We start from the raw sequence: 139225 nt of genomic DNA on the forward strand, positions 1-139225 counted from the left end.
TCCAGAGGGAGGATCAGGGGCGGGAGGGGGAGTGAAGAGATTGGATAGCGGTGGAAACAAGAGATGGATTGAGTGTTTCTTTTACTAGCAGCAGCAGCAAAGGTTCTCCCCCTACCCCACCTGCACCCCAAAAAATTCTATGTGGATGGGAAGAAAGGTAGCAGTCACGGCCCAGGTAGCTGGGGGCAGATGCAATAGCAGACGCAACAGTGTTGGGGTGCCTGATGGGCCAGGCTATCATTAAGGCTACGGTTTTTTAGGAGTTTGTCACTAGACGTGGGCAGGAACCGGATTTTCCATTTAGTGGGAAGTTTCGAGAGTTCAAGAATTTTTGTTGTTGTTGTTTGAAAACAAAAAAGTTCAAATTTTCCATGAAATGAGATTAAAAAAAACCCACCACCAACAACTTGATTTCAGGTCAATCAAAACATTTCATTTTGATAAAAACTAAATATTTCATTCCAATTTTCTGATTTTTCTTTTTAAATTTTTTGTTAAATTTTTATCTAGAAAACAATGAATTTAATTTGAAGAAGTCCTTTTGATGTGAAAAATTCCATAGGTGTTGAAATGGAACTTCTGGCATTATTGAAATGCTTCATTTTGGGGGGAGGGAGGGTGTTTAAAATGAAATTTCATTGAAATCAATGCATTTTTGGGAAACATTTGAATGCAAACAGCATTTTTTGTCATAAAACCATTCAGATGAAAAACTTCTGACCCTCTCTACTACTCACTTGAGAGGTGCATCACCCATCATGAGTCAGCCCCTGGGTCACCTGGCTCTAGAACTGCCCCTGGGCTAAGTGCTTTCGTCAGGAGCTTGTCTAGAAGTGCAGCAAAGATGCAGATACTGTAGAAGACATTTCTATTGTGCTGCCTTTGCTGATGCCATTTGGTGCCATTGAGTTGATCTGGACGGTTGTTTCCATAATGACGCCGTTTGCACTGGTTCATGAATCATGTGCTTCTATGACGCCAGCAGAACATTCTCCCCTAGGAAATTACAGCTGCAGATGTTGCAACAGGCCAGCTGCCTGTTAACATGTTGTTTTCAAAATAAAGGCTGGGTCGTAACATTCTGCGAAGCCGCTCCCTCACTGGCAAAGGCTCCAGCTCAAGCCAGTGATATGGGCTTCTTTTTTCAGTGTTGTCGCCTGCAGGCTAGGTATCTCATGTCAGCAGCATTCCGGGCGATGCTACTCCAGGAATAATTAAATGCCACCGTGCTCTCATGTCATACTGGCTGGTGTTGTGAAACAAAACCCAAGACGCAGGATCAACAGGGACAGCACAATGGGGGAGGGCAAGGCATCTCGGCGACAGCTTTTAAAAGATGCTGTTGAGAAATACAGCCTGTGCACTTTATTTAACAGTCTTTTCCAGTCCCTCTGCTCTCTGTGGCAGGTATTTATCCTTGCCACACCCTCTAAGGCAGAGCTGTGCTATTAGCCCCATTGTACTGAGGGGGAATTAAGGCACAGAGAGACTAAGGCTAGGTCTACACTACCCGCTGAATCGGCGGGTAGAAATCGATCTCTCGGGGATCGAATTATCGCGTCTCGTCAGGACGCAACAATCGATCCCCGAATCGACGCTCTTACTCCAACAGCGGAGGTGAGAGTAAGCACCATCGACGGGGAGCTGCGGAGGTCGATTTTGCCGCCGTCCTCACAGCGGGGTAAGTCGGCTCTGATAGGTCGAATTCAGCTACGCTATTCGCGTAGCTGAATTTGCATATCTTAAATCGCCCCCCTCCTCCCCCCCGTAGTGAAGACCTGCCCTTAGGGCCAGATTTTTAAAGTTATTTAGGTGCCTAGAGAGTCAGCTAGGTGCCTAGGGGGAGGTCACCCACTGAAAACTTCCACTGAGTTTGGATCAGGCCCTAAGTGGCTTGCCAAAGGTCACATAGGAAGCTTGTGGCAGAGCTGGGCATGGACTCCAGGTCTATCAAGTCCCAGGCTTGCGCCCTGACCACTGTTCTATCCTTCTTTCCCTGTTGTATCCCTCGTGGCAGGGAAGAGATCAGAGTGAACTGTAATGCACATGGGCCTGATCAATGCTGTCAAGGCTGCTTCCCCACTCTGAACTTTAGGGTACAAATGTGGGGGCCTGCATGAAAACTTCTAAGCTTAACTACCACCTTAGATCTGGTCCGCTGCCACCATTCCCAAAGCTAGTTCCCTTCCCTGAGAAGCCTTGAGAAACTCTTCACCAATTCCCTGGTGAATACAGATCCAAACCCCTTGGATCTTAAAGCAAGGAGAAATTAACCATCTCCCCTCCTTCCTCCCACCCACTCTTGGTGGATCAAGATCCAACCCCCTTGGATCTAAAAACAAGGAAAAATCAATCAGGTTCTTAAAAAGAAGGTTTTAATTAAAGAAAAAAGGTAAAAATCATCTCTGTAAAATCAGTATGGAAAATAACTTTACAGGGTAATCAAACTTAAAGAGCTCAGAGGACCCCCCTCTAGCCTCAGGTTCAAAGTACAGCAAACAGAGATAAACACTCTAGTAAAAGGTACATTTACAAGTTGAGAAAACAAAGTAAAACTAACACGCCTTGCCTGGCTGTTTACTTACAAGTCTGAAATATGAGAAACTTGTTTAGAAAGATGTGGAGAACCTGGATTGATGTCTGGTCCCTCTCAGTCCCAAGAGCGAACGAACTCCCAAACAAAGAGCACAAACAAAAGCCTTTCCCGCCCCCCCAAGATTTGAAAGTATCTTGTCCCCTTATTGGTCCTTTGGGTCAGGTGTCAGCCAGGTTACCTGCACTGCTACAGACTAGGGACCGAATGGCTAGGTAGCAGTTCTGCAGAAAAGGACCTAGGGGTCACAGTGGACGAGAAGCTGGATATGAGTCAACAGTGTGCTCTTGTTGCCAAGAAGGCTAACGGCATTTTGGGCTGTATAAGTAGGGGCATTGCCAGCAGATCGAGGAACGTGATCGTTCCCCTTTATTCGACATTGGTGAGGCCTCATCTGGAATACTGTGTCCAGTTTTGGGCCCCACACTACAAGAAGGATGTGGAAAAATTGGAAAGAGTCCAGCGGAGGGCAACAAAAATGATTAGGGGTCTGGAGCACATGACTTATGAGGAGAGGCTGAGGGAACTGGGATTGTTTAGTCTCCAGAAGAGAAGAATGAGGGGGGATTTGATAGCAGCCTTCAACTACCTGAAGGGGGGTTCCAAAGAGGATGGAGCTCGGCTGTTCTCAGTGGTGGCAGATGACAGAACAAGGAGCAATGGTCTCAAGTTGCAGTGGGGGAGGTCCAGGTTGGATATCAGGAAAAACTATTTCACTAGGAGGGTGGTGAAACACTGGAATGCATTACCTAGGGAGGTGGTGGAGTCTCCTTCCTTGGAGGTTTTTAAGGCCCGGCTTGACAAAGCCCTGGCTGGGATGATTTAGCTGGGAATTGGTCCTGCTTTGAGCAGGGGGTTGGACTAGATGACCTGTTGAGGTCCCTTCCAACTCTGATATTCTATGATTCTATGATATACTGAGGCTGCCCCAGCTCGAGGGTCTCTTTTTGTGGCAATATGATATGCAGAGAGAGGTGATCTCTTAAGCATGTCCCAAACTATTTAGGTACAAGAAATGAACTGCATCATGCGGGAGGTCAGACTAGATGATGATAATGGTCCCTTCTGACCTTAAAGTCTATGAGTCTATGAACTTCTTAACCCTTTACAGGTAAAAGGATTTTGGAGTCTCTGGCCAGGAGGGATTTTATAATACTGTACACAGGAGAGCTGTTACCCTTCCCTTTATAGTTATGACAAATGCCCATTGAGGTCAATGGAAAGAGTCTCTGGATCCGGCCCTATAAAAGGGATTCTTAATAGAGATATTCCCAGTCCCCTGCTCTGATCACAGCTTGCCCAGGACATGATCATGTATGTCCTTTGGGCCCTGAAATACTAAACCAGCAGGAGATACCATGCTTGTCTGGTGAGTCACCTTATGAACTGAATGAAGGGGAAGTGTCTTCTCTCTGAAACTATTCTCCTGGGGTGGGAGGGACGGGGCAGTTACACCTGTCTAATTTTACTAAAGCTGTGTTGTTTCCACCATCCCCTCTATGCACTGACCTTCACTACGCTTCTTTTTGCTTCTCTCTGAAACCGATCTATAGCCCCCGTTGTTATAAAATCCATCATGGAAAAACAGATAGCCTAATGATCTGAGCCTGCTCTTTTCCATTCCATGGAAGGACAGCTCTAGATAAACAGCCTGGTTTCAACGTCGCTTCAAAGGCCATTTCATGCTAGCCAGCTATACCGTAACCTCACTAACTGGAGATCATTTCGCATTTACCTTGGCTTTGGGGGATAAGAGGGTTTAGGCGTCAGAAGACAATAAAAGCTGGAGTTGCCTTGCAACAAAGGCCTCACTTATTCTCCGCCAGATGTCATGTTAGTGACAGATGAGCCTTGTCGTGCCAGTTGTCTTAGTGATATCGGCATGGCAGGAGCCATCTGTAACCCTACAGAAAGGCATTACACTCTTATCTTCTCAGCTATATCTAGGGAGCTGTCACATAGCCACTCCCTGTGCCAGCCACCCTGGGCATAGCTTACAATGGATTGTCACCAACGCAGCCTGAAATGTGTCCTTATAGCAGGAGAGGAAGCATTGGGTGCTTCTCTCTTGCGTGCTCTTTGTTTGCTTAATCTTTTCAAGGGGTCACGTTTGAAGAGCAGTAAAATGGAGACATTTTTAACACAGGTTTATTTAAGCAGCTGCACCTTGGGAAAGATTAACTAAAACAACAGCTGGAAAGCTCCAAACTTCGGGAATGCAGGCCGAGTGACATGGCCCAGAGGAAAACACTGTGATTTGCCATTTCTGCAGGCATAGGAGATCCAGTAAAATAGGCTTAATTATCTTAATCCTGGCCTCCCTGTATGGAGGTGTTTACTCAGAAGGGGCCAAGAGTGGGTTGCTTGAGGGCAGCTCAGATGGGTGCAGTGGGAGAACTACATGAGAGAACTTGAAAGGCATCTGCAATTTGGTGCGGGGCAGGGCTATTTACCTCCGTGGGATCAGAACATTTCCGCTGCTCATGCACGTTAGTGTCTTTGCAAATTAAAAGAGTCAAAGCATGACTTCCAGCTGAGCCAAGATCTGAATGGCTGGCACTGGCCTGGCCTCTGAAGAGCACCAGCATTCACTGAGCTTACCTAAAATTGTTGTGAAATACAGAAAGCTCTAGGCTCACGTTAAGAATCCGAAGAAACTCCTATAACGAATCTCGCTTTGAGAGGCTCTACTCAAAATATGTGCCCGTAGCTCCATTCTCTGGATGTACAGTGCACAGGCTCAGCTGGTGAATGCTGCGGCAGGACATGGCAGCGCTTCGCCAATTCACAACACTGGCTGCTTTGAGCAGTGCTACACGGATGCAACTGGATTCAGCTGGGAAGCGCCTGATTGACAATCTGCTCCTGCAGCCCCCTAAGCCAGCCACTCTCAGAGCGGCATCTCTTTTTTTTGTAGCAGGATCTGAGACCACAGAACACATTGCCAATCCCTCGCATGGGTGGCAGCAGCTGGTCCTTATTGCAACTCAGGCAGACTTTTAAGTAAAATCAATCATTTCTGCTATGGCTCTGCTACTCTGCACAAGACTCTCAGATAGCACGATGACTGGCATTCAATGGATGGAAAGACTGATCCACTTGAATGAGGCAGGCCTCGATTTGCCAGTAAAAGTTTCAGACAAATGAACTATGTAATATATTCCACAAATGGAGACAGCTGTAAGCCAATCAAAACACCGATTTGCCATCCGCTCCTGATCCAATTAGATTTTGATGCAAATTGGCTGGAACTGGCATTCACTAAAGAGATGTCAAAGTAACTGAGTTTCACTCTGTTATTCAGCAGCTGTCCACTAACACATGGGGGATCCCGGAAAGGAGATTAAAGTGTTCTCAATTCATTTCAGAGGCTTTGTGAAATTCTGCCCAATGTAAATCTGCAATGGGTAATGCTATGCTCCCATGCCCTTAGATCTGGCAGCATCTGCCCCCACTTGTACCGTTTTAACAACAGCATTAATTTGCCTGACTAGAAAAGGTTTTGCAAGTAGCTGCCAGTGCAGCGACCTGTTCAAACATTGTAAACCATGGATAGTTTCCCCCATTGTCATTGCAATGCTATGGCACGATGCTATATTTAAGACTCCAGGGTGGGCACTTACCCATAGGGCACATTCTTTTGGGAACAGTCATTCTTAATGTCATCAGCAGGGAAAAGGAAACGGTCCTTTGTCCTTTATCTTTCTTGAGGACAGCCACTCTCTCTGGTGCTTCTCTGGGTGAATCTGACTTATCTGTAAGTAGGCTACAGTTTATACAAGACTTATAAGACTTTTATAGCGGTATCAGCTATTGCAAGCGTTCATTGCACTTGCACATGGCGATAATTCATGCTTCTTGAGTGTCTCTTGCCTGAAAGAGTTGCTACGTTTCCCCCCCCCACCAGTCTTTTCCTTGTGAGACTGTTTTTCCAGCAAGAATCCATTCCGTTGTAGTTTTTTCTAAATAGATCATTACATTTTGGACTGGAAAGCAGTCGGCTGCAATACAGCTGACATTATGTTTTAACAGACCAAAGCTCTGTGTCTCTATAGCAGACCTTAGGTTGCAGAGCACTGAACGTTAGTTCAAAACGATCGAAGAAAAAAACTAAACTAAAATAAAAGCAAACATGAAACAATGTTTATGTGTAGACCATGGAAACACATATCTGATGCCTGGTAGTTATTTTTCAGCTGAAATATAGTTCAGAGCATATTTTAAAGAGCATAGAAGCATTTTTCTGAAAAATTAGGTTGGTCTTATTTTCTTTTCCTTATATTTCCTTTGCTGTCCAGGGAAGACTCTTCTAAAACTGTGTTCTACTGATGGAACCGGGATATGATAATTCTATAGTTTCCTTTGCATGTTGGGATATTTTGAGTTCACTATAACAATTAAGTTTTCATCTTGGGTATTTTTAAGCAGGTTACTTATATTAACATTTAAACAGCTTATTAAAAGAATTAGACTAATGCAACATAATTATAGTAAAAACTGTATCTTCCTGGCTGAATAATGGTTTTAGAATGCAATAAACTAAAAGCCAAACTAAAATAGCTAGGGGAAAATTCCTTCCATTGAAATGAGCCAGTGACAGGTTTAACTGCATGGGTTTTCAAGGAATATTATTAACAAGGGTAATATTTTCCAAAGTACCAAAATCTTATTTTCAAAAGTCACTTAGGATCCTAAGCCTCATTGAAAATCATTCCGATTCAGGAGTCTACAGGTCAAAGTCATTTTGGAAAATAGGACTTCGGCTTCTAGATCCACTTAAGCACGTTTGAAAAATCTACCCCAAATCTTTTATAACCAAAGACTTTTCCTACCCATTCATTGAATCCTGTAATTTGTATGTGACCCAGACTGATTTTGCTTTCATGTATTAATCACATCAGGGCCACTCTGGAGGACTTTTGTTTGCTTTCATGCAGTGAGTTTCTGGAAAGGCTGTAGGTGGGCTGGGCTAGGGAGGGATACCCTTTTAAAAGTTGGTTCCATTTAATCCCCAGGCATTTATTCAGTACTTAAAAACAGCTCACTGCACGGTCCCGGAGGAGGGGCTGCAGGGATAGCTTAGCATTTTAGGCAGCCGATGGGAGGAAATGGACCAGAGCCAGTAGCCACATTTTTCGCCCCCCATATTTCCACCTCTAGCAAAGAGAACAAACAAGAGAGGATTCTTCAGCTGCTTTAGTGAAAATCCTGTGGCTTATTGAGTGATGAGATTTTTTTTTTAAACAAAACTTAACCCTTTGATTGCTGCACTCTCTCAGATCTTCTGTAATCATCTTCAGGGAAATAGGGGGACTAAATGAGCTCCCAGGCTGTGCCCAACAGAATAAAGGGAGAGTTATCTTTGGACTCCCAGCAACACAAATGTGTCTCTTCCATATAGCTGGTTTGTGCACCGGCATTGCAGTAACAGATCTCATGGTATATCTCGCCCCATAGGAGGGATTACCAGAGAGATCAAGGCTACAAAACAACAGTGCTGGTTCAGGATGGATTTGGAGAAGGGGAGGTGGCCAGGTTTTACTTTCTTCTCTTCTACCATTCCATACTCACCTGTCTTTCCTCCCCACTCCTTCTAGCCTCCTGCTGTTTAAAAAGCCTCCTGAAACTAGCTGTGAGGAGTTTACAATGCCATGACCTTTTCCTGAGATGGCCCTAGCAGGAGCACCAACCCTTCTCAGCCTCAGTGTAAAAGGGTGACACCACTTGGCCAATCAGATGGCCTGACTGGTGTCTCAACATTCCGGTCATCTTACATCACTCGCCACCTGACTGTGAGTCTCAGAGAACAGTTAATGAATATGAAAAGGGTTTTTTAAATTAAGATAAAAGCACATTTTAAGGTGCCCTCGGATTTAAAAAGATTTCGGTTTAGTCCATATGGATTCCAGTCCAAAACTCTGCTGACTTTCTAACATTGACCTCAATGTTTTAAGATTGTCTACCAAACCTATTTTCGTTTAATTTAACCTACCTCATCTACCCTATCTGGCTCATCTAGGTTTTATACCAGGCTCCTCCTTGTAGTGTCTGAATGGTATTTTGGAGCTTGATCCCATGCCCATGGAAGCCAATGGAAAGACTCCCCCTGATTTAATTGGGCCTTAGTGAACAATCAACGTAGTGACTGGATTTTAGCTATTTATTGTTCTTCTCCTGACTCCAATTACTTTTAAAGGCTCTTGAGGGACCCTCTGCTCTTTGATTTTCATTTTTCACCAAGAACTGATTAAACTGATGTGGAACCAAAATTGTTCATAGATGTTAAGATCAGAAAAGGCTGTTTTGATCCCTTGCATAACACAGGCCAGAGACTCACTCAGTAACTTCTGCATCAAGCCCAGCACTTCTGTTTGAGCTAGAGAATATCTTTTAGAAATATTTTTTTCACTGCTTTGTTTTTAAGGCAGATGCTGGGCCCCAGTTTTTAAAATGGGAATCCCTCATTTACAAGCAAATGGATGCTTAGGAACCGAAAATAAGTAGCTGTCTTAAAGATCTGAGACTGGTGTCATTGAGGTCAATAGGTGCTTATTTGTATGTGCAAATGAAGGGTTATCCTGGACTGTCAGAGATTGCCCATTTGGAAGGAGGGCTCAAGGTGTATTTGACTCTGTTTTGGCAGGTAAGATCCCTCTGTGAGCACTCAGCATGGAAACTCGGACTCTGTTTCACCGCAGCGAGGAGGAGCAAAAGGAAGAGAGACAACGCAGCTTGCAAATGACCTCTACCACAAGAAAGGCAAAGTTCAGATCCAGGTGAGTCAAGGGGCTAGTGATGAGTCAAAGAGTTAATGATGAAGTGAGTCAGGTCCAAGTGAATCAACCAGGCCTAGGCAAGTCAAGGGACTAGTGGTGAGTCAAGGAGTTATCAATAAGTGAAATAAGGAGGATGTCTTGTTTACTTATTCATACAACACACCCAGCTACATTCTGTGTTGCCTAACCTGACCTGTGGTTTCACATAAGCAACTGATTCTTTACTGCCTGCCCTAAAGTGCTGTGTGTGCCAATCTATGAACACTGCATCCCAACCCCTCGAAGAGTGGTAGATGAAGTAAGTAAGTAGATGAATCTCTATGGGAAGAATAGCTGATGTTAAGAGCAACCCTACAATAACAAGTCCATCTGTTGGTCCCAGATCTCATCAACCATCCCTATAATTATAAGCCATGTGTGGACAACGGCCCAAAGAGGCAACTCTACAATAATAAACTCGTGTGTGCAGCCCAGCTCAGTAGTGGCTCTATAATATGAAATTAGTGTCTGCACAGCCTCACCCATGTGCAAGAGCCGACAATAATATGCCTTTGCGCCTACAATAAGGGAAAAGGCCATAAAGGCCCAGATTTCAGTTTTAAACGTCCAAGGAGAAACTATAAGGGAAATGATTGCAAATACCTTTGTTGGCCTTTCTTTTTGAGGCTATTGAAATAGATCTTCAGTGTTCAAATTGTAGCTCAATATACTCACCCTAGAGCATGGTCCTCCACTCTCTTGTTCTTTGAGTTTGGTGGAATGGGAGCCCAGATTCTCAAAGGTATTAAAGTGCTCAATTCCCCCTGAAATGAGTGGGAACTAGGGGCCTAAACACCTATGAGTAGCTGGGCCCAGGGTCCTTTCTCTTCTCATTCACTGCTGTAAATCCAGCCCAGATTGGACATGGCTGAAAGTGATTTCCATAAAATGACTATGGTTGGATGGTCTAATGGGGCAAGCAAAGTAGACTGGGGTAACATTTCCAAACGTGTCTAAGTGACTTAGGTGCCTAGGAGCCTAATTCTCATTGACTTCCAATGAGGCTTCTAAGACCCAGATCCTCAAAGGTATTTAGGCACCTAAGTCACTTTCAAAAATGGGACTTAGTTTCCTAAGTCAGGCACTTTTGGAAATGTGACCCTGGCTGCTGGACACTTATAGTTCCAGGGATCATTTTCTTTATGAGTTTATTCAACATGATCTGAATTCTTTTTCTGTGTCTGCCACCTGAAGTGAGGAAGAAGAGACTTTCACCGTTTCAGAATTATCCATAGCAGCTGCCCTCGCCTTGACCTCAGAAATATCATGGTAGGTCTGACATGAATATTGCTACTATGGTTGTATAGAGTGGGCTAGATTTAGACCACATGTACCTAGAAGATGCACAGATTTACAATAATTCTTAATTTGAACCAATAATAGACCTTGTAATGTTACTACCATAGATTTACCCAGGCAAGGCAATTTGTGTATATGGTATAGTATCTTGTAGTTAGAGAAAGAGCCTGGGAGCAATGCTATTTGGTTCTATCCCCAGCTCTGTAAGTGACTGCATGACCTCAGACAACTTCACTTCACTTCTCCCTGCCTCTGTTTCCCATCCCGAAACTGATGATAACAATCCTCCTCTGTCTCCCAGGGGAGATGTGAGGTCTAATTAATCAATGCATGCATGCAAAAGCATTTGGAGATCCTTGTTGGGACGTGCAGAGTGCTATGAGATGGACCCTTAGAGTCAAGGGATGCATCGTGCATCTTTCATAATGCCTGGGTGAATTTTTAAGAGACCTGCAGCCCATTCCTTCTCTCAGTGAGATTAATGGCAAAACTCTCAGTGACTTCCACTGGGTGCAGGACCTAGCCTCAGGTTCCTAAATTCTCGTGCATTCATGTTTCTCTATACACCCCATTCATTTTTCCATCCTGGCAAGTAAAAATAAGTTTGAGAAAGGCTCTTTATCTCCAAAGCTCTCACTGGAAAGGAAACACTATGGGACAAATCCTAGCAACATACCAGAAAGTCAGAAGAGCGAAGGCTGCAGGATGGAGCCAGAGCAGCTGCTTGGTCTACTTGACTCAAGACCAGAATTCAACTTGTTTTCTATGTAGCCTTGGGGAAGTTACTCAGCTGCTTTGTGCCTCAGTTTCCACATTCTATAATAGGGTTAATAGTTACTAGTCACCCAAGAGGTGGTGAGGGTTAATCAGCAGATGTTTGCAAAGGGTTCTGAAGATGTGAAGCATCAGTATATACGCTGCCAGATCCAGCCAGTGGAAGGGAATCTGTGTCATTACTAGGCAAAGTACCATGCAATAGGCAAGCTCAGTGCACCCCCAGGGCACAGCTAGCTGAAAACCACAATTTCTGTCCCGTGTTGCAGCCCAAATCGGGACAAAAGGTCAAAATTTCGGATTTTTTCACAAAACGAAATATTCTGACATGTTTTGTTGCTATAGGGTAAAAATGTTTGGTTTGAACTTTACCATTTCTGCTCAGTCAATATGTCACAATACGAATAGTCCAAATGATAATGTCTAAATTAAATGTTTCAGCCTTCTCGAAACAAAATGTTTCAATAATTGCGCGCTGAAAATTCGACACCGTCAGGATGTTCCCATGAAACCTTTTGATTTCATTGAAACAGCATTTTCTGAAGGAAATCTGTTCTGTCGGAACATTCTGGACCTACTTTGCTCCCGGCTGCGGTGCTTGCTGTCTTCAAGCACAAAATGCTCATTGCTAATGGAAATGTGTTGCTGCAGGTGGCAGAATAAATACATATTGGATTTGAGGCTAACTGTGCCCTTACTCCTGAGCCCACTCTGTAGTGCAATTAGCAGCCGCTCCTACTGCTGGCTACTCCAGGCCAGGACTTAGAGGCAACTGGGCAGCATAGTTAGTCTGGGAAGGAGAGAGCCAGAGAGAACCACAGCTCCAGAGACCACAACAGGGAATTTCTATGGGACACTACACATGACTCCTAACCCTCACCCTCCTAGTGCCATGGTGCACAACAACCCATCGTGGCAGCATTGTCTGGTTTCTAGTGTTCACGGTAGCAATATCCCATCTGTGCCCACTGCTGAGTGGGTGCTGGTGTGTCCTTCCTTATAGACCTGCATAGACTTAGCCCGGTGTGTGTGCAATGAAAACCCCCAAAGGACTTCACCAGTTGTGGCTGTTTTATTAACATTGGCTGTTGCAGGGAATCCAAGCTGAGGAGAGAAGCTACCATCATAGAGCTGGAGAAGCGGGGTCAGAAGAGAGTTCGGTTTGGGAATGAAATGGAAAAGCTGGAGAAGGCGGTCATTAGGAACTGCAGGCTCCTGCGCGTGAAGGCTGATCGGAAGGCCTTTCGCAAGAAGGTCAGAGTTGCAAAGGGATTGCAAGAATATCCAGAGTTATAACAGTTAATGCTAGCAAACATTATGTGGAAGGGATTTTAAACCTCTTGCTTCAGGGTTTAAGCCGATCTATAACTCCTGGAGATCAGGATGAGACCTAGCTTATGTCGACACCACAGCATTTACAGCAGTGCAGCTGCCGTGTTTCTGGTGAAGACGCTAAGCCAGCAGGAGAGAGCTCTCCCGTTGGCTTAATAACTCCTCCCTCCATGAGAGGCAGTAGCTAAGTTAGCGGGAAAAGTTCTCCCTCTGACATAGCATTGTCTACACCAGCGCTTAGGTCGGTATAACTACATCGCTCAGAGGTGTGGATTATTCACAGCCCTGAGTGATGTAAGTTATACCGAAGTAATTTGTAGTGTAGACATAACCTGAATGTAGAGACAGATTACCAACATCTGTCGTGAAGGGGCTCCTACACCTTCCTATGAAGCAGCCAGGGCTGGCCACTGTTCGAGACAGGACACTGGGCTAGATGGACCCCGGGTATGATCCAGTCTGGCAACCTCATGGTCCTAAGAGGGGGAATTTCTGGCCATTTTCTTACAAACGATGAGTGATTCAAAATCTACCCCAGAAACTATCTACTTTTTGTTCCACCCAGGTTAAAATATTATAAAGGTAGCTGAGGCCAGCACCATTCAGAGAGCCACCACGTCCATGCCTGGCACTCCAGCAGAGCGAACGCTGTGTGGGTAATGGAGTGAAAAATGTAGCCTTGTATTTCCTTGCCATTTCCACAAGTGATGCTGTCTTTGGAGTTAACAGAGCCCCACTGTTCTCTAACATTAAGGGGCTAAGTAGCTGCCCAAAAGCCAGCTTTGAAGTTTCTCTCCTCCTGCTAAAAGAAGAACAGGAGGACTTGTGGCACCTTAGAGACTAACAAATTTATTAGAGCATAAGCTTTCGTGGACTATAGCCCACTTCTTCGGATGCATATAGAATGTTCCATTCTATATGCATCCGAAGAAGTGGGCTATAGTCCACGAAAGCTTATGCTCTAATAAATTTGTTAGTCTCTAAGGTGCCACAAGTCCTCCTGTTCTTCTTTTTGCGGATACAGACTAACACGGCTGCTACTCTGAAACCTCTCCTCCTGCTGTGATTCCCAGTAGAGAGTCAGGGCAAGATCCTCGGCTGCTCCTTTGAAATGAACAGAGTAATGCTGAGTTATTCCAGCTGAGGATCCGGCCCTTAATTCTTTACTCTCACTAAATCCAGCCAGGAGAAAGGCTTTCAGAAGTTGCATGCCCCTTCAAGAAAGTGTCTGTTCTGGGACAGTTTGCTCTCAGCTTGTTAACAGAAGGCATCTGCCACCAGTGTTAGGGTTGGAAACCTTCACCCGCGTGAAGCTATGAAAGTGGTGTGCAGCTCTGTTTTGACAACCACTCCAATCAACTTCAGAGCCAAGATCTCTGCTGGGTGGAAGCAGCCTGCTGTTTTGAAATGGGAGAAGGCTGTTGCCATTACACGTGCCTCTTCTGCAAAAGAACCTGCATCGTTAGAACGTAATCCTGTTGTCCTTGTCCATTCAATCCTTGCCCTAGGCTCTAGAGAAGGCCCGCCGGGAGAAGGAGTACATCGAGCTGCTTTCAAGCCGGCCCCCCTTGATCTGGATCCCACTCAGAGTTCATGCAGTCTGGGAAAGAATGGGGGTGAAGCTTACATGTACCATTCTGGCTTCCCCTCCGCCGCAGGTCACCTGGTGCGTGAGTTGGGAGCGATGATCGGGGCTGACCTTGTGGTTACAAAGCATGTATGCACTTTGAGGGGCAAACAGGAGTGCAGCAGCTGGGTCTTGTTAGAAAGCTCTAAAAAGAGGGGGGAGGGAAGCACGGTGTTCGGAAAATACAGAAAATACTTTCCCTTCTGGGTTGGTGCTTCAAATCCCCTCCCCAATTGGCTGGGAGTTGTTACCGTCTGGTGACTCTGTGAAATGAATGGCTCCCACTGAACAAGATGTCCAGGTCTGAAAACATCGATGCAGTCAGTAGAAACCAGCCCTCTGATTGGCAGTCTCGACAGAGAAGCCCAGGATCCAATGGGCCCTGGAGAGAGAGAACGGTTGTGGTTTTTGTCCCAACGAGCTGTCTGAGGCAGGGCTGACTCACACATCGGTGACATGGGGCATAGAGAACTTGCCCTGTTTCTGTATCAATTCTGTGCATAAGCAGAAGACCAAACCCTCCGGGACTATCAAACTAGCTGCACTCTCCAGCTCCAGATTCACTCAACAAATTACAGGGGGGAAATATATTGACAATTCAGTGGAAGTTTTATTCTGGGTAAACTAGACTCCAGACAGACCCGTATTCTTATATTTAGTTCATTCATTGCAAATATGCCCCACATGTATAGTGGGACTAGTTCAGCTGCCTGGGTTTTTTGCACATACGTTATTAGCCTCCTTTAATTCAGTGGAGAATAGGTTATTGGCTGTAGGATCGGATAGCCTGGAGGCTTGTGAAATTGTTAGAAGCTATAGCCGTGAGCAGAACTATTCCAGGTTATTTTGTTTTATGGCTGGGGATGTTGACAGGCCCCACCTAGGGTTGCCAACTTTCTATTTGCAGAAAACCGAACACCAGTGCCCTGCCCCCTACCCCGCCCTTTTCCCGAGGCCATGCCCCCGCCCACTCCATCCACCTCCCTCCATCACTCGCTCTCCCCCACCCTTGCTAACGTGCTCATTTTTACCGGGCTGGGGCAGGGGGTTGGGGTATGGGGCGGAGTAATGGTGAGGGCTCAAGCTGCAGGTAAGGGCTCTGGAGTGGGGCTGGAGATGAGGGGTTTGGGGTGCAGGAGAGGGCTCCGGGCTGGGACAGGGGTGTAGCAGGGGGTGAGGGCTCCAGCTGCGGGTGCCAGCTCTCTCTCTCTCTAACAAGTCTGATAGTGGCCAGGCTACGTCCCAAAACTCTGGGCTCTTTGGCAGAGATTAAACCAGCCCAAAACCTCAGAGATCAACACCCTCAAACTCTGGGAAGTATGAATCTGGATCCAAAACTCTGTGGCTCTGAGTCATGCCCATTAGCAAATATCTTATCCTGGTGGGACAAATTAGTTGTTGACTTAGCCCAGATATATATAGTCCATGTAGCAAAAAAGCTGTGTGATGGTGGCAGAAAATCAGCTGTTCCAGAGTAAGCAATGATAAGAGTCATGTTTCTTCCAAGCAGAGGTGGTGTTGCTGTATAGACATGAAAACAGACGTGCTTCTGTTGCCTCTGATCAGTGATTATTTATTTATTTACCCATCTGTAGCAAAGGATGACACAGGCCATTTCAAGACGCTCCTGGTATGTTCAAGTTTAGGAGCTGTTGTTTCTAATCTTCCCTCCTGTCTGGACATCATCCTTGCTTTTATTTTGACATCGTCACAGAATCAGAGGGGTGGGGGGGGTTGGTAGAGGGGCGAGAACGGGAAAATTCTGCAAATAGGCTGCTACTCAAAGGAGATGGCGTTTTTAGTTTACATCATAGTCTTCCCATAAACTGTAGCGAATCCTTGTATCCAATGCAGAGTGTAGGACTGAGTGCTCCAGAGATGCCTAAATGAGGCAATGTTATTTTATTATTTATTTGTATTGTTGTAGCACCTAGGAGCCCCAGTGTGCTGGTGTACAAGTACAGAACAAGTCCCTGCCCCAAAGAGCTTACAATCCACATCTACAGCTACTAGTTACACAAATAGGCAAACTAAACTAGAAGAAATGTACACTGGTGGAACGGACTCTGAAGCTGACATGCCTCAATTCCTCTAGCCCGTTAAAAGTTTCAAGGAGGTTTATGAACAGGCTTTAAATTTGCTCTTCAAGACTGTTCCATACAAACTTTTTCAGGATGTGACCTCTTTGATTCACTCCCTCCAGAGTTATCTCAGCTGTCAGAGCAGTGTAGCCTATGTACCAATAAAGAACTTAGCTTTGGAGTGTGGCCATTGTGCTAAAGCCCCCCATCTCCAGCTTGTGCTCATGAATCTTGGTCATTGGCCAGCATCTTAGAGCCGACAAGACTATTTTTCCAATGCACTAGACAGGTGCAGAGACATTGGACACGCACCATCAGGGCTGGACTAACCGTTAGGATACCGTACGTGCCTTGGGATTAAACTGCCCTGACCCCTAAAATTTGAGAAATATGAAGTGACTCTTTTCTGTTTACTGAGCTTTGCTTAGTTACAAACTCAAAGGATGGAAAATGTCGTCGAGATCTCTTGGGATTGTCTGCGGAACTTACTGTTAACAACAGCCGGGCAGAAACAACAAGGAGGCCACGAATAACATTTCACACATTGTGCACCAAGGTTCTTGCTCAGTATGATGGTCAAATTGACTATCCTCAAATGAAAATGCTTGAAATAGTCAAACGTTAATTTCAAATGACTTTACTAGGGGAAAATCTCCTCCTCTGTCAAAGTTTCAGATGGGCTTTGGGGGCAGATTAACTTCCCCCATGCTGGTTCTTTTGCACCTTTCCAGCAGGGCAAAGGGAGCCAGATGTCCACAGTAGTCAGAGCCAAAAAAGCCAGCTCTTATACCTCCCTCCCTGCAACCCTCAGAGCAGGGGGGGTATATATGAGGTAGGAAGTGACAGGCAGGAGGAGTGGTTGGAGAGTGATGCACTCTGGCATTCACAGCTGGCATATGGTCCCTGGGCAACCATAGCCAGGTGGAACAAGGTAGAGCAGCCCCAAGACTGCTCTAACTTGTGCTGGGGCAGAGAACAAGGGAGCAGTGACCAGCTGTCCACTCCCCTGTTCTTCTGTGTCCCATGGAAGAATCTGCCTCTATGTGTGGCTGGTGGTGTTACTTTGAAAACAAGCTGTTAAATATACCCATTAATTCTCGTCTAGACTAGAACATCCCTCTTGAACAGTGTGTCACTTTTATATTCAACTAGGTATAAAAATGGAGTCCGTATTGATCCCCGACTGGCTCCAGCAGGGAAATACAGGATCCAGAACAAGTTTGGCATGCTCACACTAGACATCAATAGGTAATGTACAGACCTTCTGCTTAGCTCCTTCTTCATTGGCAGCAAGGCCTGGTCTGCTGAGATTCCCAGGCCAGTTCTGCAGAACAAAGAGGGCTGGAGGAGGACTGGAAATGAACTGGGAGTCTGAGTCTCTACTGCCTTGCTCTAGGAGCTTACCTGGATTGAATCTCTGCCCATTGTGAGGTTGACCCAACACTTCTAATAGCTCACTGGGCTTTAAATATTATTTTATTTTGTTTGAACCTGTATAAATGGAGGTAGATGCAAAATCTCTATGATCTATTGCAGATCCTCATTACTCTACTTTGTTCCCTACACTAGATTAGGGACACCTCATCATTTTGGCATTAAGTGTGCTTAGGGCACCGTACAAATCTGGATGGACTGATACCTTTCTACAGAAACAAAAAGCCTGCAAGATATATGTGTAATATATATTAGGCCAGATCTTCAGTGGAATTAATGTGATGCATAGGCCCTTATGCTGAGAATCTCACCTTATGTGCATAATTCCTTGTATAGCAAAAGAACAATATATTTGACTTCAATAATGCCCCACTCCTGCACCCCCAAAAAATCTTGGCGAAAAACAAGCCTTCTCTTTTAATTCTGGGTTTAACGACCAACCCATATTGACATGCACCACTCAGAGTTAACCCTCGAGCGGGAGCATCAAAGACTGAAACTTAAAAGGAAAAACCAACCATTTCTTCCAGATGCTCCTTGGAAGACTCTGCTGAATACAGTGTCGAAGTTAAAAATCCCTATGGTGAGGCCTATTCATTTGCTACGGTGCTTGTCCAGAGTAAGTTGAGTATTCCGTTTCCCTTTAAACATTTTTTATGGATTTTTCTATTTATTTTCATTAAAAAAAATTACTGTATTAACCACATACACATGAACAAGGGGTATGCAGTGGGTTGTCTAGCTAAGCCTTAGTGATGGGGAGGGGAGGTAGGAGGGGAGAACAATTGGATTTAAAATATATATTTAAAAAGCATCAATCAATATGTTTTTCCATGGTAAACTGTCCATAAAGCAATTTCAATTGTCATTACGAAGACAAATAGCCAACCCATCAGAAAGGTTGTTGGTAAACTAACCACAAATCTAAGAAAGAAAATCCATATCGGATTAACTTTTCCTATGCACAAAATTTTAGGCCCAGAGCCTCAAAGATATTTAGGTCTCCTACCTTCCACTGAAATCAAAATACCTTTGAGGATCTGAACCTTAGCTCATAATCATTTGAATTTCCTCTAACCTATCCCTGCCTAGTCTCAGTCGTAACATGTCCAAAGCAGAGTTGCTAGCAGCTTATTTCCATACACACTTTTTCTTTATTATAACACTCTACCTACAGATTGTTTTTTTTCATGGTTTTATTTTCTCTCTTATTCAAAGCAGGGAGTGAGATCACTTTGGTTAGAGGCATGGAACTTTATCTAGTGCAGTTTCATGCAAATGGTCTGGTCAGCTTGTATGATCTAACAGCAATAGCCCTTCCCTGAAAGAGCTCTTCTCCTAGTGTTTGCTGTTGTCAGGAGTTGAGTTAAAAAGAGTGTGTTCTGTTTAAACAAACAGAAATCAAAAGGCTGGGCTCAAGTTACAATGAAACCCAGTATTTATAACCCAGGGATCTAGCTTAGCCTAGGTCTGACTGTCACCATTCTTTCCTCCTTTGCCTCTGCAATAGCCTTCGGGTGGAAGCCCAGCGTTCCTGCCTGTTCTCAGTTAGGGTCCCATTCTCATCCCCCAGCCCTTTAGACTACTGCTGTCAGTCTGGGCCATAGGGACTTTTTGTTGGCCAGATCCAGCCTAGGGCCACTGCCACGCTTCTCTGGGTGCCCATGTTTAATTTGCTGAAATGCTGTTTTGTAGCAGCTTAGTGCAATACCCTGGAGATTATAACAGAGAATCAGTGCTTCCTACACCAGCGGTCGCTATGCAACTGGCTTTCCAGTCAGGCCACTGGACTCAGGCCGAATCTCTCCCTCACACCCTTTCTGTCAGAGCCTGTCAGGCCCTTTCCCTCAGGGTCTGCCCAGATACACCTCAAAAATGGCTACTCTGCCTCAGTCCCTTGTGGCCCCTCTGCCCTCAGCCAAAATCTTTCAGACCCTTTCTGGACACAGCCCAGAACTGTCTTCCCTCTTCGCCCTGCAGTGGACTAACACTGATGCAGTGAAGGTGTGCTGTGTCTGGACGCTGACCCCTTCTGCAGTGATACTACCTGTAGTTCGAAGTGCAGCAGGTCTGGAGAGGATCTAGTTGTTTTTTCTGAATGTCAGTTTCAGAGGGCTGTGTTTCCCAGAAGATCTCTCTCCGGGCAGAGCTCCACAGATCACACAGTTCTCATTGCAGAGTGTAACCCAACAGGAGAGCGTTCAGGGCTCTCCTCTCTGTATCTGTTGTGATCCCAAGATAAGCTGCATGGACCCTTTTTATGAATTCCTTTATAGCAAGACAAATATATAGCAAGATTCTGCCCAAGCTAAAGCCAGACGTATGGGGAAACGACTGGAAATAAAGTGCTGGTACTTACAAAGGGAAATTATGCCAAGCTCTAGGGAATATGCAATGGCATCTCATGGGGTCATTGTTTAGACCTTGACATTTCTAATCTATATATAAAACAATCCTGTCATAAAAACCTGGACTGGAATAGACCTACAGAACTATAGACAGCTAAACATACTCAGTGAGACTGACATGAGCAATAGAATAACTGAGATGGGAAGCGATACCATTCTGGAATAGGAGGTGAACTGACTGCTTCAAAGGTCTTATTGGTATGAGAGAGATGAGCTTCTGTGGCAATGTGAGATGCAAAAGCCAATTTGGTCGATTACTCAGACAGCTGGATCTTTTAAAAGTATATATGATTCATTTATTGTTAATGCTTCAAAAAATTCTCTGCTCCACACTGAGCCATGTTATCACCATTCCTTTTCTTTGTATGTTGTGCATTGATAAAATCTGGATCTCCTTTGTAGACTCAGCTTTCACAAGAACAGAATGTGCCCAGAGAATTTTAAGGGTCATGTTTTGTTTATGCTATCTTTAAAATCCGTTGTTAAATAGTGCCCTACGTGAGTCAGAATTCAGCACGCATGCACATACATACATGCACATACACACTCCAGTTGGGGACAGATATTCACTTATAATTAGAACTAGGCAAAATTTTATGCAGAAAGCTTGGGGGGGGGGCAAAAAAAGGAGATATGGCAACACCAAAATGTTTTGCAAATTTGTGTCAATTTCACCAAATTGATTTGGTGATAAAACCCCCTAAAATAATCCAAACATTTCCATATTTTGGTGCAAAATTACTTTTTGTTTCACGATTTCCTTGACTTTTATTCAAACCATCAAAACCTTTTTTAAAATGCTTGGAACCGAAATGAAACACTTTGTTCAACGTGAAATGAATTTTTTTCGACTTTTTGATTTGCAGAAAAATTTGATAAATATTGTAGATCCAAAACTATTTTTATTTTAATTACCAGCAAACTGAAAAATTTGTTATTCACCCAACTCTACTTATAATAACAATGGCAGCCCCTAGTTTGCATGGCTGACCAGCCTGGATAATTCTTATCCTAATGCAGGAAGTATATAAAAAGCTCTGGGGTGTACAACTATTCTATACTTTTAGGTTCTTATAGCAGGCTCATCCCTGTAGTAACTAAGCCCCTTCCATTAAGCAATGTGGCTACCATCTGTCACATGTTGTTTATTCTCTCATCCCCTCCCCGGGGGTCAAAATCAAACTGAGATGCAAATCAAAAGCACACGTAACAGCACGATTTTCTGCCAAGAACTCTTGTACGTTGCACCATCAAAACAGAGCAAAGGTGAACTCCCAAAAGCTAAGCAATGGAACCACATGGGCTTCAGTGTGTACGTCTATTGGATGGTGGCATTTATTTGTAGCCAAGAAAGCAATAAAGAACAATTTATTGGACAGTCCAGGCAGGAAACGTGTGAGTGAAAGTTAGGCTGTCATGGTGAAGGAATTCCACACTGCAGTATTTATATGACCTACTGTGTTAGCCTGGTTTTCAGAGGTGGTGAGAGTAGCCACAGATCCCACTGACTTTAGTGTGTCTATGCCTTGGAAAATCAGGCCATATATCTCTAAAAATCAGGAGCTTAAAACTATGAGTAGATCCTGGGAAAAGACAGCAGAAACAAGATCCTTCCGTGAGTGATTGGATACATTCCAACTGGCTTGATTTACCACCCTGAATTGGCTATAAATTCTGCCAGGGGAATGAAACTGACTGAGTGCTGACAGATGAAGTGACATGAAAACAAGCAGCACACAGCACTGGAAAATACACTTACCACTGCTTCCAAAGGAGAGAAGCAGAAGTAGGGTGGTCTGAATAACATGCATGAGAAAGGTCACAAAGTACCCCCACTCTCATTCCCCCTCCCAGTCACTCTTTTCAAACCCGGCTTGTGGAAACAGAACAGGTGTGACAACAGAACAAGGCAAATGATTCTTGTTATGTTCACGGCATACAAACAGAAAAATTAGATAAAAACATAAAATGCTCTTTCTAAAAGGTTGCAATTTAACACAACTTTATTTCTTAAAATCCATAATACTAACGCGCAAGAACCAAAAACAAGCAGAGAGAAAGAAGACTGCTCCAGAGATTGAGGCACAACTCATCCCACCTTCCTCTAGGCTGGTTCTTTGCAGACTTACTGCTGAAAAACTCAGATTGCACACTTCCCTACAGAGCCCCTGAACCTGCAAGCAGGACCAGGGAAACCCATGAGAATTAAAGTGATAGCTTATAATTGTAACACAATTTTCAATACATCAAAATTCTATCCCTCTTTCCATTCCACTAGTATCTCAAGAGGATGTTAAACAACAGTCAGAAAATGTGGAGAAGGTTCAGAGAAGAGTCATGAGAATAATTAAAGGATTAGAAAACCTGCCTTGTAGTGATAGATTGAAGGAGCTCAATCTATTTAACTTAACAAAGAGAAGGTTCAGGGGTGACTTGATCACAGTCTATAAGTACCTACATGGGGAACAAATATTTAATAATGGGCTCTTCGGTCTAGCAGAGAAAGATATAGCACAATCCAATGGCTGGAAGTTGAAGCTAGACAAATTCAGATTGGAAATAAGGTGTAAACTTTTAACAGTGAGGGTAATTAACTATTGGAACAATTTACCAAGGGTTGTGGGGGATTCTCTGTCACTGACCATTTTAAAATCAGGATTGGATGTTTTTCTAAAAGATCTGTGCTAGGAATTATTTTGGAGGAGTTCTGTGGCCTATGTTATACAGGAGGTCAGACTAGCTGATCACAATGGTCTCTTCTGTCCTTGGAATCTATGAATCTATTATAGAAAACCTCCTTGGATGAGACAGCTGTCCTAGCACCACTTAGTACCAGATCAAATTCTCCTTTATGAAGTCTCTGGTCGGAGCAGAACTCTGTGCTATTGGCACTTCCAAATATTGCTTCTTACATTTGCTTTTGGCAGGCCTGCGTTGTTCCTTCTCTCCTGACTCTGCCTGATGCCGTCCGGGTAACATGCCCCTTCCTTTTGCTATTTGTGTTTAACAGTCTGAAAACAGAATCCAGAGCAAAGCCATAGGGCTTGGCCTGGAAGCTCTCCATGTCCCACTAAACAGGCCATTGGCAGTCGTTTTCTTGGCCCCTGCATTGTCTGACATGCTTTTGATGTCTTAGGCGGTCCCAAGCTAAACGGCTTTCTAGATTAGTGGGTTGCCCTGCCTATCAATGATATTTTGGGGTCCTTTGTTATCCTTGATGAACCCAGCATGTCCCTTTGATGTTCTCCATGATTCCCCTCTCTAGTCATTGCCACTCATTTACCATCTTCTGCCTATGACTGTATAATGCTATCACATGGCTTCATTCATTTAGGGCCATCCTTTCTACCTGGCCAGCAGGTATGCTGTTAAAGTAATGCTTTCCCTTCCCCATTCCTCATGCCATGCACAAAGCATGCCGCCTTCATGATCCATTGTGGCCCGGGACAGATGGAAGCAACAAGTGAGAGGTTACTTCTGAATGTGGGATCTCCCCATAGCAGTGCAAAGTTTTGTCTGCCTTCCCTTTCATCACAGCAACAGAAAATCACTTCTGAAAAGATATCAGAATTTCCTAGTCTGAAATTCAAAATTCCATCCATTTTAATTGCCATGTACTGGCTACTGAGAAAGAATGAATGTGATCAATTCTTATGTGCATTTATTTAGGATGAGAGGTCTAAGAAATGCCACCATTTGCATCTTGGTTTGGAATTCTTCGATTCCTTCAGCTGCGTGATTACGTTGCATTAAGCTCAAAGCCACTAGACTCTGTTCTGTGATCCCAGCAGTTTGCAAGGTTTGGCTAGGATCGTTGTTTTCATGGGAGAGACCTCCAAGAAACACGTAGGTGCCACAATAAGTGCTGCTGGTGATTCAGTGTATGATACTTTTCCCTCTGAGCCAGTAGTGAGCCCATGTCTTGGAATGTTCTGTACTTCTGGACATGCTGTCCTTGGGATGAGTCACAAACCAGAGGTCCAGGCCATATGTGATCATTAAAGATCCCATATCGTTTTCTGCAGCTTAACCTCGGTGTCCAGGCCATATTCCAGCATCAATAACTAGTATGTTCGGCTGTCCTAAATTTCCCCAGCACTTTCAACAGAATATTCTTCTTCCCTTCCATTCCTGTGTTGTTGTGTAGTGTTGCCATGTGGTGTTGAGTAGATGCCAGGCTCTGCCCCAGGGGTGGCTGCATTTCAGTTATGGGTGAAGTGAGCCTTATCAGTTTGTTAAGCTAGTAAAAGGCTCTGCACTGGAAAGTGTTCCTACTTGGAGAAGTCACCACCCAGGTGTGTTTTGAAGGCTAATATTTAATGTTTGTAGTGGACCGTACTTTGAAGAAGCGATACAATACATAAGAGTTAAGTATCGTTGCATATTATTAAGAGGAAGATAAATATTAAAACATACATTTGTTAAATGTGTTTATTCCTCCCATCCTCTCCACCTTCTTTTACAGAATATTATGGGAAGGAGTCAGGATTCGATTCAGAAATATACAAAAGTGAGTAAATTATTGTTGCTGAGTTTTTATGTACGGGCTGAGGCCCCCTGGCACAGAGTCAGACAAGGTGTACCTCTTCCCAGTAGCCTGATGTTTATGAAAAGCACCACACACACCTTTGGCACTAGATGAATGACCACAATAATGACACTAACTGAGGAGGCTCCTGTTTCTGTTGTGACTAGGGCTGTGATTTTGTCATGGAAAATTTTAGTAAATTTCACAGCAAAGGTGTGGGGAAAAACTGATAAGACTCTGGTGTCCCTAGCCTCTGTTTGTCAGAAGTCGGAAATGGGCAACAAGGGATGGATCCCTTGATGATTACCTGTTCTGTTCATTCCCTGTGAAGCACATTGCATTGGTCGCTGTCAGAAGACAGGATAATGGGCTAGAAGGACTTTTGATCTGACTCAGTATGGCCATTCTTATGTTCTTAGAGCAGGATGGGGATTGCAGAACGAGCCAGCCCTGCACTCACCCCACAATGGCAGCTCCTGTTCCACAGGGCTTGGGCCGGCTCCCCATGCTGGGCTTTGCGACCGGCACATGGGGTCGCAGCGCCACTCAGGTTTGGTTCCTCCGCCTCTCAGGAGATGGAGGGGCAGAAGGACCAAATCTGAGTGGCGCTGCGAACCTGGGCGCTAGGTTACAACACCACTCCGTTTGGGGGCCTTGACACAAATTCACGATTTCAGTGACCATCTTGACCGCCGTGACAAAACTGTAGCCTTAATCATGGCTGCATGGTTTTGCTCTTGTTTCACAGGATCACTCATTGGCCAGGAGGCAGATTTTGCCTTTTCACTGAAGCCCCTATTCTCCAGAGAGAAGGAACCTTTCACCCTTTCCTGCTTCTTTTCTTCTGATCTACTTCAACACCAACGAGATATCACCTGGTTCAGAGACGGTGTGTATTCATATCCACATAGCTTTCTTTGATACAACTGCTTTCCCCCTATAAGCTCTGGTCTAGTGCTTGCAGAAGAGAACTGGATGCCAGGATTCCTGGGTTCTGTTCCCAGTTCTGGCACATCCCTTAACTTGGGCCTCCATTTCTTCATCCGTAAAACAAGGATAAGAATATAGACCTGCTTCGTGGGGTGACATGAGCCTTAATTAATTCATGTTTATAAAGAGTTGTTAGGAACCTTGGTTCTACACAGTGGAAGTGCAAAGTGTTGCTATTATATTCCTGTAAAGCCGGAGGAGACACTGGCGAATGAAGTAAAATGTAGCCCTCCCAGACAGCCCATAGGAGGGTAAGTTACAAACAGAGCTGCAAAATCAAGGACACTGGTCTTTGCCAGTATGCTAATTGCCTCCGTGCCTTTAAGCTGTGGGAGGCTGCACCTGTCCCAGGAGCAACACAGTAAGACTGCCTTTGTTTTACAAGTAGCCCTGCGAGAATAAGCTGTGCAAGCAGCAGACTGTGTTGTTTTCTAAAGATGGGCCTGATGCACAGAGTTCAGATCCATATCTGAACTCTCCCAAGACTTGGGGATAGAAGCAAAATATGCTGGCTAGGTGCAGATTTGTGCACGGGTTCTAATCCTGGCTCTGCCACTGGCCTGCTGGATGACCTTGGGCAAGTCATTTCCCCGCTCTGTGCCTCAGTTTCCCTATCTGTAAAATGAGGGTACGAGCTGGTTTGTATGATAGTGGGAGATCTGCTCATGAAAAGCAGTAGGTACTGTTACTATGTGTCATGGCTCCTTGTGGCCCTCAGGACAAATGCCTGCTATTTACTGAGAGTGAACAGAGTTACTCCTCTAGCTCAGGGTCCTCCACACTGCGTAGAAGTGAGTTCCAAACCTCCTGCGTTGGCGTACAGCAAGAGCAAAGGATAACAGATAGAAGGATGTGGCCAGAGTGTGACTGCGTCTCAGAAGGCAGGGGGTTGAGCTTGTTCCTCATCTGGCTAATGAGCTTAGCCTGTAATGCCTCAGATCTGCTAGTAGGCAGAAGTAACTTGGGCTCAGCAACTCAAAGGTATTCATGCACCCAACTCCCATTGAAATGAAATCTCTTTGAGGATCTAGGCCTTGCTAGCTGTGAGCAACATTGTGTTAGTGTAGGCCCAAGGTCCCCTGCAGTGCCCGTCCTGCTCAGCATTTTATACCGTGTACAAGTGCTGCATGCCCCTCTGAGTTTCCACTGAGTTTTCATTTCCCTGCAGGCGAGTTTCTGAAGGATTCGGATCGCCATCACATAAAGTGTCTGGATCGCGAGGCTTCTTTGACCGTGTTGTGTGCTTACAAAGAAGATGAGGGATTCTATACTGTCCGTGTCCCTACACTGGACGGGTACAACGAGCAGAGTGCTTATGTGTTTGTTAGAGGTACCTACAGGTTTCTATCCTTTCTAAGCAAAAGCCCTTTTCTGATCCACTGGGGTCGGAAAATTCACAGCCTCATTCACAATGAAAGGCCTTCCCACACTGCCTGCAACTTGAACCCAGGGGTGACATTTTCAAAAGTGCCTGCGTCCCGTTTGCAATAGTGATTTAGGCACTTGGGATTTTAGGCCCAAATCCTGTTGTCTTCCCATTGTGTTTCCTCTGTAGTAATCTGCACTGAACTGAGCATAAAATGGCTGCCTGCCTCTGTGGATAGCAGAGTCCTTAGTGCAGAAAATGGAAAACAAAGCCTACCTGTTCACTACACACAACACCCTTCCCCCTGTAATTATCAGATGTGGCCTAGGCAGTACTGGAGGTAGAGAATAGATTTCATTTGCTTTTGGAGGGGCAAATCCTGCCCCCTTCTCCACAGCAATGTGGGGTACAAGAAACACTGCAACCAAAGTAGCATAGGACTTGGGGAGCTGTTGCAGGGGGTCTGCATACCATGGAGCTCAGCTCTGCAGCTCCCCTATGCAGTGGGATTTGGGGGCAGGTTTGGGGTGGGTGAGGGGAAACCAGAGATGACACCAATGCTATGTAAACGCTCTTGCCAGTGATCCCCACAAAGGATGCAGAAGCAGCATGATGTGGCTACATTACCCCGTTGGGCAGAGAATTCCTTCCCACAGAGAAATGCTCTGTGCCACATGTCTCAGATTTGATGTGGGGAATCCAGTTTAGCCCTTAATGGCCAAACAGAGAATTGACGGTGGGCTTTCAGTAACAAGTTACTGAACAGCCATTTACTGAGATTTACAAGACAAGGTCAGGGTTGCTGGACAGTGTCCAGTTCTAACTGCAGAACCTGTTTGCTCTATCAGCATGACAAATGTTTTTCACTCTGATCAGATGCTGGATTATTTTTTTTATATACTGAGTAGGTCAGTTCTTGTTCTTCTCAAGATCTTAAAAAAAATTGACCTTGTTATTAATCTGAAAAGAAATTACTCTTAATATGAATGATTCAGAATTTAATTTGCTAATATTTTCCACTCGTACATTTATTAGGGTCACAGTATAATATAGGAAGCTCCTCCATTGTTGTATTCTGGAGTTATGTCTTCCTTTTAGAGCTCAATACATTTATCTACAGTTTTACAATGTGGATTTTTTCCTGACCATGCAGATCAGACTGCTTTCCCTACACGCCCAAAGACAACAATGACACAAGAAAGAATATAGATTAGATTATAAACTCTTTGGGGCAAGGACCATCTTTTTGTTCTGCATTTGTACAGCACTTAGCACCATGGGGCCCTAAGCACTACTGCAATACAAATGAATAAGAAGAGGAAAGAACAGGATGAATATCTCCATGAGAGAGAGCGCAGAGTGTGGGTATCTCCTCTGTTGCAGACTGCAGCAAGCTGAACACAAAATGGCAGCCTCTCTCTGTAGACAACAGAGTGTTTGGAGACTGAAAGATTCAGAACACAGGCGGGAAAAAACAGTTTAACAGACAATGCTCTATATTCCTTTAGATGCTGCAGCAGCAACAGCTGGTGCACCTGGATCCCCCCTCAACGTGAAATGCCACGATGTAAATAAAGATTGCCTGCTCCTTTCCTGGGTAGCACCCAGCGATAGTGGAGGAAGTCCAATCTTCGGTTATTTTATTGAAAGGTCTGTATGATTATGTTATTGTAGTAAAGTGGTCATGATAGGTTTACCAGGGATACCCAGAGTATTATGGGATGGCACTATGCTCCATTCCTCAATTCCTGTTTAATCACTGGGAGTTTTCTCCCCCCACCCCAATTTTGTTGTGATGCAATTAAATAAAGCAGCAAGATCCCAGCCTGCAGTCCTGTGAGTAGACATATGTTTGTTGCACTGAGCGGTCCCTTTACCGAAGTTATAACCTGCAGAAGGCCCGCTGCCACATTCGGGGAACACCATGGAGGTACTGCATGGTCTTTCTTCGTTGCAGGTGCGAGGCGGGCACAGACGAGTGGGTGCCATATAACGAAATGCCTGTGAAGACCTGCAGGTGCCCTGTTTTGTGCCTCACGGAGGGAAAGACATACCAGTTCCGGGTAAAGGCCATCAACCACTCAGGCATCAGTAACCCTTCCAAGGCCAGCGACCCAGTCACAATGAAAGACCCCAATGAGGAAAAAAGAGTGATGAGTATGTATCAGAAACAGGATATTATTCCTCTATGTGCTCTGTGAGGCTGCGGAAGTAACTCGGAATGACTTATCCAAAGTGCCCTATTCTCACAAACATCACTGCAGCCCCTCTGCTGCAAACATGCCTCCGCCCTGCTGGAATCACCAGCTGAAGTCATTGGTCAGGACTGAAAAAGCTGGAGACAGACTGACCTAAAACACCATTGTCAATTTGTGAACAGCACTGGATAGGCAAAGACTGTGAGCAGATCCTCAGCAGATATAAATCATCAGAGCTCCAGGGAAACCAATGAAACCAGGATGATTGACACCACCTGAGTGTCTGCCCCTATCATTCCATGTGTTACTCTCTTACCCAAACAGTGTTCAATCTCTGCTCACACACCCCTGACTGTCTGGAGTGCTTGCAATGGGAAGACAAAAGTGGCAACGGGCAAACTGAATCTGGGCCTAAAATGTGTCTAACTCAAAATGATTGTTTTTGTATTTTTAATGTCAAGGAAGTTCCTATAATTTTTTGAATTAGTTTTCAGTTTGTTCCACTTCTCTTGGTACAAACTGGTACAGAAAGGGAGAAGGCCAAACTACCCCAGCGTATGGGCTTTGTGTGCATATAGGGAAACCCAGGATTCTTGTCTCTGTCTTTCCACTAAACTTGTGGTTTTTTCTCCTAGTGAATAATATTGATTTTTTTTTAATCACTAGCCATCCCTTATGATGACGGAAAGAAGATTACAATTTCCAAAGATGAACTGGAAGGTAATTTCAAACTTAAACTTAACCCTCCTTTTATAAACTAATGCTTGTTATAGTACAAGGATGCCAAAATAGTATTTCAGAGGACTCTGGGAGGAAATACGCACAGGAAAATGTTTTCTTACACTCCAAGAAAACAGAAGCATTCCAAAATACAAGGCCAGTTTATAATGGAGCCGTTAGATATTGTTAGACTTGTGATTGTGTCAAGCCTAGAGACTTCAGTCTAAGGAGTAGCGTAGAGTTTTTATTAAAAGCAAAAGATTATGGGGTATAATTTTCAGAAGTGCCCAAGTCCCATTTTTAAAAGTGACTAAGGCCCAGATTTTTACAGCTATTTAGGCATTGTTCTGCTCTGCGTTGCAATGCCTAACTGAGTGTTAACCATGGTGTTAGGCACGCAGATGCTTTTTTAAATCCCACTAGGCACCAAAATACCTTTAAAAATCTGGCCGTAAGTCTCATTTTCAAAAGTGACTTAGGCACTTAGGAACCTAAGTCTCATTGAAAGTCAATAGGACTTAGGCACCTAATTCACTTTTGAAAATGGTATGTAGGGACTTTTGAAAATTTTACTCGTGGAGACAATATTTTCCTCATTTAGTGCAACCCCACTGTGAGGCTGCTGAGGGTTAGAATTCGGCCCAGACACAGACATCTGGAACTCTGTTACCAGCTGAACTCCTGAGAGGGAGTTGTATCTGGAGCTTGAGGAACGTGGCCATAGAATTAAGAAGGACCAAAAGGTCTGGTAATGTGCACCGCAAAATTCTCTAGTGTTTCGAAACTGGGTGTAATGGAAAGAGACACTGGCAAAGTAATGTACTCAAAGGTGGACACTGCAGGCCAGATCCTGGGCCCTTTGTACCTCCAGAGCAAGTGAGAGTATGATGACACTACGTCCCTTTATTTAAATAAGAAGATGAGAGCAAAGAATTAAATAATTTATCATTAAAAATTATCAGAACATTGACAACCAAATGAATGCATAGGAGGAAGCTTGCTGTCTCTATCCCCAATGCGTGCAAAGGGTTAAAGGCCTCTCCTTTACACCAAAGGAGCTTACCTGATACTGAAAAAGCATAAACATCCCTGTTTAATAGGAGAGTCCTTTCCTGGTATGTTATCACTGAACCAGTATCAAATTCTGGCTTCCCACAGGCAAGATTAAAATTCCTCTGCCACCCACCAACGTTCATGCGAGTGAGATCAGAGAAGATTACGTGGCCCTCTCCTGGGATGAACCAGATCCCAGAGGCAAGGAGCCACTGAGTTATTATGTGGAAAAGGTAAGGAAATAATCTATGGAAGGGTGAATATTACCACTCTGGAGACTGGCAGTGGAATACATCCCCTTTCACCTCTAGGTTACTGCTCAGAGTCCAGCACAGGTCAGTAGTGACAGAATGCTGTTTTGATAGCTTGTCAGTGGTGGGCTGTGTACAATGAGTGGGTGAGTCTCAATTCCTTGAAAACAGGCTTTCCACATCACAAAGGCATTAGCACAACTGGTGCCCTTGAGGGTAGCCTCAGCAGAGAGGCAATGAGCTATGGATGCTGAGCTACGCTCTCTCTCCTAAGCATGGCCAGTCCAGATCTGGAACAAGACACATGGAGAGAGCAGTGTGTGGGGAAACTGCCAGTGCGGTCCATATTGTATCCGAAATGGCCCCGTCAGCCTTTCACTAGTACTAAATTTACAAGACCGTAAATCCAGATCCTAATGCCTGGCCCATGATGATGAGCCGACGAGCAGGCGGGGAAGAAGGAATCTTGTTTCCATAGGCCACATGTGGAAGGCTACTCCACCTATATGGATGGAGTAACCTCCATTGGCCCTTACCCAGGCATCAGCGGTAGAGAGGATGGGAGGAACTGCACAGTACCAAACATTCTGGGTTCTCCTCTGTCCCTTCCCTGCTCCTTTCATATCTTACCCCCACATGTCCATTCCCCACCTGCACAGTAGCACTGCACCACCTCTGCTGCAAAGGAGCCCTTTGTGGCTGATGAGGAAGGGGCTAGATTGGCCCCCAAGAAATATTTAGTTCAGGTAAAGAAGATCTTTATTTCTCAAATACAGTACAGTTACGCTGTCGGATCAGGGAGTAACCGCTCCAGACAGTTTTCATCTCTCTGGATTGTAAATTGCCATCTTTTCCTTTCCAGTCCATTGCAGGCAGCAACAGCTGGCAAAATGTCAATCTGGAGACGGCGGTGAATTCCCCAAGATTTGCACTCTTTGATCTTGTGAAAGGAAAATCGTACTGTTTCCGAGTGCGATCTGCTAACAAATACGGAGTAAGCGAGCCGTCCTTGCCCAGTGAGCCCATTACTGCTGGAACAACATTAGGTAACAATATAAAACGCATGACACTAATAACATGGAAAAGGTGATGCATCATAACACTAGCATTGGCTTATTTTCTCTTTTCTTTGTGCATTGCGGTACATCATTACAGCTCTCACTTGGACTTCAGGAAGTCTCTCAAAGCCTTAAATCCACACTTAATTACATTGCAGTTGTTCAGCACACAGTGTAAATCTAACCAACCAATGAGGCTGGAATTAAAAAGAGGAAACTGATCAAGTCCCTATATTCCATTCCAAGCACACTTCTGGAACTCGCTCAAATGTCTCCTGTGTCGTGCATGCTCTAAGACAGATGTAGCACATAGCAGAACAATAAGGAAGGCCACAGCCTCATTCTGCAATGGTGGATGATGGAGTCAGTCTCTGGAGACTCCAGGATGAGCAGCAGCATGACATGGGATGTTTGGTTGGGGGGGATAATTGTGTAATATTTGGGCTGTGATGTCTAGAATATGAGGAGGCAAAGACTCATACCCGTGTTTCCCATGTGTCACGCTAAAGTTAGGTCACTGGGCCTCGTGCTGGCCTTTTTCATTCTCTTGTTTAAAGGTGGCCTGAAGTTCATTCAGGGTGTTCTGTGCCTCTGGCTGCTCCCATCTAGTGTGAACTTTGTATTTTGGCCCCAAAACATCATGTGGAATTGGGAATTGGGGCCTGATTTTCCTCTGATTTAGGTAGGTGTAAACCCCAGGAGTAACTCCAGTGATATCAATGGAGTTACACTGGTGTGAGAGAAGAATGAGGCCTTATAAATCCAGAGACAGACAGACAGACACACCCACAGGCTGCAATCAGGAGATCGGGTCCAGACACGGTGCTCTGCTTTGGGAAATGATGCCCCGGCCATGCGGATATCAAACATCCCAAGTCACCCCTGGAACTGAGTTACAATTTGTAAATAGAATAAACCTTATTTTGTTCCATTTTTTCCCCTTTTTCAGCTCCCCTCCCACCTCCCTCTCAGGTTCTAGCTTTCAGAGACACCAAGACGTCTGTTGTTGTGCATTGGGATAAGCTGAAGGAGGGTCAGGAGCCCCTCGGCTATTACGTATATTGTCGGGAGGTTGGGACAGATGAATGGCAGACTGTCAACAATAAACCCGTGACATGTAACAAGTGAGTTCAGCAATTGACCTCCATTCAGCAAATACGGTGCATTCACTTGGATTTCTGTGTTTATGGTAGGAATGGAGTGCAGATAAAAAAAAGAATTTCCCTACACATACGTGCACACATAGCACACATCTGAAACCTTTGCCTGTTTTTAGAACCGAACCACTGTTCAGGTTCTGGAATGTCCAGATTTAATTTAACATCTGAGGCAAGTTAACATGTGGGGCAGCAAAGTAGCACATGTTTCCATGTGTTGTCAGACCACAGTCATTACTGGGAAGGTAGATCTCGCAGTGTCTGTGGAACGACAGACCATTTGTATTTGCTCTATGGTAGAACAATGTGTCATCTTTCAAGAATGGGGAGTAAGGGAAACTCTCTTGTTATAGGGCCTGATGTTAATGAAATTAGAAAATGCCTATAATAATACCTAGCTCTTATATAGCACTTTACCAAGTGCTTTATCATTATCCCCGTTTTATAGATGGGGAAACTGAGGCACAGGGAGGGGAAAGTGACTTGCACAAGGTCACCAGCAGTCCAGTGGCAGAGTCAGGTCTCCTGAGTCCCAGTCCAGTGGTCTATCCACTAGGCCACACTGCCTCAGAAAGTGCCATTTTGGACAGTGGGCAGGTATGGTCTGAAATAGATGCTTCTCGGGGAATGCGTTTTAGGGGATGCTCAGCACATGCTCAGTCACCCCATGAGTAAAATGCACTGGTGCTCACAAAGGGCAGGTGGCATCAGAGCATAGATACCTGTCAGGCTGAAACTCAATGGGGCCGGATTCTCATTTACACAAAGGTCGCTTCACAGCAGTCTGGCAGCACAAAGAGATCTCAAAGTGAGTGTAAACTTTAAGTCCCCTTTCCATAGGCAGAGCAGTGTAAAGGGACCTTAGTGTGAATGAGACGCTGATCCAATAAGAAGAGCTAGGAGACAAGTCATTAAACACCCTCTCTTTCCAAGTTTGCCCTGGTGCAGAAGGCCTTCACTAAAGTGTCTTTTATCGGGTCCAGATGTTGAGAGGTACTGAATGTCCACAACTCCCACTGATTTCATTGGGAATAGAGGTGCCTAAAACCAGCTGAGTAACTCTCAAGATCTGACCCCTATTTACTGATTGTTCAATAGGTATCACTTGTGTGAGTCAATGTGCTTTAAGCTATAGGGGTAAATAACCACGTGACACAGAAATAAATTGTAGCACACTGATACAATTATTGAAATGCCGTTTTTTTTCCAAAGGGCTCTTTGCCTTACTTTGAACAGCTATGTGCAAGCAAATTAATGATCTCTCATAGGTTTACTGTTCCAGGGCTCCAGCCTGGGAAGGAGTATGTATTTTGCGTGAAATCTGTCAATGAAGCAGGAGTGGGTGACAGCTCACCAGAATCTGACCCCATCATTGTGAGGCCGGCTATCTGTAAGTATTGCATTGCACATGCACACTCACACATACAGAAAACTAGCTCCCTCATCAGAGTATCTTTTATGCACAGCTGGGTCTAGCCACTTGCAAATGATCCCACCCCTAGGCAGCTAGAGGTAGAGGGGGCTTTATTCTCTCCTGCCTTGCAGCTTGTCTCATCATTTGCACTTGTGCAAAGTGGCTGTAGAACGTTCTTGCTCTGATTTGTTAGTGTTTCACATTGCATTGCATGCATTTGGCACAGGTAAGTGACCACACAAAATGCAAGAGAGCAGAGAAGCTGATTCAGTATCTTCCACTTCTCCAGTGCGCCATCATCATTCTCCATTATCTCACACTGCTGCCTTCACCCCACCCTCTCTTGCATCTGCCCTGCACCAGTTAAAACTATAAAGCTCTGAAACACCCAGGAGTTTTCCCACAATTTAAATGAAAATCAGGCCCATCTGAAGGCCCCTTTACATTGCCAGAGTAGTGTAAAGGGGCCTTAGTGCAAGTGAAAATCAAGCCTGGTGTGAACATGCATGGCACAGATAAGTCACGCTAACTGATTCAACATCAACAGTTCTTTTCTGGATCGCCAGCAGGATCCCAAATCTATGTCATACAATATCTATTTTCCTCTCTCTCTCTTTGTCCTCACCTTTAGCTCGTCCATCAGCCCCACGTGATTTTGCCATGCTGAGCTGTGGGAAGAACGACATGACTATTGGGTGGAAAGCCCCAAAGCGCAAAGGAGGGGGAAAGATTCTGGGCTACTTCCTGGATCAGCATGATGCTGCTGAGCTAGACTGGCATGAAGTCAACATCAGAACTATTGCTCAACGAGTTTACAAGGTATTGATTTCATAATGCAATACTGCATTTCTGTGTGAGGCAGTGGAAGTGGTGGCTATATGAAGAGGTGAGCCATTTTCCTCCTCTAGTCTTGACCCTTCTGTAGCCCAGACTCCCTCCCCATCTTGCTCTTTCCCTTTTCTTCATCCCACACCTTTGAGTGTCCCCAGTAAGTCTGACAACTTCTCTGCTGGACCTTGGGGATGCAATTCAGTTCAAGTTTGTCCCACATTCTGATGCCCAGTGCATTCTCGGGCTGTTTGGAGAGTTCTGAGTAATACAAAGTTGCTGCTATTTCTAATTCTTCATAATTCAGCATCAAACGTGTCCCTTACTAATTATTCTATGGGGTTACTAAGAGCCTGTGAGGTCTCATTCCGGCTCAACAGAAAGAGCAATCAAGCCCTTTATGGCATGTGGTGTGGGGGCTACCACCCGAGGACCTAGGCCACACAGTAGTTCGGAGCTCAGCTGTGTGGACTGAAGAGCTTCCCTGTATGCAAGGTGTAGGATATCTGTTTCAGGCTGCGTGTGTTAGAGCAGAAAGCCAGGAGAAGCAACTGTAAGTGTGACTTGAAGCGGAAGTAGAGGGACATGGCTCCTTGGGCACCGAGCTGGCAGGAGTGGCAGACTTAGGAATTTCTGAGCAAAGAAACGGCCTGCTGTGGTTTGTTCCTACTTTGTTCAGGGAAACAAGACGTAAATACCAGATGACACCAAGAGTACACCTGACTTGTATCACTCATTCCTCGTCCTAACAGAAACAACCCTGCAAGACCCCAAATTTTGGCTAACCACTCGGGCCAAGGGGCAACAGTATGTTTTAAGAGTATCTTAATTGGCAGGTTGCTCTTTTCTTTCCTAATACAATGTGTACGCAGGATGTTTTTAACAGATGCATTGAATTATCTACAAAAACTCTGTTAATAGGTTGGGAGGGGGTTTTATAAGTCCTTTCCATGCCATCCTAAAAACATGCCCTTAAAGATCCATGCCCATGAGAGCAGGGGACTGGACTCGATGACTTCTCGAGGTCTCTTCCAGTCCTACAATCTATGAATCCCAGTTACAAACAAACTGTACAATACAAGGCTATGCTAATAATCTCTTTGTTTCTGACCTCAAAGGTTACCAACCTCAATGAAGGACATTTCTATGAGTTCCGTGCTTGTGCGACTAACATGGCGGGAGTGGGGAAAGTATCTGAACCCAGTGACTTGTTCAAGTGTGAGGAATGGACGATGCCGCAGCCAGGTAAGGACAGCATATCAGCAACAGCCAGAAAACAATTCCAGGGACATTAACTATCCCCCTTTCATAAGATAAACTGACTTACTCTTCTGTGATGATATGAGATTTTTGGAAAACTGTGGATTTGGTCATATTGATGTGCTCCGGTAAGAACCCTGGATCCAAACACACCAAACTTTGGGGAAGTTTGGATCAGGAGCCGTATTGTGATCTGTATAGCAGACAGAACCAGAAGCCCTGATCAGAGCTTGTGATAAATAAAGGGGAGGGAGGTAGCTCCTCTTGATGGACACCCAGCCAGCTGTTCTTTACTTGCTTTACAGGTAAAGCAAATAAAGAACAGCTCCCAAGAGAGATTTTACAGCTAACTGTCTGGCTGGGTGTCCATCAAAGGGAGCTACCTCCTCCCTACCCCCCTTTATTTATCACAGAGTTCCTTCCACATTTTGGGAAGGCTGGGGTTGGAATCTGTGCCAGAATTTTGCAGCTTGGGCCCATCTCCCAGTCATGCAGGTGACTTGGGAATCTGAATCCCTTTCACTAAAATGTTAGCGTACATGTCACCAGGCAAGGAGATACAAACCGTGCTGGTCCTGGAGAAGCACCTCTTACCTCATGCACAGAGGGGCAGCTCCATATGGCCCGTTACCTTTGGGCCCTCTGTTTCCTGGGACTGTATTAAAGGAACACAGGAAAAAGAAAAGTCATCTGCTACAAAATAAAGCAGGCACCTCAGGCGCTGAAATCTCTTCCTCAGAGCATGAGGAGAAGCTCTATGGGACAGGGATCATCTTTTTGTTCTGTTTGTACAGCTGGTCCATGATGGTGCTACAGTAATACAGATAAAGAAGAAGAAGAAGGATCATTGCTACACCATGCCATGTAGCCAGTTGAGAGCCCTATGCTCTGGAATCCTGTTGCCAGAGAATGGGAAACCCTGATGCACTATGTAAACTTCTCTGTATGTTACATCATTATAAACAACGTTAAATAGGACAACGTGGCCACTTTCATACAAATCCTGCTGGAGGAAGGACCTCTTCTGAGCCCACCATTCATTCGTTGCCCTCAACCCTGCGATCTGAGGCTCACACCAGAGGCACGTTAATGCATCTTCTGTTCTGATGTCCCTATTTGACAGTCTACCCTTCTTCCAAACAGGCCCCCCCTATGATGTGAGGTTCACCGAGGTGCGGGACGCAAACCTGATGCTGCACTGGGAAGCGCCGTTGTATACAGGAGCAGGTCCAGTCACTGGATATTACATTGATGTCTGCGAAGAGGGGTCAGAGGAATGGAAGCAACTAAATAAGCAGCCGACAGCCAGCACCCACATGAGGGTTTGTATATAAGCCTAGCAGGCAAGCATTCCTTATTATTTAGCATGGTGTTAATTTGTTACATTGGGTTTCTGCAGGTTTCTGACTTGGAGATGGGGAAATGCTACATTTTCCAAGTACGGGCATTGAACAAAGCAGGGATTGGTCCACCTTCCATCCCCTCGGATCCTGTGGTGGTTGAAACCAAACCAGGTATGAGCCTAAGAGTGAACAAATAAAACAGAAAATATCATAATGCCACTATATAAATCCATGGTATGCCCACACCTTGAGTACTGCATGTGGTTCTGGTCACCATAATCTCAAAAAAGATATATTAGAATTGGAAAAGGTGCAGAGAAGGTCAACAAAAATGATTAGGGGTGTGGAATACAGCTTCCATAGGAATAGATTAAAAATACTGGGACTGTTCATCTTAGAAAAGAGACAAGTAAGGGGAATATATGATAGAGGTCTATAAAATCATGAAAGTGGAGAAAGTGAATAAAAAAGTGTTACTTACTCCCTCACATAACACAAGAACTAGGGGGTCACCCAAAGAAATTAATAGGCAGCAGGTTTAAAACAAAAAAAGAAAGTACTTCTTCACACAATGTGTGGAACTCATTGCCATGGGATGTTGTGAAAGCCAAAAGTTTAGCTGGGTTCAAAAAAGAATTAGATAAGTTCCTGAAGGATAGATCCACCAATGGCTATTAGCCAAGATGTTCAGGGACCCCATGCTCTGGGTATCCCTAAAGCTCCAAATGCTAGAAGCTGGAACTGGATGACAGGGGATGGGTCATTGAAAACTGCCCTGTTCTGTTCATTCCCTCTGAAGCATCTGGCACTGGCCACTGTCAGAAGACAGGATACTGGGCTAGATGGACTGTTGGTCTGACTCAGTATGGGCATTATGTTCTTATGTAACAACCTCCCTTGGAAGCCTATCCCAGTGCTTAACTATCTTTATAACTGGAAAGTTTTTTCCTAATGCTTCCAAAATTTTGTTTCTCTTATGCAGGCATAAATGAGATTGAACTGGGAGTGGACAAAGAGGGCTTTCTTTACATGGCCTTTGAAACTCCTGATATGTGTGACTCTTCTGAATTTATCTGGTCAAAGGATTATGAGGGACCTCCAGATCCTAATCGAGTCAGAACTGAAGATAAAGGCAACAAGTAAGTGGGCAGGGAACATTGGGAAAATGAGCATTGGAAGGTGGGGCAGATGGCTGTTTACACACTAAAACTGGGAAAAACATCAAGACAAAATATTTTCCAGAGAAACCATGGAAAGCAAAGCTTTCAAGCCCCCAACCCAAACATTCAACCTCTCCATTAGAGATGGCTGAAGAACCAGTATGGAAAATGTAAGATCCTTCCTCTCGCCCTTCAAACCTCAGATAAACATTTGCACTTTTATGACACATCTGAAAATGAACCCAAACTCCCAATCTCATTAGGAACTCCAGACAACACTGCTGATGTTACACCAGGGATGAATTTGCCCCATTGCTTCTATTTCCCAAGCAAATCTGGACCACTGTCCTGACTTCCAAATGCAGAGGCCATGATGTGTGGAGCTCAGTTAGGCCTTGAGCATCACAGAAAGGAAAAATCAGAGTTGTTCTTTTGCTGAGGCTTTAAGACATTTTGGCTGTGCTACCCTGTACAAGTCTCGGACGAGGTTCGGCCCTCAGTGGAGCTGTGGGGTATCCCACCGCCTTGCTCTGGTCCGCCGTCAGTGCTGGTCCGGCGGTAGTGTGGGACAGCAAACACACGGTTAGGGGCTCAGGCCCTTAAGCAGGGGCTGAGCCAATAGTTCAGGAATCCAGGCCCTTAAGCAGGGGCTGAGTCAATGAGTTTGTAGCAGCCCAGGCCCTACATCAGGGTGGGGCAGCAATCAAATAGTCAGGAACTCAGGCCCTTAAGCAGGGGCTGAGTCAATACGCGAGAGGTCCCAGCCTCTCTAGGCTAGGGAAAGGGGGAGTCTACCACCCAAGGAGTGGGTGGCAGGGGGACGCAGGCCCTCCCACTCCACTGCGTCCCAGCCCGGGGCCCTAGCAGCGGCGGAAACTCGCTGCTGTCAGTGGGGATCCTGGCCGCAACACACTGACATAGGTTCTGGCAGTGTTGCAGCCAGACTGGGGTCGGCTGCCCCCGTGCTACTTCCACACTCCCCCTCGTAGGGTACCTGGGCCGTACTAGTGTCCTCGGTGGTCTCCATCAGCATCGGTTCCTCCAGGTAGGTAGCGAAGGGTAGGTTTGGCTCCTCCTCAGGATAGCTGGAAAGGGGCCGGCTCAGTTCCTCCTCAGGGTAGCTGGAAAGGGGCAGGCTCGGCTCCTCCTCCGGGTAGCTGGAAAGGGGCAGGCTCGGCTCTTCCTCGGGGTAGCTGGAAAGGGGCAGGCTCGGCAAGTCCTCCTCGGGGTAACGGGCGAGGGGTAGGCTCGGCTGGCCTGGTGAGTCCTCAGGCCGGTCGCGGCCTGCTGCTGTCTCCCAAGCGGGAGCTCGGCCACAGACGTCTGCTCTCTCCGGTGGCTTGTTGTCCACTGAGCTCTGCAGGCGGGTTTTTATACTTCCGGGTCAGCGCCACGACCTCTGAGGGACGGGCGCCGGACCCGGTGGCTCCGCCCACGTTGGTGTTAGGGGAGGTTCGGCCCTCAGCGGGGCTGTGGGGTATCCCACCGCCTCACTACATACCCCCACTGTTGCATTCAAATTACTACATATTTGCTCCTCTAGATTTACAAACTTTGTTGCATTCTTCTCTCAAATAACCCCATTTTAGACAGAACCCTAATGTGTTTCTTTTTCTTCTTTAAGATCTAAGCTCATACTGAAAAATGCATCAGAAAAGGATCTGGGGACATATTCAGTGGAGGTAACTGATGTAGATGATGAGATCTCCGCCAGCCATACTTTAACCCAGGAAGGTAAAAATCCATAATTACAAAAATCTTCCGGTGTGCTGTAATTTGTTAATTCCGAATGGCTAGGCAAAAGCTCTTCCCAGACCTTTAGGAGTTGAAGTGGTGCCAGATAATGGCAACAGAAAGGAGATTTCCTACCCTTTAAATGGCCAGATGTGACTGATTACTTCTACAGTATGAGAACTTGAAGGTCATGACATACGGCATCAGAAAGGAAATGTTCTCATAGCCTCAGGGCTTGGCTACACTTAAAATGCTGCAGTGCCACAGCCACTACCTACGCCAACAGGAGAACCCCTCCCATCAGCGTAGCTAATCCACCTCCTTGAGAGGCAGTAGCTGGTCGATAGAAGAATTCCTCTGTCGACCTAGTGCTGTCTACGTGGGGATTTAGATTGTCTTAACAACACTGCTCAGGGATGTGGATATTTCAAACATCTGGCCAACATAGATAAACCGACCTAATTTTCTAGTGTAGACTAGGCCTCAAAGTTTTGCATATTACCACAACATTACAGTAATTTAGGCTTTTTTTTAAAGCTGTTTCTCTAACTGATGCCGTCAGCATTGGATATTATTTTCCCAGCTTCTTCTAATCCCTTCAGCTATGACTTGTTTTGCACCTGTTAAGGACTACTTGACCTGGATGATGAAGGGTCTGTTAACAAGATAAATTGATAATGAGTTTTGATTTCAGTTTGGCTTTACTGATCTAAGTCCTGTGCTGTTCTTTGCATTTTCAGAACTGGATAATTTGCGGAAAATTAGTCATGAAATCAGAAACCCATGTAAGTTGAACTAGTGGCAACTGGCATTTGGGACCAGCATACACAGACTTTCCTGGGAACTGTGGGAAGACTTTTGTGTGCCAGTGACCCTCAGAGCTATGACAGCAGGAGTTTGATCTCTTGGTAGGGCCAACCAAGCTGGACAGGTCAACGGGGGGACCAGACGAAGAGCCATCCATTGGCCCTCGAGGCTGGGGGTTAAATGATAGGCCAACAACCTAGCCTCATATAAAGGCTAAGTTATGGAAAGACAATACGGTAGTCATTCCAGCAAAGAACATGATAGACAGGGATGGAGGAGCCTTGTTCGTGCCCAGAGTGACATCTGGTAGCACGGGAAGGATTCAGATTCAGATATAATGCATAGTAAGGGTGAAATCCTGACCTCATTGAGATCAATATCTAAACTCCGACTGATACCAATTGGATCAGGATTTTATTCTAAATCCTCAACCTTGACCAGCCACATTCCCTCTCCTTCCAGTGATTGAGCTGATCTCTGGGTGGAACATTGATGTCCTTGAGAAAGGAGAAGTGCGTCTGTGGCTGGAGGTGGAAAAGCTGTCGCCAGAGGCAGAGCTGCATTTAATCTTCAACGGGAAGGAGCTTTCAAGCACTCCGGTACGTGTGTTGCTTCTAAACTCCCAATGTGTGCGTGACTTCCTCTGACCCGTCTTCACAATGGGCTAGACTGGCTCTATGAAACCAGAGCTCAGATGAGATCATTGATTCAGAAGCCATTGTTTCCCATCACGTATTTTTATGCTTCTTTTCGAAGACTCTGGGCTTGATTCCACACCGTGCCCCAGCAGAGCTCCGGGTCTGACAGAGAGCCAGTCACTGCTCCCGGATTCTCAGCTGTCAAGTCCCAGCATTAGTTAAAGCTGCTGATGTAACGTCCCTTGGGCATCTTGTGCCAGCAGAGAACTGAGCATGACAGAACCTCACTCCACCCTGACCCCTTCCCATCCCCATTCCTGACACACACCCTACCTCCCTTATGCTGAGAAGGGGGTTGGGAGCAGCGATGAAGAATATGACACAGTCAGGCAGCAGAGCCACCTCTATCAGCTTTGGACTAGCAGACCTTCTCCCCGAACAGGGGGGCTCTCCAGGGGCAATCTCCAACCATTTTAAGTTCACTTTACATGATAAGCAAGCTTGGTGCACCAAAGAATCCAATCCCCCATGAGTAATTTAGCCCTGGTCTGAGCATGTGCTAAGAAATACTGTCTTTGCCAGTTAGATGAAGGGGAGGGTTAATGCTGCCCCTTCTGTCCTACCCAGCAAGCCTGGCTGGTTTTCACACCCGTCTTTGAGTTGGCTGTGTATAAATCGTCTGGCTTTTGAGAGCAGATGCATGCAACCCATTTCCAAATTGCAGACATTGAAAATAACATTGCATCGTGTGTCACAAAGTACTCTTGCATTGTTGTACATTTAAAAGAACATATTAACCTCGTTTGGGCCCTCCCATCCCAGAACCTAATGCTATATATGGTTTAAAAAGTATTTACTCTGGGGAACTGGACGGTTCAGAATTAAGAAAAGGATAATGGAACTATTCACCTGTGGTTCAAATGCAGTCTAACAATGTCAAAATAACAAAGTCATGGGTGTTTTGTGATAGGCAAAATCTGAAGCCTCTCCTAGCCTTTGTTGCCATGTGTTCTCCAGAGACAGAAAGTGTCTAGCAACATTCTTTGAGGCTTTTCTTATGCAATCACTATCTTTTCTAGACTGTATGATTTATGTGGTAATGCATGATTAAACAGTGCATGTCAAGCTCTTTGTATTGCTAATATTTGCTTGCAGCAAACAGGTTGGCCACGACTAATGATGACAGCTAACATTTTTGAAAGTCTGATGGATTTAAGGGGGTGTGTATATAAAAGTTCATGGTATAGTAGTGAGTGCACAGTGCTATGGGGTGGATGTGTTACCCTAACTACCTCCCAGAGGCATGACTACTTGCAACACATGGCTGCTGCTTTCAAGAGCACTTTTTCATTACATAAAAATCCATGTGATTGCACAGAATCCTGGCGAGTTGGAAGGTTTAATACGCAGCAAGGGAGAATCTATTGTACCATGTGTTATAGTGGAAACCTCTTAGGCTGTGTTCTCCGCAGAAACACCCTGCCACAAGCAGGTTCCCCTGCATTGATGTGCAAACCCAGTACACAAATGCAAATGGACTTTTTAACAGAAAACAAAATTCATTTGGGAGTCAAATCCTGGACCATGATTACACCAGAGTAAGGGATGGGCATGGGAAGGAAGAGGGTTTGTTTGCCCCATTGTAGCCCTGGGTGTGTCTACACTGCAAAAAAAAGTACATTCTTAACTTGGGTTAAAATAGCAATGAAAACATGGAAACTCGACTTCTAACTTGGGTTAGCAACTCGTGTTCTACCCCAGGCTCCCTTGCAGGGTTTCACTTGAGCTGCTAACTCGAGTTAAGAACCAGGCTGCCATGTCTTCACTGCTATTTTTACCCAAGTTAGCTAACCTGAGTTAAGAATACACCTTTTATAGGCAGTGCAGATATACCACAGGTAGCCAGGGGAAATATACCAGGGTGGCTCTACAGGTGTAGAGCGAAGCTAAGATCTGTAGCTCCAGCCAGGCTCTATGCTGAAGAAGCCATGGGGCCAGGATTTGGTGCTGGAATAATTTCCCTATGAAAAATGACCAATTTCCCACCAATACTTTGTTTTACATAGACACATAAGATAAACTTTGACAGAGCAAACGGCCTCATAGAACTAATAATCCAGGACTTCTGTGATGACGACAAAGGGACATACACAGCCCAGCTGCAAGACGGAAAAGCTAAAAACCAGTTCACTCTGGCTCTCGTTGATGACAGTAAGTAGAGATTCAGGGTTTAATCCAAAGCCCGCTGAACTCAGTGGGAGTTTTTCTACTGACTTCAGTAGGTTTTGGATCGGACCCTTAGAGAGAGTGCCAGCTAATGACCACAAATGGTTTCCCCCAGTTATATTGTGGGTAGTGATTGAAGGTATCAAGTATTTATTTTAATGCATTTATTCAATGGCCAGGAATCAGTCTTCCTGTAGAAACTGTCTGAATGGCCCTTTAGCACTGATCCAAGTCTTTGGTTTTACATCTGGAGTCCTGGATAATAATCTTTGGCCCTGATAGAGCATCACAGCCATGGATCTGTGTTCATATATTTTCTTCTTTATTTGCTGTATACACAGAATTCCCTCACAACAAACTATGTATTGACACACAGAGCTTGATGGTGTGTACTGTGATGTTTAGTCATTTTATCTTAACATTGGCCTGAAAATTCAAGGACTTTAACAACTAAATTTGAATAATAAAGAAACTGCAGTGACTAGAGAAAGTCCATATAGCTCTGTAAGGTGAACAGTAAGGTGAACAGATAGGCCCATATATGCTAATGTACAGAAACATTTTGGCTCTTTATGAGCAGAAAGTTGCAGTTTTTCCAGTCTAAATTCTTCCCTAAATAATACTGTAGCTTTATTTGACAGTTCTCATTTTTAAACAGTTTGGCAATTGTTCTTAATCGTATTGGATTGAGTCTCTTGATGCCTGAAACTGTATTTCTAATACTTCTCCCTTGAAAAGTTGCAAATTCAAGGACTCAATCCTGTATTCTTTGCATACCCCAGAAAACTCCTATTTAAACCGATGGGAGCTTCCAATGCCTAAAGATCAGCTCTTAAAAGCAAATTCATTGTATTTTCTTGAAAATAAATATTACATTCTGAGCTGCCAGCAGCATGAAAGGCTAATAGAGCTGACCTTGCCAAGGATTCTATACTGAAGAACAGAGTTTAACTGAGGCTGGAGAGATGGCGCCGGCTGAGAGATACACTGTATGTGTTTTAGAGTAACATCCTTCCCGGTTAGGAATCTATACCATGTTACAGGGAGAGGGGTTGTAATAGTTGTTTCAAGGACCTTTTGTTGACTCTGATCTGTCACTGTTTGTTCTTTCAGCTTTTGATAAAGTTGAGGCCGAGGCTGCTGCTAAGCGGAGAGACTGGAGGAGAAAGCAAGGTAAGATAGCCTCAAGGTCACTGACTTTGCCAGGACTGGTGAAAAGTTGGTGAAAGCTGAAACAAGGATATTCTACTGAGCACCCAAACAATAAGTGAAAAGTAAATTGCTCTCTTCAGTATACTCTTATTTAAACTGCTTGCTGGACTAAGATAGAGCATTTTATTTTAGGTTACTGTTTCTGGCTATTAAAAATCAAATCAAATCAAAGTTTGATTTGTTTTAATAGTTCAAGGCATGTGAACAGCTGTCTCTGGTAGAGGGCCCCTGAACCAACACCCTGACTCTGAACATGCCTGAGTTTCAGAAAAGGTCCAATCCAGATGGGACTCAGGGCCATCTCTATCTCCTGGTGGAAAGCAGAGAATGTGGAAATCTTCACTATCAATGGGAGCAGTACATTCCCCTGTCTCCCTCCCCTATCTTGTGGCTGATGTATGCATAATGAGTATAAAAAAGCCTTTTTCAGGGAAAAGAGTAGCTGATTCATAGATTCCAAGTCCAGAGAGACCTTTGTGATCATCTAGTCTGGCCTGCTGCATAACACAAGCTATATAGAACTTCCCCAAAATGATCCCTAGAGCAGATCTTTTAGAAAAACATCCAATCTTGATTTTAAAAGTGTCAGTAATGGGGAGTCCACCACAACCCTTGATAAATTGTTCCAATAGTTAATTGCTCTCACCATTAAAAATTTACACCTTATTTCCAGTCTGAATTTGTCTAGCTTCAACTTCCAGATATTGGACCGAGTTATACCTTTCTCTGCTAGACTGAAGAGCCCATTATTAAATATTTGTTTCCCATGTAGGTACTTATAGACTGTAATCAAGTCACCCCTTAACCTTCTCTTTGTTAAGATAAACAGATTGAGCTTCTTCAGTCCATCACTGTAAAGCAGGTTTTCTAATCCTTTAGTCATTATCATGTCTCTTCTCTGAACCCTCTCCAATTAGTCAACATCCTTCTTGAATTGTGGGCACCAGAACCAGATTAAAAATGGACAGATCAATTTGCCTTTTAATTGGGCTCACAGATAGTTCATATCAGGAGAGCAGACTGGAACATATACACATTATCTATTCCATTGCCCTCCACCTGCAGAATATCCATAATCTTTCAATATTGACCTGACACTCTACCCAGTCACTAAATCAAAGGAATAATTGGAGAGCATAATCTACCAGCATATTAAGAAAAGACCTGTTAGTCACTATAAGAACCGTTGCCCTCGGGAACTTTTTAAAATGATACATCTAACATTATGGTGCCTACTGCATATAAAATACAAGTTCCATAAAAGTGGAACATGGAAGAGTTAATACAAGGAGGACAGTGCTGCGATTTACCACTAGATGGAGCCATTGCATGGTATAATATTAAAAGCGGACCTGCAGGAGAGACCAGAAAGACTGTTTTTTTGTTTTGTTTTTTTACTTGTAGGTCCTCATTTTATAGAGAATTTGCAATGGAAGGTTACTGAGGATTGTGAAGTTCTGCTGACGTGCAAGGTAAGTATTACCATACAGTTGTTACTGTGTACAGTAGCATCCATCTATTGTTAATATAGATGTGCATTTTAAGGAGACTGCATAAATAACGCCAGCTCTAACCAATTGATATTTTCCTACTGATAAAAGGCAAGATCCTGGAAGTAAATCCTAGCAGCTGTGGAAAACAAGGGGGAAAGCGTCACCTAATACTGAGGGGATCCCCTGGGACAGCTGAAGTCTCATAATTAGAAAGATATCCTTGCATTCAAAAAGATCAGTATTCTGATTGCTAAATCTTTACTTCAAACAGGCAACAAACATGAAAAAAGATACCAACTTTAAATGGTTCTTGGATAAAAAAGCACGTTTGGATGGTCTGTATGATCTGCAGACTGGGGCTGGAACTCTTCGGATTAAAAAGGTGAAAAACATAATGCAACTTGGGGGCATTTGTGATATTATTTCAACGTGCAATAAATGTGGGTAGATATTACTAAGATATTAATTAATTATTATTATTATTATTAGCATTTACTGTTTGTTTCTGGCAGTACCCACAGTGTGCTAGGCACTCTTCAAATACAGAAGAAAGCATGAAACAAAAACAAAGGCTGGAAGATAAAGCCAGAGAAATTCAAATTAGAAATAAGGCCCATATTTTTAACAGTGAGAGTGATTAGCCACTGGAACAAACTTCCAAGAAAAGTGGTGGATTCTCCTTCTCTTGAAGTCTTCAGATCAAGACTGGATGCTTTTCTGTGAGAGGCTTAGGTTAAACACAAGTTATTGGGCTCAATACAGGAGTAACTGGTTGAAATTATATGGCCTGTGATCTGCAGGAGCTCACTCTAGCTGATGTAATTGTCCTTTTGCCCTTAAAAATCAATGAATCCTTGACACACAGAGCATCAACAGGTGAATGAAGGGGGCTCTGTGGTAGAGTTAATGAACCAGAGTTTTGTCTGTGCAGAGTTAGTTTAAATACTTCTTGGTCTCAGTTTTTCAATTTAATTTCAAATCAACAATTTCCATATAAAAAACCAGTATATTCATCAGTGTGAGTGGCAATCTCTGCTCAGATGAGACCTAGGACCATCAATACACATCACTCCTGCAGGTTGAGATTGATGTGTATCAGTACAGCTGTAGAGGCGAAGCTTGCAAGGGGCTGCTTTCATTCTAGTCAATACTGTTGTTAACTCACCAAATTCACCCAAATGCCAGGGGGAAATTCACCAGTACATTACAAACAGAGCTCTGATCTCACCAGCCCAAAACTGTCCCATACTTTAGTGATCTGTGAAATTTCCATTTTAAAATATTTTGCCAGCTTACCAAAGAGGATAAAGGAATATACAAAGCGGTTGTTTCTGATGACCGAGGAGAAGACATTACTGAACTTGATCTCAGTAAGGAAGGTAGGATGATTTCATACTAATAGGCAATATGTTACACTTTTATATATATGTGATCAGGCTTTCAATACGGCTTTAAAATTACACTTTCTACCTATTTTAAGTGTTTTCTATAGTACTCATTATTTTAATATATAAATGCTTCCCAATGTAATCAGATCTACATTATGAGATCTCTAGTGGACTTTGAGAGTTTTCTACTCTTTTCTCTTCTCTGGTACAGAAGGCTATGTTATACTTTATACATGTATATTGTACATTTCAAGAATAAGAAGTATTTAAAAGTAGGATTAGGATCAGAAAATGTACCTGGTACAAACAGACCCTTTTTACTCACTATGGCCCTGATCCAAAGCCCACTGAAGTCAATGGATCAGATCCCATGGCTATTCCCTGCATGTGTCTCTGTCATATCTCAATTAATGACTGACATACGCAAGTTTTAACTCCTGCTAGCTCTGCAGATCCTCAAAAGAGAGGGAAGAGCAAACTGGGTACTGTTTTCCATTGTGCAGCCTCAACAAAACTGAGTTCTGATTGCAGAATCTTTAGTACCAATGATGTCAGATGCAAAAAGGACACTTTTACTTTCAACACCCTGTTTTAATTTGCAGTGCTGTGAATTCTTCTGGAAGTTAGAGAGGGCATAAATAATGACAATCCTCCCAATGTCTTCCATACAGTCATTTTTCAAACCATGACCGTGCTATAAAACCTCTCGAGCAGCGGGGACAGAAGGGGTGAAACTCAAAGGTGTTCTGAGCATTTAAACTCATCAGGAATCAGGAGACTCTTTTCCGCAGGCTTTAAACTTTGCAATGTCATTTGGCATCTATCGTTTAACTCTGATAGGTGAATTTGTATCCCATGTGAGATACAGCACTGCGTACGCTGAATGTTAAGGAAGCTGACAGCTTCTGAATAAAGTAAGATATGTCCAACATGTAGAAATAAATGAGTCAATGGCAAAAACTTTATAGCCAGTGAAGTTTACCAACAGGAAAACACAACAAAATAACTACCATACACTGTAGGTTTTATGATCTGAAGAGGCTGTTGGTTAATCAGATGCAAATTGCTAGCGAATGTATTTATGGCTGATTGAAGCTTCTTCCTCTGTGTGTAGGGTTTGAAGACATTCTCAAAGAGCTCTGCAGGGTTAGTGGTAAGTCTGTTTCTCATCTGCTTCATACTGTAAAAATAATACTTAGCAGAGGTATGTAATTATTATCCCTATTGTACAGATGGGGAAACTGAGGCAGAGGGAGGCAAAGTGATTTGCCTATGGTGGGAGAAAGCTGGTCTCAGGGCTGGGATTGTCCTTTGTTCAGATCAAGAGGCCACTCCTTTCTCTCTGAAGTAAAACTCCTCTATGTTGTAAAGGTAGCCAATGGGGAAGTAAAGTGAATGGGGAACAGGAGGCATTTAGATTCTGCTGTGGGTTTAGGGGGATTTGGGGAATTGAAGTGTGGGGAGAACAGTCAGTAAACAGCTGGAAATGAGAGGAAGGGGAAGAGAAGTGAGCTGAAGGCAGGGCTGCTGCAGCGGGAGAGAGAGGAGTTAAATATATTCTACTCCTGTCTTTCACCTTAGAAACCTGATCCTCCCTGAAGGGCAGGAAATGTTCTCTCTTTAACTCTTGCTATGATTTGTTATTTCTGCCCAGACACCTGCATTTGTCACATTCTAACATCAAAGTGAGTTGAGACCTAAGTCTCTCTGGCCCTGTCTACAGTAGGGAATGTGCCCATTGCTGATAATGGGTGCAGCTGGCCTAGTGCTGAATGCACGTTAACAGCACGTGTAGACCAGAACAAATCCCGTTCAGAAAGCATAGTTAAACCCTGCAGAGAGCAGGCCTAGAGGGCGTGGTGGTAAAAATGTTATTCTACCCCCATCATTGGTGGCTGCCCCAATATTAGAACAATGGAAGGTGAATTTGAGAGAAGGCCCTAATGTGTCTATGGGACCTCCTACACTTAGGATCCAGGCCTCCAGGGAAGTATGCACATTTCTGCTGGGTGGAAGACGTAGAGCCTTCATGTGCTGGAACGCAGTCGCTTTCAGCTGCCCATGTTCTTCAAACTGGGTGAAACATTAGGTTCTTTAAAATATATATGTATATAGCCAGTATATAGACTGGCTGGTCACCCAAAGAAATTCTAGTCTTTGAATTCTCTTCTTAGCCCTTTCTGCTAAACCTCTGAAAGTCCAGCCAACTGCAGAAGGCATCAGAATCTACAGTGAGGTGAAGTACTACACAGACTACATGAAAACAACCTGGTATCACAAGTATGTACTTCAGATATGCTAGCAAGGCTCATAACATATGGACAGTCTGTATTATCTGCCATGGAAATTAAAGCGCATTGGTTGAGGTCCTCCAAGTATGTAGGTGCCTAACGTCCACTGAAATCAATGGGAGTTAGGGGCCTAAATACCTTTGAGGTTTGGGACCCTTGTGCCCAAACCTGCACTCCTTGAAGACAATGGGGGATTCGTCTGAATGAGGATTGCAGGATTGTGGGGATAAGGGGTTTTACGTTCAACTGTCTCTTTACATTGAATCGCGTGTGGGAACTCGTCAGTTACCAATCATGTTCAATTTATTTTCTGCTGCACAAGTACTCCTGGGTGACGATTTCACTGGTGTGATAATGATACTATCAAATGACAGCTCAGCTACAGACATGGGAGGATGTATTCTTTTTAAGTACTTCATCTGTGCTGCTTTATACTTCTCTGCACGACCGCCTCACCCCATTCTGAAGAACTGAATGCCACTCCTGCTTCACATTTATACACCCTTTTATTTGAGCATATCAAAGTTCTTTCCCAACATTAGTTAATTTGGCCTCACAACACCCTTGCAGAATAGACCTATTTTCCAGATAGGCAAAATTTAGAGGTGAAGGGCCAAATTTTCAACAGTATTTAGGCTTAGGCACCCAGGGGCTTTTGAAAATCCCACTAGGTGCCTTTCTGCATGTTTAGTTGCCTAAATACCTTTCAGAATCCAGCCCTAAGAGACTTGCCCACAGTGAGTCTATGGCCATCAGGAATAGAACCCCAGTCCTAGCTCCCAGTCTCTTGTTCTAACCAATAGATCCTAAAAAGTCAGTTTAATCTCAAAACTTGTGCAATTTTACTTCAATGTTGTTAAAATGATATAATTTGTTTCCTTAGGGAGAAGCGACTAGAAAGTGGCGAGAGGTTGAAAAGCGGAAGTACAATGGACCAGATCTGGCTACACATACTGAACCCCACGGATTCGGATAAGGGAAAATATACCCTGGAAATATTTGATGGGAAAGATTCTCACAGACTATCAACTGACTTGTCTGGGAAAGGTGAACTGGAGCAGAACATTTCTGTCTTAGGGAAGAGCTAAACACCTGCTACTTTCTGAGATTTCCCCCTCACTTGGGCCTTCAGGCTCCCCTCCCTCACGCTGAGATGGGGAGCACAGCAGCGGGGGAGCTCTGTGAAGTGCCGTGGGGATGGTATGCTGTGAATTAGGAGGGGGGGTGGAGGGAAGTGCACAGAGGAGGGTGGTGTGCAGCATGGGGAGAGGGATAGCTCAGTGGTTTGAGCATTAGCCTGCTAAACCCAGGGTTGTGAGTTAGGGATCTGGGACGAAATCAGTACTTAGTCCTGCTAGTGAAGGCAGGGGGCTGGACTCGATCACCTTTCAGGGTCCCTTCCAGTTCTATGAGATAGGTATATCTCCATATATTATGGACAAAGTAGCTAATGGCAGGAAGACTCCAACTCCCCTTAGGGATCATTACTGCCATGGGAGAGGTAGCTCCCAGAGAATAGGGCTGTCCTGAGAGATGACCCAAAATTGATTTGCTTCCCCCACAGACCCATGGGGTTTGCAGGAAGCATCCCTGCCCCTCTCTTGGAGGAGAGACTGTGACTCTCACTCTGCCACTGGGACCTCTCAGAGTTGTTCAGATTACTTTTCCCTTCCCTGGCGCTTCTCTGTAGGAAGGGAGCATCAGGGCCTTGATCTTTTAGCAGCACATAAATAGATCACATGTTTTCTTGAGGCAGCTATAAATACTGTTCTATGTGTGACTCTACATGTCCCTATTATCACACATGTTAGGTTAAATCTATTAAATAACAAACCGCAAACTACACTTTCTTCTTAAAATCTCTTTTATTCCTTGCAGCTTTCGAAGACGCAATGGCCGAACACCTAAGGCTAAAGTGAGTTTCTTCTCAAATACTTTCACATTTGAAACTGAACTAAGGCCTTGGCTACACTGGCAATTCACAGCGGTGTACTTGCTGCGCTCGGGGGTGTGAAAAAACACCCCCCCTGAGCGCAGTGAGTGCAGCGCTGTAAAGCGCCAGTGTAATCAGCGCCTGCAGCGCTGCACGCTCGCTCGCAGCGCTGCAAGCTATTCCCCTCGGAGAATAGGGGAATATGCGCTGTGAAGTGCAATAACACTTGCGCTTCACAGCGCTGCCGAGGCAGCGCTGCCGCGGCAGCGCTGTGAATCCGCGAGTGTAGCCAAGGCCTAAATGTTTACGTTTAAAGCTGAACCACCTGGTTTATTTTTGTTAATAAATGAGACTCTGCAGCTTGGTTTAACCTCCACGTTGCACATCCCACCATGGAGATCCAATCCTGGCAGATTTCTCAACCATGTCCAGCAGGCCATGTCCCCTCTCAGGGATGGGAAGTGACACTACACCTGGGCAGTCAGGCTGGAAGGTGGGAGCTGAGCATGGCACTGGTGCAGGAGAGGCATAAGGGCCAGCAGCTACAGCAAGGATGGCTCCACAGGGATTGGCAATGTGAACCATGGAAAAAAATGTTGGGTCAGCAGAAAAGACATGGCAGGATCATGGCCACTCCTAAGTCTGAGAGGCGTGGAAATGGAGTTGTCACATGTAGGAGTGACCCTTCCAGATCAGGTTTGAGGCATGATGATGGGATCCCAGGAGGAAGCCTGCATTTCCTGGTCCCTGTGAGGTAACTCTTCTGTAGATACACAGAGGGCTTCAGCTTTCGAGACTGTCACTCTGGGACAGTTTTCAAAACTAAATTCACTTTTAAAGAAGACGTTTTCCTAGACATGAACCTGAAACTCCAACATCAGCTGTTTCTTATAGTGACCAGTAAATCAGAAAGGACCTCTTATCCTTCATGGGTGGAACACTTGTGAGATCAAGCCTTAAGCAAACATTAGAGGAGATGCATTATCCACTGGCTACTATGAAGTTTATCAAGAATTTAAAAAAAATTGTTTTCTACATGTCTCTCTAGTTCCAGAAACTGGCCAAAAAAACCTTCATTATGCCCCCCAGATGAAACCTAGAGAATCCCTAAAAATTTCAAACATTTTCCCTGTTCCAATATCTCACCTTACTGCACACCTTTGCTTTCACTTTGGAAGTGAAGTTCTCTATAGAAATTAGGGAACAGGTTCCTATTAAAAACATTCAGGGTACATATTTAATAAATAAAAAATACTAAATCTCTTTAATTGTCTTTTTCTTACTTTCAGGGAAGCAGTGATAGCAGAAAAGAGTAAGTAAACAAATGTTGCACATTCTCCTTGGTTCTGTCATACAGATCAAAGGGCCATACTGGTATGTAAAGCTGAACAGTCACATTTGTTCCTTCCCAGATCGTGCAAGAGTTGTTCAAGGTCTGCCAGATGTTGCCACCATCATGGAGGATAAGGTAATACTAAGTAACTGTATACCTATCATGGCCAGGTTGCACAGATGTGCAAGGATGGCTGGCAGGAAGAGGACAAGCAGATTTCCCCTACCTGTGTCTCCATATAGGGGATGGGCATTGCAGTTGTCAGAGGCCTGGTGTAATACCCATTGCTAACATCACTGAGCAATATGATGGTGGGTGGTCCTTCCAGACACACACACCTTCTCTGTAGGAGAAAATTGTTGGGGGCGGGGCAGGGGTTCCTTTGAAATCCACAAATCTAGGTAGGCCTCAAGGTTCCATTTTTTGTGCACTTGTGAAGTGCAGGGATAGTTTTAATGCTAAAATAGAAAAAGTTACATGAACGGCTCTATCCTTACTCAACTGCTCTCCTTAGACACCACATCCTAGTTTTCAGGTGCTGACAATGATCTATTGTAGCTGTTTCATATGCCCCTAGTCTCCCTTCCCAACCCTTGCTTTAGGCTAACAACTTTATATATGGGTCCTGATTCTTCTGTCACACTAGTTTTATAATCTATTGGACTGGATTCTCCTATAAGGGCACTGTGGCTGAGTAAAGAGGCTTTACAATGACTGTAAATGTAATTTATGCCCACTTTAAGGTCCCTTTACACTGCCAGAATGGTGTAAAGGGGCCTTAGCACAAATGAGAATCAGTCCCATTTACTTCAATTGAGTTATTCCTGATTTACCCTGGGGAAAGTGGCAGAAGAAAGAAGCCTATCATAATGTCGAAATCTCACCAACTGGCCGGCCCCATCAAAAATCTTAGCGGCTTCTGAGGTCACTTAAAATGACTCACTTTTGTTTAGACATGTATAACCCAGGTTTTGAAAGCGATTAATATAAGCCACCTATACTTCATATAACCACAACTGTGCCAATGGAACCTGCAAGGAAGAGTAATTAAATTTTAACCATAGCCGCCCTTTGTTTAAAGCTGCAGGCTAGAGAAAGTAATTCTATCTCATTGTGATGCTGTGACTTCTAAACAAAGATGCCTCCCTGCAGGGAAACCTACACCCCTGCAGGAGCTGTACACAGGTTGCAGTTGGTGTGTTTGTACAGTGTCAGACACACTATTGGCATGCACTAAATAAATAAAAATGTGGAGCAGTCATTCTCTCCATTCACATTATTCTGGTGTTTAAGACCCCTACACCTATCCAAAAGAAGATAAACCTGCCCAGCTTAGCAGCCTGAATAGCCAGGATAATTTGCAATTTTAACAACCTCATAGGAAGTATTTAGGTTTTGCTGTGGTAGATTTGTTCACTAATAATATAAATCTTGCCCGCCCCCTCAAGAACCTAGTTCTGCCACCTCTGATATACTTCTCAACTCAACTAGATCCTACTATTGAGGGACTCCTGTCCTGTATCATAATGAATAACTCCTTCATAGCCTAGAAACTAAAACAGCCTTCAATTTTATGGTCACATCAATGATCCTTAACATTTTCAAAGCAGTTAAACATACTTCCATTGCTAATGGCCCCAAACAGAGTAGCAATGATTTCAGCTGCATGGATTCAATTTCCTATATGGCTAAAGATTTGTGCGCTTAAAAAATGTAGCCTTCCATTTCCTGGCAAGCAAAATGGTATTGTAAGATCATGCTGTCCTAGGCACTGAATAAGAGAAGTACAGTATCTATTTTAGGTAAAAAAAATTGCTGGGATCAGAATCAGGCCCATAGACTTGTATTCTCAGACTACTGCCTCTCATGCTGATCAGTATCGTCTCATGGTTTCCTCTTTACTTCCCATCTGTATCCACCTGTTGTCTCTTGTCTTATACCTAAAGCTCTTTGGGGGCAGGGACCATCTTTTTGTTCTGTATTTGTACCACAATGGGGTTCTGGTCAATGACTAGGTCTCCTAGGTAATACAAATAATTAATAAGAATAATAATACATGAGAGATAATCTTATCTCTTGGGATCGACACGGCTACAAAAATACTGCCAACAATAGTAATCCATAGCATTTATATGGTGCTTTCCATCTTCAAAGCACTTAACAAATGTTAATCAGTTAATCCTCTCAAGTCCCTCTCTGGGGTAGGTGAATAAGCAGTATGATCCCCATTATACAGATGAGGAAACTGAGACAGAAAAGTGGGTAAGTAGCTTGCCTGAGGCCAGAGTGTCTGCGCTGATAAGAACTTACGAGTTCCTGGATCAGCGAAACTTGCGGGGGTTTTTGGAGATCCATTTTTATCTTTCCTTCTTTGTCAAATTATGCTTTAAGCCACTGGCTGTGAATTGCCACTGTAACGCTATATTTACTATATTTTTAAAACAGACCCTGTGTTTGACATGCTGCATATCTGGTGATCCTTACCCAGAAATCAGTTGGTTCAAGAATGAGAAGTTAGTAGTTTTTAAAGATCGTTACAAAATGGATGTGAAGGGGATAGTTGTCACAATTACCATTGAGAAAGTCTGCGGTGACGACACAGGAAAATACAGCATCTATGTCAAGAACAAATATGGCTCTGAAACGGGGCAGGTTACTATCAGTGTGTACAAGCATGGAGAAGAACCGATCGAGCTACGGGAAAAATGATTGCCAACCCACTCAGAAACCCAGGTTGGGATTTCCAAAGAGGCTTAAAGGCATTAGGCACCAAACTCCCATTGAATGTCAAAGGGATTTAGACACTTGGGTTCCTTTGACAATCCCAGCCTTAAAATTCAGACTAGTATCTCTTTTTATTATCTACGTATAAAATAAAGGTTTTCACAGTGATTTACAGTATAAGAAATCACCATATACCCCTCTTAAAAGCATCTATAGAAATCTGGAGAAAACCTTCAAAATCCCACTCTAACTCTACAGAATTAGACAACCGCTTCATATAGTGTGCCACTTTTCAGCTAACAGCACTATGTATAAGATACAGTAGGGGTTCATGTATACAAGAACTTATCAGTTTGTATTAAGCCCCTGTGTGTTATTGAATATCCTGTAGCAGGAGAATGTTGATGTGTGTATTGTTATTAAAACGTAACCCTGCTTGGGCCCAATTCAGCACAGTACTCAAGCACATGCATAACTAGATGTCAGTGGGACCACTGGTGTGCTGAAAGTTAGGCATGTTCCTAAATACCTCGCTGAAACAGGGCCTTGATGCACTTATATTTACAAGGCTAAGCCATGTGGGAGGAAAGTAAGGCAGCATTTAATGCTGTTTTAAATAAAGATCAAGGCAAAAATGGAAAAGTTCATTTTTAAAATGTTTGACAGCTACTGTTTCTAAACTACCCACACTTTCAGAAGAGGGTTTCCATGCCACTGTTTTATCTGTTACTATTGATCAAGAACAGTGTTTGCCTGTCATACTGTAGTTGATCCTGTATTCTATGCAGTGTTTAAAAGGTGTGTGCTAAATAAAAAATCTAAACCTTGACAACAATACAGGAGTGAGTCGTACCTAAAAGTGTCCATGGAAAGGACTGTTTGGAAACAGATTTGTGTTTGTGAGGGAGAGAGAAAGAGCAAGAAATACAAACTTTTCTGAATCGGAGGTAACTTCCCGATATGACTAACTAGATTAGTTTAAACCGAACACATCTTCTACAAAGGTGTTTGTACAGTGCCAAGTACAATGGACCTGGGATCTTGGTTGGTCCCTAGGCATTTCTATAATAAACATGATGAATAACAATGATGACATGACATAGTATTTGGGACCAGATCCTCTCTCCTTAGAGGATTACGTATACCTAGATGATGTCATAATCCATACACCAGACTGGGTAACCCACTTGGAGAAAGTTGAGGCAGTACTGCGCACCTTAAGATGGGCTGGCCTCACCGCTAATCAGTAGCGTAGCTAGGGGGGTTCAGGGGAAGCAGCCGCTTCCCCTCAGTACATTTTTCAAAAGTGAGCCACCGCTGGGGTCCTGCAGGCAAGTGGGGGGGCAGCACGGCCGGACTCCAGAGGAGCCATTGTGTGTGGGGGGGGGGTGGCGGGCGCAGCCAGAGGAGCGAAGGGGCCGGCTCCTCGGCCATTGCGCCCCACACGGCCCCAACATTGCTGCCGCGGCCGCCTCCTGCAGCAGCTCAGGGCTCGGTGACTGAGCACTCCGCAGTTGGCGGGCAGATCCCCTCTCCCCGGCAGCTTCCTGCTTCCGGGCCGAGGGAAGCAGGAAGCTGCTGGGGAGAGGGGATCTGCCCGCCAGCTGCAAAGTGCTTGGTTGCCGAGCCCTGAGCTGCCGCAGGAGGCAGCCGCGCTGAGCGTGGGGCGCAATGGCCAAGGAGCCCAGCCGCTTCGCTCCTCCGGCCGCGCCTGCCGCCCCCCAAATGGCTCCTCCGGAGTCTGGCCGTGCTGCCCCCCCCCCCTCCCCCTTGCTTGCAGGAGCCCAGCACCGGCCCGGCAGGCTCCGCTTTTGAAAAAAATGCTGGGCTGCCTGGGCCAAGGGAACCAGGAAGCTGCCAGGGAGAGGGGATCTGCCCGCCCCACTGCTCCGTTCCCCCCAGCCCCCGGGAGAAGTGAGCAGCGCCCGCCTGCCACCCCTTCCCCCGCGCCCCCCCCCCCCCCCCGAGCCCCTCCAAGGGGGGGGCGCAGCATGGCTGCAGCGTGGCCGGAGGAGCCGGGGGGGGGGGGCGCGGAGCGGCCGGAGGAGGAGCCAAGGAGGGGTGTGGCCAGAGGAGGAGCCAAGGGGGGGCACCTTTTTTATGGTTGCTCCCCCTGCACTGAGAAGCTGGCTACGCCACTGCCGCTAATCCCACTAAATGCACTATAGAGCTAGCAGAGGCTAGGTACCTGAGGTATATTGTAGGAAGGGGCATAGTGAAGCCCCAAACGAATAAGCTAGAGGCAATTCAAAACTGACCCCGGCCAACCCGAAAGAAGCAGGTGCACGCGTTCCTAGGCGTGGTAGGCTATTACCGACGTTTTATTCCCCACTTCGCCACTGGGGCAAGTCCCCTAACGGACCTTGTAAAGGCCCAAGGTCCAGACATGGTGAAGTGGATCGCCGCAGCAGAGGGGGTGTTCACAGACTTTCGGACAGCCCTTTGTAAGGACCCCGTACTCATAGCCTCAGACTTTAACAGGGAATTTATTCTACAAACAGATGTTTCCAAGGTGGGGTTGGGGGCGGTTCTGTCGCAAATGGTGAGAGAAAAGGAACACCCAATCCTCTACTTAAGCAGAAAGCTGCTCCCAAGAGAACAGAAATATGCAGTAGTGGAGAGAGAATGCCTTGCTGTGAAATGAGCCAGGGAAACACTGCGTTATTGCCTTTTAGGCCAGAGATTTACTCTTGTGACGGACTATGTACCCCTCCAGTGGATGCAGCGGAATAAGGAAAAGAACGCAAGGGTCACCAGGTGGTTCTTATCCCTCCAACCGTTCCAGTTCCGAATATGGCACAGGGCTGGATGCCACCATGGCAATGCTGATGGTCTGTCACGAGCACACTGCCTGGCATCCCAAGTTGCCCAACACTATGGTGTTGAGCAGGTTGGGGGGATATGTGATGGGGCAAGGCCAGATGGCTATAGGAAAATAGTGAGAATCAGGTATGTTAGCACTAGGCTAAACAAATCCCTAGTACCATGGTAACCAAATGGCAGTTGCTCCAGGTTAATCAAGACACCGGGGGGCCAATTAAGATCCTTCCCGAAAGCAGTGGAGACAACTAGGTTGATTGGGACACCTGAAGCCAACCAGGGACTGGCTGAAGCTAGTTAAAAGCCTCCCGCTTGGTCAGGTGGCAGGTGTGCCAGGAGCTGCAGAAGGGAGCCACACTGCTAGAGAAACGGAGCGGTACAAACCTTATCAGGCACAAGGAAGGAGGCCCTAAGGTAAGGGTGATGCAGATATTGAGGAAATGGGGGCTGCTGTGGGGAAGTGGCCCAGGGAATCATACTTGTCCTGTTTCCAAAAAGTCAGCTACTAAGAGCTGCTACTATCAGGATCCCTGGGCTGGAGCCCGGAGTAGAGAGTGGGCCTAGGCTCACCCCCTTCCTGACTAATCACTGAGAGACTGGGAGACAACAGAGACTGTGCAAGGGAGGATAACCTCTCCTCACCTCCCTTGCTGGCTTATGATGAAAATGGCTCAGTAGACTGTGACCTTTGCCTCTAGAGAGAGAAGGGCTATGTGGAGGGTCACAGTGAGCCCCGGAGGCTAGCGTAATCTGCCAGGAAGTGCGGGACCCACTGAGACAAGGTTGGAGCTTTGTCACACTATGGATTGATGTACATGTGACTTCTGACCTCCTCCCCCCCCACACACACACAGAGAAATCCCTTTATAAAGCCTAATTGTGAGTGCAACAGATGCTTACCACTGTTGGTCTGTTGTGCACTTTAGTTTAATGTTTAGCTGCCCATGGTCTGGCTGCTGGAGGACAATGAGGACAGGTCACTATGAAAAAATTAATGAAATATTTGAGTCAGTGAACTTTTCCAAAGTCAGGGTCTGGTGTTTGTGCATGAACTCCTCACAGAAATTGAAACTTTCAGCTGCAAACAGATGAGCTGCCTGATGAGCAGCATTGCATTGTTGGCAAGGTGCAGTTTGTATATTTCCCCCTTCATATGAAGCATCAAGTATTGGCTATAGCTGGGGACAGGATAACACACTGTTGGATCAATGGTTTGCTCAACTAAAGCAAATACTTTACAGATATATTTTAAAATTCCTTATTAACAAACATATAATAATATTTTAAAATCACAAATTGGATCTCTAAAATGAATTTTAAAACATTCAAATGATTAAAGACAATATAGTTTAGGGCAGTGTGCTCTTAAAACTAAGTGGAGGTTTAGTAGCCAGCACTAGAACTCAGATCTCCTAACTCTTAATCCTGTGACATGCTCACTGATTAAAACTGTGATGAATTAGAGATAGACCTGAACTGTCCCAAAGTTTGGGGTGTATTTGGATCTCTGATCCCAATTTGGGCTTGTCTCTAAAAAATTAAAACTAGACAACAATGTAAAGTAAATTTGTAAGAAAAATTCATCATTGTTTTCCCATTCAGCTAAAAACTACTACCTAGTCTGTAGTACAGTACTAGAAATGTTGATTTAGATAGGTCAGTCACCTCTAGGGCACAAACACTATTTGAATTAAGCAATTTTATTGCAAACCACAGTTTTACCTAATGCCTTCCAAAGCCAGCAGTCATGCTTAATCAAGGAGGGATGAGTATTACACTGTAAGTGAGGAATTCTGAGATTATGAATGTGGAGAGTAACAGTCAAGAATTAAGTACTCCCATTTATTTTTCCACGTCAATCCCCAGGCAACAGTTCCATGTTTTGTTTCCACTTTAAATCTGTATGTATGGGACCATCACTAAATACATTTAAATATTGTAACAAACTGATTAGTGCATATGTGCCCTCACTGATATCTACTGGATGGAATCAGAACTGATCAGCTGTAGGTCATAGGCCCTATACTGATCATCACTAAAGGAGATTCTTCTTTTCCTCACATGGTAGGGCCCAGTTCTTTTGGAAGAGACTGATCTGTGTTCTATCTTCACTGTCTCAGTGAAGTTCCAAGTACCCACATGCAGCAGAGTGAGTCATGAAGCTCTTCACTGGCCATGGATTTATTACAGTATATAAGAAATATAATTTCACATCCAGTGACTATTTCTCTAAAGTTTTATATAACTGAACACTTTTATTTATTTAGAAAATGATTACAATTTTCAGTGACTTACGAGCCTAAGTATCATTTTAACTAATGACTTAGGCATGGTCTACACAGTTTATGTACCAGTATAACTGTATCCATTTGGGGTGTAATTCTTTTTATTTATATAGTTATATCAGTATAACTCCTAGTGTGGACATGGTTATAGCTGTACAAAGGTGCCTTTCACCAGTATAGCTTATTCTCCTTCCTTTATGGAATAAGCTATACCAGGATAAGCAAATTTATATTGGTATAACTGCATCCACACTAGAGAGGTTGTATTGCTTTAACTATACCATTATATTTAAAGTGATACAAATTTTATGAGTACACAAACCCTTATGCATTTAGGAGCCTAAGTACCATTGGCTTTCAATAAGACAAGGGCTTACCTACACAGGGAAATAGCCTGGAATAGCTATTCCACATTAGCTCCCCCTGTGGCTATTCTTATTCTGCATTTTGTACTTTAGTTTAATTTATTTTGGAAGCAATAAACTGTCTATGAAAGAGACAGTCAAGGTAAAGAGACAGCCACAGACCACAACGAACTAGAGGTTATTTCTATTAAGAATAAACAGATGATTAATAATTGATACTTCATTGTTAATAATTAGCAGATCATCTCATGAGATAGGCCACATTTCTTTCTGTATAAATAGCATTTAATTCAGTAGACGGCTGCTCCATTCTCTTTCTGGCATCACTGCCATACTGTACTGCACCATCCATAATGGCATTCAATGGAACCTGGCAGGTGTATGCTCAAGACAACTATGAAGAGTTTCTGAAAGCTCTTGGTAAGTGTCCTATTTTTTTTTTCTACAACTTGCTGGGTTTGTGAAATATAACACTTTGCATTTAAGGAACCTTCCATCAGAGAATATCGAAAGTGTTTTTCACAAACCACCTTCCATGAGGTAGGTAAGTGTTAATAGTCCCATTTTAGATATAAAGTGAAGTGAAGGCACTTGCCCAAAAGTCACCCAGGAAAAGCCAGGGATAAAACCCAGATCGACTCAGCCTTAACCACAAGACTGGCCTTCTCATGAAAGGAAAGGTATCAGTTAATCTTATAAACTGAAACAGGTCAACTAGTAGGGCATTGGTAATGGGATATAGAGCCTCTCAGCTCTGTTACCAGTTCACATAGAGCCTCTGGCAGTAATCACTGATTACCTTATGGCTGTTTGTTAGCCTACATGAAATGAGTTTGATGGTCTCTAGCTAGTGGTGTCTAGGTTATTAAAAAACACCACCATAGTTTGCATTGTCAGTTGCAGCACAACAATCAAATTACATAGAGCGGAATGCCTCACTCAGTGAAAATCCCTTCTCAAAGAGCATGTTGCCTAAACTACGCCCTCAGCCCCAAAGGTGATCCTTTCAGGTCCACATTGAAGCCTACTGATGAGGCAGCCTGGGGACACTTGCACTGTTGCTGCCCTGTGGTTATGCAGGGGACTTCAGTGTGTCCTGGGGGAGGATGAGAGAGAAAATGAACCTTATGTAATGCTACTCATGTCACTTAGTGCAGTACTAAAAGTGCTCAGACATTACGGTGATATAAGAAAAAAACTATATAGAATAGAAAAGGTGGTCAGCCTTTCACCAGTGCTAAAGTATGCACACAATTTAAAAAGAGAAATTAATTTATTGTACTAATGTAATATTAGGGCAAAACCATTTCAAAGGGCTTGTAAATATGACACGTGTGTGTGCGCACACATATATAAAAAATATGGAAGATCCTCCATTTTAAAAAAAAACAGTATACCTCATAAAGAACTGCCAGTGAATCTCCAAGATTATAAGAAAAGGAATCTAAAACCAAGTGTCCCATTAATTAAATTGTATGCCCATAGAGAACTGGGTAATCTAACTTTGACTTCCTTTTCTGTTGTTGGTTTGTGTCAACCTTGTCACTTCAAATAAAATACTTTGATTCAGTGCATAACATACAAACCCTGTACTTCCCTCCGCATAATAGAGAAGTTAAAATTCCATTTTTCCTCTTTCTGCAGCATTGGCAGATGACCTCATCAAAGTTGCCAAAGACATTAAGCCTGTTATTGAAATACAACAAAATGGAAACAATTTTGTTGTGACATCAAAAACACCTAAGCAGTCTGTAACAAATTCATTTACTCTGGGGAAAGAGGCTGACATCACTACTATGGATGGCAAAAAACTAAAGGTAATATATTTCAAGAACAATAACTGCTCCCTCACTAGTACTTCAGTGTCATTTTGCAAGTGGAATTTCTTTGTACTATTCCCATTAGGAAACTTCAATTGCTTCTGATAGGATCTTTGTTTCTATTGATGAGTAAGAAATTAAGTAAAACTTAAAAGCTTTTAACGCAAGCATGCAGGTTACATGGTAAGTGAAGGAGCCAGAAAGACTGTTTGTCTAGCTGGCTTTGGGGTTAGTGACACAGGGAATCTAAGTTTGTGTCACAAACTGTCATGTTAGCAGGTCCCGAGAAAGTTGTGGAGGCAACACATTAAACAACTGTAGAAGAGCAATCAACTTACACCACTCTAGAGCAAACGCCTCTAGTTTCAGAAGGAGCTGCTTCCAGACCCTTTCAGCTGGAGAAATGGTTGCTGCAAAGCACAGTTTGAGGAAACCCCCATTAACCTCTAGGGAAAAATGAATGCTTTGTACTAATTCAGCTCTTGTCACACAACAGCTCATTAAAACACTCAGGTATAAGGTAACATTTCTTAAGGTAATCAAATCTGCTGCTTGTGCATAAATTGATCAACCCAGGGGTCAGGGAGGAATTTTATTCCCCATGTACATGAATAATTGGCTATATATGATTATGGAGTTTTTCACTTTTCCCCTGAAACAGTGATTCCCAAATAGTGGTGTGTGTGGCACACTTGCTGGTCTGAATAGAGCTGACTGTTCCCCATGGTGCTAGCTCTCCATGTAGTTTCTAGCTGATAAAGCACATTAAATGTGTTCTTACTATTTTTTCACGTAGGGTATTGCTGTAGCTACCAGTTGTGGCAGGGGAATTGGGTCATATGTTTATGAATAGAAATGAAGGTAGTTTGAGACAATCTTTTTGTTAAGATGTTGTCTACACTAATTAAAAAAAAAAAAATTTTTTTTTGAGATTCCCAGCCACCACTGCCAGAAGAAGGATAACATCCTAGATGAACCAACAGTTTGATCCAGTGTAGCAAAACCCATTGTATAGTCTTACCTTTCGTAGGACAAATTTTACTCTTATTTGGCATATTTCAACTGCCAGTTAACTTTAAGTAACTACAATACCAATAACTGTAAAGTCTTTCTAATATATCTGTATTTCCGGCACACCAAGAAGTAGCATTTATACATGCATTGGTATTGTTTCAACAGTTAGAGAAGTTTTCATTGAATGCTAAACAAGATGCTCATTACTCCTGTCAATCTGAAGTTAGCATGAGATTAATGAAATATCAGTATCTGCACTTCCATTCTTTCTTATCTGTGTATCTAACTACCATTCAAACTAATTTCCTAGTTTCTACCTTTTGGCCTAAATTGCCTACCAGAAATGTACTTGCTGGGCTACTATAAATACTTACGTTTTAAAAATTTGTGTTCACAGTGCACGGTTAACATGATAGGTGGGAAGCTTGTGTGCAAATCAGAAACATTCTGCCATGAACAGGAAATTAAAGGAAATGAAATGGTGGAGGTAAGTGATTGGGGGGGGGGGGGGGGAATTTCCGATGCCTGTCAGTTTATAAAGTCCTGGTGTTGAGCACAGGAATTACTACTGTGAGCATGGATTATATCACTACATTAATGAAAGAATATGTAACTTTAAAATTCCAATGGTGATTGCAACCAGCAAGAAATGACATTAGTCATCATTTAGTACAGCCAGGGTGATGCATTGTTACTTATTGACTTAACTGAATCTCCTCTACACATGGACAATGCCTGTGACTGTCCATGACAGTTTCACTCTATGCATTTCTATCACTGAAAGTTGCTATCCCTTCCCAGGATACATTGAGACAAATTCATTTTCGTTATCGTTTCATTTTAGGCACTCAGGTTTAGCGTTGCTAGCTTTTGACCATCGTGGGCATGCTCTGCAAGATTTTTCACAGGGTTGTACAGCTGGGATGCTCTTGAGCAGAGAATGAAAACTGAATCAAGCCATGCTAATTTAAATTTTCACCTGTTTCATTTACAAATCCTAGGAACTTATAATGTGTCCTGAACTGTTCCCTACTGGCACAGAACCCTTCTCCCAGGGAATTAAACGTCCACTTGCCAGGCTTTTAAGATGTATTCCAGTTGGTGTGATTACTGTTATAAGATTTACAGCTAAGGTTTTCAGGGATTTTATGTGCCTAGGGATTTTAAATGCCCAGTTTCCTTAGATGGCTTTGAAAATCCTAGACTACTTTCTTTAATAAATCTGCAAAAACCAGATCAATAATACTTATCTGGGACAGTGGGTTTCTAGTATAGGGAACATACTTGTGACTGAAGTTACTCCAACAATGCACTTGAAGATAACATTTAACTATTCAGATTTTCAGTGTTCAGAACTGGTTCCCTAACAGGAACACCATTGTTTCAGTATGAATGTACTCAGCATGTCCATATCCAATTGCTGTAACTGTATTTTCAGATATGAGATGGAATTACAAATATACTACAGCAACTTCAAAGCTGTTAGCTACATACAGGTCCCCCTACAGTCTAAATGGAAAACAAGTAATATATCTGTGTATTTTACAGACTTTGACTGTTGGTTCAGCAACACTCATCAGAAAAAGCAAGAAGGTATAAACAATAAGAAGAGAGACCCATTCTATTTTGGACATTTTTACATTCCAGAATTAAAGTGCATTTGCCCTCAGTTGTGAAATTTGTTGTTTTGAAAAAATGTCATGGAAAATAAAGAAATAGGATCTCTGCTTCCTTTCCATGTTCATACATGACTTACACCAATATAAGAATTCCTTTTTCCTGACTATAGACACACTCCCTATTCTAACTTCTGGTGGCCTACTTCCCAGCCACGCAAACCTCCAATTGATTTCAACAAAAGTTTTGCCTGTGTAAGTACAGGATTGGACAGCTAGTGAAACAGTGATTTGCAATAACGATTACAGAGAGGCTGAAAGCTATTAAGAATGTGTCTCTCCCTCTTATCCTTATTAAGGAAGAAGATAAGTTTAATAAACCCCAACACCTTCTCTTACTCTCTGCCCAATAGATCTGGGAGATCTACACAAAATCAGATATCTAATTCCTATCCAGCAAGTGTCCCTGCTGATCTTTCTGTCATCACAATAGTAATATAAATAGAAATATTATAATAAGTATTGTACACATTCAGCAGGTAATTACACACAAAGAAAACAAAGCTGAGGCACCAAAAGCAATTAAACACACTGCCTATTAATTAAATTTTCAAGGTCTAAAATGATTAAGCATCTCCATTTCTAACAGTTTTGGTAAGTATAGCTGGAATATTTGCTTTCAGATTGAATAGGTATCTGTACTCTTTCTGGGTTGAGGTATGAAATGTACAGCCCTGAAGCATATGAGAATAACATCCTGCACTTATACTGTCTAATTGTCCCTCATTACAAAGAGCATTCCCCTTTTAACACATTATCCTCCATCCCACAGAAAATTTGCTATTATCCCACATATGATATTGTCATTTAATTGGCCTGTGGTCATGAGCTGTCATCCCATCAGAACTCTGGTTCGGAATCACTGAATTTGCTCCCTAGTATATTCCCTACTATGGCAGTCATGCCACTTCTCCAGTCACCAGTTGTGTGGATTCTATTATAGATAGTGCCAGTTCTATTCTTCACCCACTGAAGTCAACGAGAGTTTTGTCAAGTGACTCAACTGGGAAAAGAATCTGACCTTCAACAAATATCACCACTTTGAAAGTGCCATAAATTAAATCAGAAAAAAGCACTCTTATTCTGGGGTAAGAGTGTCCACAGGGGAAGTTTTACCAGTATAGCTATGCTGGTAATTTTCCCTGAGTAGACAAGCCCTTACTCTCAGAGGCAATGCTTGTTGAAGATCAAATTAAATTCTCAACTGAGTCACTTGAAAAAACTCTCATTGACTTCAATGAGATAAGAATGCCCGCACTGGGAGTTTTACCAGCATAGCAATGCCAGTATACTTACACCTGCATCGGTATGCTGGTAATTTTCCCCACATATACAAGCCCTAAAAGTTGAGTACAGTGAGAGTTGCACATGTATACAAGATCGCACAGAGAGATGTTGGCCAGAACAAACTTGGGAAGAAAGCTCTTTTAAAGTTTTGTGGTGCAAGAAACCATTCAACACAGCTTGGAAAGGTATGTTTGTAAGTTGCTTGGTAACTGTTGCTAGCTAGATAAGGAAACAATACAAAAAGGAATTAGTTGTCTAACAGTAAATTCCCAGGAAACCACAATGCTTCAACAATCAGGTGCTGCATCTGTAAATTGCATTGTACAAGAGATTTGACACGTTCAGGTTCTTTTCTGAACTAGTCTAACAGTATATTCACTTTTGTAAAATAAAATTGTAATCACAGGTTTTAAAATGTGTAAAAACGTATGCTACATTGCTTTTCATGTATTATGACATACACATGTATTTATTTAAATTTAATTTAAAGTGTCTAAAATGCTAAGCACTTATGTGTTTAAAGAAAATATGCAAACATACAAAAAGTTACATTGGGTTAATGCCCACAAAAGAGCTCCCCCTACAAACCCACTCAGACCCTTCAACTCACCAACTCAGTGAAAGTCTAGGAAAACAGTTCAGCGGCCACGCTCTGTAATGCAAAGGGAGATTGGGTTACAGAATGGTAGGATGTTCTGAAAACAGTACCTATTAATATATAAAATTAAAACTGTTTTTAAAAATATTTGTTTAAACCTCCATAATACATTCTGAAAGCAAACACAGTGCCATGTCCAAATTATTTAACCTTAATGTTGCCTACAACAGGGTTGTTCATAGCAACCTAGTCTCAGCACATTCCACTTCCATGTGAGAGATCTGAATTTGAATGTATGTCCTTTGTGCAGGTCCTTATTCCAACCTGTCAAGAACGGGGGGGCCTTGCTCTTATTTACAGTGGGAGCATGCTATCACATAGCAGAGGCAATTTTGGGAAAAACTGGGACCATCCCACAAAAAGAGTTGGTGATACGACCTCTTGGCAAAGGCAATCTGCAATGGGAAAAGCAATGGATTAACAGGGTGGAAATGTAGACTGGTTAATGATGATTTTGTGGTTTAGGTCAAGGGTCTTATGTTACTGGTTTGGGAAATAAGCCATTATTTACAGATGGAAAAGTCTTGCAGTGAAAGAGAGATACATCCACCCTCTCCCAAAATCAAGTGAAATCATGTGCAATACACTTCAAGAGAATATTTATATAATTGCATCTTGTAATTCTGAACACTGCAGAACAGACATGGTCCATCTAGTTGAGAACCTAGTCTCTACCAGCTGCCAATATCAGAGGCTTCTGAACAAGATATATAATTACTCCTGGCTACTGTATTTATTGCTATGCACCAAATACTGCCATGAAGCGACTTCAGTGGTTCCACATGGGTTTCTGAGGGCAGAATTTGGCCTACCAATAGCTAGACACTTTAGTATTACACAGCTGCATTATGCTGTGCTCATACATGGTAGGTTTAATCCTCAACCATCTTTTCTGGCTTGCTATTACCAATTTCATGTTCTTTTAAAGAAGCATTTGTGTGTGCATAGAATTTTATTGTGTATTTACTGCACATTGTACTCAGCTTAAATGCCCACTGCTAGCAAGTATAGTGCAGGATAGTGTTAGAAAGGGAAACACCTATTGTATAAATTACTGTAGGTCGGGGTCCTTATCTCTACTCTCAAAGAGCAAAGTACATCATGTAAGTCAAAAGCCATAGATTTTACTCAGTGTTACTCGGACACAATAACCATCAAGGCACTTTTCTATTTGGCAGAATGCAATACAAGGCTTCCTTTTCCAGGGATCTCACTTCCTCAACCTTGTTGTACCTGCAGTAATGACAAACCATTCTGGGCATGTGAGAGAGAACAACAGGATCTGAGTGGGAGTGTGTTTGTAGCCGCTACAGATTTACTCATGTTCCACCATCTAAAATGAGCCAACAGCAAAGTCTGTACGTTAAAAGGTCAAAGAAAGAGTTGAATGCTGGTGGTTTGTGGTGATGTCTCCATCTGTTCCTCAGATTTGCTATACATTACCACACCCAATGTGATCTGAACCTCAACAGGTTTCTTTAATGAGCACTTCATTAACTCAGCCACTACAGAGGTTGGTTTGAATAGTCAGTGACCTCTCATTTATTTGTCTAAAGCACCACACACTGTACAAGTAATGATAGTCTTAATGGTATAATTATCCCCATTTTACATATGGATAAAACAAAGTACAGAAAGTCAAGTGACTTACCAAAGATCACCTAGTGAGTCAGTAGCAAAGACAGGTATGGCACACAGGAACCCTGACTCTCAGCCACTCACTCATACATCATGTGACTTTGGTTACCAGCTATTCTCTCCTTGAGTCCTGAAGACACTTTTTGGTCCTGCTAAGCATCCTGACTGATGCTTCTATGTGTAACATCATGACCTTCCATTGCGATGCAACAAGGCGTTTCTAATGGTTCCAAGACGTAACGGCACCAAAAAGTAAGGTTTTTTGACAGCGCCAGCTAAGAGGTTACACGTCAGCATTTTGGATGGTGCAGCATGTTGAGATTTGGATGCCATGCAGGCATCCAAGGTGGGCTAGCACTAGCATGCCAATGTTACCTTGTCAATTGCTGGTGTCACAGTAGAGGGACTTATCCTGCCACAAAGCAATGGCATTTGAGGCTGTGCAGGCAGCATGCTGGACGAGGATTGGTGCAGTGGGCACCGTTACCCTGCATCACTGCACCTACCTGTGCACCACTCCGCCCTTGCTTTAGGGCAGGGCTGTCCTGGTTTATTGTCTAGCTAGACTGAGGGGTGTGATGCTTTACAGTAATGGTGTGGGGGTAGGGGCTCTCTGCCCCCCAGCAGCGGCCAGCACCATGGCTGATACTGCCCCTCAGGCGCCGGTTCCCCTCTCACCACCTTCCCCATTCCTCGCCTGAGAGGGGAGAGTCAGGCGCGCGCTCAGCGCCTCAGCTCTGTTCGGGCGGGAAAGGGATCGGGCGGCGCGCACCCAGCCAACAGAACGCTACCGCCGCGCGAGACAGCAAGCGCGGGTTGAGCGGGCGGCATCGTTCAGCGCATGCGCTGGATAAGTGGCGGGTGGGCGGTGCATGCGCGGAAAAAAGAAGCGGGAGGATCTCAAGAGCTGGTGGCGAAGCAAGAAGCATAGAGGGTTCGACGCGTGCGCACCGCCTCGAGAGGACGTGGCGCATGCGCAAAACAAGGTGTGGTTACGGGGCGGCAGTTTGGCGCCTGCTCTCTTTCTTCCACCTCCCCTCCTCCTTGTTCGGGCTGCGCTCTCGCCGGAAGCCCCCCGCAGTCTCGCGAGAGGCGGCGAGGCCGTTGATAGTGGTGGCGCTGTCTCTCTCAGGAGAGTCGCTTCGCTCCTCTTTTCTCCTCTGCGTCTGGGCCCTGCCTGGGAGCCGCCGCCATGTCCCGCTACCTGCGCCCCCCCAACACCTCGCTGTTCGTGCGGAATGTGGCCGACGACACCAGGTGTGTGTAAGTGCGGGGGGGATCCAGGGAAGGGGGCTCGGGCTGGCGGGCGGGGGCGCTGGGAGGGGCGGCGGGCGGGAGCGTGGCGCGAGGGCTGCGCAGGCTTTGGCGGGCTCGCTAGGCCGCGCAGCCAGCTACCACATGGGAGGGGGAGGAGGTTCCCTGAGGCAGGGGAAAGGAGACCCAGGCTGTTTCCTTCATCCCCATCCTTCTCATAGCCTCCATGCTTCGCATGCCTTCCGTTTTCCCCCTCCCGCCCCGGCTCACAGCCGCTGTACCCAGCGCACTGAGTCCAGAAAACAGCGAAACAAAACCAGGGAGGGGAAACTTAGGCAAAGCAGGAGAGCCGTAGAGACCCCGCGGAGTCCCTTGCGCTGGCTCAGCACGAGGCAGGGGTTGTGCGAGTAACCCGGCGGCCACAGTCTGTGCTCCAGGACATGTGTGCCCCATCACGTGTAGCTCCCCAACAACCGCTGGCTTCAAATACGTGCCCCTTGAGGGTAGAGTAGAGCCTCAGCAGAAACAGCGATTGCCGTGAGTTGAAAAAGCACCGGAGGGTCTTAGTGTACAGAAGCTGCGCGCCCCCAACACCGCGCGTAGTGTTTGTTCCTATTTGGCTAGGATGTTACTGCACGAATGGTTCTGTAAGGTGTTGATTTGTGAGTTTTCAATCATTAGAAATAAATAAGGGCAGGAGTTGTCTAAAGTCACATTTCACAATTGTCTAAAGTAAAAGTGTCCGCGTTCCAAATACATAAGACTGCTGTAACTTTTATTTCATCAAGCAGTGGAAGTACAACATATATTTTTCTCATTTGTAGTCTGGGTATTTTTAGCAAACTGCTTATTCTATCACCTCTCCCTGATACCTTCTTAATATCTCCTTCTGACATTTATTATGAACGTTGTAGTTTTTATTTGTTACGTTAAAGTGTTTTAGAGGATGTAGTTTGTATTAAGTACATTTATATATTAAAGGTCAGAGATTTCTCTATAAATCCTATTTAAGTCAGTCAGAGTGTTGCTTTTGTGGAATGCAGGATTAAGGTCTAAGGATATATTGTTTAACTTGCTGTCAGAAAAATAATCTACCCTAAAGGAGTCATGCAATAAATAACATTGAAGTAGAAATGATGGAATGGAGTAGGAGTTGCATTTTTTCCCTATGATACTAATAGTTCTGAATTGGAAACAGGTTATGTGTGAAAGCTTTTTTTGTGTGATCACCTGTCTTTCCTCTGTGATTATACTTGTGATTAGTTTTAGAGTGAAATTTATTTAATGACCAGAACGGTTGAGGAAGAAAACTATTACATATAAATTTTGAAGAGAATGGGGAACCTATTTGGTCCCTTTCTGTAATGTGCTGTGAAAACTCTGCCCTTTGTACCGATACCATGATGTTGAGTTTTTCTATTGAATCTTTGTTTACCTCCTGTGTTCTTATTACTGGTGTGTGTCATGCATTCTTCCCCAGACTGTGAGGAAGAGAGATAAATAGTGGTAACTTTTCATCATTGACTTTCCCAGCCATGACTATTTTATGCATATAAAATAACATTCAATGAAATCTGTATGAGAGAGTTGATGTTGTTGGAGGGGAAGAAGGGATGATTCCAAATAGCATAGACCTATTGAACAGAATTATACTCTTTTTTTTGTTAGATCACCTCCATGAAGCAATTAACTCTTAGTGGCTTGAATGGCTGCTTTAGACTAGTTTTGTTGTTTGATGTGTCTGAAATTCACCTTGTGAGATAGAATGATTATTTTTGAGGTTCTTTCTTGAGTTTCCAAGTGTTGTAACTTTCTGTTTTCATGGTGCAAAAATGTGGAATTAGAAGTCTTAGAGAAGCTTTTTCTTAATTTTTTTTGTACCAGATCTGCTGTTTCTTCTTCTTTCCCACCCACCTTCAATAATTCAGTACTGTTTACTAAATACACCATTACATGTATTTTCTCCATTTACACTTGCCCAATATTGAATTGCACTGAGTTTTCAGATTCCAAGGTGCTAATATAAAATTTTAATTATTCCAAGATTCTAAACACCCTGGGAGTTTTAGCGAAGCCCCTATAGTTGATGTATGATTCAGACCAGGTTTTTAATTTATTCTGATTAATTTTATCACAAGATTACTCCGAATTTTTTTTAGTTCATCATCTAGTTAGTTCTGAAAGCATGCTTTGGCCATATTATTTGATTCAAGATTTTTCAGTAGTTTCTTTCAGTTTGCAACTTAAATGTAAAAAGTGAGAGAATATATAAAAATGTATTTATGGTATTTCAGGTCTGAAGACTTGCGTCGTGAGTTTGGTCGTTATGGGCCGATAGTTGATGTGTACGTTCCACTTGATTTCTACACTCGTCGTCCAAGAGGATTTGCTTACGTTCAATATCCTTTCTTCAGATGGCTGATTAGTGAGGGGTGTTGAAGTTTGAAATTCAAGTTTGTGTAAGAGGTAACAAATCTAAATGAAAAAGCAGTTTACTTTTGTGTTGTTTCTATTAAATGTCTTATTGTGGTGTGTTCCATTTTTTTTGAAGATTAACTCCTCGCAAATTGCTCTTTACTTTTTTTTGCAAAACTTTAAACCAGATCCAGTAAGATAAGAGCTATTTTGTTGAATATCTGTCACTCAAATTGATACTATATGATTTAAATGACAATTATCACTGACTCAGAAGTGTCTACCACATTTTTAATATAACTGATACTGAAAGTAAACTTGTTCTTGTGCTTAGCAAATTGTGGCTGGTATTCATTGTTAATTTAAAAACATGGAAACTGGAATCACTTGATCAAAAGCAGTTTGTATAAAAAATGAGGTAAACTTCTTTCTTTAATATTGTCCCCTAATTTACTGTCCTCTGTTGTTGCCTCAGAGAATGTAAAGCTGTACAGTAATGGCGACCCCAAAGAGAAAGCATGAAAGAACCTTTAGAGTAGAGTTCAACAATTAAGGCAAGTAGACAAGCCAAAGACCTCTTAAGGATCAGGCTTGAAGAGAAGGGAGAGTTTGGGAAAAGAAAAAGTAAAGAAAAGCTGGAAGAAGGACAAGCCATAATGGGAGACAAAGCTTCGCTTTATCTACAAAAGGGGGAAAAGGTTGTTTTTCAAAGTAAAAGATAAAGCCATCTGTCATTTTTGACCAAGCATCTCATGACAAGTCCTTCTGACAAGCACTTAAAGAGTTAAAGGTCAAGATGAAGTTGAATGGTGGCCAAGATTAAAGGAGTCATACCTGATGTATCCTACAGAATAACAGTTTTTTTTTCTGTTTCTTGTGTAAGTGGTAACTTGATAAATTATTCTGGTTTAGTCTGTTGACAGAACCTGTAATATTTCACTTGTGGGTGGTATTTAAATTGTAACTGTCTTGAATGAAATGCATTCATTCTTGGTTTATTTATCAAGATAAGTGTACCTATATGGTACCCAGGAGATGATGGACGAAGTTGGTATGCAGACCAATACAGATGAATTATTCTTTCGAATCCGCTAGACAGTGGAATATAAGTGAATTACAATGAACAGTCTTATGGATTAAAGATATTGATGATTACATTATTGAACATCTAATCCATAGCGTAATGTTTCAGTATATGCGTTATTCTTTAATAAAATACGGTGGTCTATATTTGAGTAACAATTGTCGAAAGTCATAATCAGTTTTAAAGGAGTAGGTGAAAAGGGGAATAAGTTTCATGAATACAGTAATGTAATGAATGCAGAATTTTCACTTTTTACTAATGTTGCTTGAGCATTTTAAGAGAGCATTCCCCCCCCCCCTTTTTTTTTTTTTGGTAAGGCAAACCTAGAGAATCAGATCACTAATAACTAACCTTCTTTAACTACTTTTGATACATCAGTATGTATAGGAGAAAAGAAAGCTATGGAGTTACATGGTGATTGTTCACTAAAGGATAAATACTCTTGGTTGTACCTATATCACAAGATTTGTATTGTATTCCTCTCTCCTACAACCTTACAGTTAATGGGAGACAGTTTTTAGTGTGCCCTATAGCAAGATTAAAAAATCCAGGAAAAGCTGTCAATTTGAAGTTGTTAACTACTCAAATTCCCAAGTACCTTAACACTTAGCACATTTGAAGATGTCCGTGATGCTGAAGATGCCCTCCATAATTTGGACCGGAAGTGGATTTGTGGCCGTCAGATAGAAATCCAGTTTGCGCAGGGTGATCGGAAAAGTAAGTGCCTTTGTGTGTAGTATCAGTATGTAGTTATATCCTTAATATTAGGATAGTCAGAACGGAACGCCTTGCGTAAGTCGGGAAGCATCTGTACGCTATTTTAATATAAATTATAGGGCTGTCAGGCAATTGGAAAAAAAACTAATTGAATTGTTAGTAATAGAATACCCTTTCCTTAAATATTTATTTAAAGTTGTCTACATTTTCAAATCTATTGATTTCAATTACAACATAGACTACCAAGTATACAGTGTTTACTTTATATTTTTATTACAAATATTTGCACTGTAAAACAAAAGCAATAGTATTTTTCAATTCACCTAATACAAGTACTGTGGTGCAGTCTCTTTATCATGAAAGTTGAACTTACAAATGTCAAATTATGTACAAAAAATAACTGCATTCAAAAACAAAAAAATCTAAAACTTTAGAGCCTACAAGTCCACTCATTCCTACTTCTGCCAATCGCTCAGACAAACAAGTTTGGTTACATTTGCAGGGGATAATGCTGCTCACTTCTTGTTTACAATGTCACCTGAAAGTGAGAACAGGCATTCACATGGCACTGTTGTAGCCGGCGTCACAAGGTATTTCCGTGCCAGATGTGCTAATGATTCATATGTCCTTTCATGCTTCAACCACCATTCCAGAGGTTCTGGTTCTGACAGGTTCTGCTCAATAACAGCAGAGTGGACCAACGTATGTTCATTTTCATCATCTGAGTCAGATGCCACCAGGTTGATAGGTAGGTTGATTTGGGTTCTGTAGTTTCCGCATTGGAGTGTTGCTCTTTTAAGACTTCTGAAAGCACTGTCCACGCCTCGTCCCTCTCAGTTTTTGGATGGCACTTCAGATTCTTAAACCTTGGGTCCAGTGCTGTAGCTAATTTTTATAAATCTCTCATTGGTACCTCTTTTGCATTTTGTCAAATCTGCTGTGAAAGTGTTCTTAAAATGAATGTGTTCCGAGACTGCTATAACAAAATATATGGCAGAATGCAGGTAAATCAGAACAGGAGACATACAATTCTTCCGCAAGGAGTTCAGTCTAATGTAATTAACACATTACACCTCTACCCCTATATAATGCTGTACCCGGGAGCCAAAAAATCTTACCGCGTTATATCGAACTTGCTTTGATCCGCCCGAGTGCACAGCCCCTTACCCATCCCTCCCCCGGAGCACTGCTTTACTGCGTTATGTCTGAATTTGTTTTCTATCAGGTTGCATTATATCTGGGTAGAGGTGTATTTTTTTTTTTTTTTTTTAACGAGCATCATCAGCATGGAAGCATGTCCTCTGGACTGGTGGCCAAAACATGAAGGGGCATACGAATGTTTAGCATATCTGTCATGTAAATACCTCGCCGGCTACAAAAGTGCCATACGAATGCCTGTTCTCACTTTCAGGTGACATTGTAAATAAGAAGCAAGCAGCAAACTTGTTTGTCTTAGCGATTGGCTGAACAAGAAGAGTAGAACTTGTAGGCTCTAAAGTTTTACATTGTTTTGTTTTTGAGTGCACTCATGTAACAAAAAAAATGTGCATTTTGTAAGTTACACTTTCAGGATAAAGAGATTGCCCTACAGTACTTGTATGAGGTGAATTGAAAAATAGAAATATTTGCACTGTAAAAATGATAAAATAGTAATCAAAAACAATATAAAGTGAACACTGTACACTTTGTATTCTGTGTTGTAATAGAAATCAATATATTTGAAAATGTAGAAAAAAGTCTGAAATATTTAATAAATTTCAATTGGTATTCTATTGTTTAACAGTGCAATTAATTGAAATTAATTTTTTGAGTTAATCGTGTAAGTTAACTGCGATTAATCAACAGCCCTAATAAATTATATAATTTACTTTGTTTCAACATCAAAATGAAATGCGTTGATGGTTCTTAATACAAAATGATACTTAATATGTATAATCAATTTCACGCTTAATGTGGCATATGGTATAAGAAATCTTTGGAGTTTAGCATATAATTGAAAGTAAGTAGTCTTATTCCTGTTTTAGAGTTACAAAAACTGAACTAGTATGGTTGTATTAAATATTATTCTTCAGAAAATGGCTGATTTTAAGAGTGCATTACAAGAAACTTGTAACATGTTAGTATTCTAAAACATGTATATGCAACTTTAGTCTTATTTGTCTGATGTGTCGGCCCAAGGATCTTGCAGTACAAAGTATCAGAGAAACAATATACCTATTATGTTCTCCCCAAAAAATTGCATGCAGTCCTTGAAGTCAGTGGGAATTGTATGCATGCAAGGACAAAATTCAGTCCTGAATGTTTGTGGGTTTTTTGGCCAAGGGGTGGGATATAACATTGCCTTAAGTTTCTTTAGGAAAATGAATTAACCCTTTACCATGCATTTGATAACTGCTAGTGCACACATCACAAGTGTGATTCCAGACACTGGCTTCATTGCAACATGGAAAATGTTTAAAATATGCATTGAAGCATAGCAGTGTGAGGTTAATATACCCAATATTGCTTCATATTTGGATGAGGGGTGCATTTAATTAAAGGGGAAAATACAATATAGTAGAAGTAATGTGCTGCTATTTCTCATCTCTCCTTGCCCCCTTTTGGGGGTGGGGAAATAGAACAGGACCAAGCCTATTTCCTGCCAATTTTGGTTGAAAGGGTCATAATCAATTTATACTTCACTCTTGTTTACCTTGTGTATAATCAGTTTCACCACTTTCCCTGTATAGAATCTGTTGTTGGTCTGCGAAAAAGGAGAAACTTTTCATTGTTTTTTTTTTTTTTAGACTGGGAAAATCAGCAGACTGTGTGGGGTGGGTGTAATACTTGAAGCTTTTTGCCGATTTCTTTAAAAATTGACTAGATTTCTAGTTGACTGTCCTCTTAACTGAATTCAGAAATATCAAGACATAATAGGGCCATGAAGCTCTACTAACAGGCCAACTGAAGATTATAAGATTTTCTCCAATGGGCTAGAACCAGTATAGCCAGCTCTTCACTATCAGTTGGTATATGTGGGCAGGGGTATGGCTGAAGCACTGCTACATCCAGGCAATACTCTGTTACCTAAATCGTCATTCGCAGCTGGCAACTGAACACAACTTGCAGCAGCCCCAACGCTGCTTTAAACAGTAGTAATGGGGCATAAAGATGGTGTGCAACCACTTTTACGTCTCTCACGTGTGTCCTTTCCAGTCTTCATCAAAATGCATTGTGTTGACTCAGGAATTGAGCCCAGTTAAATTGATTTTTGAAAACATAGGTGCCCCCACTAATGCATAATTGAAATTCAAAGGAGGGAGCAAGGAGAACTGATCTAGAAATTAGAAAGTTGCATTTGATTTTTTTTTTTTTTTTTAAACAAAAATGTTAAATATTGCTATTTTTCTGCAGCTCCAAATCAAATGAAAGCCAAGGAAGGGAGAAACGTGTACAGTTCTTCTCGCTATGATGACTATGACAGATATAGGCGATCTAGAAGCCGGAGTTATGAAAGGAGGAGGTCTAGAAGTCGTTCTTTTGATTACAACTATAGAAGATCTTATAGTCCTAGAAAGTAAGTGTAGTGTTTGACTTCAACTACACAGCAGTCAGTTGGAGAAGAAAAAACATACTGACTATTTAGTTGTTAACATTTTGAATACTTTTTTTGTATGCTCACTTTGTAATCACATGCGTGGGAGTTACTGTATTTTGCATGCTTCATCAAAACTGAAATATTGAATGAAATACAATTCTGTGCTTCATATTAAAGAATTAAAAGCAAATGCACATCTCAAAAAAACTAAACTTATTAATCATCTATATAAATACAAAGGTATTTGTCACCGTTTACTTTTTCTGATGTACCTTTTTAGCAGTAGACCTACTGGAAGACCTCGGCGTAGCAGGAGCCGTTCGGACAATGATAGGTAAAAAAAAAAAATTTTACACCATTTAAATTCAGAACTAGATTACTATAATCCTTAACTTTAGATTAAAAAATTTACTCCTGCAAAAATGGTTTAAAAAAATGTACTAGATGTCTAAGAATAGCATTTTTATATTCAAATCTCTCTCCCCTTTATTCTGATAGGTTCAAACACCGCAATCGATCTTTTTCAAGATCTAAGTCCAATTCAAGATCACGATCCAAGTCACAGCCCAAGAAAGAAATGAAGGCTAAATCACGTTCTAGGTCTGCATCTCACACCAAATCTAGAGGCACCTCTAAAACAGATACTAAAACACAGTATAAGTCCAGCTCAAGATATGAAAAGGAACCGAGAAAAAAAGAACCAGCTAGATCCAAATCTCAGTCAAGATCACACTCTAGATCTAGGTCAAAATCCAGATCACGGTCATGGACTAGTCCCAAGTCCAGTGGCCACTAACAGTGTAACCATCTTGTTTTTAGGCATGAATCATTCATTTACACACAGTTCAGTTTTCTTAAATTATCAGGAATATGATGTTGCAACAGTGCTAAAAAGAACTTCTCTTTTTGTCAGTTTTCCCTGTAGCAGGCAATGGTTATAATTAAAATAACAGTGTTGAGAAGCCACTAAGAGAGTCCACTTCGTGAAATGTCATGGGCAGCTATTGATTTGATTGTGGTGTCTATGTATATTTTTGTAAAGATTTGCATTTTTTGATGCTTAAAATATTGGTGATAACTTGATTGACCATAATTTGCAACATTGTCCTATTACAAATTTCACACCCACAGAGAAATTGGTACAAATTGGTGTGGAGCCGTTAAACTAGCAGTTTAACTTGTTCTTCAATATTAAAAGTTTGCAATATGAATGGAAAACAAGGCAGTTGTAGTGCAATGCTGTCTGCTGTGAAATAGACTGGCAACATTATGTTTCCATTGTTTAAAGGGAGGAAATCTCTATTTTTTCATGCCCACCTACAGCAAGTAGACACATGGTGTTGAAGTTTCTTGTTAACCCCACCATCTGGAGAGATGGTACTAACATTGCGTATAGTATATGGGGGAGTCACCATCTTGAGGATTCATGGGGGATCATGCAGTGTCATGATTGTTGTCAGGAGAGGGCTTTCGTTGTTTTTACCCGGCTGCTAATATTAGCTGTTTAACAAAAACACATACATTTGAAAATATTAAGGTCACATTTAAGCAAATGACAGAGCAGCTACAATATTAGGTTAATGTGTGTACATTTTATTCAGTTTTTGTATCTATTCTAAATTTTAGTGAGCAGTTAATCATAAATTGCTTAGTTTCCTGCTGTTAGATGCAAGTAGATTGTTTCAAGTTGTGTGTGTACAGTATATAAGAACTAAACTTTTATGCCAATTACTCTTGTGGTTAGTTGGTGCATTCATAGATATCAAACTCTAGCCATCTCTCTATTTGTGAATAACTAAAGGATTGCTTTTACACTTCAAAATTTATCTAGTCAAACAAGCCTAAATTACATCCCTTCGTCCCCAGACTGGATATGGCTTTGGTTACAAGGTTTCATTTTAAATTACTTAAGGACAAATCTTTCAAGTTGGGTGTGAATTAGAGCTGCATCTCTAGCTATTTTGTTTATCACAAATACAGTATCTTGAGTAAACTGATGTGAAAAATAGTACAATACCAGTATGTAATCTCACAAGTATTTCTCTGGAAGGCAAGATGTTTTGTTAAGAAAATGGCTTCTGGCTTTGAATTTAAATAGGAAAAAAACAAGCCAGTGTCAAACACCTTATGTTCCTTGCTGTCTATATAGTAGTGTATGAAGATGTTGGTGAAAAAGTTTCCTTTTTAGAGAATTACTTTTAGGTTTTGGTTTTAGTAATTTCAGCAGGGCCTTTGAGGAAACAGACAGCAATACTGGCTGTTGAATGTGCTTAAGGGGTTGATTCTAGAACCTTTGTATACTTGATAGTATTTCTAACTTTTTTTCTTTACTCTTTGCGGTTAATGTTCATGTTCTGCTATGCAATCATTTATATGCACGTTCCTTTAATTTTGTAGACTTTCCTGGATGTATAGTTTAAGAACAACAAAGTCTATTTAAAACTAGCAGTAGCGTGCAGCTCTAGCAGAGAAAAGTTGTGGGATTAAACTTTGTATTTTCTTTCATATAGGGGCTTCTAAAAAGGTATTTTTATATGTTCTTTTTAACAAATATTGTGTACTACCTTTAAAACATCAATGTTCTGATCAAAATAACTAAAGACCCAGCTTATTTTGTGCTTGCTGTAAATTTAGCAAACATGCTGTAATAAAAAAAAAAAATGAAGGAAATATTGATCCACTGGAGTTATTGTAGCTTTAGAATTTGATTCTAGAGCAGTGTTAGGAACAAGGCCATGCATCCTCTGAAGTAAGGTGCTTCTTTAAGGTTTTAGTGGTAAAGTAGAACAGGAATCCATTTATTTTGTCTGTCTAGATACCAATGTACTTTTTTTTTTTCTTAAGAGGGTTAATGGGTGAAATAATGTTAAGTGTATCTTTGGCCTAATAGTGCAAAATAGATTTATCCTAATTTCCATGATCAAGATTGCTCAACAAATATACAGATTTCCCCATTTGTCATATTTGAGATAATGCAGTAGACAAATCATGGGTTGTTAATCAGAATTTAAAGATGCATGAGGGAACAAAATTTCTAGGTAACAGCTAGCAGTTACTTACACTTACCATGTCATGCACTGTAACAAAGGCATTTATCTGGTAAATTACATAAAAATTAATTTTTACTGTTAGAATTCTATTTTTTCTTTTCATCAACCTCTCAAAGCCTGAGATGGCTTTTGGCAATAGTAGAGCATACAATGCTTTATTAAATGATCAGAACTTTTACAAAAAGGGGAAATAATGTCCTGATAAAATTTACTATGGACTCCCAGTCTTGAAAACAAAAGTGTAGAGGCTTAAAGGAATTTTAAGCATGTAGATAAGATTGGGGCCTATACTTATAATGAATTGTTTTTCAGATATTAACAGCAAAAGAGAAATTGACTATTTGGAAAATTGTACAGTGTTAAAAACCAAAACTGATTCAGTGGTTATAGTGCAGTTTGTTCTAAAAATATCAAATCTATCAAACTCCAAATAGAAAGTCTTTATTTTGAAAAGCCAGCTCAATTGAAGTCAACTGTAGCATGACTTTAACTTGACTGGTGCATCTGAGCAAGCCAGAAAAGCTGAGCACAAACCCACAACGTTGCAAGAGTGAAGATGGTACCCTAGTTCTTGCTCCAATGGGGAAAAAATGTTGAAAAGGCTGTTCTGTGGGGACTTTCAGCCAGGAAGAGGATTACCAGGACATGGCCAAGGAAAGAGAGAATGTTTGCAGGGGCTGACTTACACAAATATACAGACACCATTATCCATCCCCAATGCACACATCTGCTTTGAGAGCAAATAAGCCCCTCTTGTGCAAGCTTTCTGAAGGCTAAGCTGCAGGAACATGTGCATACTGCAAAACAATATGTATATACATCTTTGGAGCGGTGAGGAGGGTGGGAATTAGGCTTTTCTGTGGTAAACTAGAATTTGCACCTAATGCAGATTCTGTAGAAGTGAAATAGAATTTTTTTTAAAGGGGGGGGGGGCGGAGCTGCAATCCATAACAACTGCAGCAGAAAGGTTTGTTTCAGCAGTAACAGACAGCTCTACTGGAACTTCTATTCCATGTGACTAGGATTAAATCCAAAAGTCCACACACCCAACTTAATTTTAATGAAAATCTTCAACCACAATGGATAAAGTAGCTGTGTGTTCAGATTAGGACTAGTGGTTAATACAGGTGTCACTGAAACAGCATAGATGTTTATCCATTATGTGCCTTTTAAATGCTTACACATCTATCTTCAAATGTACATTATGAAAGCTTATTTAGAGTGTGAAAGTTTTACATGTTTTGACACTTCTGCTCTTGAAGAGCCTCTTAAAATGAATTTTGTATTGCTGTAGCTTGAAACTTGTTAGAGGACAGTTGGATGTTATAACTAGGATTGCAGTGTATTACAGAACTTACATATTTCATTTTTTGTCAGGAACACTGCACAAAATATTTAAGTATGAAGGAATATAAAATTCAACATTCAGGAGTATAATATCCCACTAATACTCTAACAAGATAAATGCAAAAAATATAGCAATGCTCTTAAAAGTCTTCTAGACAGCTGCTGTCAGATTTGTTTGAAGACATTATCATTTTAGAATGTGTGTATGGTGAGGGAAGACAAGCCTGTTGTGTATTTGGGGGGAAAGATGTTTTATTCGTACACCTCACCGTCCTGCCTTAAATTTTCTATGTTCCATCTGTTTAAATAACTGAATTGAGAATAAAATGTACAGGATTTTTGCTATATCCTGAAAGCACTTTCTGACTTAGAATGACCACAGCTGTCGTCTGTTCTACTGGTCATCCTACCTTGAAATACCTGTGAACAGATTTTCCTTGGGCCCAACTGTTTTTGGAGCCAAAGTGTATTCATCAATAGCAGGCCCATTGGGAGGTTCATGCATAGATATGGAAAGAAACTTCGTTTTGAAGTTGCATCTACGAACAAGAGTTAATGTTCTTTTAAATTTCCTTTTGTGTCCTGTACTTGGAATATAGGTTTTTATTGCGTTGTTCACATTTGGAAAACCATATTGGCTTTCTACTTATCAGATCAGATCTACTTATTTGTTTTTTTCCTTTCTACACAAGTTGATGTGAAAAATGGCATCTTTCCTTGTTTTACAGTTAATCTGTAGTCTTACCACAGTCAGTCTAGTATTTTGGATAGCTTTTTTGAATAGCTGGCATTAAAACTTGTAGTTGACAAACTGAAAGGCATAATAATTTGAGTGGCAGCTGTAATGTCAAATGCATACAGAAAAAGATTGTCTATTTCAACCAGAAATAGAAATCTTCCTTTCAAATGTTGTTCACTTACTCAGATGCTGATGGCAGCAAGTCACAATCTGGAATAACACTAGCACTTATTTCAAATAAATAGCTTCTCTCTAGCAATGAGTTTTAATCTGAGCAGCATTGGCTGTTTTCATGACATTGTTTGAATAAAATTTCAAATTAAAGATTAAGGTTTGAAGTTTACAAACTAATACTGTAATCTTCACACTAAAATACAAATTTCAGAAGTGAAATTTGCTCTAGTTCTACTAGTTGTAAATTGCTTGAGCTGTCTGAAATATATGAAGAAGATCTGAGACTACACCAGAAGAAATTTTTCAGTGAATAACTTTCAGGCTGTCCTGGTTTGTAGTCTGTTGTATTGGGGGTCTTTTTCTCACCCCTTTTCAACTATTCATTTCATATAACTGTTAAATTTGTAAAGGCTTGAGTATAGCAAATCAAATCCCTACCTGTTCTTGGTAGGCAGCTGATCCTCACAATTAGAAGTATCCTACATCTAAGCAATTTTATATGGACCCTTGTTACAGTAGTATTTGAGCACCTTGCAACAACCCTGTGAGGTAGGAAATCTATATCCACATGTCACAGATGAGGAATCAAGTCAGAGAGAGACCAAATTAATTCCAAGAGGAGTTGGAGGGCCTAGATTCTGTTTAAAAATTTCTGTTCCCATGTGACTTGCCAAAATCACAGGAAGTCTGGGGGAGCAAGGAATAGATCATCAGTTTCCTGAATCCCAAACTAGGGCTTGAGCAAGTAGGCCATCCTTCCTGTCCCATGAAATCTGAGGGCCCATGTGCTTCAAATGGAGGTTATTTTTATACATCAGGCTAAATTTGCTTTTTATAAATAGGGATTATTTAACTGAAGTGCAAATTAAAAGTAACAGAGGAAATTGAAAGGTGAAGGTGAGAATTTAAATGGTATCTTTCTAAAATGTCCACCTGTTATACCATTAATCTGTTTGGAAAAAAATGTGCTACACTACTGAAGAGCAGAATATTTAAATCCACTGCTCTTGGAATGTCTTGAAGCACTATTCTGTAGTACCCAGGATCCCATCATGGTAGGTGCTCTATGAACACAACTATCTCTTCTGGGGGAAAAACTTTGATTTTTCTAATTCCAGTTATTCACTGTGCATTAATGTTGAGTTTAAATCTGGATTTTTATAATTGTTCATTACACATACTGGATTTGACTGAAGCAGAACAGTGAAAAATGTATGGATTGTCTTTTTTAAAAGATGAATATCACCTGGATTTAAGTTCTCAGGCTTCAATTGTGAAGGGAAGAAGGACTGAATCTCTTGCAAAGAGTTTTCCTTTCAAGCATTGGTGTTAAATGGGTATGAAGACTTTTTAAACCTATTCCAACCATGTATAGCTTGGGTTTTGGTTTGAGGCCAGACACTAGCAAAACTAGGGAAGACTTGACATTTGTGTAAAATACATTTCAGCCAGCAAAAAAGCACACACTTTCTCCATTAGAAAAAAGTCAATTTTGGAGAAACAGTAAAAATAAGGAACAAAACTTGTCTTATGGTTTCTGACCTTCATATTAACTAGTCAAGTAACCAACTGCACTATAAAGCAGCTTGAGATTAGCAAGTGGTTGCATTGGTGTAAAAACTCACGATAGCTACTTTCAAATACTCATCCATCTCACAGAAAGTGTGCTCATGGGTACTGTAAGAGATAGTTAAGGCTGTATGGAACAAAAGGGGTTTTGTTAAGGGAAATACTCATCCATTTTTTCTGAAACCCTCTCCTATAGCTTCAACTGCCACTTCTATACCACTGATTAAAGTCTACCTAGCTCTACAGCTATCATTTTTTATTTGTAGACATACCACCTACCAACCCCAGTGATGGATTAGGACCTCTATGTGCTAGGTGCTGTACAAACAATGCAAAGGCAGTCCCCTGCCCAAAAGAGCTTATCCAAATACGAGACAAGCTACAACTGCTGGTCACAGACAAGACTATGAGGAAACATCTCTAGGTGCTGTCTCCACTACTGAATGTTTTCCTCTGCCTCTTTCAATGTACATTTCCACTATCATTCCCAGGCATAAAATCTAATACATCTCTCCCCCCCTGCCCCACCAATTCAGCCATGCATTAAAAATCTCCCCTATGGTCACCATCTGCACAAAAATCTTTACTACCTCGTCAGCTCAGGCAGAGTACTCATGTTCAAAATACTGCTGAAGTCCCCTCTTTCAGTATCTTACCTCAGAAGACATTACAGAATCACCTCTTTCTTTGTCTTAAATACAATCCTTCCCATGCTGAAATTCAATCAGTGTAAAATGTATAATGTAAGGCTGGTGCAATAAGTGTGTTATACAATTATTTTAAGAAACAAAACAACCAGACATGTTTAGGGGGAGAAAAGGTTAGGTAGTTTATTTTTTTGGGTTGTTTTTTAGATTTCCAATTGATACATGTACAAGCAGTACTTCATAAACACTTTAAATTTCAAATATAACAATTATACTTTGGGTAAAATGGATGACATTTGGTGAGAGTTTGGGAGACTAGGAACATAATAAATTTAGAAAACTGCCAATCTAGTCATCTTATTTGGAGATGTGTAAACATTGATAGCTGCCAGCACTTTGAATGTATAAACAGAACTATATGCACCGAAGTGCATCTTGAGCACTTAAAGAACCACTTTTGTTTTAGCAAGCTACTTTCTGTAATCATTACCCTATTTACTCCCCATTCTTCATTATTGCTGATTACTGTGTTTAAACAACTGTCTTCATATTCTTTCAGTATGTCACAAATCAGTTTCTCGCTTCCACCATGGAAGCATCTGTGCTTTTGTAGACAGTGGATTATGGCATCACTGAATAAAATCAAGCATTGGGTATCATATTACAAACAGCTTTTATTTAAACACTAATATGCTGACAACCAGCATACTGGGAATAAAGTTCAGAAGGAAGACTTAATAGGGTTTTATATATTTTTAAATAGAACAGCACTGCAGTGGTTCTTTAAGGGGAGGGACATTAAATACAGTATTGTTGCATCTATATTCCAAATAATAAAAGCCAGATGTGGATGGCTCAATCTTCATTTTAGTATCAATGGAGTTACTGTGCTCAAATACAAGAATGCTGGATAAAACCAGCTAGAATACTTTAAATTATAGGCAGGGCTCTAGCTCTTAGCTATTTATATAAACATGTCTCTTCAGAGACCTTTACATTGATAGATTTTTAGAACCTTTTTAGTGTACTATAATAATAGTTCATCCCAGCTAAAGTCACTTTTATACATTCAAAACAGGTGCATTTTACACAGATTTATTTGTGTAGTTTTTTTTTTTAAAGTTTTTTTTGTTTTATTAAAAATTCTAAAAGCCTCATTTGCACTGAATTTACTTAAAAAAACAGCTTACAACAAAATCAAACAACGTGAATGTTCACTGGTACTTAAGTGCAAGGGCACAGCCACATGTGTGCTTTTACAGTTTTCTTTAAACAAAATATTTATTTTTTAAATCAGGCCATGTACTCAGCATGGTCATCTTACATTCAGCAGTTTTGTACTAAAAATACTTTTTCTGCAGGAAAGCCCAGCATAAATTTACATATGCTACAAAGTTTTACATTTATTTACATGGCTCTTTTTTCCCCAACCTATTTAAACGTTTCATACTTACCACAAGCAACACTAGTTTAAACAAATTCACATTACAGGGTATCCAATTTAAGACTAGCCCAAACAATTCTATCATTTCAGCCTTTTCAAAGATATAAAACATACAAAAATGCATTTTAAAAACTGCTCAGTGCAATCCCAATAAAGGAAAGGTTTTAGAAGTTTTTTGGCAGTCACCTGGCAGTGCAAAATGCTTTTGTTAGTTGGCACATTTCAAATTGTACAGGTTCAAAATAAAAATGCATTTCTAGATTTTTTAAATGATCAAGATGTCAGGCAATTTTGTTAAATTATTTTTTACATCCTTACAAAACAATCTGGGGGGAGTAAATTTCCTAAAAACATCTAAATTTTAGTCACAAGTTTGTCTGCCTGTCAATCAATGATTAACAAAATAAAAGCTCGCTAATATAATTTAAAAAACTTCTCTCTCCTAGGGGCTAGATGTAGATTTATGTTGTAAAAAAAAGCTCTTAATTAGCTTTCAACAAGTTTCACACAATTAACTGATCTGAAACAAGTATGAAAGATACTAGTTTAAGGTTTGAGTACTTCTGTAAACTGCTTACTTTTTCCAATCAAAGCTGCATTACATAATGTAAAAGTTGGTTTTCTGCCACAACTTTCTTTCCAGTGGGAAAAAAAATCAGCATATTTTAAGTGGTCACAGTTCAAATTCCAAGAGCAATACAATACATTAGCATTACTGACCACCAAACTTTGTTTAGATTGCATACTGATATTGCAAGTACATAGTTTGTCACAGTAAATGCACACAACTCTGAATGATATGAAGAGTTAAGTTGGACATCTCTTGAAGAGAGGTCCCCACATCATGTGACTCAATTTTTATATGCAGTTAATATCTGATTCCATAAAAAAATTGTGCATTTTGGAACTATGAATTTAAACTAACGTTCTTAAATTTGAAACCCTGTAAAAATTTAAACTTTTCAATTTTTAAAGTTCCATCTCAAGCCTGGACTTTAAGTAAGGTTTTAAGTTGAAAGGTCATTATTTCTTTATCAGAAGGATTAAAGGAAACAGGTACCCAGTGGCTTGGTGGCTTAGGAAGAACACTTGGTGAAGGTGGCTCGCTAAATTTTGCTCCAGCATAGTTCTGATTGGTTTGAGATGTGAAAAGTGAGTTGGGACTTGATAAAGTAGGACTCCAATTCTGATTATTTGGGAAGTGCACAGTGTTCTTGCCCCCATTTTGCATGGCCTGCCATGCAATAGATGATGAGCTACATCCATGTCCTCTTTCTTTCTTCATATAGGTCATCTTCATTTGAGAATTCTGATCTTTGCTCTTTTGCCTGTTATTAAGTTGTTTGTTCTTCTTGGTAATATTTCTAGACTGGGGAACTGGAATGCTGAACCTTTCTCCACCACCCATCTTCAACTTAAATGTCACCTGTATGAAAGGGAGGAACAATAGTCAGTGGGAGCGCTGAATGAGACACTGATTTTTCAAGGAAAGAAAGTTAAAAAGTTTGTGAAGTTCTAAACAAAAGAACTGAAGTCAAACTATACTCCCACTAAATTAATTAAAGGCAAATGTATTCCGATAGCAAGAGACTTCAGGTAGAACACATAATACCATTTTATAATTCTCTGATTGGACAGACCTTAATTAAAAGTGTGGGGAAGGGATCTTTAAATACCTAGCCCATTTGTAAATGTTAAAACAGAAGTCTAAATGTGTTTATAAATTCTGTAATAGCAAGGTCTAACTATTTTTTTTTACAAATTTGATACCACACGTTATTAAGTTAGCCCAGAACTTGGCAGAGATCAGCACTCAAATGAAGAACAGCTAAATCCAGGTAAAGATAGCAGAAGAAACACTTCATAGAGTTACAATACAGACTCATGGTTGAAGATGCATATATAAAATTGGTCCAGTCAGTCCACAGTTGAGAAGTTCTCACAGCTTCCTCATTTATGCTAAACTCTCATATAGCAGTCATGAGTTGACACATTCTGACATCAATGGCTAGATAGGAGACGATATTCCAACCTGGCCGCCGTAAAATAAGCCTTAACTCCCTCCTGACTGAATTCTAGCAATGCAATCTACCTATGACTCTCCAAAGAGTATGAAGTGTAGAAGTTCCTCCTCAGCAATACAGGTTACCAGAAGCACATCAAACCTGTCCTCCACTTCTTACACAGGCTCCCCTAGAATAGGGTATCAAATTCAAAATATTAATCCTACTCTTAAAGGTGCTTAATGATACCTGTGATACCTATATCACCCAAAGCTCGGCAGTTGACAACTGATTACTGCACAAGATGTGTGTAGAAGCAGCTTTCTTGGTCCAGTCCAAGAGTGAGGAGCCAACTTCTGCAGAATCTAAGAACCATCACATCCCTCCCTTTCTAGCTGCAAATGCATTTCTTTCAACCTTGCCTTCACCAATAGAAACATAGACCGTGTACTGTCTTAAAATTAAAATAAAAACATGGAGCCCCTTCTCCCTGGAGAGAAAGGAAAAAGAAAAGAACCACACTTTTGGTGGCAGATAGCAGATTACTGAAATCCACTCAGATACCATGGTGATGGGCATGGCATAAGAACCTGTAGAGAGAATGAGAATACTATCTGGAATCTAAAATCCAATTTCAAACCACTGCTTTCCAAAGCACTTGCAGCTAAGCTTGTAGCCAAATGACGTTCTTCCCCACTCACATCTTCCACAGTCATTATTATCCCTTTACCTTTCAGTCTTCTTTTCCGACTCTCCAGCCTCCACCTCTCGTCCCCTTTCCTGCTGCCAAGCCTGAAAGAGTAGGTGCTGTCTTCTGTTGGATCCCTTCCTTTGGCTCAGAATGAAAGTTTTCATGGGCTGATCTGCTGTGTTCAGCCAGGAAGCCGAGCCCAACATCGGATTCTCAGCACACAGGCTCCAGAGGAGAAGTCTAAGCTATGAAGACAAAAAGCAAAACATTTGAACTCAGGTAAGGGAAAAACAGGTGCTAGCCAAAAAAAAACAATTTGGGATTGAAACTAACTACCATCTGCAGCAATTTCTAAAAAAGGGAGGGGCTGGAAAGAATTCACACAAGGGACAAATACAAATAATTTGTCCATCTTGGATCTGAAAAACATGGGGATAATATTGATTTCACACAGATGTTTTCTGCAAGGCTGAATTATTGTATACTTTATTTGTATACTACCAAGAGCATACCAGCCATGTTACAGAGATAAAAATTTGCTACATTACTAATACTCTAAGCTCTTATTTTTGCCTACAGCTTTATAAAGCACGAAAAGGCAAGCAGGACTTGGCTCTTTATTTAAAGAGTCAAATATAATGGGAGGACAGTGATTTGGGATAGAGTCCCAATCTGTTAACACCTCCCCGGGGCACTCCCGTTTAAGTCAACAGAACTGCTCACAAAAGCAGGCAGACGCTAGGGTAGAACAGGAGAGTGTTTGCAGATACCAGCCCTAACTTTCCATTTAAAACATTTACAGTTAAACCTTCAGACACTTCCCCTTTCGGTACAGCTCACTCAGTCGGATGACTGAGCTCTCCAGCTGATGCTTTCCATTTAACAGTAACAGGATACACATCCTCAGTCTCTAGTCCATGTAGTGAGCAGCCCTATGAACTCATTCTTCCCCACCACCGCCCTCATGGTATCAAATTAATAAGAGGATCGGGTCATTAGCTCATCAAATTATTTCGTGTTAAACTGCCCCGCCCCCACTATCCCACGCCCTCCCCTGAAGCGCTGCAATGAACCAGCCACCCGCTCCGCCCACCTTTCCAGTACTTTGTTGTGACCACGGACCGGCTCGTGGCTATTCAGTACAGGGGGCTGGGGGTCGGAGGGTTACACACGTGCGCGCCAGGGTCCTCTCCCCCACACGGCACATAACAGGGGCTTGTTACTCCCGGCCCGGGTTACCGTTCCCCAGCCCCATTGGGAGCTTCCTTTCCTCGGCCACAAAGTTCCCCCAAACTCTTCGCCCCCCGCCTGATCCTCCCATCCCCCAGAATCCTCCGTGGATTTCGCCCCCCCCCTCAATCCGCCGCCCCCTCCTCAACCCGCTAAACCGTCTCCCCAGCCGCCCCAAACCACCGGGCAGCCCGGTGTCAACAACATGGCGGCGGCTGCGCTCGGCTCATCCCGTGTCCCCTCCCCCGCTTACCGACTTCTGTCCCTCTCACTCGCTCACCCACCCCAAGCCTCCGGGAATCGGCTCCCACTGCCTCTCCGCCGGCAACGCCACACCCAGAGCCCCCCAAAGCGCAGCCCGGGCCGCGGCTCCGCTGCTGCTCCGCTCGCTCCCTTCGCCACCCACACAAAATGGCGGCCGCCTTCCTGCGCTGGATACTGCCAGCCATCACCCGCCCCTTCTCCCGGCATTGACCAATGGGAGCGCGAGGCATCCCCGCCCCGGCCAATAGGAGCCAGACCAGCCTGTTGCTGGGGCGGAAAGGAGGCAGGGTGGGGAGCTTGGAGCTGCTGTTGTTGTAGGTTTGAATTGCCTCAGAGAGGAGCATGTCGGGAAGGGAAAGAGAGAGGGCTCAGGGGGGTCCACAGGGTCAGGGAAAGGGGCTGTTCCTGGAGTGGGGGGCTGGGGGGTCCAGACTGAGCGAAATAAAGGCGCTCAGGGGGAGCTGGGGGCCAGACTGAGGGGAAAAGGGGCAGCTCATGGAGGAGGGAGCGGGTGGGGGCACAGTGAGAGGAAAGGAGGTGCTCAGAGGGAGGAAATGGGGGGCACACAAGAGAAAGAGGCTGTTCATGGAGTAAGACGTTGGGGGTAACTGAGGCTTGGTCTACACTACCCCCCCTAATTCGAACTAAGGTACGCAACTTCAGCTACGTGAATAACGTAGCTGAAGTTCGAAGTACCTTAGTTCGAATTAGTTCAAACTTACCTTGGTCCACACTCGGCAGGCAGGCTCCCCCGTCGACTCCGCGGTACTCCTCTCGGCGAGCTGGAGTACCGCAGTCGACGGCGAGCACTTCCGCGTTCGACTTATCGCGTCCAGACTAGACGCGATAAGTCGAACCCAGAAGTTCGATTTCCAGCTGTCGAACTTGCGGGTAAGTGTAGCCAAGGCCTGAGAAGGGGCTGCTCAGTGGGGGAGTTGCACTGTAAGGGGCGGGGCCGTCCCCAGCAATTTCTCTGGCCCCTCATCAATCATTCCTAAATTAGACACCTCCCATGAAATACCAGTGTCATTTCCCCTTTATATCCAGCATCTTCCTGCTCCCTGACAGAGTCCACAACTGAAGTTGGTCCACTAAAAGATACTACCTCACTCACCTTGTCTCTCCAATATCCTGGGACCAACCTGGTTACAATGGAAGATATTGAATGATGCTGTTTGGAATGGAAACTCCGCAGCATAAAGAAAAAGGAACCCATTGCAACATCTGCTTCCCGAGCAAATGCAAGAAATGAAACATCATTCCCAGAGGACTCAGCATATGTTACCTGCTGACCACTACAAACAACTCCCAATATGCTGAACAGCTCTGTAGAAGGACTTCAGAAAAACTAGGGCACCATCTCCTCCACCTCACATACTCCAAAACAGCCATCAAAAACATTTCAGAAGTTGGTCCCAATAAAAGATATCACCTCACCCCTCCCTTGTCGCTCTAGAGTCCACACCACATATGCTGTGTCTTCCCGTCCAGCTAGAGTTCACATGCAGTACTGCCAACCCTTCAGATGAAAAAAATCATGAGTCAGCCCACTAAAATTGTGAGGTTTTCATTTATTTATTTTATTTGTTTATTTTGGTTTTTGCCCTCTGGTTTCTGAGCCTTTAGAGTCCACTTGCTTCCTGTTTTTAGGCTTTTTCCAAATGAGGAGGACTAGAAACTTTTGAAAATAAAAGCTGAGATTTTCATGCAATTTCCTGATTTCAGTAGTTGGAACTTTAAAAAAAGATCCCAAATCACAAGACTACCAATAAAAATCACAAAAGCTAGCAACAACATACATGTGCAGATGCACATACACACACCTCCAACTAGAAAATGCCACCCTGCTAGTCCATACAAATACCCCATTGTGCTTTCCCACCCTGATAGACTCCATATGTGCTTGCAGCATACAAGATGTATGAATTCTTCCAGGCACAAAGAGTGTGTGTAAGTTTATGAAAGGCTTAGGGCACAACATTTAATAAACCATTTTTAAACAAAGTTAAAATACAGCTTCCCATAAACAACATGAAATATCCCCCATATCCATCATCACCCAAGCTCAAGACGTATTCTGAGAAAATAAAATAGTTCTACACTATTTTCTAATAATAAACATACTGTCCCTATTTTGCCAACAAGGGAAACAAATTCAAGAGGCAAAGTCCCTCCATTGAAAATACTCTTGCCAACATCCCTGATGTTTATATTTGATAATTATCAGTTCAAGCAACCTACCTGATTTAAACTGCCTGCGTGGCACATGACACTTGGCCTCTCCAAGACGCAGAGCTTATATACTGTCTTCTACCCGCTTTGAATCTCATATATAGATTCTTGTTGAGATCTTGGCTTGCGTCTGAAGTGTTAAGTGACCAAATACCATCAAAGATGGACAGTTCTTCCTTAGAGAAGAAAGGATCCTTTGTGTGATTTATACATAGATTTCAGGATATTTTATTAAACGAGCAGGCTTACTGATAGTATATACAGCACAGTCGTTTGAAATAATCAGTTATATCATGTATAATGTTGCCCTTCTCCCAGGAGAGGAAAGGGATTTCTGACTGCATCTTTTAGAAGTATGATTTAGAGATTTGAATACAATTTCCCCAAAGATGAGTTTAAATCTTTTTTTAATGTTCTTGTTTCTCAAGATGTAACCCAGCAGAGCTGTGCACTCAACTCTCTGTTAATCAAAGTTTGAACAGATATTTTAAATGTTTTTGTAAAAAGTGATTATTGATAAATAAAACAGAAAGTATATCAGCTGTATGAAATCGGATTTTCACATGACCAAGCCCATATATTACTACATACTAGCCTAAGAATTAACGTTTACTAGCTCACTCCCTTATTAACATAGCTTCTGGTGCCTATTTCCAAGCATTAATACCAGTGCAATATATGTCTGTACTTGCCATTTACATTCCAGAACACTTAGGAATCTGTTTAGTGATTTCTGTTGAGATTATTTTGTACTTGTCTTCCCATAGCAATGCTGAACAGAAACAGAATAAATAATTAATAAGCAATATATTTATGAGTTTTTCTTTTAATTTTTAGGGCCTTTGAAAGGTTCCAAATTTACCACACTGGATACTGACATCTTCCATTTATCAACAAACTAAGAACAGCACAAAGAGAGCAGGCAGAAATAGCCAAGCTCCAACATGCATAATCCCTAAATTAGAGGAACTATCAATGGGGCAAGAAAGTAGTTTAGGGCTTGTCTATACTTAAAAGACTGCAGTGGCAACTGCGCCACTGTAGCGCTTCAGTGAAGACACCGACAGAAGGGCTTCTCTTGTCGGCATGGGTGCAAGCGCTCCTGGTGAGGGGACACACCACCAACAGAAAGAGGGTAGTGTGGACATGAAAAACAGCAGTAATTACTGCAGTGGCTCTAAGTTAACCTAACATAGGTCAACTTAATTTGTAGTGTAGACACATGGCCTTAGTACCTTTTCCAGACCTGAAGGAGAGGTCTGTATAGCTCAAAAGTTTCTCTCTCTCACCAACAGAAGTTGTTCCAATAAAAGATATTACCTCACCCAGCTTGTATTTATATCCTGGGACCTACACGGCTACAACAACACTGCATACAGCTCTGATAAAGACAGCTGTGTCAATTGAGGTGGAAGGCACTGGATCTCAATTCCTGTCTTCAAATAAATGATCATAAGAAACATTTGCTGGAATCTTTGGATATTAAGACTACATATTGATCACAAATTATATCTGGTGTGTCATATTAGTAGTTGGTTAACTAGGGCCTTTAAAATTGTTTGATTCAATTCTCCCTGATTTTTTGTTAACTGTGAGATAAGAAAAGGCTTCAGTACTTCATGACCCTTGTATGTTTAGCCTGCCTGAAATTATGTACTCTTTTGGGCACTTGTTTATTGTGGCAACACTTGTATAGTTTATCATGCTAAAGTATTTTGAATTAAAATGAAACATTATCACTAGTAATGTTATCAGTAAATTGCTTTTTTGTGTATTAGTGTTAAACTGTTTCATTTTTAACAGAATACAATTTTCGCCTTCCTTTGCAGCGTAGGGCACGGGTCACTTGCTGGAAGATTCTCTGCACCTTGAAGTCTTTAAACCATGATTTGAGGACTTCAATGGCTCAGACACGGGTTTGTTACAGGAGTGGGTGGGTGTGATTCTGTGGCCTGCATTGTGCAGGAGGCCAGACTAGATGATTGTAATGCTCCCTTCTGACCTTAAAGTCTATGAGTCAATGTCTGTCTATATCCAGGGTGCCCATCACCACAGTATCTATGGGCAAATAGTTTGCACCAAGGAGCCATTTATGGGATTAGAATAACATGAGATCTCGTCTTCTCATGGTATTTCAGTTTGCATGGGAAAAAGACAAAGCCTGATTGCACATTATTGCAGCTCAAATATAAATCCCATAGGGATTAAAAAAATGTATGAAAATCAAACAAATCATAGAACCTTTAAACACACCCTGTCTCATGCCTGGTGTTATATATATATATAACATAAGAGTTAGTAACATAGTAATTGCCATGTAGGATCGCACCTCAGTGATCATTCTAATTCAATATTCTGGTAGTGGTCAATACCAGCTGCTTCGGAGAAAGGTGTAAATTCCCAATAATGGCTAATTATGGCATAACCTAATCAGAGAGTTTATTTCTAACCCTAGGTGAAGCACTAAAGCATGGGGGTTCATATACCTTATAATATTTTTAATCCTATCTGATGTAACTGTGGCTGTAAAAACAACGTTTTTTTAACAGTGTGTGAAAGACAAAGCAAAACATTTTCATGAAACTATTGGGTCATCCTTTTTTAAAAAATGTTATTTAAAAATAAAATTACAAATCCTGACCTATCACAGGAACTTTTGTGTGACTGATATTTGTACTTGTATTTTTTCTACTAAATACAAACACTTTCTTCACCCTAACACTTATTTATCAAGAACTGAGTCCCATGATCAATTCATACTGTATAAATTACTGCCTTTGCTGCTAGCCAAACCACTGCTTTCTAACCATTTCCAGGCCAACATGCATCAGGCCATGTGGGTCAAATCACCAAATGATTCCTTAACTTGTGACCATCTTTAAAAATCCACTTTCTCTGAAACCCTTTTGAATGTGTTGTTTTGTCTGCAGTCAATTTCAAGCTCCCTCTTTAATTATGTGTTTTAAATTGATAATCATGAAGCTGAGTTCAAAGTGATAATTGTACATCCACATGTCTCCAATGAATTGGACCCTTTTCAAATTCATGCTATTCATTATTAAGCACAGGAATGAATCCCATAGCTCCTTCAATTTCCAACTGTACATTTTTGTAGTAGTTAATACTGCATATGGAAGGACAAAAACTGCGTCAATAGCTAAAAGAATTTACTTGTTCAGCATATTTGAAACAATTTTCTGTGTCCAAAGTTTCCCCAGCTGGATCTGAACTAAGTGAGTTGTTCAACCATGCTGCATATTTTATTATCTGGATGAATCAGAATTCATAAAGCTTAAGTCTACTAGAGCTTCTCATTTTAGTCTAATAGAAAAATATGCATTACATATTAAACCTGTTCTTCTCACACACACACACACACACACTCTCTCTCTCTCTCTCTCTCTCTCTGTTTACAGAGGAAGGACCTCAAAATGAATGATAGCCCAAAAGTTAAAATAAGAAACTCTAAATGGCTGTGTAGTTCAGTTGATTTCAGTTCCAGTGGTAAGGAATGTCCCCATTTAAGATATTTGGCAACTTAATACAATTGTTTTACTTCCTTTATCTATTTCCTCATTCAGCTGTGCCATATACTTCTAAATGTTATTTGAAAAGAAATATATCAATTAGTTTTCACATCTCAAATTTTGATTTATTTTTAAATGCCAATATCTAATACAGCACGAATGTAAAGGTTTTCATGATTTACTTTATGAACAAATACTAGGACTGTGCTGTGGGACTGGATTCTAAGGAATCTGAATAAGTCAGAATATCTTGGCATTTATATATATGTTTTCATGTTTTTTTCTTTGATTCAAAGGACCATTTATAGTGCTGAAATAAAAACAAGATTTGGTTTTCACTGTATTTCCAGCATCCAGGAACTAAAATGCTGCAAGAAAGAATCAATGAGGAGCCTTTAAAAATCATAAAGTCCTAAATACAAGGAACCTGTGCACTCCCCTAAAAAAACTAGAAAATGTAACTGACTAGAAACAAAAGGGAAAGTGACCAGTCCAGTTTCATTTAACAAGAAGAATAAAATGTAAAAAGTAGAAATCAAGGCTGGTCTTGTGATTAAGTCACTGCTCTGGAATTCAGTATTATGTTTCACTGTATACAAACAGAGAAATTGAATACAAAACATAAAGTACTCTTGATGGAATGTTGAAACATAATGCTACTTTTTCCTTAGAATTCAGAATGATAACACACAAGAACCCAAAACAGAGAGAGGCAAAATAGGCTGCTCCCTAAAACAGAAAGGCTCTGCTCACCCCACCTTCTTCTACCGAGGCTGGCTAAAAACAGACTCTGCTAGGTCCAGATCGAAAGCTTCCCTACAGAGCCCCCTAGCCGACAGGCAGGACAAGGAAAAAACCATGAGGATTTAAAGCGATAGCTTACAATTTTAATACAGTTTTTAGGAGTTTTGGGTTCAGTTCCTAGATTCCCTGTGTGATCTTGGACAAATCACCTAATCTATCTGTGCCTGAATTCCCCATCTGTAAAATGCGGATAGTAATACTTCCCTTCTCCCAGCCTTTGTCTGTTTAGCCTGGAAGCTCTTTGGGATAGAGTCTGTATCTTAGGCCTGGTCAACACCACAAAGTTTTACCAATAAACTAGCGTTATCTTGGCCCATGTTTGGGAGCATCAACAACAGTAAAACTCTGAATTTCTGTCTATCAAGTTAAACCACCTCCCCGAATTACATAAATCCTCTACTGGCATTGTTCCTCCACTACCATGTCTATATGGATGACGCATGTACCTGTATTTATATATACAGCACCTGGGGCTCTCAAGTCTCAGTTGGAGTCTTTAAGCACTGTTGGAATGAGACAATAACAATCAGACAGTAGGGTAATTGGATCTTTAAAAATATTTTGTTTTAATAATCTAATGTGTTATGAGTAACAGAGATAAGGAATGATGTTTTAATACAGGGGTTCTCAAACTGGGGGTCGGGACCCCTCAGGGGGTCGCGAGCTGTCAGCCTCCACCCCAAACCCCGTTTTGCCTCCAGCATTTCTAATGGTGTTAAATATATAAAAAAGTGTTTTTAATTTATAAGGGGGGGTCGCACTCAGAGGCTTGCTATGTGAAAGGGGTCACCAGTACAAAAGTTTGAGAATCACTGTTTTAATATATACATTTATAGTGACATAGTCTCTAAAACAGATAGACTGTTTCGGGCTTTTTTTTCCATGCTTCCATTTGCACAACCACAGTTTTCTGTGAAGAATTACAATGTATGTGTGTGTTCTTTCTCCCCTTTGCATTAGGACATCTCGCTTCCTTTCATGTCTGAGATTCTTCTAGTATCTTACATTGAAACATCAGGCTGTAGAAACAGGACTCCCTGTATTGTATACAACTACTTGGGCCTTGAAACTGCAGTAGTTATCACAAATAAATAACTTTTCTCCCATGCATATCAGCTCATTACTCAATGTGATAAAATCCTTATTTTGTTTGCATTGGCTGAAATGTCACTTCATCCTGTGATTTACAGATGTTTTTCAATCTGAACTATGTCAAGAACAAGTTCCTGATAACTGTTTGAGTTTAGAAATAACATGTTACATGCTACAAATGTACCCTCTGAGCTATGGTAGAGAGTTACAGTGTATTTTTAACTCAGACCAAGAATGACACAAGGACTGGTTGTTTTTTCCTTGCTATCTCTTTCTAGATATTTAAAAAGACATCTTGTCTCTTTCTGTATCAGTTTGGGGTCAGGCTGACATCAATTCAGCTGGACACACATGGGAATGGAAAAAGACAGTGGTAAACAAGCCACATATCTGCACAGAAACTCTTCAGCTACAACATGCCAGGAAAATGTGTGCACGCTCAAAAAAAGGTTGTGCCATTGATTGGGTTCAAAGAGGAGTTCAGCGTTTATTTCAAAGTGAAAGACAGAGGTTAGCCAGTCTAGACACAGCGCTCAATATAAAACCTAAAAAAGAGCCAGCATTTCACATGATGTAGTAGTAGCTCTGAAACCATAGTCAGGATACCCCCTTCCAGTGGTACTCTGGGGCCAGGAGAGAACTCTCACAGCATAGTCATTTGTTTTGGGCTGCTGTAGGCAGCCCTATTTAGGTTCTTCCCCATCCCCAGGTCTCTGTGCAGAGGATGTATTGGGGATGCGAGTGGACAGTACTGTGCCTCACGCCGCTCTGGCCATTCTGACTTGCACCACGAGCCACAGGGTGCCCTGAGGAGACTGCCTACATTGTGCCATGAGCCATTTTGTCCCCCAGAGCAACCAGTGCATATTAGGTGGCTTAAAGCCCCAGTCACCTTCCAGACTGCACTTCCTGAAGGTACAGCACAGAATGTCTGACTCAGTCTTTATTCTAGCTCTCACGCATCACTAACATCTGGACTATTTGATCTTGGGGAAACACATCCTGGGGAGACATCTCAAACACAACTCTGATGCTACTGTGAGTCTTCTCTCCTCCTTTCCAATGGCTCTGCTGCTAAGAGATTCTACTGCAATGTGCATCCCAGTGGTTCCTCTTTTATTGACTCACTGTGACTGTTACAGAAGGTCAAATGGAACATGTTTTTTTAGGCAGGGTCTGCCTTGGGGTTAATTATTTCCCTTCAATTCTGTCCCACTTCAGTAGCTCCACTACCAGGAGCAACTAAGCAAGGCTTCTGTGGTCACTATAATTTTTCATATTGTGTCATCTAATCCTCCTGAAAGCATGTCCAAATGACACATATTAAGAACATCCAGGGCCAGCCCTAGACCAAATGGTGCCCCAGGCAAGGAGTGTCTTCAGCACCCGCCCCCCCCACACACACACCCTATTTGTTAAACTTTTGAATACCTTATTTTGTATTGCATTTGTAGCCCATTTTACGATTTTGATCCACAATTTGGAAACATGATTTTTCCCTGTCATATAAGACAATAAATTTCCACATTAGGGTCTGTAAATCTGTATTTATTCATGCCACATATAAGCAAATGAATTGATTTCCTCTAAGCTTACAGAAGCTTTTTAATTTTAAGAATAACTGAAATGTACTAACCTCAAGAAATTGAACTGGGCCCCAACATTGGGCAGACCAGTATTAAATAGCGTTACAGTAGGAGACAGCCTTAGAATGTTAACCCTAGTCCTTTCGTTCAAAGAGTCGCTATTCTTGACTTTGCCCCCGTGAACTGAAGCACAGCGTCAGAGAGATTCAAAGACTGGCCAATGGCATTTTCAAGCCTTAAAATAACAAGCCATTCTAGGAGGTTAATGAAAAACTTAATCCAGGTACAGAATACCTGAAACATTTTACTTCAAACATTCTATTTTCTCTTTTGTCACTAACAACAGAAACAGCACCCCGAGCCTGGCACCCTCTCAACCCCGGCACCCCAGGTTGCCTGCCCCTAAATCAGGCCCTGAGAACATCAACAGCCATGAGAAGCTCATCTACATCAATGTTGCTGCCAAAAGTGGAGTTGCACCAGTGCTAGCCACTGTATGAAGCTTTTGCACAAAAATTCCAGTGCAGACAAAGCCTTGGAATCCAGGCCTCCATGATCCCAAATCCAAGTGTATCACTTCAAACTGTGATCTTGTCCAATCTTATAAACTAAGCATGTTTGTGCCAGGTCAGTGGCTGGGTGGGAGACTTCAAACTCCTATCAGTGGCGCTGCCTGAGGAACTGGTGTTGGTGAGTCAGTATTGAGCAAGTGCCTTGGTATTGTTTGATGGATGATTTGCTGCTGGAGGCACCCAGTTTTGTGTGAATCATACACTGTAAGTACTTAATCACTCATAGTTTTTATGGGAGTCAGATGCTAGTGTCGGTTTCCCAGCCAAACATAAACGTAGATAAATAGAATCAACCTACCTAAACTCTAATGTGTCAATTTCCGCTTACATTTAAAAATTTCTGCATGAAAGTAGGTTATTGAGAAGGAGGAAATATATGACCATCCTTTACTCAGAATTTTGCCAATAGCCAGATAGCAGCATTTCTTAAGGACCTCGGGTTTTCAACAGTCATCATAAAATACTCTTAGGTTCAGAAAATCCACAGAAAAAAGTGATGCATGCTACCTAGCTATTGTTCTGTCATGGGTCATTTATCCAGAATCCATGAAGCTTGACAAAGTCATCGCGGTTCATGTGTCCACAGGTCACCAAGTCTGCTAATATCTCAATGGCTTCAAACAAAGAAAGAATGACGTCCCTCTTCCCACTTGATTCCTGTGTTCTCCAGTTAAAGCTGAAAGCTCATTCTTTGAAATGTATCATTCTTGTATGTAGAGCAATTAGCAAAGGGGCTTGATGTGAATTTGCTGTAATTAAATGCTTGACACTCTCCCCTCTCCTCTCCGCAGCTCCCAGAAGACACAAAGTTTCCTGGGGATTATCTTGGTTGCCCACATCATTCGACCCATAGAAAAGTCAATTGAATGCTCTATTGAAAGTGTGAGGAGAGAGGACACATTATTCTGTTTTATGTTTTAATTCTGAGTTATTCTGACTCTCTATTGAGAATTTGAAAAGTGCTGAAAGGGTCTCGCTTATTTTGATTTGTCACAGCATTCAAGTTTTTCCTTTACTTTTTACTGAATAACCTTGAGAAATTTAGGTAACGTTATTGGTGTATTGGTTAAACAAATCCAAACTAATTTGCCCTCTATAAACCAGTCCACATGAATGCTTATATTTCCCATGTTGCAGTCAGCCTGTATTCCCATGTTGCCTTTTTGTTGGTATGCTATCAAGTCTACTTTGTGCTTTCTACATAAGAGAAAGCAAAAATTATTATTGGCATTGGGCTGTATCAGGAAATCCCCAAACTCTTTAATATTCTTCTCATCAGGTTGTCGATTATAATCCAGTCGCTTTGGTCCTTCTAATGTGAATACAGCCACACATCTGTTTCACAAAGATGCCTCTGTAACTAATGTCTGGCACGGTGTTCCAAACATTACTTCTGATAGAGAATCATATGCATATGTTGTGCCCGATACAGCTGCTCTTGAATATTCTCAGTGTAAACATTCCAAAAAGATGAGACATAAACAGGTATGTTCCGAGAACTTGACGCTGTTTATGGAAGCATTTTTTTCCCCAAATAACTAATACGAGCCTGGCAGGGTTCCTATACTCCCTACATAAGTGATCTGAATTCAATCAATAAGCACTGGTACTTGAGGAGCATTATCTGCACAGTTAGATTCCTCCCTGACACTACTCAAAGCATGGTTATATGCTCAGAACTAACCCTAAAAATGGCTTGCCGGTTCATTGTGTCTCAGCAGCATCCAAATAAAATTTGTTCACTGTACAAGAGACGATAAAGTTTTTTTCTGCATGCCCACTCTGTGATTTCAGTGGTTTACGCATTGGCCTGTTAAACCCAGGGTTGTAAATTCAATCCGTGAGGGGGCCATTTAGGGGTCTGGAGCAAAAATCTGTGAACTCAGCCTAAAATTACACTGGCTTCTTCCTGGGTCTTGTAATATTGCCAGTAACAATATTTCTGCCCTCAGCTAGACCTGTGCAGTTCCTAAATCTTCACATTCAGTCCTCAGTCACGTCTGTGCAACCTTATTGTCTGTCTAGTAATAATGCAAATCAAGGGAAGAGAAATATTATATTTAATATACAGGCAGAATTATTTTTGGTTTTTCCCAAAGTTTTCCAAGAGGCACTAGTAGCTCTTTAGATCACCATATACAGAATATTCCCAATAGAGAGTCAGAATAACTCAGAATTAAATATGCATTGATGGAGGTTATATTTCTGGCTCCCAGGCCCTCTGTATTGGTAGTGAAGGAATCTGTATCCTTTTGGTCCATTAATTTATGACTGAAAGGGAAGGTAGAAATCCATCAGTTTAAAGGGACAGAGTCAGCTTCAAATTTTTAGGCTTGGTTAAAAATAATTTAACAAGACCTAATATTTATCAAATACTCTTATTTCTGCTGAAATATATTTTTGTTTGGTAGGATGTAAGCATTCACTTGCCCTGTTTGCAACCCAAACATTAAAACTAGAAACCTTTTGCTAGAAAGGGGAACTGAGCAAAAACAAAAATGAAACTGACTAATCTATTTCCATTTGAAATGTAAAAAAGGAAAACCAAGAGCATAAATGGTGAAAAGCGCACTGTTTTGCAATGTATTTAACTTTTAACGACCTACAGTGTTATTAGTAACAAATCATATGTAATAACTAAAAACATGACTAACTTGACCATGACCCTTTAAGATGTTTTTTACTTAAAACCAGTAATTCTTTTGATGTGAAAAGGAAATTTGGTGTACAGACAGGACAAAATTTAGGGAAAGGGCTAGGGATTTGTTGCTGAAAACTTTTGACAACAGTCAGGATAAGATATTTAACTCTGAAAAGGGACTGTTTTACATGCCCAGCATATTTATTTTCTATATACACCTGGCACAAGCTGCCATTGTTGTGAGTTTCAGGGTAAAGAATGGATTTTCAAAAGGAGTTCACCTTCTCACAGAAGATGCACACTAGAATAATGACAGGTTTCAGAGTAGCAGCCGTGTTAGTCTGTATCCGCAAAAAGAACAGGAGTACTTGTGGCACCTTAGAGACTAACAAATTTATTTGAACATAAGCTTTTGTGGGTTACAGCCCACTTCTTCCATTCTATGCATCTGAAGAAGTGGGCTGTAGCCCACGAAAGCTTATGCTCAAATAATTTTGTTAGTCTCTAAGGCCTTGGCTACACTTACCCGCTAGTTCGACGGCTGGAAATCGAACTTCTGGGTTCAACTTATCGCGTCTAGTCTGGACGCGATAAGTCGAACCCGGAAGTGCTCGCCGTCGACTGCGGTACTCCAGCTCGCCGAGAGGAGTACCGCGGAGTCGACGGGGGAGCCTGCCTGCCCAGTGTGGACCAAGGTAAGTTCGAACTAATTCGAACTAAGGTACTTCGAACTTCAGCTACGTTATTCACGTAGCTGAAGTTGCGTACCTTAGTTCGAATTAGGGGGGTAGTGTAGACCAAGCCTAAGGTGCCACAAGTCCTCCTGTTCTTTTTACACTAGAGTAAGCAGGCCGTGTGGTTTCTGAAAGGGAACTGGCCCGGCCATTAGGAGACCTGAGTGCTATTCCTGGCTCTCCTGCAGTATGGCTTTGGGTGAGTCACTTCATCTGTCTGTCCCTGTTTCCGGTCCCGCCCTTTGCCTGGCTTGTCTATTTCAATTTTAAGCTCTTTGCTTCTTAATATGTGTTTGTACCTGGCCTAGCACAATGCGGCCCTGCTCTCGACTGGGGCCGCTAGGTTCTACTGTAATACAAACAAATAATAATAGACTATCATTGGCCATTGAAAGCTTTTCATATCCATCATGTTAATTCCTCATATACTTCCCGTGAAAACAAATATAGTTTGAAAAAAACCTTGTCCCAGCAGGGTCTAAGAATTAAAGGTTTTTATTTCATATCCTTTTCTAACATGAGAAAGAAAGAGGAAACAGATCAAAGAGGAGACACTATATTTCCACATTTGCTATCTTCTCCTCAATCTCTGTTTTTTTCTTACCCTGGTTTAAAGCTTGCCTGTTTTGTGCTCCTTCTTTTACAGTATTGCTGAACGGAATCCAAAATAGAGGCTGACGTATTTATAGAATAAGCCCTTCACATGGAGGCAGAGCAGAGCTAGAGATCCTATATACACAGCTCTGGTATATCTACTTTACATCAGCATCTACTTCAGGAGGAGAGATAGCAATTGCGGGGAAAGGTCCAGGGTGTTTGTACAGAGCTGGTTCACTTTATATACACCCTTTGTTTTGTTTTAATTCTTCACTTGTATTTGTACTGAGTAATCATGTTTTATAATAGAACTGCAAAATATTGTGCATTGCATCACAAAATGTGGAATAGAAAATAATAAATTAAATCTTGCACTTTTGGTTAAACTGCACCAGGTGGGAGTATTTGATAAAGAAAACAAGCCAAAGGTTGCTTTTACATTATGAATTTTAACTCCATAATTCTTTCAAAATGATGTCTATATGGCTTCCCAAATTGCTTCCTACAATGATGTATTAAAGCCTGAATTAGTACCCTTATTTGGGACTGTTGCTAGAGTTAAGAACTGTTCAACGTAAGAGTGGTAAAATAGGGTCCTTAGCAATTTAAACATTTAGTTTTTGGTAATAAAAATGGTTGTATGGATGACGTGTTTACAATATCTTACTTCTATACATACCTTTCATCCCAGAGCGCTAAGGAATCGTATCCACCACTGAAATGCAGCCATCTCTGGGGTGGAACTTAGCAGCTGTTTAGCCTCATACAGCAATTATTATATCATTTTATTTATGTTACAATAGAGGCCAAATTGTGTATGTCTCCGCAAAACATAATCTCCATCAAGTGTACCTTCATGCCATGCTGGGGCATTGGGGTCAGTGCTTACTCAGCAGGAATAGTGCCATCTCCTGAATTACACACTACTCCTGGCAGTACAGTTTCCTCTAGCAACACTCTGGGGCCCTGAGGTTAGTGCTAATTTGGAGGATGGAGTGCCCCCTACTGGATCACCCACACTTCAGCTTACATCACCAAAGTGTTCACTAGAAGTCCTTAATTCAATCACAGAGACAAGCTCAGTGATGTTCATTTGAGGCGGTCTGATACAATCACAGAGCAAGAGGTTTGCACTTTTTGCCAAGAGTCTATTATAAACATCAGAGGTTCATGCCTTACTCACATTTTTTTTACAAGCTTGGATGAGTTGCATAATTTAAACTCCTCCAGTCTGGTGCAGTATATTCAGATCTTCTTTCAGTGCCATGGTTGCCCTTATGTATAGCACTATTTTGTTCATTTCACTTCTGCTGGGCTCCAAGCAGACAGAAAAAGCAGAACCTGTCTTTGTGGGAATGTCAACATTAATAATTAATTTCAACCGCTTGGCTCAGGGGTGAGGATTTTCTAACACAAGCCTGTTGACAGACATGCTGGCTGCTGATGATGCCAAGGGGAAGTTCATATAGCCTCATGTTTTAAATCCAGAACAGAAGGGAGTAAAAATAATAAGATGATACAATCAATTTATAAGCACTTGTTTCCACTCTGGCAAGACAATTTTACTTTATACCAGATGCCAGAAAGCCTTATTAAAAGGCATAGTGTTCTCTCAGTTATATTCCTGTAACAGTGTTTTTCTCTTATAACATTCATTCTTTTGTCAGAAACTATGATTATTTTTGCAAATGCAGGAAACTTTGTTTTATGGTTCAAAGAATCAGGCTGGAAATAAAGATGCAATCTAGCAGGGATTGGTTTGGGTTCAGATGCTGGCTTTCAAACTGAGGACCAGCTGCATTATTCTGCGGTCAGTCTATTCTCTCCTCGCTGTGTGTAGCTCCCATTGATAATTATTGTTTATGTTGCAGTAGTGCCCCAGATGTGCTAAGTGTCTTCCAAACAGATAGGAAGAGACAGCTAAGGTTGTTACCAGCTCACATTGCCAGGGGATAATTTGTAGCTATTAAAGCCATGTTTCCTAGTGATCAAGTGAGCTATTATTACAGTTCTGTAGCAGAGGTTTAGGGTAGTTCTAGCAGATGTAGGAAATATAAGAATATACCAGGAAATATTTTACATCAGAGGTGGGTAACCTGCGGCCCATGGGCTGCAAACGGCCCATCAGGTTAATCTGATTGCGGGCCACGAGACATTTTGCTGACGTCGACCGTCCGCAGGCACCACCCCCCACAGCTCCCAGTGGCTGCGGTTCGCCGTTCCCAGCCAATGGGAGCTGTGGGAAGTGGCAGCCAACACATTCCTGTGGCTCGCTGCTTCCCGCAGCTCCCATTGGCCGGGAATGGTGAACCATGGCCACTGGGAGCTGTGCCTGTGGACAGCCAACATCAGCAAAATGTCTCGTGGCCCGCAATCAGATTACCCTGATGGGCCGCAGGTTGCCCACCACTGCTTTACATTATTATAATATATTTGTCCTGGATGATCCCAAGGCCTTTGATAAACTATGGACCTAATCCTCTTACTCATGTGAGTAAGGTTACTCACATGAGTAGTCCCATTGAAGGCATTGACACTACTCAGGAGTAGATTTATGTGCATAAACATTGGCAGGATCAGGCCCTGTGGGCCATAGCATACCATTGATTTTCAGCATAATTCCCCATTGAAATCAGTGGCATGTGCTCCTTAAAAATCAAGGACACTGAATATCCCAGTACGCAGTACACACTGGAATCACTTTACCACTGAAATGCTCCCACCTCTGGAGTGCAAGGAGGCCAACAATTAGCACCCTGCACAACAGCATCACAATGAGACGTGGAGCTAAAGTCCTGAAAATTGGTGATCCTTAAAGATCCTATGACACGTTTCTCAAAAGCTGGGGTAGGTTCCCTAGTCCCTTGGCCATAGTCCAATTTAGAGCATTATACTGACTACCTAAATTCTCAGCCCAGTTTCAAATGGATGTAATATTCTTCACTTCCTGCCTTAAAATGCCAAGTAGCGTTGTATGCTGTTAAACACCTACAGGCATTCCACTCCAGAGGTGCCCTCATGTCAGTGGGTGAAAATATTACTGTGTTTATAGGCCCAATCCTACAGGCTGATCTGCATAGGCAGCAGACCCTTACACCCACCTGGTCAGCTGAGGACAGCTCAAAGAGAGACAGGAAGCCTGAAGAGGGCAAAGGGTTACAGAAGTCTAGGAGCTCTGTGAAGTGAGATCTCTTACCCAGCATCTGGGGAGAAGGTAAAAAGCCTTATGTTGTGGGGCCCAAGCACTCATCTAGCATGATGTAAAGAAAGTGCCTGGGATTGTGTGAGGACTGTTTACAGCAAGGTGTGCAGGGGGAGGGAACCCCACGCTGTTACACTCCTACTGAATTCATGTTTATTGGAAGAGTATGGCAGGAGCATTTATTTATACCCACTGCTTAGGTGTAACCCCATGATCACATGGCTGCCACGCTAGCAGCCAAACAAGGCAGATGGAATGTTGAAGCATCCATAGAGGCAAAGGTATTTCTGTGGGACCAGTCCTGCAAAATCTTGCTCATGCAGTTATCCCTTACTCCTGCAAGTAATCCATTGGTAAAACCAAGCCCTTATTTTTAATCTGATCTGCTGATTTTTCAAATTTACAATAACTTTCTTCATCAGGTTAATGTTTTTTACCTGAATACAAGCAAAAGTATGCCAAAAAATTATTTAAAATGAGAAAATCAAACCATGTTTCTTCCACAGGAGGGCAGGGGGAATTACATATTTGGAGTTTGGGAAAGGGTTTATTTTGAAACCACAAGTATGGTTTTAGAAATTTACATAATAGTGTGTGTGTGTGTGTGTGTGTGTGTGTGTGTGTGTGTGTGTGTGTGTGTGTGCGTGTGTGTGCACGTGCGGGCACGCATGCGTAAAAGCTGAGTGCATCTAAAATCGGAAATCTTGAATTCCACCTTCATCTGTTTCATGATGTAGTTTAATCTCTCTGCACAGATTACAGATGAATTGTTCCACAAAACCAGATCACAGGAACTTTCATTTGGGGGGGAAGGGGAGGGATACATTTTTACTGCCGTTTAAAAAATAATTTCCTGGCAATTTCTGGCAAAACCCAGAAATTTTTGCCACAGCTACACCGACACATCGAATAAAATCCTTACTCGGATAAAACGCAGTCAAGAGGTTCAGGATTTGGCCATGTAATATATGAGTAAGAGCCCAGTGTTTCTTGATAATGTGTTGAGGAGAAGTTGACTATTCCAAATGCTCAGACTATCAGGCCCAGATCCACAAAAATATTTCGATGCCTAACTCTCCCTGAAATCAAGGCAGGCCTAAGTGCCTGAGCCCAACCCGCTGAAGTCCATGGGAGTCTTTCCTCTAACTTCAACAGGCTTGGATTCGGGTCCTAGATCTTTTTCTCTTTGGCCATTCACATAATTTTCCTTTTTAGCGGCTATCACTTAATTGAGCAGCTTGAGCATCTTAAGTTTGCTACATCCCTGGGGACCTTGTCTGCATATCCCACTCCACTCGTCCTTGTTGATTCAAGAGATGCCCTGTATCTCTCTGCTTCATTAGCTCTGCAGCAGCTCAGTCCAGCTCTTATGGAGGTCAAAGGATTTTTTTGTTTGTTTTTGTCCTGTCCTGGGAGCTGAATTTAAGGTGAAAACCTTTGCTCATCGGTTGCGTCTTACTTAACAGTAGGTTTCATTTCATCCTCCTGCTAATCTGCCAGATTTTCAAAAATGTTCAGCACCCAGCAGCTACCACCGAGAATGAGGGAGAATCATCTCCACAGCTGAGAACAGTGGGAGGAGTTCCTGTATTTGTTATTGCGTCTCAGGCCGCTCTCTTTCAGTATCCATATGCTGCCGTATGAGGGGAGAGGGATAGCTCAGTGGTTTGAGCATTGGCCTGCTAAACCCAGGGTTATGAGCTCAATCCTTGAGGGGGTCATTTAGGGGTCTGGGATTGGTCCTGCTTTGCACAGGGGGTTAGACTAGATGATCTGTCCCTGATAATCTATGATTCTATTAAATAAATGTGTTAGTCTTCAAGGTGCCACCAGGGCCAGCTCTAGGATTTTTGCCGCCCAAAGCAAAAACAATTTTGGCCGCCCCCCCGCCATTCTTTAATTACCCCACCCCCGGCCCTGCCTCAACTCCGCCCCTTCCCCAAATCCCCAGCCCTGCCTCCTCCCCCCAGGGTCTCAGGTTTGAGAGCCTGGGAAGGAGGGGGAGACTCCGAGTGGCCGCGGCGTGGGCACCGCTTCTCCCCCTCCCTCCCAGGCTTGGGCGCCTGGGAGGGAGGGGCAGCAGCGGCGCACGAAACAGCCGCTCGGAGTCTTCCCCCCCTCCCAGGTTTGAGAGCCTGGGAGGGAGGGCGAGTAGCGGTGCGCGAATCAGCTGTTTCGCGCGCTGTGGCAGCAGCAGCGGAGGTGAGCTAGGGCGGCCGGGGGCACATTTTTAGGGGCGGCATTCTGGCGCCGGCCATGCCACCCTTAAAAATGTGCCGCCCCAAGCACCAGCTTGTTTTGCTGGTGCCTAGAGCTGGCCCTGGGTGCCACAAGTACTGCTGTTCTTTTTGCAGACACAGACTAACACGGCTGCTACTCCGAAACGCCCCAGTAGGTGGCAGCAGAGTAACGCTAATGCAGATAGATCTGTGGCCTTGATGTTTTTGATAGAGGAAGATGAACTGGATAGGAAAGGATCTCAGACAATCAATAGAGAAAGGGGGCGCCAAGCCTTACGACAGAGGAGGAAGGGTGCAAAGGACAGTGAGCTGCAAACAGGGCTGTCATGAATTCCATTTTCCCCCCTATTGATCCATCGGTCAATGAATAGTGATGATTAGGATCCAAAATCCGCTGAATCAAGATGCTGGTAGTCATTATGGGGAGCAGAAGTTGGAAGGGAATGAAATATTTCTCTCTGGCAGCAGAGAACAAGGCCAGTAACAGGGCAGTCAGGAGGGCATGTCTGGAGCCAGGTTTATGGCAGCGAGAAGGAGTTATGCCAGTGGATGGGAGCTGCAGACAGCTCCATAGTGCATCCAAAGTGGTTTCTGTCCCATGGCAGAGGCCATTTTAGGGACTTGGGGGACAGGGTTAGAATCCATCTACAGTAGAACCCCAGAGTAACGAACACCTCGGAAATGGACGTTCTTTGTAACGCTGAACAAAACATGGTTGTTCTTTTAAAAGTTTACAACTGAACATTGGCTTAATACAGCTTTGAAACTTTACTGTGCAGAAGAAAAATGCTGCTTTTAACCATCTTAATTTAAATTAAACAAGCACAAAAACATTTACCTTGTCAAATCTTTTTTTTAAGCTTTCACTTAATTTTTTTTAGTAGTTTACATTTAACACAGTATTGTACTGTGGTTTTTTTCATTGTTTGCTTTTCAGGTGGGTTTTTTTTTGGTCTCTGCTACTGCCTGATTGTGTGCGTCTGGTTCCAAATGAGGTATGTGGTTGACCGGTCAGTTTGTAATTCTGGTGTTCATAACGCTGAGGTTCTACTCTATATACAAAATACTGTTAAAGTACAAGCAACAGATCAACGTCGTCCCAAGCGTTACCTATAGCACTTATGAGATCCCTGCTTCAGAGCTGCACGTACATTGCCCACAAGAAGAGGATCATAAATAACCTCCAGGACTAGACAGTGTCTGGACAGAGCCTAGTTGTGAAACTGTATGCTCTAGCAGACAAAGCACAGGGTTAGCAATCAGGAAATTTAGGTTTGATTTCCCCTTGCTGCCACTGACTTGCAGCATGACCTTTAGCAAGTCACTTTTCCTCTCTTTGCTTCAGTTTTGCCATCTGTAAAATGAGGCTCACATATAGTGTTTGTGCAGAGACTAGCTGTTTGCACAATTTGTATGTATAGAAGGATATATGTTGTTATTGGGACAAATAAATAGATCAGCAGCAGTTGTTTGAGCTTGCCATCTGCCTACACATAAATATATATACAGATGCATCAATATTTTACATGTGGGTCATGTCCTCCCTCCCACCCTAAAAATCAGGCAAATGAAGCCTGAATGTTTCTTTCCTATGAGACTCTTTACACTTGGAGAAGAAGAAAGCCTTCGCCAAGCAAATCGACTCCCTGCATCTGAGACAGGTTTTAAACATCTGTCGCTACAGTTCTTCTAATGACCAGAAAGGCAGAGCACAAAACCCAGAGAGGAAGTGGGGAGGGAAGGAAAAACTTATTACATATTTTCCACCAAGAGAACATGAAAAAGAGTGAGAGATTGGGGAAGGGACTAACACAAACTTCTACCCAGGAGAATAATAAGCAGAACCAGAGCTGGAGTCAGAATAGGGGAGAAAGCAGCAGTCAACAGTGCACAGCTGTACAAGATACACTGACAGTTGGAAGGATGGGAAGTCCCTAAAACATCTCCCGCCTTGACACCCAAGCAAAAACAGGTGAGTAGATTTCATTCACTAACCCGAAGTTATATCTTTCATGCAAGGTTCTTTTTTTTTCTCCTTCCCACAATAAAGCATGCCACGCCTTAAAGCAGTGGTTCTCAAACTTTTGTACTGGTGACCCCTTTCACATAGCAAGCCCCTGAGTGTGACCTCCCTAATAAATGAAAAACACTTTAAAATATATTTAACACCATTATAAATGCTGGAGGCAAAGCGGGGTTTGGAGGTGGAGGCTGACAGCTCGTGACCCCCCATGTAATAACCTTGCGACCCTCTGAGGAATTCCGACCTCCAGTTTGAGAACCCCTGCCTTAAAGTTCAGCTGTGTTGATACACACACAAGGTCTGGCAGAATTTTGCTGAGGGTTCAAAGAGGTGCATTATCATTTGGGGAGGGGGCAGAATTCACCTTAGATTGTTTGATGGGCTCCATTTCCTGTATTATTTAAGACACACTGCAATGCAAAGTAACACTTGGGGTGGGAGAACTGATGCTTATATGGAATGCTTTCTTAATGAGAGCATTAAAGGTAGATCTTCAAACTGCAGAGTTTACACTGGCTTGTTTTCCTCTCGTCTTATGAAGAATTACTTTAGAAATCTCAGAGTTGTTGCCAAATGTCACCTATCCAGTTAGAAGCACTGAGTATGGTATATGTTTGTATAGCTCTCAGAAGTTAAAAAGTACTACACAAAGGCTAAGGCTTAATTTACTTCAGTATGTGTAGATTGTTGTGTAATAACAGAAGCATCACTTTGCAACGCTTTATCACGGTATTTCCATTTGCAATGCTGTTCTTACACCTACACATACACCTCTACCCCGATATAACGCTGTCCTCGGGAGCCAAAAACTCTTACCGCGTTATAGGTGAAACTGAGTTATATCGAACTTGCTTTGATCTACCGGAGCGTGCAGCCCCGCCCCTCCAGAGCGCTGCTTTACCGCGTTATATCCAAATTCGTGTTATATCAGGTTATGTTATATCGGGGTAGAGGTGTATTTCGCATGAGAGAATTGTTTTTTTAAATACCGTTCAATACTGAATTTCTGCCATTTTCTTAACATCCAGGACTTCAGAAACAACAGGTCTGTCTTTGAGAGGATCATTTAGACAAGCCCGGATGATTAGCTAATATCCAGAAAAATGCCAAAACGTTTCCTAGATGGAAACTATAAATCATATGAAAATTAAAATATATACAAAGCCAAAGGTGTTTTAATATTTAAATCAGCCTGAGGGAGAAGAGTTAGTGCATTGGTGGTGATGATTATGTATTACACAAACTCTTTTAATTGTTTTTATTAGCTGTTGAGCATTAAAAAGCGTGTTACTTTATTAAACATCTCAAAGCTCTGAAAAAGGCTTATGCTAACATTTCCGAATGAAGAATATGGCATCTTCAAGGTGCTTTCTGAACATTGATCACAGCAGCATTAATGTAACATTACTCTAATTAACTTAAGCAGAGAAACTATTACAAGTGAGAACAGAAAACTATGCTACTCTGAGCAATGCAGCATAAGTTTGATAGCTGAAATTAATCATAGCAATGCACTGAAACAAAAAGGGCCATATTCTCCTTTAGATTATATCTCCACCAAAGTCCGTGGAATCACCCACTGGCGTAAGTGGGATCAGAATCAAACTTACAAATATGAAGGTCTCTTTGCCATATGCTAGCAGTCTTCACAGTCTGTAATACTGAGCCATAAACCCATGAAACTGTCATATACTTTTCCTGTTACTAGTAAGCAAGCTATTTGTACAAGTGGGTGGAAATTCTTTTTCTCGCTCTGGCTTCGGAACTGCCATAGAATATTGTCTGTTGCTTTCTCCTGTCTAGTTTTCAAGGTCCCAAGAGATGGGGGCTCCCAGCATCTCCATTTGGCAGGATAACCCACAGGCAAATGGGTCTCACTGTTGGGAAGTGTTTTCTGTTTCAGAGAGGAAGGTTAATGTTGGGATGAAAGCACAAAGCTGGGACTCTAAGGACCCCATGTCAATTCCTAGCACTCCCAGGTTCTGTGTGACCTTGTACAAGTCACTTGATCTCTTCGTGCCTCAGGTTCCCAGCTGTAAAATGGGGATAATAGTACCTCCTGCCTGCCTTGTCTATTAGAATGTAAGCTCTTCAGATATGTACTTGGGGTATGTACAGTGCCCAGTACAATGGGACCCAGCTGCTGGGACCTATTAGTAACACTAATGCTGGAGGATACCTCTTAAATTTAAGTATAGAAGAAACACAGCAGAAGCTTCGGTAAATAATTTCTGTAGAAAGAGACCAGACCTGGTCTACACTAACGGGGGATCGATCTAAGATACGCAACTTCAGCTATGAGAATAGCGTAGCTGAAGTCGATGCATCTTAGATCGAATTAAAATTACTTACTTCGCATCCTCGCGGCGTGGGATTGACGGCCGCGGCTCCCCCGTCGACTTTGCTTCCACCTCTCGCCGAGCTGGAGTTCAGCAGTCGACGGGAGAGCGATCGGGGATCGATTTATTGTGTCTACACTACACGCGATAAATCGATCCCCGATAGATCAATCGCTACCCGCCGATCCGGCGGGTAGTGTAGACGTATCCTGGTGTGATCCTGCTCCTGTTGCAGTTGGTGGCAAAACTCCCATTGACCTTTGCCGGAGCAGGACCGGACCCTTAACTAAGGCTGCCCAGGGGCTAAGAGAAGGCAGGAATATGGCTTCGTATCATCTCCCTTCCCAAGAAGAATGCTGCTGCTTTGCAGGATGTCTGGGTAACAGTCAGGCTGTTTAATAAGAGCTGCGACATCCAGGACGTACCATACTTGGATCGGAGGAAAATCATCCTGATTGACAGCCCCAACTGGCATTAGCCCAGCACAGCTGCTGCTGCACCTGTTCTAATGGATTGGCAGATTGAGAAGTGCAGTGTGCACTTGAGGAGTCCCCTTTAGTTAGTTTAAATTGTCTTTGCTTTTTCTTACACCTACCTGCACCTGTCTCTTGGGAGCTTTTCCTGCTACCCACTCTCCTGCCGTCTTGGCCCGGGAGTTACGTTTTATCTGCATGTAATTTATTAGTCCATAGAGGTCACCTCTGGATTTAACTCCAAGAATGGACAAGCCAGTGGTACCATGGATGCCTCAAAAAGCAAGAATACCCCCGGTGCCTTCAAACCCCTTGATTTGTGTCTGCGCGCTGGGGAGCTGTGCTTGCAAACAGGCACTTGTGCCTGCAGTCCCTTGTTTTACACCTACCTGTGGGGTCTTTTGCTGGCTCAGCAGAGGCACGGTCATTTGTGCAGGCAGCACCTTTCTGCTCTCCTTTGAAAGTGGGGCGAGATTCCGAGCCCTTTACCCGTGTGGAGTCGCGCTTTATTCCACAAAAAATCCCATTGGTTTCAAGGGGATTACCTGAGAAGTAAGATATTGTTCAACGGGAGTAAAGGCAGCAGAATTGGGCCCTTCATTTTTACTGTGATAGGGTGGGACCTTATGACAATCCCAGCTATCAATACTAGCGCTGAATAACAGAGAGAGACTTGTCACTTAGGGCATGTGTGCACTGCAGTTGGAGGTGTGATTGCAGCACATGTAAACGGGTCTGAGTATGGGCAGCACATGTAGACATACCCAAACTAGTTTGAATCCAGATAGGGTGAGTACCAATGGCAGCGAAGTAGCAGCAGCCTGGGCTATACAAGCCGGGACGCTGGGTACTTATTCAGGTAGCTAGCCCTTGCTGACGTCCATGCTGCTGCAACTTCACTGCTGCTGGTACTCGCACTATCTCGATTCAAACTAGTTTGGGTATGTCTACATGTGCTGCAATCACATCTCCCACTGCAGTGCAGACAACCCTCGGTCAGCGTGTACCTATGAACTGGTTGTTTTTCATACCGCGGGATAGGGGACCATTTGGGGGCATTCTACTTGTGCTATTGCCCCTGATGTTTCTACTCTTGTGCCCTGGAAGCTGATGCTTCCTCATTCTCTGCTGTTGGTGCCACTAGACAGTCAGACAGCAAGAGGAAGGACACACTCTAGGTATGAGTATGTCCAAACAACGTCAAACAGCCCAGTTGCCAAGAAAGATGGACCGGCGGGTGCAGGAGGGGAATCTGGTCCTAGTATGTTCTCTCTGATTTTGGAGTCCTGGAGTAAATACACAAAATTAAACCGATCTAGGCTTGGAGCAAGACGCAGCCCTTTCTCTCACTGACTTGGGAGAGGGGATGAGGATCAGGGGGAATTCAGTCAAAACTGAGAAGTGAGATCTTCCTCATGCTGCACAACAGAGGTGAGATGAGATCTGCATGTCTGATGTTGGCGGGTGGGGACTAGAGGGAGATTTTGTTTTATACCTAGGAGAAATTATTCAAAGAACTGTTCATCCTTAAGCTCCCTCCCAGTCATGCTAAGGGCAGTGAGGTGGTGGTGGTGGTAAGAAGTTTATTACTTCTATCGCATGGCTTAGAGGCCCAGCCCCATAGTGGTAGGCACTGTCCAAACATGGGTGTATTTTCTGATTGCACAAGTTAAAGCTATATCCTCATGCAAAAAAACCTTTGTTAATTTAGGGACAGATTTTCAAATACTCAGCACCCAATGTGCTGAACTCTTCTGCCTATCTGGGCACTTATTTAGGTGCCTAAATGGGACCTGAGCTTTTCTGTAAATCTGGCACTCAGGGTCTGAAGTCAATGGGAAAACTCCAGATGATCAGCAGAGAAGAAGGGTGGCTTTAGGCAGCTTGTCCCACAAGCTTCAAATGTAAAAAGCAAGGAGATAGCTAACTAGGTAATTCAACACCCTGCTTCCATCAGCTCCTCTTCTGTATATCAACTACCTTCTTCCCAGCACCCACAGCACAGAGATCATGTCTCAACAATATTGATGGGAAGATCAGTGTGTGCTGGACTGCATTAGACAGATTCCCCCCACACACACACACTAAAAACATGCTGCAGTTTGGCACTTAACCAAATTAAACATTTTATAACAGCACTTCGCCCTTCTAGTGCTGTAACACTGACTATCTCAGAGCATGTTAGTCTCACTGCCGCTCTGTGATTTCGGTGGTGATATCTCCGTTCTACCAAAAAGGAAAATGAGTCACAGGCAAGAGTACAGCAAATGACTTGCCCAAACTCATAGAGCGAGTAATATAACCCATTCGTCAACCGCAAGACCATCTTTCGTCTTGTTAATAAAAATCCGATTGCAAGTTCTTTTCCAGGAAGCTCCCATTGTTCTGTAGGCGCCTCACGAAATAAGCAATGAAACTGTCATCCTATTAGAAGTCATTTTTTAGTTGATTTAGAAACATTTGGAGACTGGTGCCTGTATTGCGAGTCCATCACAAAGGTCCTGGGGCCTTAATTTTGCTTTTCTGATACGCAATACGACTTCCATTCTCTGGATGATGTGGGAGGAGCACTGAAAATGTTCAGATCACCCACATTTCGATAAGGAAGGGAATTTTCAGTGTAATGCATAGATGTCAAAGGAGGTAACCTCGGTTTGGATAATGTGGGTTTTGACCGCAGAGGTTTGGATAATCAAGGCTGTGCTGTATTTGTGGGAAGAAGCCGTTCCTTGCCTAGAAACCCGAATGGAACAAGAGGAGTTAGGAGGTTGCTGCTAATCTTGCTGCCTCCACCGAGCTCTCAGACATGCCCCAATTTATCTAGCAGCATGACTTCTCTCTCTCTAGAGAGGAGCAGGTTGTCAGGTTCAATATCGGCATGCAGTAGTTAATGTTTCTCTGCTGCATGTACTGTATAATGTTTCCAAGAACAGCTGCAGTAAACAAGAAGGGGGCAATTAGAGCATAAAATCCTTGGCACAATGGAATGCTTGCTGCAAAATTGAGATCCAGTTTTTCTACCAAAAGTCCAAGAGTCCTTGGGACCCGAGTGACTAGGCCTGGCTGTGAAATTCAGCTCAGGGTTTGGCTTGCGCCCAGGACATTTCTAAGGTGTTCAAATCAAGGCTTTTGATTTGAGCCCATCTCTAGACATAAGTGTGTTCTTACCTAGTGAATATGTGTCACTTCACTCAAGTGAGTAGCTTCTGGGAAACCTCAAGGTGGAATGTTAAAGATACCACCAATTCTGTAGGCCGGAGGGCGTTTCCCAAATATAAATATTGGACCTAACCTTGTTGCCACTGATGTCAAGTGGCAAAACTCCCACTGACTTCAGTGGGGGCAGGAGTGAGCCCGTTAAACAGATTTTATTGGTCACCAGAACATATATTGGGAGTTGGTCTGGTGACTAATCTCCGGAGATGTAGGCAGCCATCTCTCAAATTGCCTTATACCCAATATCCCTGCCATAAGCAGCGTCATTAAGAGCAGAAGAATCACAGTTCTTACTCCAATGCAAGGCTCTGGGATCCCACCATACTTTAGCTTGTGTGGATTCGAGGTGCCAGAGGAATCAGTGTTGCCAAACAATATTAAGGCATTGATAGTTATAGCTGCATTGGAGGCTGAGAGGGTCTCCCTAAGAGGATGTGAGTTGAGTGAGACTCCTCCTACACAGATGATTAAGCGATTACTTAAAGGAGCCAGCCACAGAGATATTAATGGGGAAAAAATGATTTCTCAAACAGAAACTTCTAGCGGGGAAAAATCACCCACACTCGCTGACTGGCTCCTTCCTTGCGTATGGATTGCCTTTTCCTTTTATCGTAGGCCGCCAACTGCTTTCCATATCAGACTGAAATTTCTTACTCTTACCTGTAACACCCAGCACAGCTTTTCCTACCTAGGTTCTAGTCCCAGCTCTGCCATTGCCTGGCCTCAGTTTCCCCATCTAACGTCTGAATTTTTCCACCTGTGTAAAGTGCTTTGAGATCCACGGGTGAAGAACTCTATATAGGTAATAATAATAATTAATGTAATTACATCTCCTCTGTTATTGACCCCTTCCCCCAGGACCTGCCAAGTCATTTCCCTTTGCCTATTCCAGGGGTGGCCAAACTTACCGACCCTGCAAGCCATATGCAACAATCTTCAGAAGTTCCAGAGCCAGGGCGCACCTGCCGGAGCTTCAGCTGCATGGGAGGCACCTGCTGGGGCTCGGGGTTTCTGCCCTGCTCCGGCTGATGTCCTGAGACCCGGCAGGTGCACCCCCTGGGGCTGGAGCTCTAAGAATCCCTCCCTGCTGGGGAAAAGCCAGAGGTGATGTGTGGCATCATCTGTCCCCCCAATTTTTGCCAGAGTTTAAAGGCCCCGTTTGGTCACATGGTGCCACCGAGCCCCCTCCCTGCATGGCAGCTGCTGGAGCCGGCCAGCTGGGAGCTGCAGCCCTGGGGAGGGGCAGAAGCAAACAGCTGCGAGCTGCAGGGAGAGCTGCTGCTTTTGCTGTTGCTTCTCCTTGCGGAGCGCCCCTTCCCTGCAGCTCCCAGCTGTTTGCCACTGCTTCTCCGGTCCGAGCTAACACCAGGGAGCTGCAGGGAGGGGCCACTGAGGGTAAGAGGGAGTGTGTGGGGGGGTCAAACCTTTAAATTGTGCCCCCCAACTCTCAGCAGGCACCAGTCGTCTCTGGCAGAAGCCCCTCGCCCCATCACCCCGCCGCAGGGTGGAAGTCTCGAGCTCCCCCCTACTCCCAGTCTGGTAAGCGAAGAATGGAGGGGAAGTGGGGGGCTCTGTGAGCCGCACTTTAATTGTAAAATAGCCGCATGATGCGTCTTACGAGCCGCAGTTTGGCCACCCCTGGCCTATTCCCTATTCTCCTTCCCACAGTGTCCCTGCGCCTTTTCACGCCCCGTTGAACACTTGCGGTGTCTGTGCACCTTCCAGGAGACCTGCCCAGGACCTGTGGCATTGTTTCAGCAGCGACTGTGCTCACACAAACCTGGGATGCAAAGAAGAATGCTGAGCGATTATCTTGCTGTTTTTGAAAGGGTCTCAGTCCAGCTTTTTCAACTGGCAAAGTCTGATTTCCTTCAAAACCACCTGCCCCTGCAGATGCCTTTTGCAGCCAATAAGAGGGGACACGTTCATCTTGTGGAATGAACTTCCCCAGGCTATGGAGGGTGTTCGGATCTGGGGGTTTTGTTCTGTCTACTGTATTATCTCTGTCTACTGTATTATCTTCTTGTGCATCTGACCATCCAGTTGTCCCTCCTTCCACGCTCTTCGTTTAGCCAACATATTCCTATCTGGCTGTTTTACTCTTTCTTTATACTTTGGTCTATCCAGCCCCCTAATCACTTGAGTTACTCTCCTCAGCCATCTCCCTCTGACAAACCTCGGAACCGCCCATCTCCTAAACCCCTTCTGCACCTCTGCACTTGGCAGCTGTATGCTGTGGGCCTTATTCAATATCCCTTGAAGTCAACAGATTGTTCTTTTAATAGACATTGGATCAGGCCCAATATAACACTGAATTGGATGGCCAACACCTAATAGCACGGTGTGTCCTGCAACCAAAGCAATTGCAGCGTTTAGTGTGACAGGGGAGACAGGGGTGAAAGAAACAAGGGGAATTCATCTGAGGATGGAAACTGCAAATCACCCGTCAATGCTGAAGTCTTTGTGCGGAAAGGTCTTTGAAACCTTTTCCATTGCTTTCCATCCTGTCCCTGTTTGCTACCTACGGCTGCTGTAGTCATCTAACCGAAAAGGTCATTGAGGGAGACCGCATGGTCCTCAGGCACAAATACCTGAAACCTCCAGCAGTTCATCAATACACAGCAAATGCTGCTGAGATCCTCTCACTCTGTGCAGCATTCCCCCACCCCCCTCATTTTCCCCCACCATCAGCCTTGTTTGTGTCTGCGGTATTTTGCTAGTTGTTGCAATGGCTGCTTGTCTCTTCTGTGGCTTAATTTCTTTGGACAGTTCCTCTTTTCAAAGAATATTGCAGGTGTTTAGGGCCTGGGGATTTTTAACCTAGCGTGAGAAAGATGCAGCCGGTGCTTTCAACTTGAAAACATTTTCTGCTAACAGCTGAAACTCCAGTGTTCAGGGCTGGGATTCAGGATGGCCGAGGCGCTGGGGTTCAGGGCTGCAGCCATCAGGGTGCTATAGTGACGGTGATTATTGCCATCTGGAGGCCTGTCCACAAGGATCTGGAGTGAAACCCACCAACTCGCTGTACTTAGACTGACAGACGCACGGATCTGATGGTCTATGCCTATGCACAATAGACAACAGCTTTTGGTCACTACCAACATGGATTGGATGTGGTGACCTTGAGGCAAAAGGCTCCATCTCCCTCTGACAAACCTCGGAACCGCCCATCTCCTAAACCCCTTCCAGCTGCTGTTGGACAATCCCTCAAGCAGGCTGAAGAATGCTCTTTTCATGGCAGTTAACAGTTTTTCTTCCTCTCAGAGGATTTGGTCACAGCCAGCCAGGACAGTGGCTTTGTAGACTAGATGATCACAATGGTCATTTCTGACCTTAAAGTCTATGAGTATTTCTCTTGATTGTCTTCCTGGAGATGTGATCACTGAGCTAAGATGGAGATAACAGATCACCAAGTGACAGAAGCGGCTGTTTGAAAGTGTGAAGAGATTTTACTCTCTCTCTTTCTCTCTCTCAGAAACAAGCCACCAGAAAGAAGAAAGGGAAGTCCCTAAGGCCTCAAGTCTCAAATGAAGAAGTGGATTTGCTCACGTTTCCTGTTTCTGAGAGCATGCATCTTGTGCTAGAAACATTAGCCACCTTTTGGGCTGGTTAATAAAGTTCAGACATGGTCCAGCATTTTGGTGTGGCCCATTATGAAGAATCATAGAAGTGCAGCACCGGAAAACATCTGATTTCAATCTCCCCCAAAGTTCAAGGCTGCCCAGATTTAGGTTTGGGGGGCCAGATCCTGTAACTGGGCATCATCCCATTAATCTCAATGGAGCTACCCTGATTAACCACAGCTGGGGAGCAGGCCCATCTCTAGTTCCTGTGTCCCTTTTGCAACTGGAGATATGAGAGGCCTCCTGTGGGTTTGGTGCTTCGCTCCTCCCCTGCATTGTAGCCTCTTTGTCCCTAATAGATGCATGCACAGCAGATTTACCTGTCTACAACATTCATCCAGAGACATTTTCAAATGGTCCTGTCTCTAGCACGGCCCTTTAAAATGCTCCCTGCAGCACCAGGCAGAAATTTAAAATTCTCTCTCAGCTACCCGCAGCCAGCTCCAGGGGTTCTGAGGTCTCCCCAGGAAATAGATTTTACAGCCTGTTTGATATTGACATCAAACTGCTTTCTGCCCACAGGTTCCTAATGTGTCAGCTACATGGTGAAAGAGCGGCTCGCTGCGAGGGTGGTGTCAGCTGAACTGGCTTCCTGTCTCTTACCGCAGTAAATCCATGCATTACCATTGACCTATATTGCCGTTGTCCCCATTGCATCTCAGCTCTCCTTTCCCCCTTCTCCCCAGGGAGCTGCCCTGTAATCGTTTGATCCCATATGTTGGCCTGGTTATTGGGATGTTTTCTGTAGGACTGTCGTGGTTTAACTGGCTAGATGTATGTCTGTAAAGACAGGTGGGAGGACAGCCACCTCTCAGCAAACACTGTTTGTTATGGGACAAGGCCTGAACTATTAGCTTTGATTCTGTCTTTGTCTCCAGTCAACCTCCAGTCAAAAGGCCCGGGAATGCAGGAGAACAAAGAACCATAGAGAGGGTTTATAGAGGGACAGTCTCTGAGAGGGAGAAACCAGAGAGAAGAGACTCGTAAAAGAGCCCACCGGGGGTGTCGGCAGAAGCTAGGCCTGCCTAGGTCATCATCAGGGGATAGCAGGACTCTAGTGTAGCCTGCCTGTTGTTTTAAAATGCGATTTATTTTCTACTGCTTTATTCCAGCTGCTAAAGAAATCATACTGTGATTTTAAGCAGGCTTTGTGGTCCCTGGACACCACGGGTCACAGGCTCCTGAAGGGAAGAACTGCAGGGGTCTGTACTCAGATCTGCAGCGTAAGAACAGTGGAAGAATCATGGAGTTCCGCCCCGAGCAGCAGTGGCATTAAGCACCTGCAATCCAGGCAATAGCACTTCTCGAGACAGCAAGAACTCAGTTGCTTGTCCCTAGAAATAGACAGATCGAGAGAAAGCCAAAATGACACGCAGGCCCTGCCCAGTGCAGTGGCATGGGGATGCATACCCACCCTGCCTGGCGTGATGGTGACACAGCACTGGTATGGGCACAGGAATTGAGCTTGGTGGACAAACACCACCCCGGCCCCGAAATAGGTACAGGCACCAGGTTGAATAACTCAGGAGATGCACTCAGAGGGACCAAAGGGGGAGAGAGGTGCAGCGAGTCCTGTAACTGTGACACCCCCTAGCTCCCTGCCTTCCTCCCAACCCTCTTCCCTTCCTCTTCCACCCTCAGCTTCCCACCTTCATTCACGCTGCCCTGAGAACTGGAACCATCTCCCTCGCTCTGTCTGTCAAGTATCCTCAGCTGCTTCCTTCAAATCTCTCCATAAACCCCTTTTCCCACCTCCTCCTCACGCTGGAGGAAACAGGATAATTAACCCCCAATCATGGGGGGCTGGTGAGGAAATCCAGCTGTTTGCTTCAGAAGAGGGAAAGAACTCCTCAAAGGCTCTCCAGGGGTTCTGGGAGTGGGAGGGACTGGGGATCTGCAGGTTTCAGGTGTGACTGAACTCCCACATGCTTTGTTTCTAGGAAATACCTCCACCCAACAAAGGAAGAGCGTTGGCAGTCCCCTTGTAACTCTGTCTGCCACACACAAGAGACTTTCATCCTTGGAGTGCTGTCTGTCTCTCGACTCACACACATACACATACACACATACACACACACACACACGTGCGCGCACACTTGGCAAACTCCCTTCCCCACACTCCTGAACTGGTTTTCAAAGAGTGCATTCAGTGTTGGTGTGAAAAGCTGGATTGACAACTCTGCAGACCGAAGTCCTGGATTCCCAAACTAAGGTCCAGCATGGTCTGTGGCCTAGTGAGCTTCCCCCATACCTGTAAGATCAGGGACAGAATCAAAATATCTGCTGCTAGAGGTGATGAGGGCATTCCAGCCCCTTAGCTTCCTGCGAGTGTTTGCTGATCTCAGAAAAAACCTGCTCTGGAACCGGAAGGCTCAGTTAAATCTCTCAATAAACACTGTCCTAAACCCTGTCCTACTCAGAAGTGCTGCTGTTGAGATTCATTGGGCCTCAATCCTGTGCAGTAACCGATCCCCAGGGGTTCAGGAATCACTAGAGATTCACTATCTGCCTGTGCTGATCACATTTTGGAATCGGGGCCATTGTGTGGTACTGCATCCGGCTTTGGAAAGTTATGGTTCTTTCTCTTTTTGTGATGAATATACTTGCCTGGGTTAGATGTAAAAATGTGTTTAAGGGCTTTAATTTGTGTGGCATTCTAATGGCCAAGGATGAAATCAACTGAACAGAAAATCTGAAGCATCTATAATTAGGGTTACCATATCTAACAAATAAAAAAAGAGGACCCTCCACGGCCCCTGGCCCCGCCCATTTCCCCATCCCTAGCCCCGCCCTAACTCCACCCCTTCGCTGCCCTAACTCCGCCCCCTCCTCCCTCCCACTCCCAGCCACACGGAAAGGGCTGCCCGAGCGCTACCAGCTTCACGGTTTCCCGGGCAGCCCCCAGACCCTGCGCCCCCGGCCGGCGCTTCCCCAGCGCAGCTGGAGCCCGGGAGGGGAAGCACCCAGCCGGGGGCGCAGGGTCTGGAGGCTGCCCGGCAAACCGTGAAGCCGGTAGCACTCGGGCTTTGGGCAGCCCCCTTGCCTCCGGACCCTGCGCCCCCGGCCGGGCACTTCCCTTCCCGGACTCCGGCGGCGCAGGGTCCAGAGGTATGGGGGCTGCCCAAAGCCCGTAGCGCTCGGCTCTTAAACAGAGCCGAAGAGTTGGGGAGGAGCAGAGCTGCCGCGGCCGGAGGCTCTGCTCCTCCCCTGACTCTTTGGCTCTGTTTAAGAGCCGAGCTACCCCAGCGCTACCGGCTTCGGGCAGCCCCCGTGCCTCCAGACCCTGCGCCGCCGGAGCCCGGGAGGGGAAGTGCCCGGCCGGCGGCTGGGGTCCGGAGGCAAGGGGGCTGCCTGAAGCCCATAGCGCTCGGGCAGCTCGGCTCTTAAACAGAGCCGAAGAGTCAGGGGAGGAGCAGAGCCGCCATTTTCCCGGACATGTTCAGCTTTTTGGCAATTCCCCCCGGATGGGGGTTTGAGTGCCGAAAAGCCGGACATGTCCGGGAAAAAGAGGACGTATGGTAACTTATCTATAATTCATCTTCAGCATGAGGGATTGAAGGGAAAGAAATACAATTTCAGTATGGCTGAGATTTACAAAACCATAATAGATAAAATAAACTGTCTCTCTTTCATAAGCACGCTGAGATCTACTGATGAAAAGTGCTAGATACAGGATCCCGACCACGGGATGCTATTTGAGGAAGGACTGCTAGGCAGAGATGGCGTTCACCTTTCGAGGGGGGGAAAGACCCTATTTGGACACAGACTGGCTAACCTAGTGAAGAGGACTTTAAACTAGGTTCGACGGGGACAGGCGAGCAAAGCTCACAGGTAAATGGGGAACATGGAGACCTGGGAGATGGGTCGGAAATAGGAGGGAGCGTGGGCAAACACTTGGAAGGTGGTAAGGTGATAGGGAATAGCCAGCATGGATTTGTAAAGAACAAATCATGTCAAACCAATTTGATAGCTTTCTTTGATAGGATAACGAGTCTTGTAGATAAGGGAGAAGCGGTGGATGTGGTATACCTAGACTTTAGTAATGCATTTGATACAGTCTCGCATGATATTCTTATCAATAAACTAGGCAAATACAACTTAGATGGGGCTACTATAAGGTGGGTGCATAACTGGCTGGATAACCGTACTCAGAGAGTAGTTATTAATGATTCCCAATCCTGCTGGAAAGGTATAACGTGGGGTTCCGCAGGGGTCTTTTTTGGGACCCCCTCTGTTCAATATCTTCATCAACGACTTAGATATTGGCATAGAAAGTACGCTTATTAAGTTTGCAGATGATACCAAACTGGGGGGGCTTGCAACTGCTTTGGAGGACAGGGTCATAATTCAAAATGATCTGGACAAATTGAAGAAATGGTCTGAGGTAAACAGGATGAAGTTTAACAAAGACAAATGCAAAGTGCTCCACTTAGGAAGGAACAATCAGTTTCACACATACAGAATGGGAAGAGACTGTCTAGGAAGGAATACGGCAGAAAGGGATCCGGGGATTATAGTGGACCACAAGCTAAATATGAGTCAATAGTGTGATGCCGTTGCAAAAAAAGCAAACATGATTCTGGGATGCATTAACAGGTGTGTTGTGAACAAGACACGAGAAGTCATTCTTCTGCTCTACTCTGTGCTGGTTAGGCCTCAACTGGAGTATTGTGTCCTGTTCTGGGCACCCCATTTCAAGAAAGATGTGGAGAAATTGGAGAGGGTCCAGAGAAGAGCAACAAGAATGATTAAAGGTCTTGAGAACATGACCTATGAAGGAAAGCTGAAAGAATTGGGTTTGTTTAGTGTGGAAAAGAGAAGACTGAGAGGGGACGTGATAACAGTTTTCAGGTATCTAAAAGGGTGTCATAAGGAAGAGGGAGAAAACTTGTTCATCTTAGCCTCTAAGGATAGAACAAAAAGCAATGGGCTTAAACTGGAGCAAGGGAGGTTTAGATTGGACATTAGGAAAAAGTTCCTAACTGTCAGGGTGGTTAAACACTGGAATAAATTGCCTAGAATCATAGAATCATAGAATCATAGAATATCAGAGTTGGAAGGGACCTCAAGAGGTCATCTAGTCCAACCCCCTGCTCAAAGCAGGACCAATTCCCAGCTAAATCATCCCAGCCAGGGCTTTGTCAAGCCGGGCCTTAAAAACCTCCAAGGAAGGAGACTCCACCACCTCCCTAGGTAACGCATTCCAGTGTTTCACCACCCTCCTAGTGAAATAGTTTTTCCTGATATCCAACCTGGACCTCCCCCACCGCAACTTGAGACCATTGCTCCTTGTTCTGTCATCTGCCACCACTGAGAACAGCCGAGCTCCATCCTCTTTGGAACCCCCCTTCAGGTAGTTGAAGGCTGCTATCAAATCCCCCCTCATTCTTCTCTTCTGGAGACTAAACAATCCTAGTTCTCTCAGCCTCTCCTCATAAGTCATGTGCTCCAGACCCCTAATCATTTTTGTTGCCCTCCGCTGGACTCTTTCCAATTTTTCCACATCCTTCTTGTAGTGTGGGGCCCAAAACTGGACACAGTATTCCAGATGAGGCCTCACCAATGTCGAATAAAGGGGAACGATCACGTTCCTCGATCTGCTGGCAATGCCCCTACTTATACAGCCCAAAATGCCGTTAGCCTTCTTGGCAACAAGAGCACACTGTTGACTCATATCCAGCTTCTCATCCACTGTGACCCCTAGGTCCTTTTCAGCAGAACTGCTACCTAGCCATTCGGTCCCTAGTCTGTAGCAGTGCATGGGATTCTTCCGTCCTAAGTGCAGGACTCTGCACTTGTCCTTGTTGAACCTCATCAGGTTTTTTTCTGCCCAATCCTCTAATTTGTCTAGGTCCCTCTGTATCCGATCCCTACCCTCTAGTGTATCTACCACGCCTCCTAGTTTAGTGTCATCTGCAAACTTGCTGAGAGTGCAGTCCACACCATCCTCCAGATCATTAATAAAGATATTAAACAAAACCGGCCCCAGGACCGACCCTTGGGGCACTCCACTTGAAACCGGCTGCCAACTAGACATGGAGCCATTGATCACTACCCGTTGAGCCCGACGATCTAGCCAGCTTTCTATCCACCTTACAGTCCATTCATCCAGCCCATACTTCTTTAACTTGGTGGCAAGAATACTGTGGGAGACAGTATCAAAAGCTTTGCTAAAGTCAAGAAATAACACATCCACTGCTTTCCCCTCATCCACAGAGCCAGTTATCTCATCATAGAAGGCAATTAGGTTAGTCAGGCACGACTTCCCCTTCGTGAATCCATGCTGACTGTTCCTGATCACTTTCCTTTCCTCTAAATGTTTCATAATTGATTCCTTGAGGACCTGCTCCATAATTTTTCCAGGGACTGAGGTGAGGCTGACTGGCCTGTAGTTCCCCGGATCCTCCTTCTTCCCTTTTTTAAAGATGGGCACTACATTAGCCTTTTTCCAGTCATCTGGGACCTCCCCCGATCGCCATGAGTTTTCAAAAATAATGGCTAATGGCTCTGCAATCTCACCCGCCAACTCCTTTAGCACCCTCGGATGCAGCGCATCCGGCCCCATGGACTTGTGCACGTCCAGTTTTTCTAAATAGTCCCGAACCACTTCTTTCTCCACAGAGGGCTGGTCACCTTCTCCCCATGCTGTACTGCCCAGTGCAGCAATCTGGGAGCTGACCTTGTGCGTGAAGACAGAGGCAAAAAAATCATTGAGTACATTAGCTTTTTCCACATCCTCGGTCACTAGGTTGCCTCCCTCATTCAGTAAGGGGCCCACACTTTCCTTGATTTTCTTCTTGTTGCTAACATACCTGAAGAAACCCTTCTTGTTACTCTTAACATCTCTTGCTAACTGCAACTCCAAGTGTGATTTGGCCTTCCTGATTTCACTCCTGCACGCCTGAGCAATATTTTTATACTCCTCCCTGGTCATTTGTCCAATCTTCCACTTCTTATAAGCCTCTTTTTTGCGTTTAAGATCAGCAAGGATTTCACTGTTTAGCCAAGCTGGTCGCCTGCCATATTTACTATTCTTTCTACACATCGGGATGGTTTGTTCCTGCAACCTCAATAAGGATTCTTTAAAATACAGCCAGCTCTCCTGGACCCCTTTGCCCTTCATGTTATTCTCCCAGGGGATCCTGCCCATCTGTTCCCTGAGGGAGTCAAAGTCTGCTTTTCTGAAGTCCAGGGTCCATATTCTGCTGCTCTCCTTTCTTCCTTGTGTCAGGATCCTGAACTCGACCATCTCATGGTCACTGCCTCCCAGGTTCCCATCCACTTTTGCTTCCCCTACTAGTTCTTCCCTGTTTGTGAGCAGCAGGTCAAGAAAAGCTTTGCCCCTAGTTGGTTCCTCCAGCACTTGCACCAGGAAATTGTCCCCTACGCTTTCCAAAAATTTCCTGGATTGCCTGTGCACCGCTGTATTGCTCTCCCAGCAGATATCAGGGTGATTAAAGTCTCCCATGAGAACCAGGGCCTGCGATCTAGCAACTTCTGCTAGTTGCCAGAAGAAAGCCTCGTCCACCTCATCCCCCTGGTCTGGTGGTCTATAGCAGACTCCAACCACGACATCACCCTTGTTGCTCCCACTTCTCAACTTTATCCAGAGACTCTCAGGTTTTTCTGCAGTATCATACCGGAGCTCTGAGCAGTCATACTCCTCTCTTACATACAACGCAACTCCCCCACCTTTTCTGCCCTGCCTGTCCTTCCTGAACAGTTTATATCCATCCATGACAGTACTCCAGTCATGTGAGTTATCCCACCAAGTCTCTGTTATTCCAATCACATCATAGTTCCCTGACTGTGCCAGGACTTCCAGTTCTCCCTGCTTGTTTCCCAGGCTTCTTGCATTTGTGTATAGGCACTTAAGATAACTCAATGATCGTCCCTCTTTCTCAGCATGAGACAGGAGTCCTCCCCTCTTGCGCTCTCCTGCTTGTGCTTCCTCCCAGGATCCCATTTCCCCACTTACCTCAGGGCTTTGGTCTCCTTCCCCCGGTGAACCTAGTTTAAAGCCCTCCTCACTAGGTTAGCCAGCCTGCTGGCGAAGATGCTCTTCCCTCTCTTCGTTAGGTGGAGCCCGTCTCTGCCTAGCACTCCTTCTTCTTGGAACACCATCCCATGGTCGAAGAATCCAAAGCCTTCTCTCCGACACCACCTGCGTAGCCATTCGTTGACTTCAACGATTCGACGGTCTCTACCCCGGCCTTTTCCTTGCACAGGGAGGATGGACGAGAACACCACTTGCGCCTCAAACTCCTTTATCCTTCTTCCCAGAGCCACGTAGTCTGCAGTGATCCGCTCAAGGTCATTCTTGGCAGTATCATTGGTGCCCACGTGGAGAAGCAGGAAGGGGTAGCGATCCGAGGGCTTGATGAGTCTCGGCAGTCTCTCCGTCACATCGTGTATCCTAGCTCCTGGCAAGCAGCAGACCTCTCGGTTTTCCCGGTCAGGGCGGCAGATAGATGACTCAGTCCCCCTGAGGAGGGAGTCCCCGACCACCACCACCCTCCTCCTCCTCTTGGGAGTGGTGGTCGTGGAACCCCCATCCCTAGGACAGTGCATCTTTTGCCTTCCAATCGGTGGAGTCTCCTTCTGCTCCCTTCCCTCAGATGGGCCATCTAGTCCACTCTCCGCATTAGCACCTGTAGAGAGAACATGGAAACGATTGCTCACCTGTATCTCCATTGCTGGTGCATGGACGCTCCTCTTTCTCCTTCTGGAGGTCACATGCTGCCAAACCTCCTCACAATCCTTCTGTCCCTGCTGCGCCTGCTCTGAATCTTCAGAACATTGTGGCCGTAGAAGCATCTCCTGACGTCTGTCCAGGAAATCTTCATTTTCCCTTATGCAACGCAGAGTCGATACTTGTTTCTCCAGCCCTCGAACCTTCTCCTCCAATATGGAGACCAGCTTGCACTTTGTACAGACAAAGTCACTTCTGTCCTGCGGAAGAAAGACAAACATGGCACAACCTGTGCAGGTTACAACAGCTGATCGCTCACCTTCCATATCACCGTCCTCTTAGGAGCTTCCTCAACTGTTGTAGGAACTACTCGGAGAAACCTGCAGATGAAAGCCTCAGTGCGCTCTCCCCACGCGAACTCCCAGGCAAACTCCTGCTGTTAGCCTCTGCTGTTCACCGCTCAGCTGGTTCGCTGCTGACTGCCCTTATATACCAGTCAGGCCCACTCAAGGCCCACCTGGAACAAAGCACTCCCAATTCACACTTTTCAAACAAACAAGCAAGCAATCAAGCACACGGTCAAACTGACCAACTGTCCCAGCAGCAGGCACTCAGATACTCACCAACACAGCCCCCCTAATGCAGCACTTAGCGTACCTCCTCTTGGACAGCTCCCAGGCAAACTCCTGCTGTTAGCCTCTGCTGTTCGCCGCTCAGCTGGTTCGCTGCTGACTGCCCTTATATACCAGTCAGGCCCCCTAGGAAGGTTGTGGAATCTCCATCTCTGGAGATATTTAAGAGTAGGTTAGATAAATGTCTATCAGGGATGGTCTAGAGTCTAGACAGTATTTGGTCCTGCCATGAGGGCAGGGGACTGGACTCGATGATCTCTCGAGGTCCCTTCCAGTCCTAGAATCTATTAATCTATAAGAGCTAGGTATTAATAATCATCATAATGGAAATGTCCTTAATGAAGATTAAATATTTCAATCTGTGCCTTGTTTTCCCAAAATAGCTGGATTGAGTCCCAGGAACTGGAATGGCACTTTCTAATCTTCTGGCAGGAATGTTGAAAATGGGCTAGTTTAGGAAGAAATGTAAATCCCGGGTCCTAATCACTTGCTGTTATTAAAGATCTCAGAGAACTTGTGAAAAGTTGCTGTGTGCTCTTGGGGTATAACCACATTCCAATTCAGGTCATTGTTCATAGATTCCAAGGCCAGAAGGGACCACTGTGATCATCTAGTCTGATCTCCTGGATAACCCAGGCCAGAGAATGTCCCCGAAATGATTACCAGAGCACCTCTTCTAAAACAAAATCCAATCTTAATTTAAAAATTGGCAGTGATGGAGAATCCGCCACAACCATTGTTAAATAGTTCCAATGGTTATTTACCGTGACTGTCAAAAATGTACTCCTTATTTCCAAGTTTGAATGAGTCTAGCTTTGACTTCCAGCCATTGGATCGTGTTAGACCGTTCTCTGCTAGATTGAAAAGACCATTATTAATTCCCTGTGTAAGTACTTATAGACTATGATCAGGTCACCCCTTAATCTTTTTGTTAAGCTAAATAGATTGAGCTCTTTGTGTTTATCATTGTAAGGCAGGTTTTCTACTCCTTTAATCATTCTTGTGGCTTTTCTCTGAACCCTCTCCAATTCATCAACATCCTTCTTGAATTGAGGGCACCAGATCTGGACACAGTATTCCAGCAGCAGTCGCACCAGTACCAAATACAGAAGTAAAATAACTCTCCACTCCTACTTGAGATTCTCCTGTTTATGCATCCAAAGATCGCATTAGCTCTTTTGGCCACAGCATCGCACTGGGGGCTCAGATTCAGTGGATTATCCATCATGACCCCCACATCTTTTCAGAGTCACTGCTTCTCAAAATAGAGTCCCATTGTATACGTAGGGCTTGCATTCTTTGTTCCTGGACATATACATTTACATTTAACTGTATTAAATCACACATTGCTTGCTTGCACCCAGTGTACCAAGTGATCCAGTTTGCTCTAATTCAGTAACCTGTCCTCTTCATTTATCTACCATTCCCGCACGTTTTGTGTTATCTGCAAACTTGATCAGTGATGAGTTTGTTTTCTTCCAGGTTGCTGATAAAAATGAATAGCGTAGAGCCAAGAACAGATCCCGGTGGGACTCCACTGGAAACATACCCATTTACAATGACATTTGAGACCAATAAATTAGCCACTTTTTAATCCATGTGATGTGTGCCATGTTAATTTTATGACAGGTTTCAGTGGTAGCCGTGTTAGTCTGTATCAGCAAAAACAACGAGGACTCCTTGTGGCACCTTAGAGACTAACAAATTTCTTTGGGCATAAGCTTTCATGGGATATGACCCACTTCATCAGATGCATGGAGTGGAAAATACAGTAGGCAGGTATAAATACACAGCACATGCAATACCTGCCTACTGTATTTTCCACTCCATGCATCTGATGAAGTGGGTTCTAGCCCACAAAAGCTTATGCCCAAGAAATGTGTTAGTCTCTACGGTGCCACTCCTCGTTGTTTTTGTTCATTTTATATCCTTCTCGTTTTTAATCAAAATGTCACGTGGTACCAAGTCAAATGCCTTACAAAAGTCTAAGTACATTACATCAACGCTATTACCTTTATCAACCAAACTTGTAATCTCATCCAAAAATATCAGGTTAATTTTACTGGATCTGTTTTCCATACTGATCTGCATTAATTAAATTACCTTCCTTTAATTCTTTATTAATCGAGCCCTATATCCGTGTACAATCTATCCCCCCTAAATTCCCCTTGCAGTTTCACTTAGGCCTTGTCTACACTGGCACTTTACAGTGCTGCAACTTTCTCTCTCAGGGGTGTGAAAAACCACTTCCCCCCCCCCTGCCCCGCAAGCGCTGCAAGTGTCAGTGTGGACAGTGCACCAGCGCTGGTAGGTAGCTAGTCCCCTCGTGGAGGTGTTTTTGGGGGGGAACTGGGAGAGCTCTCTCCCAGTGCTATGCAGTGACTATACAAGCCACGTTAAAGCGCTGCCGTGGCAGTTGCCAGTGAAGACATGCCCTTAGATAATTTATTCTTCCCTACCTATCCTAAACTGCTGTGTGGGGCTGGTAAATAGCTGCAACATTCCACCCCTGCAGTGTCTGCATTCCAGTGGTGGTAGAAGTTAATCTTGCGAGCGCATGAGACAGAACTTTCACAGGATCTGTATCTAGACTGTGGAGCTCACTGTGACAAGCGAAAAGAATGACCACAGATCTAACCACTTCCAGAACCAAGGGACCTGATCCAAAACCCACTGAAGTCAATAGAAAGTCATTACTTCAATGGCTTTGGATCAGGCCCTAAATGCAAGACTCATGGCTTTGATTTACCTGCCTCTCAATAAATTCTTCACCCACACTCGCTCACACTACACAACTAACACACAAAATAACCCATTCACCAACTCTGCTATTTTTCCTAACAACCTGGGAAGTAAGAAAGAGCAATGATTTCTAGTTTTAGAAGTACTCAGATATTAGGGTGATGAAGCAATATAAGACTCACAATGGTTGATGTTTTTTATAAAACCCAGCTCCTGGAGTCATGCTATTACATGACAATACCAGCTGTTGTATTTTTTTTTTAAGTAATTGTTCAGCCCTCGTGACTGTACAGAAAAGCTTCAAAACATGACCTGAGTGCAACCCTAAAGGCTCAAAAACCAGAATGCAAATCAAAAGAACCGCAAACTTATTTTTACAAATCTCATGATTTGTTGGAGTCCTGACTCATGAGTTTTGAATGCTTGGAACTGGCAATACTCTGCATTTCACACCATATAGCCTACAGCAGTGTTTCTTAACCAGGGTTACATGTACCCCTGGGGGTACCCAGAGGTCTTCCAGGGGGTATGTCAACTCATCTAGATCAGAGTGTCTCAACCTGGGAGTTGCGACCTCAGGGGGGTTGCAAGATGGATTTGGGGGGGTTGCAAGTGCAGTGCTGGCATTAGGGGGTGGCAAGCAGGAAAACTGCCTGGAGCCCCATGCCACAGGGGACCCCGCGAAGCTAAACTACATGCTTCAGCCCTGGGCAGCAGGGCTCAGGCTTCAGGGGTACAGTGGTCTGGAAAGGTTGAGAACCACTGGCCTACAGTATAATATGTCCCGTGACCTGTCAAATAGGAAGCTTTGTAATTACTGCCCCCTCGTGGTGACTACAACGGAATCCAGGGCATTTCTGCTGAGGCTAAAAACAAGGATATCTTAGTGGCAAGAGCTGACTGAAATCACCTACTCTTTTCACATAGAGACCATCAGGGGGCCATAGCTCTCGATCTCTAGTGAGTTGGGACCAAATCTGGCTCATTCTAATTTCATGGGTCATCCCAAATAAAGTCAGTGGAACTACTCACCTTAGTAAGAGCAGCAGGATTTGAACTGACAGTTTAGATATGCCATCCCCTATGTCTGTCCCACTGCCACTACCCTCGGCCATCCAGTCCCACCCAGAGTTACACAACTCTTTGGACAGAGAACATAGAAATATTTCTCGCTGGTCTCTTTTCTCCTTTGTATGGTCTCAAATCCTTTGCAAAGGGGGTTGGGAACAGGGGATATTCTCTGACTGTTTCATGTCCCTTTAGCTGTGTGTGTTGTTCTTTGTGCTGGGTACAAATATAAGTTTTTCCCCTCTACATCTTTTTTTTCAGAGCACCCTCTGAAGGCTCACCAAGGAAACCCCTGGTCTTTGGAAAGCTTTTTGGTCCTGGATAATCACAATGGAGAGATGTCAGGTGTCCAACTGCAGCATGAATACCATGGACCTGAAATGTTACATGGTCCTTAACAGCCTCACTCAGAAAACAGGCATAGCTGTGCTGTGCTCCATTGTTGGGATTCTGTGCGTTTTGGAAAACTCTTTGGTGTTGTATCTGATATTTGCTTCCCCTAAGATCAGAAAAAAGCCTTCCTACCTCTTGATCAGTAGCTTGGCCCTAGCAGATGTCCTGGCCAGCATTGTATTTGTCTGCAGCTTTCTTGATTTCCATGTCTTCAACAGAACTGACTCCTCTAAAGAGATCTTCTTGCTGAAGCTTGGAGGGGTCAACACGTCCTTCACGGCGTCCTTGGGCAGCTTGCTGCTGATGGCATTTGACCGCTATGTCTGTATCTATCAGCCATCGGAATACAAGGTCATTGTGACGAGGAAAAGGGCTGTGGTGGCCATGGCTGTGATGTGGATCGCTACCGTGATCACTGCCTTCTTGCCTCTAATGGGGTGGAACTGCTGCAAGGTAAACTCACCCTGCTCTGAGCTGTTTCCCTTTGTTGATAGCAAGTATCTGTCCAGTTGGATCTGCCTGGTAATGATTCTGCTGCTGTGTATAGTGTACGCCTACGTCCGGGTGCTTTGGAAGGCTCATAAGCACACAGTGTACATGGAGAAACGCCAAACCCAGGCTGGGCAGCGGAATGCAAAGATGAGGATGGACGTCATGCTCGCCAAAACATTAGTGATGGTCCTGGCCATTGTCATGACGTGCTGGTCCCCAGTGCTGGCTCTCATGACGTACAGCCTCTTCGTCAGCCTGAATGATCACATCAGAAAGGTGTTCGCCTTCTGCAGCACCCTCTGCCTGGTGAACTCCATGGTGAATCCCATTGTCTACGCCCTACGAAGCAGGGAGCTGCGCTCCTCTTTGAGGAACACTAGCTCGCGGTTCAGGAAGAAGGTGAGCTTCTCAGAGAGCTCCCCAGAAGCAGAGAGCACTCAGAAATCCTCACCGATAGAAACCATCTGTGACGACATTGTGTGCAACACAGACATGAATCTGCTGAAAGGCTGAGCTTTGACGGGGGAAATGTCTGACAGATTTTGGATTGTTTCTTTGAAAAGAAAGAAAATCGAAAGCTGCTTTTCTTTGTAGCTCCTGGGTGGATTCGTGACTGAATGCCTTGCCGGGGATATGAAGCCATTTGGCTGGAATGGTATCATGAAACCAGGGCCGGCTCCAGGCTTTTGGCCGCCCCAAGCAGCCAAAACCAAAAAAAAAAAAAAAAAAAAGCCGCGATCGCGATCTAAAAAAAGCCGCCATCGCGATCTGCTGCGGCAATTCGGCGGGAGGTCCTGCACTCCCAGGCGGAGCAAGGGACCATCCACCGAATTGCCGCCGAATACCTGGACCTGCCGCCCCTCTCCGGAGCGGCCGCCCCAAGCACCTGCTTGAGAAGCTGGTGCCTGGAGCCGGCCTTGCTTGAAACATTTTCAGATCACACCCTCCTTGTGCCTGGGACTTTACTTAGTGAGTAAAAGACATGAGCCCAGATTTGTAATGGTATTTAGGCACCTAATTCCCATTAATTTCCAAGGGAATTAGCTGCCTAAGTATCTTTAACTATCTG

The 139225-nt window shown here is 43.4% G+C and overlaps 5 protein-coding genes and 2 long non-coding RNA genes across 14 annotated transcripts; 5 read left to right on the forward strand and 2 right to left on the reverse strand.

The window, feature by feature from the left end:
• Positions 1–1662: 1662 nt before the first annotated feature.
• On the forward strand, positions 1663–58303 carry MYOM3 (myomesin 3). 3 transcript variants are annotated; one of them, XM_065576743.1, is made up of 37 exons: positions 1663–1681; positions 9237–9369; positions 10603–10677; positions 12576–12735; positions 14322–14479; positions 17674–17769; positions 18486–18574; positions 24829–24873; positions 25640–25780; positions 27050–27211; positions 28756–28897; positions 29205–29404; positions 30112–30165; positions 31324–31451; positions 32332–32515; positions 33477–33651; positions 34953–35074; positions 35730–35917; positions 37045–37171; positions 38330–38508; positions 38586–38700; positions 39512–39668; positions 41314–41423; positions 42164–42208; positions 42693–42829; positions 44935–45079; positions 46208–46267; positions 47711–47778; positions 48071–48181; positions 49091–49178; positions 50302–50340; positions 51362–51467; positions 52362–52525; positions 53357–53393; positions 54701–54723; positions 54824–54879; positions 57190–58303. In XM_065576743.1, exons 2-37 carry the CDS (start codon positions 9263–9265, stop codon positions 57451–57453), a joined length of 4257 nt encoding a protein of 1418 aa, XP_065432815.1. In that variant the 5' UTR covers positions 1663–1681; positions 9237–9262; the 3' UTR covers positions 57454–58303. The 3 variants fall into 3 exon arrangements, with proteins under 3 accessions (XP_065432815.1, XP_005302270.2, XP_065432814.1); XM_005302213.4 differs by lacking the exon at positions 1663–1681 and adding an exon at positions 6231–6350; XM_065576742.1 differs by lacking the exon at positions 1663–1681 and adding an exon at positions 8249–8385.
• A 4109-nt stretch (positions 58304–62412) lies between these two features.
• Positions 62413–67498, forward strand: LOC101938207 (fatty acid-binding protein, liver-like). Its single transcript, XM_065577070.1, has 5 exons — positions 62413–62437; positions 63221–63358; positions 64583–64755; positions 66170–66259; positions 67321–67498. The coding sequence occupies exons 1-5, from the start codon at positions 62428–62430 to the stop codon at positions 67369–67371; spliced, it is 462 nt and encodes a 153-aa protein (XP_065433142.1). The 5' UTR covers positions 62413–62427; the 3' UTR covers positions 67372–67498.
• A 4490-nt stretch (positions 67499–71988) lies between these two features.
• SRSF10 (serine and arginine rich splicing factor 10) lies at positions 71989–82748 on the forward strand. Of its 4 annotated transcripts, none has more exons than XM_008171007.3 (6): positions 71989–72288; positions 74580–74684; positions 76398–76501; positions 79895–80057; positions 80359–80412; positions 80577–82748. In XM_008171007.3, the coding sequence occupies exons 1-6, from the start codon at positions 72224–72226 to the stop codon at positions 80872–80874; spliced, it is 789 nt and encodes a 262-aa protein (XP_008169229.1). In that variant the 5' UTR covers positions 71989–72223; the 3' UTR covers positions 80875–82748. The 4 variants fall into 4 exon arrangements, with proteins under 4 accessions (XP_008169229.1, XP_008169227.1, XP_008169228.1 ...); XM_008171005.2 differs by having other exon boundaries at positions 72004–72294; XM_008171006.2 differs by having other exon boundaries at positions 72098–72294; positions 80362–80412.
• Positions 82749–87761: 5013 nt separating this feature from the next.
• On the reverse strand, positions 87762–91922 carry PNRC2 (proline rich nuclear receptor coactivator 2). The gene is made up of 2 exons (XM_008171009.4): positions 91782–91922; positions 87762–90474 (listed from the first exon to the last, which is right to left on the reverse strand). Exon 2 carries the CDS (start codon positions 90454–90456, stop codon positions 90031–90033), a length of 426 nt encoding a protein of 141 aa, XP_008169231.1. The 5' UTR covers positions 90457–90474; positions 91782–91922; the 3' UTR covers positions 87762–90030.
• LOC122172621 (uncharacterized) lies at positions 91882–98131 on the forward strand. The gene is made up of 3 exons (XR_006173097.2): positions 91882–92021; positions 94284–94794; positions 96306–98131. It is a non-coding gene; the product is annotated as an uncharacterized LOC122172621 (long non-coding RNA).
• Positions 95508–96834, reverse strand: LOC135977252 (uncharacterized). The gene is made up of 3 exons (XR_010594646.1): positions 96704–96834; positions 96161–96240; positions 95508–95644 (listed from the first exon to the last, which is right to left on the reverse strand). It is a non-coding gene; the product is annotated as an uncharacterized LOC135977252 (long non-coding RNA).
• Positions 98132–114141: 16010 nt separating the features above from the next.
• Positions 114142–138887, forward strand: CNR2 (cannabinoid receptor 2). Of its 3 annotated transcripts, XM_065577072.1 has the most exons (4): positions 114291–114435; positions 116290–116397; positions 127774–127968; positions 137533–138887. In XM_065577072.1, the coding sequence occupies exon 4, from the start codon at positions 137602–137604 to the stop codon at positions 138667–138669; it is 1068 nt and encodes a 355-aa protein (XP_065433144.1). In that variant the 5' UTR covers positions 114291–114435; positions 116290–116397; positions 127774–127968; positions 137533–137601; the 3' UTR covers positions 138670–138887. The 3 variants fall into 3 exon arrangements, with proteins under 3 accessions (XP_065433143.1, XP_065433144.1, XP_005302272.2); XM_065577071.1 differs by lacking the exon at positions 116290–116397 and having other exon boundaries at positions 114142–114435; XM_005302215.3 differs by lacking the exons at positions 116290–116397; positions 127774–127968 and having other exon boundaries at positions 114299–114435; positions 137533–138881.
• Positions 138888–139225: the final 338 nt, after the last annotated feature.

Source organism: Chrysemys picta, chromosome 23 (genome assembly GCF_011386835.1).
Source record: "Chrysemys picta bellii isolate R12L10 chromosome 23, ASM1138683v2, whole genome shotgun sequence".
Lineage (NCBI taxonomy): Eukaryota > Metazoa > Chordata > Testudines > Emydidae > Chrysemys > Chrysemys picta.

Bases quoted from the DNA above. Each gene is read 5' to 3' on its own strand.
- SRSF10 (XM_008171005.2), top strand. From the start codon at position 72,224: ATGTCCCGCTACCTGCGCCCCCCCAACACCTCGCTGTTCGTGCGGAAT. The intron at 76,502-79,894 runs GTAAGTGCCTTT...ATTTTTCTGCAG, and splicing joins TGCGCAGGGTGATCGGAAAA to CTCCAAATCAAATGAAAGCC. The intron at 80,413-80,576 runs GTAAAAAAAAAA...TTATTCTGATAG, and splicing joins AGCCGTTCGGACAATGATAG to GTTCAAACACCGCAATCGAT.
- PNRC2 (XM_008171009.4), bottom strand. From the start codon at position 90,456: ATGGGTGGTGGAGAAAGGTTCAGCATTCCAGTTCCCCAGTCTAGAAAT.
- CNR2 (XM_065577071.1), top strand. From the start codon at position 137,602: ATGGAGAGATGTCAGGTGTCCAACTGCAGCATGAATACCATGGACCTG.
- LOC101938207 (XM_065577070.1), top strand. The intron at 64,756-66,169 runs GTAATATATTTC...TTGTGTTCACAG, and splicing joins TGGATGGCAAAAAACTAAAG to TGCACGGTTAACATGATAGG. The intron at 66,260-67,320 runs GTAAGTGATTGG...TGTATTTTACAG, and splicing joins AAGGAAATGAAATGGTGGAG to ACTTTGACTGTTGGTTCAGC.
- MYOM3 (XM_065576743.1), top strand. From the start codon at position 9,263: ATGGAAACTCGGACTCTGTTTCACCGCAGCGAGGAGGAGCAAAAGGAA. The intron at 28,898-29,204 runs GTCTGTATGATT...TCTTCGTTGCAG, and splicing joins TTCGGTTATTTTATTGAAAG to GTGCGAGGCGGGCACAGACG. The intron at 50,341-51,361 runs GTAAGTCTGTTT...TTCTCTTCTTAG, and splicing joins AGAGCTCTGCAGGGTTAGTG to CCCTTTCTGCTAAACCTCTG.